Here is a 144,179-nt window from a genome sequence, read left to right on the forward strand (position 1 = left end):
GAACCCGTAGGGTCTACACACTTAAGGTTCGATGACGCTAGGGTTATAAAGGAAGTTTGTATTTGGTTACCGAATGTTGTTCGGAGTCCCGGATGAGATCCCGGACGTCACGAGGAGTTCCGGAATGGTCCGGAGGTAAAGATTTATATATGGGAAGTCATGTTTTGGTCACCGGAAAAGTTTCGGGTTTTATCGGTAACGTACCGAGACCACCGGGAGGGTCCCGGGGGTCCACCAAGTGGGGCCACCGGCCCCGGAGGCTTGCATGGGCCTAGAGTGGAAAGGGACCAGCCCCAGAGTGGGCTGGTGCGCCTCCCACCCTTGCCCAAGGCGCAGCTAGGAGGGGAGAGGGGAAACCCTAGGCGCAGATGGGCCTATAGGCCCACCCTAGGGCGCGCTCCCTCTCTCCCCCTCTTGGCCGCCCCCTCCAAGTCCCATCTAGGGCTGGCCACCGCCCCCTAGGGGTGGAAACCTAGGTGGGGGCGCAACCCCCTCTCCCCCTATAAATAGTGGAGGCATTGGAGCAGCCTAACACATGAGTTTCTTCTCCTGTTGGCGCAGCCCTACCTCTCTTTCTCCTCATATCTCGCGGTGCTTGGCGAAGCCCTGCTGGACTACCACACTCCTCCATCACCACCACGCCGTTGTGCTGCTGCTGGATGGAGTCTTCCTCAACCTCTCCCTCTCTCCTTGCTGGATCAAGGCGTGGGAGACGTCACCGGGCTGTACATGTGTTGAACGCGGAGGTGCCGTCCGTTCGGCACTAGGATCTCCGGTGATTTGGATCACGACGAGTACGACTCCTTCAACCCTGTTCTCTTGAACGCTTCCGCTTAGCGATCTACAAGGGTATGTAGATGCACTCTCCTTCCCCTCGTTGCTGGTTTCTCCATAGATAGATCTTGGTGACACGTAGGAAAATTTTGAATTTCTGCTACGTTCCCCAACAGAAGGCAGAGTAGAATTTTATACTCTGTTGTTGCAGTGTGGCTTTTGGGAATAATTAGCATGATTATCCCAGAGGTGAAACTTAGACACCACCGTGGATTTGTCTGGCTATGAATCATGCTAATGAAATACGTTCATGTTGTTCCCTTTCCAGATGCTTTAGAACAGACCAGCGATGATGCTGGAATAAGAGGTTCTCAATTCCCTTTTGTGTCATAGTTCATACTACAACACACATATACTGCAACCTCTTAAATTATAACAATATTGTCTCATAGATTATAAAATTTCATGATATCAAATTGTATGTACTGCAAATTTTCTCCTTTTTACTGCCTGCTTGATTGTATAAATAGAATAACTAGATAATGATGCTCCATGCATTACTAGAGCTGTTGATAGCTTCTCCACCTAGATTATTTTACACTCCCTTGTTAGGAGAATTTAGCTTAGATATTTAGGTGCAACACATGTACTGTGAAGCGAGATATTTAGTTTTTTTTTTTGGTAAACCATACTCTCGACATTCCACAACCTCTACTACTAAAGGCATAATTTGATTATTTAACTTCATACTTTTACCATAAATCTCTGGAAAAAAAAATTAATTGATTGTTAAAAGTCATGTGCTGCTGCATTGGACTATGAGCTTGAAAAAAGAGTATCTACCTAATACATACAGAGGTGGCTAATACTTCCAGTGACCTATATATGTAAGTATGTAAGTTAGCCTCGATTCCAAGTTAGCCTATACTATTTGTGTCAATTTAGTTTATCTTGTTACCACTTGCAAATTTAGAGGTGGCTAATCTTACCAATTTAGTCTATGGGTGAAGATATCCTACCATATCTAGAACCGCACAAGGCGCTTGTGCCTGCTGCCCCTTTCCTCCATGTCCGTGAGGAGAATCCCTATAGTATGCAGGTATTTTGTTAATCCCCTCTTATATTATTTAAAAAATCTCAGCAAGACAACCACATATGAGGCAGGAACTGCAGCGACCATTGTCTTCTATATATGCTTGCGTTAACTTCCATTACTTTTAGCATGTGGGATATATGATGTGAGGGAACGAACATGCCATAAGGCACATGTGAGTCCCCTAGGTGCTCTTTGTATTACTATTCTTCTTATTCGGCTGGTTTTGATCTTCTTAATCCTTTTCGCATTAATACCGTTTGTATTTTGTGAGATCTTTCTCTGACCACATGCAAGCTCCACCATCCCATTCTTTGTTATTTTATTTCCAACTTTAAGACGATTTTATCTTTCAAACCAAAAGTACAATTTATGATATGTTTTCATATTGTGATTATGACGAGGAGAACTTCAAAACAACACCACTTTTGAATGTGTTTCAGCATGTTCTAAAAAAATCAAATTCTAAAACACAATGAAACACTATTAAAAGTACACAAAACTATGAGATATTTTGTCAAACACGATAAAAGTTCAATGTTTTGTTTGAATGACTCATTATTGAATTGTTGCATCAAATTATTAAATTTATATGAAACAAATTTGAAGCATATGTGAGTTTATAGGATACATGTTTTATTAATCTATGTACACAAAGCCAATGTTTTTAACAAAAAGAAAGATTATGCTTATACTTCATTATGCATCCTGTACATATATAATGGTATAGATAATTCCATTGCGTGTGAATGAACGGCGCATTGAGAAAATGGCGCCAGAACAAAACCGTGGAAGCGAACTCCTTTTGCTTATATCACAAATTTTGTGCCATGGTGCAAAAAGAGAGCAAGTGCATGTGTATGTTCAGATATGATGAAACCAAATAAGGTTGCAACTAACATGTTATATTGACTTTCAGTTATGAACCTTATGACTCTGATGCTCTCAAGTTTGGCAACAATTTGTACTAAGGGCCTGTTCGGCAATGCTCCGGCTCTCAACTTCCATTAACTCCGCAGTGAAGTTGAGCTGAACGAGCAAACTCCGTGGAGCTCAAATCAAGAAGCTGGCTATTCTGTTAGTGCAAATTTGAAGGAGTTGGGGAAGCTGCCTTTTCCTGGCTCTGTGAAAACGAAGAAGCTGGAGTTGAATGTTATTATGATGTGCTGCCACCGACAAGTGAGCTATGCGTACCGATTCGCTTTGTCTCTCCCCCAACAGCTCATATCTCCTCTCCGTAGCCTCTCCATGACGGTGGTTGTACATTTTTTTAATTAGAAGAAAGGTGCCATTGTATGGCTACTGAGCTGGGCTTTGCTCCCTTCCCTCCCAAACGGGCTTGAGCCCATCTAAATGGGTTGTCAACCGATGCCAACGATGAGAAGCATGAGGTGTGCAGCCGAACGTTTTTCCATCACTGTGAGAAGCTAGAAAACCCAAGTGAGGAGTAGAAGTTGAGGAGTTTGGGAAGCTAGGCTGTTGCCGAACAGGCCCTAAAGATAGGTTAAGTGTCTGAAGCTATACTGGAAGATGTAATTATTTCTCTCAGTTCGTAGTGCTTGACTAGATGGCGTCTTCCTACGTATAGCTTGAATAGATGCAACCATGGACGTTTAATTATAATATGCAACGCTAGATAGATTTCTTTGTCTTGTCCTCGCTTACTTTATTGGTCCGGTGTAGATTAGTAGTATTCTACCACATGAAAATATATGCACGTCTATTATTTTTATGTTCTTGTGACAATCATAGAACCTTTACTGGAATGCATCATTTATGTGAACATTATAATGCTTATTTGTAATGATGATCTAATTCCGCATGATGATTACGAAAAGGTAGCAGCTCACATCATAGCCATTTATGTTGCTTCTATTAGGTGTGGCTGATAAAGACGGGGGGCGATTTGGGCACGCGAAAGTCCCTTAAAATCGAGACAAATCCTACGTTGGAACCATCTCGATGTTCTTCGCCAGCATCGTCGCATCGAGCCTATGTATATACTATTGGATCTTGAAGCCCCAAGTCATTTTCTGTTATCATGATTATTTAGCAAATGCAGAAAACATTGTCGATTATATTATATGTATATTGTTGGGTAGTAGTTTTTCCCACTAGATCTGAATATTAGGAAGGATATATCTTGTAGCTGGTCAGATTCAGAACTCATGTCGTGATTTCTTAAGGGCCTAATGATTGTTGTTGTTTTTTCCTTTCAAAAATTGAAACTCCTAGGTGATTATCGTAACTATCATAATTGTACAAGCAAGATTATCAGAATAACTAAGCAACTATTTTAGACTCACTTTCTATGCCAAGCTGGAAAATTGACATGCCTTATGATTATATATGCAACCAGTATTTTTTTTGAAATGCCAGTGGCAACGCATCCGTTACATGTTTTGAGACCTAAGGCGTGAAATTTTCATACTAACTACATATATTGTTTGTGCAGGATGGGTATGATTTGAGGAAGCGGTTTTTATCATACTTGCTAAAACATCGTGGGAATGAAGCTAAAGGCAACTTTCCTGACATTGTGAAAGAATTTCTTAAGCGCATCATCTAGATATTGATAGTTTTGTAAAAGATGTTTAGTTGGAACATCGCTCAGTTTGTTACATGGACATGTCGTTAATCTTTCTTTTTGTTATCAATTTACATTGCAAAAATAGACTTCAATTATTCAATAATTGTGTTTGTGTTATATTTTTTGTACATGTGAATTTTAACATGTAACACTTGCATACTATTTCAAGAGCCCGTGGCAACGCACGGGCACTCTACTAGTATAACTAAAGCATGTGTTCATCTATCCCATCTTATTGCACCTCATAGCTTCCAGCTGATAGGTGAAATAGGTATGACGGCCAATCTATCTCGTAGAGCACATGACTCTGGTCTCTCCACTTTTCGTAACCATTATATGAATAGAACATGTTCATATTGCCGTCTTCCTCTATCACTTGCTCCATTTTCTTGCTCACAAGGTTAAGACTGAATATGGTACGACACCCTTTTTGTACCATGAATATCACACATGAGCTCTCTGCAAAGGACACGATCTCAATCCCCTTGACCTCTAGGGGCATCAGCTCAGAGTGCAGCCATCCTTCCTTACTGTCACAACTATGATCATTGTCTTGTTCTCGCTTGGTCCAAAGTTCAAGGACATCTTTGTCTCCGATATTAACAAATGAGAGCTTTCCTTCCCCAAGGATGCACGGGAAGGGTCGCAAGCCACGTTTAACTTGAATAGGGATCTTGGTTAAGGAGACATGTGTTGCGTCAGCGCTTATGTTGAGGGTGTAGAAGTTTGTATTGTCTTTGTACAACCAATGCACGATACCACCGTTTACCACACCGGCGCACGGCCCAGACCTAGTGAGGCCAAAAGTTTGGGAGCACTTGATAGGTGTACTCCAACTGTCCATGGCGGATGAGTAAGAGAAAACATACTCCAGTTTGTCATTGTCATGATAGCAGTGAGTGGTGAAGAGGACTTGGAACACCGGCTGCGTGTGGTGATCACAATCACCGGTAACGCAGTGGTCTGCCGCCGTGATAAGGGCATAACCGGTCATGTAATACCCAACGTCCATGGGGTCCAGATCCCGCGGAGGCGGTGGGAGGAGGCGCGTGCTCCGCTCGCCGATTAAGGGATCGCACACGGCCAGATGGAGCTTCCGCCAGTCATGGGTCGGGCGTTTCACCAGGATAAGGCCGCGATGCGCTGCTAAAGGCCTCGCGTAGTTGAAGATTCCATCATTATTTGGGATAAACTTGGTGAAGGTGAGGCGCTCGCCGCCGGTCTTCTGCGTACGAAGTCTGAAGAACCGCGGAGGGTCGTCGGATTTCCTTTTCTTGCCCAATTTCGGTATTATTACGGATGTCGCTTGCGGTACGTAGAAGGCACCAAGGAGGAAGGAGGACCGGTGGCAAGCGTTCTCCGGCGAGATGCCGAGGCGCCGGAGGAAGGCCGGGCAGCTGATGAGGCGGAACCAACGTGTGCACGTGCCTGCGCAGCGGACAAGGTCGAGAGCGCCCGGCGCCACGCGCGCGAAGATCTCGCGCATGAGGTCGTCCGGGAGCACGCCGGCGGCCACACATCTTTTTTTGGTGGGAGGGTACTCCGAGTAGTGGGTACCTCGTAGGACCTCGACCCGCCTTACCGTTGTGGCTAGGTCTCGATGGATCCGTGGCTTCAGGCGATCCCTATAAAAGAAGCAGACTCGCAGAGGCCGGCGCGGGACGTTGGGCCGGTAGTAGAGCCCAATAAGCTGTTCTGCAAATCAAGCAGTAGAACAACAAATATGGTGCGCGTCTATACTTGCCTTTCTCCTCATATTTTATAAAGAAAAATCTATACTTGCCTTGTGTTCGTAGTTATCCAAGCTATATCGTGCGGCAACTGGCAAACATCTCATCTCACGTAGCCGAGTACCGTGGTCACGTTAACTAGCCTAGATTTTTTTTTTTTGCGGGTGTCTAGCCTAGAGTTGTCTGGGCGATCGATGGAGTGGAGACACTAGCTTTTTGGTTTTTCCACAAGAAAAATAAAATTGACGCACGGCAGACCATACGTCAGATATGCACTTGTGGTGAGGTCACCATTACACACGTACGAGCAGTGCCCAAGGACCTAGAGGATTTGATTTGATTTGATGATGAACAGTTAAGGTACAAACCTTAAAACAGGACACAACAAGCATACATATATTAGAGAGGGAGAGGCCATCTATCTTGGTTGCCTGGCTGGGTTAGAACCAGCGCCACCTGTGTGAGGGCATGACGGAGGTGGAGTGCAGAGTCTGATGAAGGGCGGACTGGATTGGGTTGGTGCTCCTACACCATATATCTAGGTCGCTGTAATCAAAGAAGATAACCTACAAACAACATCAAATGGATACTTCTAAGAATATGGTCTATTCAGTCGTACAATGGATATTTACACATCACTAAATTTGAATCATTACCGATATATGAAATCTAACATATCGTTGCTTATTGTTACCTTTATATAAAATCTCATATTATTGATTCAAATTGTTACCGTCTTTCCTACATAAATGTTACTCAGAAAATGAACAATAAATTCCTGCGGCAATGTGCAGGGTATCATCTAGTTAAAACCATGATTGGCTATCAAAGTGTGTGAAAAAAGTGGCATGTTGTTGCACAATTTGTTCGTTGATGACCGAGAGTTGGTAATAGAAAAAAAATTGTTATTTGTGTTATAGCTCACAGTTATTGAATGGCAAAAAGTATTGACAAAAAAAAGTATTGACAAAATAACAAAACTACCACAAAATAGTATTACACTATGTTTTATTTTCTGATCAATAGAACACTATCAACGACCATTCATTCATTAATACACAATAATATCATGTGTTCAACTCTCTCATCCTATTTCTATTGCATGTCTTAGCTTCCAGCCGAGAGGTGAAATAGGTATGACGGCCAATCAATCTCGTAGAGCACATGGTTCTTGCACCTCCACATTTCATCGCCGTTATATGAATAAAACATGGCCAGATTACGGTTTTCCCTTATCACCGGCTGTATTTTCTTGGTCACGAGGTCAAGACTGAATATGGTAGGACACTCTTTCTGCATCATGAGTATCACACATGACCTCTCTGCGAAGGACAAGATTTCAATTCCCTTGACCTCTAGGGGCATCAGCTCGGACTGCACCCATCCTTCCTTACCTTCAGCACTATGATCATTGTCTTGTTCTCGCTTCGTCCAAAGTTCTAGGACATTGTCGGTGCTTGTATAAACAAATGAGAGCTTTCCTTCCCCGACGATGCATGGGAACGGTGGCAAGCCACTTTTGAGTTCAATAGGGATCTCGGTTAAGGACACGTGTGTTGCGTCAGCGAATATGTTGAGAGTGTAGAAGTTTATATTATTTGTGTACAACCAATGCACGATGCTTCCGCTGACCACACCAGCCAGTGGCCCAGACCTAGTGAGGCCGAAAGTTTGGGAGCACTTGATAGGTGCACTCCAACTATTCGTGGCAGAGGAGTAAGAGAAGGCGTACACCCGTTTTTTTTGGAAGCATATAGTGGTGAAAAGCACTTGGAACAGTGGCTGCCTGCGGTGGTCTAGATCACCGGCGGCGCGGTGGTCTGCCGCAGTAACAAGGGCATAGCCGGTCATATCATACCAAACGCCCATGGTGCCCAAATCCTGCGGAGGTGGTGGGAGGAGACGCGTGCTCCGAGCGCCCAACAAGGGGTGGCACACGGCCAGATGGATCTTCTCCAAGTCATGGGGCATGCGGCGGCGCATGAGGAGAAGGCCGCGATGCGACACCAGGGGCTTGGCGTAGTTGAAGGTTCCATTGTTGTTGTGGATGAACGAGGTGAAGGTGAGACGCTCGCCGCCGGTCTGCTGCGCACGTAGCCTGAAGAATCGCGGAGGCGAGTCGGATATCCTTTTCCTGGGCGCGTTCAGGTGCACGGGTATCGCTTCGGGTCCGAAGAAGGCACCAAAGAGGAAGGAGAACCGATGGCGTGTGTTCTCCGGCGAGATGCCGACGCGCCGGAGGAAAGCCGGGCCGGTGATCAGCCGGAACCAACGCGCGCACGTGCCCGCGCAGCGAATGAGGTCGAGGAGGCCCGGCGCCACGCGCGCGAAGATCTCGTGCAGGAGGTCGTCCGGGAGCACGTCGGCGGCATCCACCGCACGTCGCTTGGCGATCGATCTTGGTTGCATGGCTGCGCCTGGGCTAGACGGCTAGCTAGGTCTCGATGGATATGTGGCTCCCTGTTTTGTTGCTTGGATTGGGTGCGATCTCTCTCGATGCAGAAGAGAAACAGCGTACGTATGTGCACAGCGCCGCGGGGTACAAGACCAGACGCGCCTGAACGGGAGAAAAAAAAAGGAAAAAATAGAAAGAAAGGACGCGTGCGCGTATGTCGTCGAGAGATTGGATCGAGCAGACGTACATGGACTAGACTAGACTTGATCCAGCTAGGCATGGCCAAAACGAGTTCTTTTTTTTTTTCCAAAACGAGCTTTCGACTGGCATTGATTAGGGCATGTCAAAAGGCAACCTGCAAATTTTCTCCCGCATCTGTCCGCGGACAGGGGATACCACTCCGCGGACAAGAATGCAGGAGGTTGACATTCAACGCTAGCAGTATGCATGTTAAACTTTTTTTTAACAAACCGGATGAAGTTCGTGCAAACACGACCGGATTTCGAACAAACATTATGAATTTCATACAAACGTGGCGGATATAACTACATTTTGAACATTTAGAAAGAAAAAACCCGCCCCTAAATCTATCATGTTGCGGCGCCGGCGTTCAAGCCCTTGTCATCCTCCTTCCTCCGTCTCCATGAGCACCGAGGATAAGACCGATGAGTGAAGATGCAGACTCCAGCGATGAGGCGTAGAACACCGGAGACGAACCAGCCCACATGGGACAGCAAACCCTCCTCCCCCCTCCCTGCCTCCCGTGTCTTACTCATCCTCGGAGGAGTCCGTGCCTAATCCGTTGCCGGTGGACGTGAGGTCCAGGAGGGAAATGGTGGTGTCGGTGCTGTCGTCGTCCTACCGGGCCGGCTGGTGGTTCGTCAGGGGCGCGTACAAGGCGCAGTTGGCGATGTTCTTCTCCGTGATCGCCTGCAGTTGTGCCTACGCGGCTACTGCTTCCTGGCGAGCATCAAATTAATACTTGCCAAATACTCAGTGTTTTGTTGTACAGAGAAAAACATGTCCTGTACAAGAACAATGGACGTGCAAGTCGTTGTCCCAGCTTGATCTTTTTTACGTCTCTCAGATGCGTCGTCTTGAAGGTCCCGGTGTTCGATAGCGTGCCCGGGATGTTGTCTCGGTCTAGTTCGTTCAACGGCAGGGGCTTAACTTTTGGTGAGCCATCTTGGAGGTTTTCAAAGCTGCATATCAGCAATGGAGCTGCATCGAGCTCGGGTGAGGAGGTGATTCACCATTCTTTTCTTCGGTGGCTGTTGTGGTGGTGTCCGGAGGCAGGTGACGGACATTGTTGTCAAGCTCAACGATATTCTTTTATCTATTCAAATTTTTCATGTCCGTATTTACATGACTTATACTTTGATCTTTATGATATGAATGAGACATGTCTTACCATGCGAAAAAATGTGCGGCCTCGCTCATCCGAGTCATGGTTGTCATGTGGGCATCATGCTCAACCTACTACTGTCTTGGACCTCCCGCGACCACAGTTGGTCATGATATGGAGGCAGCATATGGTAAGAGCATCTCTAGCAGACCCCTCAAAATGCGGACCTGTAAACTCAGTCTACAGTTCGCTCGTTACCTCAGATAAGGGCCAAAAACCTCCGAGAAAGAACAGAAACCGTAAATGGAACTGTAAATTTTGAATTCAAGACTTCGTGGGAGAAATAGATCGAGTTCATAGTTCTTGATAGCCATACATAGTTCATACATACACTAAATAGCTAGGACGATAGGCAGCCACCGTAACCTAAAACAAAAAATTTGCTCACCAGAGCCATTCGGGTGCGGTGGCAACGCTGCGGCGACGGACATCATCAGTCATCGTCGTCGGAGACGAGGTCGATGTAGATGTCGTCCTGCACCTCGAGCTCCCGCTTCACCACGCGGAGGGTCGGGAGATCCACCGGCTCCCTTTTCATCGATGTGACGAGCGGCGTGCGGAGACTCGACCCCTAGGCGCGGAGCTGCCCGCGGCGAAGGAGGGGCCCATGCCGGAGAAGATCTGTCGTACTCCTCTATCTCGTGGCAGAGGAGCGACTCCGGCGGCTGGAGGCAATGGTTGGTGTACTTCTTCGCCGCGCGCTTCCTCGTGCCGACCGCTTGAACACATCGCCGGCGCTCGGGGTCGTCGCTCCTGCCGGAGCTGCGGCCGGAGCTCCACATTCCGCCCCACATAGTGGCGTTGGCGGCAGGATTGGACTCAACAACAATGAGAAATAGAAGGGAGATATTGGGGAGGATTGGGGAATCACGGCGGCTGAGGGATAAGGTTTCGACCTGTATCGGTGCCGTGAACCCGTAGATATACCGCGTCGGCAGGGGGGAGGGGGACGGTTTGCGGGCCACCGTAAAATGTTTTATGGGCCGAGCAACTATACGGGCTCTGTTCTGGCCAAAAGAGTGGGCCGAGCCCATATAGTCGCCGGGATTTCATGGGTCCGCGTGTTTTAATAGGTTTGATGGAGATGCTCTAAGTGTCGTATTTTATTTGAGCTCCGGTAAAGCATGGGAGCATTTTAGGTGTAAAAATTAGTAGCATATGGTTAAAACTCAATCCGCTTTTTTCAAGCATTACAAACCTTGACACATCTCGGTGGTGACCTTGCTGCGGCGCTGTGAGGACAGTGCGGCAGCCGGTCATCGGTGATCAGCAGTGAAGACTTCCCATTCCTTGATTCGCAGCGGAGTTGAATATTCTTGGTTCCTTTTCCTACCAGTGATGGTCTCTCTCAACGGGGAAGGAGAGATGTCCAACCCGAGACGTCTGTCTGGCGACACGCTGGGCGAACTTGCCACACGGCGGTGGCCGGTGTGGTTCGCCGCGGATCTCCGGGCGGTGAAGACTCTCAGGTTCCACCGTGGTGAGGTTGTGCTGGGCGTGCACCCGATGATGGTACATCTCATCGACGAGCGGGGGTGCACGGTGGACACGTGGTCCAGAGCAGGGCTCGTGTTAGCCCCTGGTGTCGCGATTGTGTTCCCCTGTCATGTTGCGCGCATTGAGGGTGAGACCCGGGGCGGGGGCGACTCCTTTTGAGCCGACGAGGGAGGAATTGCGGCCGGTGGGAGAGGGAACACGGCCGGTGTGGGATTAAATTCGGGCGATACTTCAGGTGAGCTCGTCTTAAACTCTCCCTGTCCTCCACTTCCACTTCCACACACTTCGTTTCCTCCTCTGCTCGTCGGCGACCGCGGCGACCATGGTGGAGATCGACGAGGAGAAGATGAAGAGGTTCGCAGGCAGGGACGCGCGCCTACACGCTCGCCTGCGAGAGATTGGATCGTGGTACACAAGCAAAAAGGCGATGTATGTGGAGGCGGAGGCAATCTTCGAGGGGCTGACGGCGGCGGAGGAGAGGTCGCTCTTCGGGCGTGGAGTACGCAAGCATCCGCTCCAGGTGCTGCTGTGGGCGATGGATCAGGCGGATTCGCCGGTGAGGGCCGTGGCAAGGAAGTGGGTGATACGTATCCAACGTATTTATAAGTTTTGATTGTTCCATGTTATCATATTACCCGTTTTGGATGTTTATGGGCTTTACTTTACACTTTTATATCATTTTTGGGACTAACCTACTAACCGAAGGCCCAACCCGAATTGCTGTTTTTTTTGTCTATTTCAGTGTTTCGAAGAAAAGGAATATGAAACGGAGTCCAAACGGAGTGAAACCTTCGGGAGCGATCTTTTTGGAATAAACGCAATCCAGGAGACTTGAAGTGGACATCAAGAAGTAAACGAGGCGGCCACGAGGGTGCCCGGCGCGCCCTAGGGGGGCAGGCACGCCCCCCACCTCGTGGGCCCCTCGTGGCTCCCCTGACCTACCTCCTTCGCCTATATATATATATCCACGTACCCCGAAAACATCCAGGAGCACCACGAAAAACTATTTTCACCGTCGCAACCTTCTGTATCCGCGAGATCTCATTTGGGAGACTTTGTCGGCGCTCCGCCGGAGGGGGAATCGACCACAGAGGGCCTCTACATCATCTCCAAGGCCTCTCTGATGAGTTGTGAGTAGTTTACCACAGACCTGCGGGTCCATAGTTATTAGCTAGATGGCTTCTTCTCTCTCTTTGAATCTCAATACAAAGTTCTCATTGATCTTCTTGGAGATCTATTCGATGTAACTCTTTTTGCGGTGTGTTTGTCGAGATCCATTGAATTGTGGGTTTATGATCAAGTTTATCTATGAGAAATATTTGAATCTCCTATGAATTCTTTTATGTATGATTGGTTATCTTTGCAAGTCTCTTCGAATTATCAGTTTGGTTTGGCCTACTAGATTGATCTTTCTTGCAATGGGAGAAGTGCTTAGCTTGGGGTTCAATCTTGCGGTGTCCTTTCCCAGTGACAGCAGGGGCAGCAAAGCACGTATTGTATTATTGTCATCGAGGATAAAAAGATGGGGTTTATATCATATTGCATGAGTTTATCCCTCTACATCATGTCATCTTTCTTAATGCGTTACTCTGTTCTTCATGAACTTAATACTCTAGATGCAGGCAGGAGTCGGTCGATGTGTGGAGTAATAGTAGTAGATGCATAATCGTTTCAATCTACTTGTTGCGAACGTGATGCCTATATACATGATCATGCCTAGATATTGTCATAACTATGCACTTTTCTATCAATTGCTCGACAATAATTTGTTCACCTATCGTAATACTTATGCTATCTTGAGAAAAGCCACTAGTGAAACCTATGGCCCCCGTGTCTATCTTTTATCATATAAGTTTCCCATCTACTTTTATTTGCATCTTGTACTTTCCAATCTATATCATAAAAATACCAAAAATATTTATCTTATCTTATTATCTCTATCAGATCTCACTTTCGCAAGTTACCGTGAAGGGATTGACAACCCCTTTATCGCGTTGGTTGCTGGGTTCTTGTTTGTTTGTGTAGGTGCGTGGGACTTTTGAGGAGCCTCCTACTGGATTGATACCTTGGTTCTCAACAACTGAAGGAAATACTTACGCTACTTTGCTGCATCACCCTTTCCTCTTCAAGGGAAAACCAACGATGTGCTCAAGAGGTAGCAGTGGGTGGCCTTCACCTCCTTCGAGACGGCGCATCTCGCCCTGGCCATGAGGGAATCGACACTCAGATCTCGCGAGGGGATCCTAGCCCTTCCTGCCCCAGGTTCGGCCGTGGCGCCGATCGAGATTCGAGAAGACCCGGTGGAGCAGCCACCGTAGCAGGCAATGCAGGTGTCGTGTTGCTCCGCTCAACTTTCTCCAGCTTCTCCAACTCCGACCCCCCACTGATGAGGATACAAACCTGGGGTAGGGTCATAGGCCTAACCTATACGTCCTACCTAAGGTCACTACCCTGGAAGATAAAAGGACCAAGAGATAACAGGAGAGCGCCAGTCGAACACGTCGAGTGCAATCCACTCGACGGCCACATCACTCGGAGGTCCTCCTCCCTACCATCACTTGACCATATGGAGAGTGACTCGACCTATCGAAGACCAGGAGTCAGAAGGGCCCGCAACAGTTGGACGTTCACCCCTTAGTCTTTATAAGCATTAACAACACTTAAGGCTGGCGTTACCAGTAATGCCCCTTACTTTATTTCCATTAAGCCCCTTGTAATCGAGGTGGGCGGGGGTCCTGGCGCACTCTATATAAGCCACCCCCCTTCTCTGGGACAAGGGTTCGCACCCCCTGTAATATCACACACATAATCCAATCGACCGCCTCCGGGCACCGAGACGTAGGGCTGTTACTTCCACTTTGAAGGGCTTGAACTCGTAAATCCCGCGTGCACACCTTCACCATAGCTGAGATCTTGCCTCTCCATACCTACCCCCTCTCTACTGTCAGTCTTAGGACCACGACAGTTGGCGCCCACCGTGGGGCAGGTGTCTTGGCGACTTGTTGGTGAAGTTGCAAGTTTTACCGATCATCATCATCATGTTTTCGGCGGCAGACTGGCTGAGGGCCGCGAGATCCGTCTCGGCGCGCTTGTTTTCATCACCGATGACTCCACATGGCTTCAAGAAGCCTCCGTGGACATTGAGGCACTCCCCGTCCAAGGGGCAACACACTTCCGCACGTGCGTCCATGGCGTTCTTCTCCGGCAGCCGTTGACTCAGCATTAGTCGGCTCCGATTGTGTTTTCACTCCCCGCTGTTTGCCGCCGCAAGCGATCCGGTCGATCGCGGCTCCATCGGTGGGTGAAGCACGTGGTGACTCGGCGTTCGGCCACCCATCAAGTCACGGCAACCGAGCCCGACGAAACCCTCCACGGCCTATTCGATCTGTCGACTGGCTCCGCGGAGACCGCATCCAAGTGCGATAGCAGTGACCCTGCGGCAGAAGTCTTGATGGTCGACGGACCCCACAGTCCGCCTGGTTTTCGCCGTGAGGACGGCGAAGACAGAGACGGTGATCCGTCGCATGTCCATGGGGAATACCGACCCGAACCCCTCTCTTCGCACCAGAGAGAAGAACTTTGTTGCCGCAACATGGATGCACTCCACACACCCATTGTTGGAGAAACCCCCGAGGCTCGGGCCTTGGAGGAGGTGCGCCTAGCCAATTTGGCCGAGCGCACTCGACTGGATAACCTTCAGCGTGCTCTCGATGAGCACGCTTAGGAGCGGATCCATGAGTCCAGTCGATGACAGCTTTTTTCGCCTCCACCTAAGGTATACCATACTCCAATTCAGAAACCTGCAGCTGCGGCCCGAATAGAAGAGTCAAGTCGGAGGCTGGTAGAGGGCTGATGCAGATCCGGGCCTTGCTTCGAGCCGCAGGGGAGCAAAACACAGCAGTATCTCAGTCGTGGAATATGATTCATAGCAGATCCGTTGTAGCGGACACGGTCCAGTCGGCCCACAGCCCAAGGTCGCCCCCGCGGTGTGAGGGCCGTGGACAGTATGGTCATCCACTTGACCGCGACCATCATCGCCAGGAGCCCACGCCTCCTCCGAGGAGTGCGTCATATGGGCCTCGGCGGAACAATGATAGACGCCGTCACGGTGGTGAGCGCAAAGCCTCAGTCGACCCAAGAGAGCCAGGCTTCGACGCGTGATCCATCCTTGTTCAAGGCCTAGTCGACCGAAACAGAGCGCATAGAGAGGACCCTAGCAGAGATCGTCCGAGTGGTAGCAGAGTGCATGTATCCGGTCCGGAGTGTTTCAGCAGGGCCATCAGGGCGGCGGTGATTCCTCCCAACTTCAGGTTGGCGACCGAAGTTAGTAAGTTCACTGGAGAGTCTAAGCCTGAAACTTGGCTTGAGGATTACCGAGTGGCTGTGCAGATTGGCGGTGGAAACGATGAAGTAGCAATGAAGCATCATCCTCTCATGTTGGAAGGGTCAGCTCGGGCGTGGTTGACTCAGTTAGCTCCGAATAGTATATACAGTTGGGAAGAGCTGGCTCGAGTGTTCGTCAGAAACTTCGAGGGCACGTGCAAATGACCAACATGATTGACCGAGTTGCAGCATTGTGTGCAGAAGCCGAGTGAGACCTTGAGAGATTTCATTCAGAGGTGGACCACTTTGCATCACACCGTTGAAAATGTATCAGAGCATCAAGCAGTGTGCGCCTTCAAGGAGGGCGTCAAATACCGAGAGTTGCTCCTGAAGTTCGGTCGGACTGGTGATATGATTCTGACTCGGATGATGGAAATAGCCACCCGGTATGCTAACGGGTAAGAAGAGGATCGAGTCCGTAGCGGAAAAAGTAAGCCAGTCGGTGATGGGGTTATGTACCTAGGGTAGGGTCATGGACCTGATCCAAGTAACTTACCCCAGGACATCCTTAGAAGAGGTCGCCTTCCAGTCGACCAACGAGGATTCACTCGACTGGTCTGAAGGACTCGACCACGAAGACTCACTCGACCACCAGGAGGTCAAGAGGCACTCTGCACTGCAACGGCCTGTAATCAAGTAGACTTTATGATAGTAAAGGCCTTTATGTGGGGCGTTACCAGTAACGCCCCAGACTTAACTCACCTTAAACCCTCTCCTACGTGGGCTGGCTGGGGTCCTGGCGCACTCTATATAAGCCACCCCCCCTCCACAGGCAGAGGGGTTCGACACCTTGTAATTCACACATTCATAATCCACTCGACCGCCTCCGGGCTCCGAGACGTAGGGCTGTTACTTCTTCCGAGAAGGGCCTGAACTCGTACATCCTTTGTGCTTACAACCTCTCCATAGCTAGGACCTTGCCTCTCCATACCTACCCCCCACTCTACTGTCAGGCTTAGAACCACGACAGTTGGCGCCCACCGTGGGGCAGGTGTTTTAGCGATTCTGTGGAGAAGTTGCGATTCTTCCGAGTACTCTCATCATGGTGTCTGCTGGAGTTTTGGTCAAGGGTCAAGAGATCCGTCTCGGCACCCTCACCTTCATCGCCGACGACTCCGCATGGCTCCAGGAGGCTCCACTCGACGTAGACGCGCTCCCCGTCCGCGGTGCGACGCATTTTCGCGCATGTGTCCGCGGCGTTCTGCTACGGCAACCGTCGACCCAGTATCGGTCGGCTCCTCCATCGTCCACCCTCCCGGTCTCCTGCCAGCGCAAGCGCTTGGGCCGGTCGAGGCTTCAGCGATGGGTGAGTCACGCGGTGGCTCGCCAATCGGCCACTACACAAGTTGCGGCAATCGAGCCCAACGAATCTCTCTACGGCTTGTTCGATCAGTCGACTGGCTCCGGAGAGACTGCATCCGAGTGCGGAAGCAGTGATCCAACGGCGGAAATCTTGATGGTCGACGGGCCCCACAGCCCTCCTGGCTTCGCCCGTGGTGGTGGAGCAGGTGACGGCGGCGACCCTGCACGAGACTACGAAGAGTACCAGCCCGAGCCACTCGACTCTCTGCAAAGAGAAGAGCTTCGCCGCAGGAACGAGGATCCCCTGCGTATTCCCATCGCAGGAGAAACCCCCGAGGCTCGCGCCTTGGAGGAGGCGCGTCTGGCCAATCTGGCCGAGCGCACTCGACTGGAGAACCTCTCCCTCGCATAGATCAAATTGTTGACTCGACCGCGGGATGCGAGAGGTTGTCTTTTTTAGATGCTTACTCCGGGTACCACCAGATCCGTCTGTACGGGCCCGATGAGGTAAAAACAGCTTTCATCACTCCATTCGGGTGCTTCTGCTATATCACCATGCCATTCGGCCTCAAGAATGCCGGAGCCACATTTATGCGAATGATTCAGAAGTGTCTACTCACCCAAATCAGTCGGAATGTGGAAGCTTATATGGATGATATTGTTGTCAAGTCACGAAAAGGTTCCGACCTGCTCGCTGACCTCGCCGAAACATTTGCCAACCTCAGAAGGTATGATATCAAGCTCAATCCATCAAAGTGCACATTTGGAGTTCCTGGTGGCAAGTTACTCGGTTTTCTCGTTTCCGAACGGGGAATCGACGCTAACCCAGAGAAGATTGGCACTATTCTACGAATGAAACGCCCTGTGCAAGTGCACGATGTCCAGAAGCTTACTGGATGCTTGGCCGCATTAAGTCGATTCATCTCACGACTCGGTGAAAAGGCACTGCCTCTTTACCGACTGATGAAGAAGGCTGACAAGTTCGAGTGGACTCCAGAAGCTGATGCAGCGTTTGCCGAGCTAAAAGCTCTGCTCTCCACCCAGCCGGTGCTTGCTGCTCCAATCAGCAAAGAGCCTCTGTTGCTCTACATCGCAGCCACAGGACAAGTTGTCAGTACTGTGCTAACGGTCGAGCGGGAAGAAGAAGGAAAAGCTCTCAAAGTTCAGCGCCCAGTGTATTATTTGTCTGAAGTCTTGACTCCATCCAAGCAGAGATATCCTCATTATCAGAAGCTTGTGTATGGAATATACATGACCACAAAGAAGGTTGCTCATTATTTCTCTGACCATTCCATCACAGTCGTCAGCGACGCTCCACTATCAGAGATTTTGCACAACAGAGACGCAACTGGTCGAGTGGCCAAATGGGCGATTGAACTTCTTCCCCTTGATATCAAGTTTGAGGCAAAGAAAGCCATTAAGTCCCAGGCGATAGCAGATTTCCTCGCCGAGTGGATTGAACAACAGCAGCCGACTGAAGTTCACTCGGAGCATTGGACCATGTTTTTCGATGTCTCTAAGATGTTGAATGGTTCCGGTGCTGGGGTTGTCCTGGTTTCCCCCAGAGGAGATAAGCTCAGATATGTGCTCCAGATTCACTTTGATTCCTCCAACAATGAGGCAGAATATGAGGCCCTCCTATATGGGTTGCGCATGGCCATTTCACTCGGCGTCCGTCGCCTAATGGTCTATGGCGACTCGGATTTAGTGGTCAATCAGGTGATGAAAGAGTGGGACGTGAGAAGCCCAGCCATGACTGGATACTGCAGTGCAGTGAGGAAGCTGGAGAAGAAGTTCGAGGGGTTGGAGCTCCATCATATACCCCGACTGAAAAATTAAGCAGCTGATGATCTAGCAAAGATAGGTTCCAAGAGAGAAGCCATTCCGAGTGGTGTGTTCTTGGAGCATATACACACTCCGTCAGTCAAAGAAGATCCTTTCACCAAAGAAACTCCGCAGCCCAAAGGCGCCACAGATCCGACTGAAGTTGAAATCCCAGCGGTGGTCGACTTGATCATGGAGGTTTTGGTGGTCATTCCCGACTGGACGATTCCGTATGTCGCATATATCTTGAGGAAAGAACTTCCGGAGGATGAGGAAGAGGCTCGACAGATCGTCCGTCGATCTAAGGCCTTTACCGTAATCAAAGGACAATTATACAGAGAAAGCGCGACTGGAGTCGGTCAGAAGTGCATAACACCAGAAGAAGGTCGACTCATCCTCAATGATATTCACTCGGGGACCTGTGGTCATCACGCGTCCTCTCGGACCATCGTGGCCAAAGCATACCGAGCCGGATTTTACTGGCCCAAGGCGAATGAGATGGAAAAAGAGATAGTAGATAAGTGCGAGGGATGTCAGTTCTACTCGAATATGTCGCACAAGCCTGCGTCAGCTTTGAAGACCATCCCACTCGTCTGGCCTTTTGCAGTTTGGGGGCTGGACATGATCGGTCCTTTGAGAACAGGACGAAGTGGCTTCACGCATTTACTGGTGGCAGTCGACAAGTTCACCAAGTGGATCGAGGCTAAACCAATCAAGAGCCTTGACACCGGTACTGCTGTTAGCTTCATCAGGGAACTAATATTCAGATATGGAGTCCCGCACAGCATCATTACGGATAATGGGTCGAACTTTGACTCAGAGGAATTCAGAGCTTTCTGCGACTCCCAGGGCACACGGGTCGACTACGCATCAGTCGCCCATCCGCAGTCGAATGGACAAGCAGAGCGAGCTAATGGACTGATTCTCAAGGGACTGAAGCCTCGACTGATGCGTGATCTCAAACACGCGGCTGGAGCTTGGGTCGACGAACTTCCATCTGTACTCTGGGGACTGCGGACCACGCCTAATCGGTCGACCGGAAGAACTCCATTCTTCTTGGTCTATGGAGCTGAAGCAGTCTTGCCGAGTGATCTTCTCCACAATGCTCCTCGAGTTGAAATTTACAACGAAGCAGAAGCTGAACAAGCGCGGCAGGACGCAGTCGACCTTTTAGAGGAAGAAAGGGAGATGGCTCTGATCCGGTCGACCATCTACCAACAAGATCTGCGGCGTTTCCACGCCCGAAACGTGAGAGGTCGAGCCTTCCAGGAAGGAGATTTGGTTCTCCGAGTGGATCAGCACAAACCACACAAGCTTGCTCCTTCTTGGGAAGGCCCCTTCATCGTCACCAAGGTTCTCCACAACGGGGCATACCGTCTTTACAACGTCAAGCATAATATCGACGAGCCCCGAGCTTGGAACGCGGAGCTACTCCGCCCGTTTTACACTTAAGCTTTATCACTCGGATGAGTTGCAATAAAATACTTCTGTAGTTCATGGACCTCAAAATAATAAGCGTCATAGTTCCTCCATAATATCTATCACTTTTTATTTTTTGTCCAATGAAATTCCCCTCAGTGGGTGACTTAGCTGCGAATCCATTTCGCCTAAGTTTATAAAAATCCTACCGAGTGGTGAGCCAGACTCCCACTCGGAGGCTTAGCCGCGAATCCGTTTCGCCTAAGTTATCAAAATCCTACCGAGTGGTGAGCCAGACTCCCACTCGGAGGCTTAGCTGCGAATCCGTTTCGCCTAAGTTATAAAAATCCTACCGAGTGAAGAGCAACCCTCTCACTCGGGGGCTTAGCTACAGTCCAAGCACTCGCCTAAGTTGTGAAAATCCTACCGAGTGGTAAGCCAGCCTTCCACTCGGAGGCTTAGCTGCGAATCCGTTTCGCCTAAGTTATAAAAATCCTACCGAGTGAAGAGCAACCCTCTCACTCGGGGGCTTAGCTGCAGTCCAAGCACTCGCCTAAGTTGTGAAAATCCTACCGAGTGGTAAGCCAGCCTTCCACTCGGAGGCTTAGCTGCAGCCTCGTGCTCGCCTAAGTTATGAAAATCCTACCGAGTGAAGAGCAACCCTCTCACTCGGGGGCTTAGCTGCAGTCCAAGCACTCGCCTAAGTCGTAAAAATCCTACCGAGTGGTAAGCCAGCCTTCCACTCGGAGGCTTAGCTGCAGCCTCGTGCTCGCCTAAGTTATAAAAATCCTACCGAGTGAAGAGCAACCCTCTCACTCGGGGGCTTAGCTGCAGTCCAAGCACTCGCCTAAGTCGTAAAAATCCTACCGAGTGGTAAGTCAGCCTTCCACTCGGAGGCTTAGCTGCAGCCTCGTGCTCGCCTAAGTTATAAAAATCCTACCGAGTGAAGAGCAACCCTCTCACTCGGGGGCTTAGCTGCAGTCCAAGCACTCGCCTAAGTTATAAAAATCCTACCGAGTGAAGAGCAACCCTCTCACTCGGGGGCTTAGCTGCAGTCCAGTGCTCGTCTAAGTGGACTAAAGAATAAATCGATTGCAGCACAGGCACCTTGCCTTGAACCTGCAAAAGACATTCCGAGCCGAAGGCAATCATATTCAAGCACCAAATCCAAGTTTGAATCGACATCTAAAGGAACCGAAAGTGCTCAGGCGTCAGGCCTGTTAAGATTTGTCGGTTACAATTTCACTCGGCATACCGAGGCAAATTTAAAGCGTCGAGCCAGAAGAAGTTTTTTACCCCTCCTGTGGAGGGCTGGAAGGTGCAACAAATTCATCAAGGTCAATCCCGTCGGCGATCCGAGTGGCAGCTGCAAGGAAAGTTTCCATAAAGGATCTGAAGTCGTGCTTCTTGGTATTGGCCACCCGAAGGGCCGCCAGCTTCTCTTCTCGCGCATCTTTGCAGTGGACTCGGGCCGGACACAGAGCGACATCTGCACCACACCGAGCCGAGGACTTCTTCCACTCCTGCACTCGACCAGGGATCGTGTTCAAGCGGGCCATCAGCGACTCAAGGTCATTCTGAAGTGTCTCCTCAGGCCAGAGCGTCGAGTCGATGCGAGATGTGGCGGCCTTCAGCCTTGCGAGATAATCCACGACAGCTGCAACGCGAGACTCCAGTCGGAAAACATCCATGGCAACTTCGTCGTTCACCGGAGAATTGACGGGGTCAAGGTTTGGCTCCAGTCGGCTGGTTTCTTCTTCAAAGTTTTGACAAAATTCTGCAAGGGTGATCACTAAGTCAAGGAGATAGTCGAATGGAAAAAGCCACAATTGGAAATATTTGCCAAACATGGAGGTTTACCTTCAAGCATAAGGAACAACTTTTTGGCAAGGCCGCTCAGGAAGGCCTCCAGTTCAGTTTTCTTCTCAGTCAATTTGCTGACTTGGTCGGTCAGGGCAGCTTTGTCAGTTTTCAGTCGACTGACCTCCTTGTTGGCAATCCCAAGAGCAGCTTTCAGATTGGTATTGTCTTGTTCGAGCTTGGTAACTGAAGCTAACTTCTCGTCAGCAAGCTTGATCTTCTCAGCTAGCTCAAGGTCTTTCTTCTGCTGGGCCTCCCTTACCTTACCTGCAAGTTACAGCAAGATCAGATGCTGAAACAAGCAAGGGGAAAAGCAGTCGTCAGGGTCTCACCAAACATACCTTCGGTCTCCTCCTTTGCCTTTGTCAGCTTCTCCTGAACCAGCCGCAAGCTCAGCTCGACTTGAGTATGTTTTTGTTCCAGCTCTGAGTAGCGAGCCACAAGATCACAGGAGTTCTGTGAAGAACCAATCGACTAAATGTCAAATATAATTCACTTCCGAGTGAAAAAGAGATAAACACACGTTTCTAAGACTACAGCCAAATACAAGCATTCGACCGTAGTCTCGGGGACTACACCCAGTGGGTGCACTCAGCGTGCCCCCACTAATCCTGTTGAAGACAAAGTCGACCAGTCGACCTCAAAAAAAAATGTGCGAGATGCATTCTCTAAGACTGTGATCAACTGCAAGCAGTCGACCACAGTCTCGGGGACTACACCCAGTGGGTGCACTCAGCGTGCCCCCACCGGTTTGTGAAATCCAGTCGACCAGTCGACTGACAGATAGATTGACATTATAAAGCCTAAGGCCGACTGCCAGCAGTCGACCTTAGCCTTGGGGACTACACCCAGTGGGTGCACTCAGCGTGCCCCCACCGGTTTGTGAAATCCAGTCGACCAGTCGACTGACAGATAGATTGACATTATAAAGCCTAAGGCCGACTGCCAGCAGTCGACCTTAGCCTTGGGGACTACACCCAGCGGGTGCACTCAGCGTGCCCCCGCTAAACACGGAGTTTAGTCGACACACCCAGTGGGTGATTACTATAAATTCCGGAAAAGAAAAGTTTTTGGTAGCATATCCAACAGAACAAACAGCGGTCGACTGACCTGGACATTGATTTGGAGGGCAGAGCTGGCGTCATAAGCTACCTGGCTCGCGTCCCGGATAGTCTTCAGCTGCTCCATCATGAGTCCCGCCTGGCGTATTGCCTCCTTCGCTGCGCCAGCTTGGTCCTCTGGGACGTGGTGCGTCGTGAAGAGGGAGGACTGCTGAGCACTCGTCAGTGGATTTGCGAAGGACACCGTGTGTCGAGTGATGTTCTCTTCTTCCACAGTCAGAATCTCAGGCGCCGTCACATCCTGAGGCACCTTACTGGCGGACGCTTTCCGACTCCTCCTGCGTGCCAGTGTTTCTTCATCCTCGTCGTCATCAGGGAGATTGATAACAGTATTGGGTGGAGCTGCGGAGAAGAATCAGGATCAGAGATCGCGAGTCAGTCGACTAAGAACGATGTTAAGAATACAGTACCTGGGTTCGAAGTTGCTGCATCCTCCATCTCGTGGTCATCAGCCCGGGCCGAGGTCTCAGAAGTAGCAGCACTGCAACTCCAAAGGATCGTTCGACTAACTTCAGCGTCGACCAGAGATAAAGTTCGCACAGAATAAGAAAATATGAGCAGCACAATTACCCTGATATGGTGGGGATGGACACCTTCATCTTCGGCAGGAGCTTGGTCGGCTTTGGCGGAGCCCCCCTAAGCTGCTTCGGCGCCTTTTCAGTCGGCGCTGGAGAAGTGGTCCTAGGGCGCTTGGTCGACTGCGTCGCAACCCCCTTGCCACGTTCAGTCGAAGGGTCGTGGACGAGCTTCGACCGCCTTTCCGAGCGCGGTGGCACGACCTCCTCCTCTTCCTCCTCGTCTTCGGCATCATCATCATCGCCGTCGTCATCATCATCGTCGTCGTCGTCCCCTGCAACGTCCGAGTCCCATTCCTCCTCGTCCTGGCTCTCGCCCCCACTCGCCTCACCCTCCTCAGTCGGAGTTTGTGCCCCGTTGGGCATCGAGTACAGCTCGGTGAGGGCCTAGCAGATATCAAGACAAGGATCAGTCGACCAGTCGGCAGAGTAAACAGAGATGAATGCGACAAGAATGCAGTGGAGAGCAGGGCAAGTGTACCTTATTTGGATCACTGTTGTGGTCGAGTGGAGGAATCCTTCTGGCTCCGCGTGGGTTGTCCTTGTTTCCGGTGACGGCTGCCATCCATCTTTCCAGAGTGGCATCGTCGACTGCTTCTGGATGGACTCTAGTCTCGTCTTCGGTTCCACAGTACAACCACATGCAGTGGCTACTGAACTGGAGGGGCTGGATGCGACGCCTGAGGAAGACCTCCAGGAGATCCATGCCCGTCACTCCCTCCCGAACCAACTGCACCACGCGCTCCATCAACATCTTCACGTCAGCTTTCTCCTCCGGAATCAGCTTCAGAGGGGAAGGCTTGCGCACTCGGTCCATGGTGAACGGAGGGAGTCCACTCGACTGCCCTGGCGTCGACTGGACCTGGCAGTAGAACCAAGTCGACTGCCAGCCTCTGACGGACTCGGGAAAGGTCATGGGCGGGAAGGTGCTCTTATTCCTCACCTGAATCCCCAGGCCCCCGCACATTTGGACGACTCGGGTTTTTTCATCACCTGGGCTCGCCTTCTTCACGGTCTGAGATCGACACGTGAATATATGTTTGAACAAACCCCAGTGCGGTCGACAGCCCAAGAAACCCTCACACATGGACACGAACGCGGCAAGATAGGCAATGGAGTTTGGGGTAAAGTGGTGGAGTTGCGCTCCGAAGAAGTTCAAAAAGCCACGAAAGAAAACACTCGGTGGCAAGGAAAACCCGTGATCAACATGGGTGGCCAAAAGCACACACTCACCCTCTTCTGGCTGGGGCTGCCACTCCTTCCCCGGAAGCCTCGCAGCTCCGTGGGGGATCAAGCCCTCGTTGGCCATGTCGAGGAGGTCGTTCTCCGTGATAGTCGACTGGATCCAGTCTCCTTGGACCCAGTCCTTCGGCAGGCGGGATCTGGACGAGGACCCTCCGCGGCTGGTGGACCTTCCTTTCGCCTTCTCCGACGACGACGCCTTCTTTGCACGCTCCAGTGCCACCGTCTTCTCCTTGGCCATGGTCGCCGGTGAGATGCGCGAAGGGAAGTGGTGCGGGGGCGAGAGCAAGCACGCTGAGCAGGGAGGAAGGAAGCAGAGAGAGAGGGAGAATGCTAAGGCGCAGCACAGAAATCCTCGCCGGGCACATTTATAAGGTCCCTTCCGAGTGGATGACAGGTGGGCCCGGTCGATCTAATCATATCTGGAACAGTTATGCAGACGGGATACGTGGCGAAAAAGGCGGCGCGGAGACCGAGGCGTCCATGCCCCGTCCCATCCGAACGCCGCGGTCCGCCCCGCTTCGCGCGCGCCCCAAAATTTCGCATCCCGCGGAATCCGCGAGCAACAAATCAGTCTGTCAGGCGCGGTGTTTTCGGCGATCCGTCGCTCGGAGATCGTCGAAGCCTGAAAGATCACTCGACGCAAAAACAGAATGGATCAAGTCGACTGAAGGCAAGTTGTTTCCTGTCGACAAAGGAATTCTTTGGTCCAGAACAGCGCACAACCGGAGCACAAAGATTAATAGGAAACGACATTAACTCCTTCTTCACTCGAAGCCTCAATCCATTCGGGGGCTAATGATGGGGTTATGTACCTAGGGTAGGGTCATGGACCTGATCCAAGTAACTTACCCCAGGACATCCTTAGAAGAGGTCGCCTTCCAGTCGACCAACGAGGATTCACTCGACTGGTCTGAAGGACTCGACCACGAAGACTCACTCGACCACCAGGAGGTCAAGAGGCACTCTGCACTGCAACGGCCTGTAATCAAGTAGACTTTATGATAGTAAAGGCCTTTATGTGGGGCGTTACCAGTAACGCCCCAGACTTAACTCACCTTAAACCCTCTCCTACGTGGGCTGGCTGGGGTCCTGGCGCACTCTATATAAGCCACCCCCCCTCCACAGGCAGAGGGGTTCGACACCTTGTAATTCACACATTCATAATCCACTCGACCGCCTCCGGGCTCCGAGACGTAGGGCTGTTACTTCTTCCGAGAAGGGCCTGAACTCGTACATCCTTTGTGCTTACAACCTCTCCATAGCTAGGACCTTGCCTCTCCATACCTACCCCCCACTCTACTGTCAGGCTTAGAACCACGACAGTCGGCCAGGAGATCGGTGGAGGTAATTCCAGTCGGAAACAGACGCATAAGGCTGAGCCCACGGCACCTGGTGAGATCACAGCGGTGGCTCAAGGGAAGTTTAAGGGAAAACCTAAGGGGCCCTGGCCTCCAAAGAAAGTGAAAGATCAGGCAGGAAATGATGTGTTGGATTTACAGTGTCACATCCACACGAAGAAAGACGAAGAGGTTAATTTGATTTACCCTAAACACACCACTCGACAGTGTCGGCTCCTGATCCAGCAGTTCCGAGGAGATCAACCAAGCGAGAAAGGAAAGGAGTCGGACAGAGACGAGGGGGAGGAAGAAGATGATGGATACCCCAAAGTCAATTCAACTATGATGATTTTTGCTGATGTTGAGAGCAAGATTCGATTGAAGGTCATCAACAGAGAAGTGAATATGGCCGCTCCGGCGGGACGGCTACATACCTGAGATGGTCTCAGACAGCCATCAGGTTCGACCAGTCTGACCATCCTGCTCGTGTAGCCACCCCTGGGAGGCAAGCACTGGTGGTCGACCCCGTGGTTGGGGGCACTAGACTGACCAAAGTACTGATGGACGGTGGCAGTGGTTTGAACATCCTTTACGCTAAAACCTTTAAGGGGATGGGCATTCCGATGTCCAAACTTAGCGAGAGCAACATGCGTTTTCATGGTGTTATCCCTAGAAAGAAAGCTGAATCACTCGGCCAGATCGTCCTCGACGTGGTTTTCGGTGATTCCAAGCATTACCGTAAGGAGAAGTTGACATTTGAAGTCGTCGATTTCCAGTGTGCCTATCATGCCATTCTGGGTAGGCCAGCCTATGCATGTTTTATGGCTCGACCATGTTATGTGTATCTCAAGCTGAAGATGCCTGACCCCAAAGGTGTGATCACAGTTACTGGCAATTGGCAGAAGGCAGAGGAATGTTTCCAGAAAGGTTCGAAAATCGTCGATGCACAGATGGCAACAATTGAATTCCAAGAGTATCAGAAGAATGCAGATTCGAGTGATTTGCTCCGAGCCAGGAAGCCTGCTACAGACTCTACATTTCAGTTGACTGGTGAAACGAAGCCGATTCATATTCACCCGACCGATCCCAATGCTGCACCGACTCATATATCAACAACACTCGGCAGCAAATAGGAAGAATCGCTCATCCAGTTCCTCCGTGAGAACTGGGACATCTTTGCATGGAAACCCTCGGACATACCAGGTGTGCCCAGGGGACTGCTGAGCACCGTTTGCGTGTCGATCCCAAGGTAAAAACCCGTCAAAGAGCACCTTCGACGGTCCGCCGTGCAGAAGAGGAAAGCAATTGCCGAAGAAGTGGCTTGGCTGTTGGCAGCAGAGTTCATCCGTGAAGTCTACCACTTCGAGTGGCTAGCCAATGTAGTCATGGTCCCTAAGAAGGATGATTGACTTCGTATGTGCATTGATTTCAAGCATATCAATCGAGCCCGCCCGAAAGATCACTTCCCTCTCCCTCGCATCGATCAGATTGTTGACTCGACTACAGGGTGTGAGCGCTTGTCTTTCTTAGATGCATATTCCGGGTATCATCAAATCCGACTGTATGGTCCTGTTGAAATAAAAACAGCCTTCATCACCCCATTCGGGTGCTTTTGTTATGTCACCATGACGTTTGGTCTTAAAAATGCTGGAGCCACATTCATGAGAATGATTCAGAAGTGCTTGCTCACCCAAATCAGTCGGAATGCGGAAGCATACATGGATGACATTGTGGTCAAGTCTCGCAAAGGTTCCGACCTATTGACCGACCTCGCAGAAACCTTTGCCAATCTAAGAAGGTACAACATCAAGCTTAATCCGTCAAAGTGCACATTCGGAGTTCCAGGAGGAAAGTTGCTCGATTTTCTCGTTTCCGAACAAGGGATCGACGCCAATCCAGAAAAAGTTGATAACATCCTCCAAATGAAACGCCCTGTGCGAGTGCATGACGTTCAGAAGCTGACTGGTTGTTTGGCCGCCTTGAGTCGTTTCATTTCTCGTCTCGGTGAAAAGGCCTTGCCTCTTTACCGACTAATGAAGAAATCTGATAAGTTCGAGTGGACTGAGGAAGCTGATGCAGCGTTTGCAGAGCTCAAAGCCCTGCTTTCCACCCAGCCGGTGCTCGCTGCGCCAATCAGCAAAGCGCCTTTACTGCTTTACATTGCAGCCACTGGAGAAGTTGTCAGTACAGTACTCACGGTCAAGTGAGAAGAGGAAGGAGAAGCTTACAAGGTTCAACGCCCAGTTTATTATCTCTCTAAAGTTTTGACTCCATCCAAGCAATGATATCCACATTATCAGAAGCTTGTCTATGGAATATACATGACCATGAAGAAGGTTGCACATTATTTCTCTGATCACTCCATTACAGTTGTCAGCGACGCGCCACTATCTGAAATTCTGAATAACAGAGATGCAACAGGTCGAGTGGTAAAATGGGCGATTGAACTCCTTCCATTGGATATCAAGTTTGAGGCAAAGAAAGCTATCAAGTCCCAAGCAATCGCAGATTTCCTTGCCGAGTGGATTGAGCAGCAATTGCTGACTCAAGTTCACTCGGAGCATTGGACTATGTTCTTTGATGGCTCCAAGATGCTGAATGGTTCAGGTGCTGGGGTAGTATTGGTATCCCCCCGTGGAGACAAGCTTAGTTATGTTCTCCAGATTCATTTTAATTCCTCCAATAATGAAGCCGAATATGAAGCACTTTTATACGAGTTGCGTATGGCCATTTCACTCGGCGTCCGTCGCCTTATGGTCTACGGCGACTCAGATTTGGTGGTTAATCAAGTGACGAAGGAATGGGATGTCAGGAACCCAACCATGACTGGTTATTGCAATGCAGTAAGAAAGCTGGAAAAGAAGTTTGAAGGTTTGGAGCTTCATCATATACCACGACTGAAAAATCAAGCTGCAGATGAGTTGGCAAAGCTAGGTTCAAAGAGAGAGGCCATTCCCCGAAATGTGTTTTTGGAACATATTCATTCACCTTCAGTTCAGGAAGATCCTTTCACCGAAGAATCACCACAGCCCAAGAGTGCCACAGATCCGACTGAAGTCGAAATCCCAGCCGTGGTCAACTTAGTCATGGAGGTTTTGGTCATCACTCCCGACTGGACAGTGCCGTACATTGCATACATTCTTAGGAAAGAACTTCCAGAGGATGAAGAAGGGGCTCGACAGATCGTCCGACGATCTAAAGCCTTTACCATGATAAAATGTCAGTTCTTCAGAGAAAGTGTAACTAGGGTCTGCCAGAAGTGCATCATGCTAGAAGAAGGCCGAATGATTCTCAATGATATTCACTCGGGGACCTGTGGTCACCATGCGTCCTCTCGGACCATCGTGGCCAAAGCATACCGAGCCGGATTTTACTGGCCACATGCCAATGGGATGGCAAAAGAAATAGTGGACAAGTGTGAAGGCTGTCAGTTTTACTCCAACATGTCCCATAAACCTGCATCAGCTCTGAAGACTATTCGACTCGTCTGGCCTTTTGATGTTTGGGGATTGGACATGGTTGGACCCCGGAGGACTGTCAGGAGCGGATTTACCCATGTGCTGGTGGCAGTCAACAAGTTTACCAAATGGATCGAAGCCAAGCCCATTAAAAATCTTGAAGCAAGTACAGCCGTGAGCTTCATCCGGGAATTGATATTCAGATATGGTGTTCCGCATAGCATCATCACGGATAATAGATCAAACTTCGACTTTGATGAATTCAGAGCCTTTTGTGCTTGCCAAGGCACGAGGGTCGATTACGCTTCGGTCGCTCATCCTCAGTCGAATGGGCAGGCTGAGCGAGCGAATGGATTGATTATCAAAGGACTGAAACCCCAGTTCATGCGTGACCTCAAGCATGCAGTAAGGGCTTGGGTTGATGAGCTCCCATCAGTGCTTTGGGGATTGAGGACAACTCCTAATCGGTTGACTGGACAGACTCCATTCTTCTTAGTCTACGGAGCCGAAGCCGTACTCCCGAGTGATTTTCTCCACAACGCGCCTCGAGTCGAACTCCTCTCAGAAGAGGAAGCAGAGCAAGCTCGACAAGATGCAGTCGACCTCCTGGAGGAAGAAAGAGAGATGGCCTTGATCTGGTCGACCATCTATCAACAAGACTTGCATCGATTCCATGCCAGGAACGTAAGGGGTCGAGCATTTCAAGAAGGAGACTTGGTTCTCCTAGTGGATCATCAGAAGCCACACAAGCTCGCCCCTGCTTGGGAGGGCCCTTTCATCGTCACCAAGGTGCTCCACAACGGAGCATATCGTCTCTTCAACATCGAACACAACAAAGATGAACCGCGCGCTTGGAATGCGGAACTGCTCCGCCGTTTTTACTCTTAAAGTATTAGACTGATGAGATGTAATAAGAAATACCTCTTAGTTTGGCTATCAAAAGACATAATTTTACAATCTTCCGAATGATTGTTGTTTATTTCTTTCGTATGTATCGCCTTAGCTGCGAATCTGTTTTGCCTAAGATGAAGTGATAAATATCCTATCGAGTGGTGAGTCTACCTCTCACTCGGGGGCTTAGCTGCAGTCCAGTACTCGCCTAAGTGATAAAATCCTACCGAGTGGTGAGTCTGCCTCTCACTCAGGGGCTTAGCTTCAGTCCAGTACTCGCCTAAGTGATAAAAATCCTACCGAGTGGTGAGTCTGCCTCTCACTCGGAGGCTTAGCTGCAGTCCAGTACTCGTCTAAGTGATAAAAAGTCCTACTAAACGGTATGGGTCGGTCGCAACCCTTTCCCCCCTGGGGGTCACACCGTCAAGAAGAAGGATGAGATTGTGGTGAGCAGTACTCGCCTAAGTTTGAAAATCCTACCGAGTGGTGAGCAGCCCTCCCACTCGGGGAGGCTTAGCTACAGTCCAGTAATCGCCTAAGATTGAAAAATCCTACCGAGTGGTGAGCAGCCCTCCCACTCGGGGGCTTAGCTGCAGTCCAGTGCTCGCCTAAGTTTGAAAAATCCTACTGAGTGGTGAGCACCCCCCACTCGGGGGCTTAGCTGCAGTCCAGTACTCGCCTAAGTTTGAAAAATCCTACCGAGTGGTGAGCAGTCCTCCCACTCGGGGGCTTAGCTGCAGTCCAATGCTCGCCTAAGTTTGAAAAATCCTACCGAGTGGTGAGCAGCCCTCCCACTCGGGGGCTTAGCTGCAGTCCAGTACTCGCCTAAGTTTGAAAAATCCTACCGAGTGGTGAGCAGCCCTCCCACTCGGGGGGCTTAGCTGCAGCCTAGTACTCGCCTAAGTTTGAACGAGATTGTATGCACCCACCCAACAATTGGCCCCTTGCTGATGACAGGAACGTCAAGACCATTGTTGAGTACCTCGCTGATGAGCTGATCAATGCTGCCAAAGGCTCATCCAACTGATCGGTTGCTGATCTTTCTTCAGCACCTGCATCAAACGATGAGAAACTGATCCTAGAGAAGAACATATTTCACTCGAAGATAAACCCAACATATTCAAAGATAAATCCAGAGGTTCCGAGGCACGAAAGAGTTTTAATGATTACAAAATCACTCGACATTCTGAGGCAAATAAAAGTGGGGCATAATGTGTTTTCCATCACTCGACGGGAGAAGGGCTGGACGGATCGCAGAAGTTGTCAAGATTGATGCTGTCGGCAATGCGGGTAGCTGCCTCGAGGAAGGTGTCCATGAAGTCCTGGAAGGAGTGCTTCTTAGTATTCTCTACCTTGAGGGCCGCCAACTTCTCTTCCTTAGCCTCCTTGCAGTGCACGTGAACGAATGATAAGGCGACGTCAGCGCCACAACGGGCAGAGGACTTCTTCCACTCTTGCACTCGGTCAGGGATCTGGTTGAGTCGAGTCATCAGCGACTCGAGACTTTGAGAAAGTTTTGCCTGAGGCCAGAGTTCGGCGGCCACCCGGGTCATCGCAGCCTTCAGCCGAGCCAGGTAGTCGACATAGCCGTCCAAGCGTGATTCCAATCGAAGCAAGTTCATCACAACTTCATCTTTCACGGGACAGTTGATGGGGTCGAGACTTGTCTCGACCCGTCCAGTTTCAGCTTCAAAGTCCTGGCAAAGTTTTGTCCATCCCAAAAAACAATGAGTCGATAATATTGCAAATTTCAGTCATCGACAGTTATCTAATTGAACAACCATACCTTCAAGCTTCAAGACAAGCTTCGCCGCAAGTTGTTCCAAATAGGACTCTAGCCTCCCGTTTTTGCTCTGAGGCCATCGACTTCAGTGGTCAGGATCTCCTTGTCCTTCCTTAGTTGCTCGACTTCTCGATTGGCGTCCGAGACGGCAGTCTTCAACTTCGCGTTCTCATCCTCCAATTTGCTGACTGAAGCCAGCTTCTGGTCCGCAAGCGTCGTCTTCTCACGTGCTTCTTTCTGAGCAGCAGCAAGGTCCATGTCCTTCTTCTCTAGAGCCTCCTTCATTCTCTCTAAAGAAACAACACTCTTCAGACGAGCCTGAAGTTGGCGGTTTTCACTACGCACATCTGCTTGTGTGAAGTCACTCGGTTCAAAGAGACTGAATGAAAAGCAGTGGAAAGTGTGAACTACTAAACAGACAAGACATTCGAATGATTACCTCCCATGATGGCCGTCTCTTGTTGCGCAGTCTTGAGATTCTTCTTTCCGAGTTCAAGGTCAAGTTCAACGCTGATATGTTTCTTCTTCAACTCAGAAAGACGAGCTCCAAGATCACAAGACCTCTGCAGTCAGCAAGAATGATATGTCAGTCGACAGAAATAAGAAGCATCGACAGAGAAAAGTTACTCTAAGACTACTGCTGAATAAAATATTCACCAAGTAGTCTCGGGGACTACACCCAGTGGGTGCACTTAGCGTGCCCCTACTAGTTTAGATCAATACTCAACAGGGTCTGCCCAGCGTGAGTTCAAAAAAAGAGAGAAAGAGATACATTCTAAGACCTCAGTCGACTGCCAGCAGTCGACCGTGGTCTCGGGGACTACACCCAGTGGGTGCACTTGGCGTGCCCCCACTGGTTCAGAAAGTCTGCTGAGATTCAACCCAAGTCGAGTGACATGGAAGATTTCCCAAGCTCTAAGCAAAGAAACACCCTAGTGGGTGATCAGATATAAGGCAACATTTGAAAGTTCAGTCGGAGTCTTGCTGACCTGAACATTGGCCTGAAGGGTAGTACTGGCATTATAAGCCACCTGGCTAGCCTCGTGCACCACCTTCACCTACTCCATGACAAGGCTCACCTGGCGAAGAGATTCCCTAGCGGCACTCAGTGAGTCATCTAGAGTCTGATACACAGCAAAAAGTGATGGCTGCAGAGCAGCCGAAGTAGTCGCTGGGTCAGAGGCGTGGGGTTGCACTGGAGCAGCAGGGGTCGGTTCAGTCGAGTCCGCTAGATGATCAGTCGTCAGCGGGCTGGCGAATGTGACGCTGGTCCGAATAGGCTCTCTGGAACGATCGACCACCGCCTCAAGCGCCGGCGTCGACTGAGGAACCTGAACTTCAAGCCTCCTCCTGCCAGAGCTCCCACTCCTCTTCCTCCTCCCTTGTAGAGGCTCCTCTTCTTCATCATCAAGAAGCACAACAACTTCTTGCAGAACTACAAAAAGAGAGAAATGTTAGAAATTCTGCCGATTTGTGATCTACTCAACGTAACGAAGCTTGGTCGATCGGACTTACCGACTCGTGAGGTGGCCTCTTCATCTACTGGTGCCTTGTCAATGTCCATGTCAGTCGCAGCAGAGGTGGGACTGGAAAGACACATGAATTGGTTGGTCAGAACAAGAAAATCTTCAGTGGACCTACAAAAACACAAGCAAGATACTCACCCCGAAGCAACAGGGACGTCCATCTTGATCCGTGGCAATGTCTTCCGAGCCTTGGGAGGAGCAACTTTAGGCTGCTTGGCCACCTTTTCCGTCGGCTCCAGGGTCGACGTCCGAGTGCGCTTCTAAGTATTGGCACTCGGGGCCACGCTTTTCCCATGTCCGCTGAATGGATCATGCTGCTGTTTGGATCGACGTTGGGAGCGCGGCGACGAGTCGACTTCTTCCTCCTTGTCCGACTCCTTGCTCTCCTCCTCCTCCTCTTCTCCCGGAGACTCCCACTCGCCACTCTCCTCTGCACTGGTCCTCCCCCTCCTGGTCCTGTTCCAAAGCTTGTTCGCCGTTGGGCATTGAATGCATCTCAGTGAATACCTGTAGAGCAAATCGGTTGAGTAAGAGTCAGTCAACATCAAGTACAGCCGGAGCATGAGCGGGAAGCAGTCGGAACAAAGAGAATACCTTGTCGGGCGGGTTAACATCACTGAAGGGGATGACTTGCCTGGATCCTCTAGGGTTGTCCTGGTTGCCTGTGATGCTCCTCATCCACAAAGCTATGGTTTCAGACAACACTTCTTCTGGATGGACCCGAGCGGTGTCGTCCGGTCCGGAATACAACCACATCGGGTGATCGCGGGCCTGGAGAGGCTGGATGCGTCGACTGAGGAACACTTCCAGCAAGTCCAGGCCGGTAACGCCATCATTGATGAGCTGGACCACTCTCTCTACCAACATCTTCGTCTCCACGGTCTCAGCAACGGTTACTTTCAGTGGGCCAGGAGTCTGAACACGGTCAAACGATAAGTGGGGAAGGCCAGTCGACTGACCTGGAGCTGCGACTGAAGGAAATATGCCCTAGAGGCAATAATAAAGTTACTATTTATTTCCTCATATCATGATAAATGTTTATTATTCATGCTAGAATTGTATTAACCGGAAACATGATACATGTGTGAATACATAGACAAACATATAGTCACTAGTATGCCTCTACTTGACTAGCTCATTAATCAAAGATGGTTATGTTTCCTAACCATAGACATGTGTTGTCATTTGATTAATGGGATCACATCATTAGAAGAATGATGTGATTGACATGACCCATTCCATTAGCCTAGCACTTGATCGTTTAGTATATTGCTATTGCTTTCTTCATGACTTATACATGTTCCTGTAACTATGAGAATTATGCAACTCCCGTTTACCGGAGGAACACTTTGGGTACTACCAAACGTCACAATGTAACTGGGTGATTATAAAGGAGTACTACAGATGTCTTCGAAGGTACATGTTGAGTTGGCGTATTTCGAGATTAGGTTTTGTCACTCCGATTGTCGGAGAGGTATCTCTGGGCCCTCTCGGTAATGCACGTCATTATAAGCCGTGCAAGCAATGTGACCAAATGAGTTGGTTACGGGATGATGCATTACGGAACGAGTAAAGAGACTTGCCGGTAACGAGATTGAACTAGGTATTGGATACCGACGATCGAATCTCGGGCAAGTAACATACCGATGACAAAGGGAACAAAGTATGTTGTTATGCGGTTTGACCGATAAAGATCTTTGTAGAATATGTAGGAACCAATATGGGCATCCAGGTTCCGCTATTGGTTATTGACCAAGAATAGTTCTAGGTCATGTCTACATAGTTCTCGAACCCGTAGGGTCCGCACGCTTAAGGTTTCGATGACAGTTATATTATGAGTTTATGAGTTTTGATCTACCGAAGGAGTTCGGAGTCCCGGATGAGATCGGGGACATGACGAGGAGTCTCGAAATGGTCGAGACGTAAAGATCGATATATTGGACGACTATATTCGGAGTTCGGAAAGGTTCCGAGTGATTCGGGTATTTTTCGGAGTACCGGAGAGTTACGGGAATTCGCCGGGGAGTATATGGGCCTTATTGGGCCATACGGGAATAGAGGAAAGAGGCCGAAAGGAAGGAGGCGCGCAGCCCCCCTCTGGTCCGAATTGGACAAGGGGTGCGGCCCCCCTTTCCTTCCTCCTCTCCCGCTCTTTCCCCCCTTGTCCTACTCCAACAAGGAAGGAGGGAGTCCTACTCCCGGTGGGAGTAGGACTCCCCTTGGCGCGCCCCCTCCTAGGGCCGGCCTCCTCCCCCCTTGCTCCTTTATATACGGGGGCAGTGGGGCACCTCTAGGCACAACACAAGTTGATCTACGGATCGTTCCTTAGCCGTGTGCGGTGCCCCCCTCCACCATATTCCACCTCGGTCATATCGTCGCGGAGTTTAGGCGAAGCCTGCGCCGGTAGAACGTCATCATCGTCATCACGCCGTCATGCTGACGGAACTCATCCCCGACACCCTGCTAGATCGGAGTCCGGAGATCGTCATCGAGCTGAACGTGTGCTGAACTCAGAGGTGCCGTACGTTCGGTACTTGGATCGGTTGGATCGTGAAGACATACGACTACATCAACCGCGTTGTCATAACGCTTCCGCTTACGGTCTATGAGGGTACGTGGACAACACTCTCCCCTCTCGTTTCTATGTCATCACCATGATCTTGCGTGTCCGTAGGAATTTTTTTGAAATTACTACGTTCCCCAACAGTGGCATCCGAGCCTGGTTTTATGCGTAGATGTCATATGCACGAGTAGAACACAAGTGAGTTGTGGGCGATATAAGTCATACTGCTTACCAGCATGTCATACTTTGGTTTGGCGGTATTGTGAGATGAAGCGGCCCGGACCGACATTACGCGTACGCTTACGCGAGACTGGTTTCACCGCTACGAGCACTCATTGTTTAAAGGTGACCGGCGGGTGTCTGTCTCTCTCACTTTAGCTGAATCGAGTGTGGCTACGCCCCTTGCGAAGGTTAAAACAGCACCAACTTGACAAACTATCATTATGGTTTTTGATGCGTAGGTAAGAACGGTTCTTGCTAAGCCCGTAGCAGCCACGTAAAACTTGCAACAACAAAGTAGAGGACGTCTAACTTGTTTTTGTAGGGCATGTTGTGATGTGATATGGTCAAGACGTGATGCTATATTTTATTGTATGAGATGATCATGTTTTGTAACCGAAGTTATCGGCAACTGGCAGGAGCCATGTGGTTGTCGCTTTATTGTATGAAATGCAAACGCCCTGTAATTGCTTTACTTTATCACTAAGCGGTAGCGATAGTCGTAGAAGGAATAGTTGGCGAGACGACAACGATGCTACGATGAAGATCAAGGTGTCGCGCCGGTGACGATGGTGATCATGATGGTGCTTCGGAGATGGAGATCACAAGCACAAGATGATGATGGCCATATCATATCACTTATATTGATTGCATGTGATGTTTATCCTTTATGCATCTTATCTTGCTTTGATTGACGGTAGCATTTTAAGATGATCTCTCACTAAAATTATCAAGAAGTGTTCTCCCTGAGTATGCACCGTTGCCAAAGTTCGTCGTGACCAGACACCACGTGATGATCGGGTGTGATAAGCTCTACGTCCATCTACAACGGGTGCAAGACAGTTTTGCACACGCGGAATACTCACGTTAAACTTGACGAGCCTAGCATATACAGATATGGCCTCGGAACACGGAGACCGAAAGGTCGAGCGTGAATCATATAGTAGATATGATCAACATAGTGATGTTCACCATTGAAAACTACTCCATCTCATGTGATGATCGATTATGGTTTAGTTGATTTGGATCACGTGATCGCTTAGATGACTAGAGAGATGTCTGTCTAAGTGGGAGTTCTTAAATATTATGATTAATTGAACTTGAATTTATCATGAACTTAGTCCTGGTAGTATTTTGCAAATTGTGTTATAGATCAATAGCTCGCGTTGTTGCTTCCCTATGTTTTTGCTTCCCTATGTTTTTTGATATGTTCCTAGAGAAAATTGTGTTGAAAGATGTTAGTAGCAATGATGCGGATTGGATCCGTGATCTGAGGTTTATCCTCATTGCTGCACAGAAGAATTATGTCCTTGATGCACCGCTAGGTGACAAACCTATTGCAGGAGCAGATGCAGACATTATGAACGTTTGGCTAGCTCAATATGATGACTACTTGATAGTTTTGTGCACCATGCTTTATGGCTTAGAATCGGGACTTCAAAGACATTTTGAATGTCATGGACCATATGAGATGTTCCAGGAATTGAAGTTAATATTTCAAGCAAATACCCGAGTTGAGAGATATGAAGTCTCCAACAAGTTCTATAGCTAAAAGATGGAGGAGAATCGCTCAACTAGTGAGCATGTGCTCAGATTGTCTGGGTACTTCAATCACTTGAATTAAGTGGGAGTTAATCTTCCAGATAAAAAGTGATTGACAGAATTCTCTAGTCACCATCACCAAGTTAGTAGAACTTCGTGGTGAACTATAATATGCAAGGGATGACGAAAGTGATTCCCAAGCTCTTCGTGATGTTGAAATCGACGAAGGTAGAAATCAAGAAAGAGCATCAAGTGTTGATGATTGACAAGATCACTAGTTTCAAGAAAAGGGCAAAGGGAAAGAAAGGGAACTTCAACTAGAATGACAAGCAAGTTGTCACTCCCGCGAAGAAGCCCAAAGCTGGACCAAAGCCTGAAACTAAGTGATTATACTTCAAAGGAAATGGTCACTAGAAGCGGAAATGCCTTGAATATTTGGTGGATAAGAAGGATGGCAAAGTGAACAAGGGTATATTTGATATACATGTTATTGATGTGTACCTTACTAGTGTTTGTAGTAACCCCTGAGTATTTGATACTTGTTTGGTTGCTAAGATTAGTAACTCGAAACAGGAGTTACAGAATAAACAGAAACTAATTGAGGGTGAAGTGATGATGTGTGTTGGAAGTGGTTCCAAGATTGATATGATCATCATCGCACACTCCCTATACTTTCGGGATTAGTGTTGAACCTAAATAAATGTTATTTGGCGTTTGCGTTGAGCATGAATATGATTTGATCATGTTTATTGCAATACGGTTATTCATTTAAAGTCAGAGAATAATTGTTGTTCTGTTTACATGAATAAAACCTTCAATGGTCATACACCCAATGAAAATAGTTTGTTGGATCTCGATCGTAGTGATACACATATTCATAATATTGATGCCAAAAGATGCAAAGTTAATAATGATAGTGCAACTTATTTGTGGCACTGCCGTTTGGGTCATATCGGTGTAAAAAGCGCATGAAGAAACTCCATAAAGATGGATTTTCGGAATCACTTGGTTATGAATCATTTGATGCTTGCGAACCGTGCCTTTTGGGCAAGATGACTAAAACTCCGTTCTCCGGAACAATGGAACAAGCTACTGACTTATTGGAAATAATACATATCGATGTATGCAATCCAATGAGTGTTGATGCTCGTGGCAAGTATCATTATTTTCTGACCTTCACAAGATGATTTGAGCAGATATGGGTATATCTACTTGATGGAACATAAGTCTGAAATAGTTGAAAGGTTCAAAGAATTTCAGAGTGAAGTGGAAAAATCATCATAACAAGAAAATAAAGTTTCTGCGATCTGATCGCGGAGACGAATATTTGAGTTACGAGTTTGGTCTTCAATTAAAACAATGTGGAATAGTTTCACAGCTCACGCCACCTGGAACACCACAACGTTATGGTGTGTCCGAACATCGTAACCGCACTTTATTGGATATGGTGCGATCTATGATGTCTCTTATTGATTTACCATTATCGTTTTGGGGTTATGCATTAGAGACAGCTGCATTCACGTTAAAAGGGCACCATCTAAATCCGTTGAGACGACATCGTATGAACTATGGTTTATAAGTAAACCTAAGCTGTCGTTTCTTAAAGCTTGGAGTTGCGATGCTTATATGAAAAAGGTTTTCAACCTGATAAGCTCGAACCCAAATCGGAGAAGTGCATCTTCATAGAATACCCAAAGGAAACTGTTGGGTACTCCTTCTATCACAAATCCAAAGGCAAAACATTCGTTTCTTAGAATGGATCCTTTCTAGAGAAGGAGTTTCTCTCGAAAGAAGTGAGTGGGAGGAAAGTAGAACTTGATGAGGTAACTGTACCTGCTCCCTTATTTGGAAGTAGTTCATCACAGAAATCTGTTCCCGTGACTACTACACCAATTAGTGAGGAAGTTAATGATGATGATCATGAAACTTCAGATTAAGTTACTACAGAACCTCGTAGGTCTTCCATAGTAAGATCCACACCAGAGTGGTACGGTAATCCTGTTCTGGAAGTTATGTTACTAGACCATGACGAACCTACGAACTATGAAGAAGCGATGGTGAGCCTAGATTCCGCAAAATGGCTTGAGGCCATAAAATCTGAGATATGATCCATGTATGAGAACAAAGTATGGACTTTGATTAAGTTGCTCGATGATCAGCAAGCCATGTTAAATAAATGGATCTTCAAGAGGAAGACGGACATTGATAGTAGTGTTACTATCTACTAAGCTCGACTTGTTGCGGAATGTTTTCAACAAGTTCAAGGTGTTGAATACGATGAGATTTTCTCACTCGTATCGAAGCTTAAGTCTGTCTGAATCATGTTAGCAATTGCCACATTTTATGAAATCTGGCAAATGGATGTCAAAACTGCATTCCTTAATGGATTTATTAAAGAAGAGTTGTATATGATGCAAACAGAAAGTTTTTTGTCAATCCTAAAGATGCTAACAAAGTGCGCAAGCTCCAACAATCCATCAATGGACTGGTGCAAGCATCTCGGAGTTGGAATATACGCTTTGATGAGTTGATCAAAGCATATGGTTTTATACAGACTTTTGAAGAAGCCTGTATTTACAAGAAAGTGAGTGGGAGCTCTGTAGCATTTCTAATATTATATGTGGATGACATATTGTTAATTGGAAATGATATGGAAATTCTGGATAGCATGAAAGGATACTTGAATAAGAGTTTTTCAAAGCAAGACCTCGGTGAAGCTGCTTACACATTGAGCATCAAGATCTATATAGATAGATCAAGACGCTTGATAAGATTTTTCAATGAGTACATACCTTGATAAATTTTTGAAATAGTTCAAAATGGAACAGTCAAAGAAGGAGTTCTTGCCTGTGTTACAAGGTGTGAAGTTGAGTAAGACTCAAGACCCGACCATTGCAGAAAATAGAAAGAGAATGAAAAGTCATTCCCTATGCCTCAGTCATAGGTTCTATAAAGTATGCTATGCTGTGAACCAGACCTATTGTATACCTTGCTCTGTGTTTGGCAAAGGAATACAATTTTGATCTAATAAGTAGATCACTGGACATGGGTCAAGAATATCCTTAGTGAGGACTAAGGAGATGTTTCTCGATTATGGAGGTGATAAAAGAGCCCGTCGTAAAAGTTACAATGATGCAAGCTTTTACACCAATCCAGATGACTCTAAGTCTCAATCTGGATACATATTGAAAGTGGGAGCAATTAGCTAGAGTAGCTCCGTGCAGAGCATTGTGGACATAGAATATTTGCGAAATACATACGGCTCTGAATATGACAGACCCGTTGACTAAGCTTCTCTCACGAGCAAAACATGATCATACCTTAGTACTCTTTTGGGTGTTAATCACATAGCGATGTGAACTAGATTATTGACTCTAGTAAACCCTTTGGGTGTTGATCACATGACGATGTGAACTATGGGTATTAATCACATGCAGATGTGAATATTGGTGTTAAATCACATAGCGATGTGAACTAGATTATTGACTCTAGTGCAAGTGGGAGACTGAAGGAAATATGCCCTAGAGGCAATAATAAAGTTATTATTTATTTCCTTATATCATGATAAATGTTTATTATTCATGCTAGAATTGTATTAACCGGAAACATGATACATGTGTGAATACATAGACAAACATATAGTCACTAGTATGCCTCTACTTGACTAGCTCATTAATCAAAGATGGTTATGTTTCCTAACCATAGACATGTGTTGTCATTTGATTAATGGGATCACATCATTAGGAGAATGATGTGATTGACATGACCCATTCCGTTAGCCTAGCACTTGATCGTTTAGTATATTGCTATTGCTTTCTTCATGACTTATACATGTTCCTGTAACTATGAGAATTATGCAACTCCCGTTTACCGGAGGAACACTTTGGGTACTACCAAACGTCACAACGTAACTGGGTGATTATAAAGGAGTACTACAGGTGTCTCCGAAGGTACATGTTGAGTTGGCGTATTTCGAGATTAGGTTTTGTCACTCCGATTGTCGGAGAGGTATCTCTGGGCCCTCTCGGTAATGCACGTCATTATAAGCCGTGCAAGCAATGTGACCAAATGAGTTGGTTACGGGATGATGCATTACGGAACGAGTAAAGAGACTTGCCGGTAACGAGATTGAACTAGGTATTGGATACCGACGATCGAATCTCGGGCAAGTAACATACCGATGACAAAGGGAACAACGTATGTTGTTATGCGGTTTGACCGATAAAGATCTTCGTAGAATATGTAGGAGCCAATATGGGCATCCAGGTTCCGCTATTGGTTATTGACCAAGAATAGTTCTAGGTCATGTCTACATAGTTCTCGAACCCGTAGGGTCCGCACGCTTAAGGTTTCGATGACAGTTATATTATGAGTTTATGAGTTTTGATGTACCGAAGGAGTTCGGAGTCCCGGATGAGATCGGGGACATGACGAGGAGTCTCGAAATGATCGAGACGTAAAGATCAATATATTGGACGACTATATTCGGAGTTCGGAAAGGTTCCGAGTGATTCGGGTATTTTTCGGAGTACCGGAGAGTTACGGGAATTCGCCGGGGAGTATATGGGCCTTATTGGCCCATACGGGAATAGAGGAAAGAGGCCGAAAGGAAGGAGGCGCGCAGCCCCCCTCTGGTCCGAATTGGACAAGGGGTGCGGACCCCCTTTCCTTCCTCCTCTCCCCCTCTTCCCCCCTTCTCCTACTCCAACAAGGAAGGAGGGAGTCCTACTCCCAGTGGGAGTAGGACTCCCCTTGGCGCGCCCCCTCCTAGGGCCGGCCTCCTCCCCCCTTGCTCCTTTATATACGGGGGCAGGGGGGCACCTCTAGGCACAACACAAGTTGATCTACGGATCGTTCCTTAGCCGTGTGCGGTGCCCCCTCCACCATATTCCACCTCGGTCTTATCGTCGCGGAATTTAGGCGAAGCCCTACGCCGGTAGAACATCATCATCGTCACCACGCCGTCGTGCTGACGGAACTCATCCCCGACACCCTGCTGGATCGGAGTCCGGGGATCGTCATCGAGCTGAACGTGTGCTGAACTTGGAGGTGCCGTACGTTCGGTACTTGGATCGGTCGGATCGTGAAGACGTACGACTACATCAACCGCGTTGTCATAACGCTTCCGCTTACGGTCTACGAGGGTACGTGGACAACACTCTCCCCTTTCGTTGCTATGTCATCACCATGATCTTGCGTGTGCGTAGGAATTTTTTTGAAATTACTACGTTCCCCAACAGTGACGTCCTCACAGTAGAACCAGGTCGACTGCCAGCCTCTAACAGATTCAGGGAGAGTCATGGCGGGAAAGGCACTCCTATGCCTCTTTTGGATACCTAAACCCCCACACATCTGGATGACGTGGGTTTTCGAGTCACTCGACTTTGCCTTTTTACCGACTGGGAGCGAATGGTGAAGATATGTTTGAAAAGAACCCAGTGCGGTCGACAACCTAAGAAGTTCTCGCACATCGATACAAACGCAGCTAAATACATGATGGTGTTGGGAGAAAAATGGTGGAGCTGAGCGCCAAAGAAGTTCAAAAATCCCCGGAAGAAGGGATGCGGAGGGAGTGAGAAACCTTGGTTGACGTGAGTGGTGAGCAGAACACACTCACCCGGTCGAGGTTGTGGTTCCGTCTCCCCCTTCAGTAGCCTCGCCCCTCCCTTGGCAATCAGTCCGGACTCCTCTGTTGGAGAACGTAGTAATTTCAAAAAATTTCCTACGCACACGCAAGATCATGGTGATGCATAGCAACGAGAGGGGAGAGTGTTCGTCCATGTACCCTCGTAGACCGTAAGCGGAAGCGTTATGACAACGCGGTTGATGTAGTCGTACGTCTTCACGATCCGACCGATCCATGCACCGAACGTACGACACCTCCGAGTTCAGCACACGTTCAGCTCGATGACGATCCCTGGGCTCCGATCCAGCAAAGCTTCGGGGCTGAGTTCCATCAGCACAACGGCGTGGTGACGATGATGATGTTCTACCGGCGCAGGGCTTCGCCTAAACTCTACGGCGATATGACCGAGGTGGAATATGGTGGAGGGGGGCACCGCACACGGCTAAGGAACGATCCGTAGATCAACTTGTGTGTCTATGGGGTGCCCCCTGCCCCCGTATATAAAGGAGGGAGGGGGAGGCGGGCCGGCCCCTTTGGGCGCGCCAAGGGAGGAGGAATCCTCCTCCTAGTAGGAGTAGGACTCCTCCTTTCCTACTCCTACTAGGAGGGGGAAGGAAGGGGGAGAGGGGGAAGGAAGGGGGAGAGGGGGAAGGAAAGAGGGGGGGTGCCGCCCCCCTCCTAGTCCAATTCGGACCAGAGGGTGGAGGGGGCGCGCGGCCCATGCTGGCCGCCCCTCTCTCCTTTCCCCTAAGGCCCATAAGGCCCAATACTCTCCCGGGGGGTTCCGGTAACCCCCCCGGCACTCCGGTTTTCTCCGAAATCACCCAGAACACTTCCGGTTTCCGAATATAGTCGTCCAATATATCAATATTTATGTCTCGACCATTTCGAGACTCCTCGTCATGTCCGTGATCACATCCCGGACTCCGAACAAGCTTCAGTACTTCAAAACTTATGAACTCATAATAAAACTGTCATCGTAACGTTAAGCGTGCGGACCCTACGGGTTCGAGAACTATGTAGACATGACCTAGAACCATTCTCGGTCAATAACCAATAGCGGGACCTGGATGCCATATTGGTTCCTACATATTCTACGAAGATCTTTATCGGTCAAACCGCATAACAACATACGTTGTTCCCTTTGTCATCAGTATGTTACTTGCCTGAGATTTGATCGTAGGTATCCAATACCTAGTTCAATCTCGTTACCGGCAAGTCTCTTTACTCGTTTTGTAACACATCATCTTATAACTAACTCATTAGTTACAATGCTTGCAAGGCTTAGGTGATGAGTATTACCGAGAGGGCCCAGAGATACCTCTCCGACAATCGGAGTGACAAAACCTAATCTCAAAATACGCCAACCCAACATGTACCTTTGGAGACACCTGAAGTACTCCTTTATAATCACCCAGTTACGTTGTGACATTTGGTAGCACACAAAGTGTTCTTCCGGTAAACGGGAGTTGCAAAATCTCATAGTTGCAGGAAGTTTGTATAAGTCATGAAGAAAGCAATAGCAATATACTAAACGATCAGGTGCTAGGCTAACGGAATGGGTCATGTCAATCACATTATTCTCCTAATGATGTGATCCCATTAATCAAATGACAACACATGTCTATGGTTAGGAAACATAACCATCTTTGATTAATGAGCTAGTCAAGTAGAGGCATACTAGTGACTACATGTTTGTCTATGTATTCACACATGTATCATGTTTCCTGTTAATACAATTCTAGCATGAATAATAAACATTTATCATGAAATAAGGAAATAAATAATAACTTTATTATTGCCTCTAGGGCATATTTCCTTCAGTCTCCCACTTGCACTAGAGTCAATAATCTAGTTCACATCGCTATGTGATTTAACACCAATATTCACATCTGCATGTGATTAATACCCATAGTTCACATCATCATGTGATCAACACCCAAAGGGTTTACTAGAGTCAATAATCTACTTCACATCGCTATGTGATTAACACCCAAAGGGTTTACTAGAGTCAATAATCTAGTTCACATCACTATGTGATTAACACCCAAAAGAGTACTAAGGTATGATCATGTTTTGCTCGTGAGAGAAGCTTAGTCAACGGGTCTGTCATATTCAGAGCCGTATGTATTTCGCAAATATTCTATGTCCACAATGCTCTGCACGGAGCTACTCTAGCTAATTGCTCCCACTTTCAATATGTATCCAGATTGAGACTTAGAGTCATCTGGATCGGTGTAAAAGCTTGCATCATGTAACTTTTACGACGGGCTCTTTTATCACCTCCATAATCGAGAAACATCTCCTTAGTCCTCACTAAGGATATTCTTGACCCATGTCCAGTGATCTACTTATTAGATCAAAATTGTATTCCTTTGCCAAACACAGAGCAAGGTATACAATAGGTCTGGTTCACAGCATAGCATACTTTATAGAACCTATGACTGAGGCATAGGGAATGACTTTTCATTCTCTTTCTATTTTCTGCCATGGTCGGGTCTTGAGTCTTACTCAACTTCACACCTTGCAACACAGGCAAGAACTCCTTCTTTGACTGTTCCATTTTGAACTATTTCAAAAATTTATCAAGGTATGTACTCATTGAAAAATCTTATCAAGCGTCTTGATCTATCTATATAGATCTTGATGCTCAATGTGTAAGCAGCTTCACCGAGGTCTTGCTTTGAAAAACTCTTATTCAAGTATCCTTTCATGCTATCCAGAATTTCCATATCATTTCCAATTAACAATATGTCATCCACATATAATATTAGAAATGCTACAGAGCTCCCACTCACTTTCTTGTAAATACAGGCTTCTTCAAAAGTCTGTATAAAACCATATGCTTTGATCAACTCATCAAAGCGTATATTCCAACTCCGAGATGCTTGCACCAGTCCATTGATGGATTGCTGGAGCTTGCACACTTTGTTAGCATCTTTAGGATTGACAAAACTTTCTGGTTGCATCATATACAACTCTTCTTTAATAAATCCATTAAGGAATGCAGTTTTGACATCCATTTGCCAGATTTCATAAAATGTGGCAATTGCTAACATGATTCAGACAGACTTAAGCTTCGATACGAGTGAGAAAATCTCATCGTATTCAACACCTTGAACTTGTTGAAAACCTTTCGCAACAAGTCGAGCTTAGTAGATAGTAACACTACTATCAATGTCCGTCTTCCTCTTGAAGATCCATTTATTTAACATGGCTTGCTGATCATCGAGCAAGTCAATCAAAGTCCATACTTTGTTCTCATACATGGATCATATCTCAGATTTTATGGCCTCAAGCCATTTCGTGGAATCTGGGCTCATCATCGCTTCCTCATAGTTCGTAGGTTCATCATGGTCTAGTAACATGACTTCCAGAACAGGATTACCGTACCACTCTGGTGCGGATCTTACTCTGGAAGACCTACGAGGTTCCGTAGTAACTTAATCTGAAGTTTCATGATCATCATCATTAACTTCCTCACTAATTGGTGTAGTATTCACAGGAACAGATTTCTGTGATGAACTACTTTCCAATAAGGGAGCAGGTACTGTTACCTCATCAAGTTCTACTTTCCTCCCACTCACTTCTTTCGAGAGAAACTCCTTCTCTAGAAAGTGTCCATTCTTAGCAACGAATAACTTGCCTTCGGATCTGTGATAGAAGGTGTACCCAACAGTTTCCTTTGGGTATTCTATGAAGACGCACTTCTCCGATTTGGGTTCGAGCTTATTCTGGTTGAAGTTTCTTCACATAAGCATCACAGCCCCAAACTTTAAGAAATGACAACTTTGGTTTCTTGCCAAACCACAGTTCATATGCTGCCGTATCAACGGATTTAGATGGTGCCCTTTTAACGTGAATGCAGCTGTCTCTAATGCACAACCCCAAAACGATAGTGGTAAAACCGATAAGAGACATCATAGATCGTACTATATCCAATAAAGTGCGGTTACGACGTTCGGACACACCATAACGTTGTGGTGTTCCAGGTGGCGTGAGCTGTGAAACTATTCCACATTGTTTTAACTGAAGACCAAACTCGTAACTCAAATATTCGTCTCCACGATCAGATCGTAGAAACTTTATTTTCTTGTTACGATGATTTTTCCACTTCACTCTGAAATTCTTTGAACCTTTCAATTATTTCAGACTTATGTTTCATCAAGTAGATATACCCATATCTGCTCAAATCATTTTGTGAAGGTCAGAAAATAATGATACTTGCCACGAGCATCAACACTCATTGGATCGCATACATCGGTATGTATTATTTCCAATAAGTCAGTAGCTTGTTCCATTGTTCCGGAGAATGTAGTTTTTAGTCATCTTGCCCAAAAGGCACGATTCGCAAGCATCAAATGATTCATAACCAAGTGATTCCGAAAATCCACCTTTATGGAGTTTCTTCATGCGCTTTACACCGATATGACCCAAACGGCAGTGCCACAAATAAGTTGCACTATCATTATTAACTTTGCATCTTTTGGCATCAATATTATGAATATGTGTATCACTACGATCGAGATCCAACAAACTATTTTCATTGGGTGTATGACCATCAAAGGTTTTATTCATTTAAACAAAACAACAATTATTCTCTGATTTTAAATGAATAACCGTATTGCAATAAACATGATCAAATCATATTCATGCTCAACGCAAACACCAAATAACATTTATTTAGGTTCAACACTAATCTCGAAAGTATAGGGAGTGTGCGATGATGATCATATCAATCTTGGAACCACTTCCAACACACATCGTCACTTCCCCTCAACTAGTTTCTGTTTATTCTGTAACTCCTGTTTCGAGTTACTAATCTTAGCAACCGAACAAGTATCAAATACTCAGGGGTTACTATAAACACTAGTAAGGTACACATCAATAACATGTATATCAAATATACCCTTGTTCACTTTGCCATCCTTCTTATCCACCAAATATTCAGGGCATTTCCGCTTCCAGTGACCATTTCCTTTGCAGTGTAAGCACTCAGTTTCAGGCTTTGGTTCAGCTTTGGGCTTCTTCATGGGAGTGACAACTTGCTTGTCATTCTACTTGAAGTTCCCTTTCTTTCCCTTTGCCCTTTTCTTGAAACTAGTGGTCTTGTCAATCATCAACACTTGATGCTCTTTCTTGATTTCTACCTTCGTCGATTTCAGCATCACGAAGAGCTCGGGAATCGTTTTCGTCATCCCTTGCATTATAGTTCATCACGAAGTTCTACTAACTTGGTGGTGGTGACTAGAGAATTCTGTCAATCACTATCTTATCTGGAAGATTAACTCCCACTTGATTCAAGCGATTGTAGTACCCAGACAATCTGAGCACATGCTCACTAGTTGAGCGATTCTCCTCCATCTTTTAGCTATAGAACTTGTTGGAGACTTCATATCTCTCAACTCGGGTATTTGCTTGAAATATTAACTTCAACTCCTGGAACATCTCATATGGTCCATGACGTTCAAAACGTCTTTGAAGTCCCGATTCTAAGCCGTTAAGCATGGTGCACTAAACTATCAAGTAGTCATCATATTGAGCTAGCCAAACGTTCATAACGTCTGCATCTGCTCCTGCAATAGGTCTGTCACCTAGCGGTGCATTAAGGACATAATTCTTCTATGCAGCAATGAGGATAAACCTCAGATCACGGATCCAATCCGTATCATTGCTACTAACATCTTTCAACACAATTTTCTCTAGGAACATATCAAAATAAACATATGGAACCAACAACGCAAGCTATTGATCTACAACATAATTTGCAAAATACTACCAGGACTAAGTTCATGATAAATTTAAGTTCAATTAATCATATTACTAAAGAACTCCCACTTAGATAGACATCCCTCTAATCCTCTAAGTGATTACGTGATCCATATCAACTACACAATGTCCGATCATCACATGAGATGGAGTAGTTTTAACGGTGAACATCACTATGTTGATCATATCTACTATATGATTCACGCTCGACCTTTCGGTCTCCGTGTTCCGAGGCCATATCTGCATATGCTAGGCTCGTCAAGTTTAACCTGAGTATTCCGCGTGTGCAAAACTGTCTTGCACCCGTTGTAGATGGACGTAGAGCTTATCACACCCGATCATCACGTGGTGTCTGGGCACGACGAACTTTGGCAACGGTGCATACTCAGGGAGAACACTTCTTGATAATTTTAGTGAGAGATCATCTTAAAATGCTACCGTCAATCAAAGCAAGATAAGATGCATAAAGGATAAACATCACATGCAATCAATATAAGTGATATGATATGGCCATCATCATCTTGTGCTTGTGATCTCCATCTCCGAAGCACCGTCGTGATCACCATCGTCACCGGCGCGACACCTTGATCTCCATCGTAGCATCGTTGTCGTTACGCCATCTATTGCTTCTACGACTATCGCTACCGCTTAGTGATAAAGTAAAGCAATTACAGGGCGTTTGCATTTCATACAATAAAGCGACAACCATATGGCTCCTGCCAGTTGCCGATAACTTCGGTTACAAAACATGATCATCTCATACAATAAAATATAGCATCACGTCTTGACCATATCACATCACAACATGCCCTGCAAAAACAAGTTAGACGTCCTCTACTTTGTTGTTGCAAATTTTACGTGGCTGCTACGGGCTTAGCAAGAACCGTTCTTACCTACGCATCAAAAACCACAACGATAGTTTGTCAAGTTGGTGCTGTTTTAACCTTCGCAAGGACCGGGCGTAGCCACACTCGATTCAGCTAAAGTGAGAGAGACAGACACCCGCCAGCCACCTTTAAGCACGAGTGCTCGTAACGGTGAAACCAGTCTCGCGTAAGCGTACGCGTAATGTCGGTCCGGGCCGCTTCATCTCACAATACCGCCGAACCAAAGTATGACATGCTGGTAAGCAGTATGACTTGTATCGCCCACAACTCACTTGTGTTCTACTCGTGCATATAACATCTACGCATAAAACCTAGGCTCGGATGCCACTGTTGGGGAACGTAGTAATTTCAAAAAATTTCCTACGCACACGCAAGATCATGGTGATGGCATAGCAACGAGAGGGGAGAGTGTTCGTCCATGTACCCTCGTAGACCGTAAGCGGAAGCGTTATGACAACGCGGTTGATGTAGTCGTACGTCTTCACGATCCGACCGATCCAAGCACCGAACGTACGACACCTCCGAGTTCATCACACGTTCAGCTCGATGACGATCCCCGGGCTCCGATCCAGCAAAGCTTCGGGGATGAGTTCCGTCAGCACGACGGCGTGGTGACGATGATGATGTTCTACCGGCGCAGGGCTTCGCCTAAACTCCGCGACGATATGACCGAGGTGGAATATGGTGGAGGGGGGCACCGCACACGGCTAAGGAACGATCCATAGATCAACTTGTGTGTCTATGGGGTGCCCCCTGCCCCCGTATATAAAGGACGGAGGGGGAGGCCGGCCGGCCCCTTTGGGCGCGCCAAGGGAGGAGGAATCCTCCTCCTAGTAGGAGTAGGACTCCTCCTTTCCTACTCCTACTAGGAGGGGAAGGAAGGGGGAGAGGGGGAAGGAAAGAGGGGGGGCGCCGCCCCCCTCCTAGTCCAATTCGGACCAGAGGGTGGAGGGGGCGCGCGGCCCATGCTGGCCGCCCCTCTCTCCTTTCCCCTAAGGCCCATAAGGCCCAATACTCTCCCGGGGGGTTCCGGTAACCCCCCGGCACTTCCGGTTTTCTCCGAAATCACCCGGAACACTTCCGGTGTCCGAATATAGTCGTCCAATATATCAATCTTTATGTCTCGACCATTTCGAGACTCCTCGTCATGTCCGCGATCACATCCGGGACTCCGAACAAACTTCAGTACATCAAAACTTATAAACTCATAATAAAACTGTCATCGTAACGTTAAGCGTGCGGACCCTACGGGTTCGAGAACTATGTAGACATGACCTAGAACCATTCTCGGTCAATAACCAATAGCGGGACCTAGATGCCCATATTGTTTCCTACATATTCTACGAAGATCTTTATCGGTCAAACCGCATAACAACATACGTTGTTCCCTTTGTCATCGGTATGTTACTTGCTAGAGATTTGATCGTCGGTATCCAATACCTAGTTCAATATCGTTACCGGCAAGTCTCTTTACTCGTTATGTAACACATCATCTTATAACTGACTCATTAGTTACAATGCTTGCAAGGCTTAGGTGATGAGTATTACCGAGAGGGCCCAGAGATACCTCTCCGACAATCGGAGTGACAAAACCTAATCTCGAAATACGCCAACCCAACATGTACCTTTGGAGACACCTGAAGTACTCCTTTATAATCACCCAGTTACGTTGTAACGTTTGGTAGCACACAAAGTGTTCTTCCGGTAAACGGGAGTTGCACAATCTCATAGTTGCAGGAACTTTGTATAAGTCATGAAAAAAGCAATAGCAATATACTAAACGATCAAGTGCTAGGCTAACGGAATGGGTCATGTCAATCACATTATTCTCCTAATGATGTGATCCCATTAATCAAATGACAACACATGTCTATGGTTAGGAAACATAACCATCTTTGATTAATGAGCTAGTCAAGTAGAGGCATACTAGTGACTATATGTTTGTCTATGTATTCACACATGTATCATGTTTCCAGTTAATACAATTCTAGCATGAATAATAAACATTTATCATGAAATAAGGAAATAAATAATAACTTTATTATTGCCTCTAGGGCATATTTCCTTCATCCACTAGTTCGGCCAGATCCTCCTGCCAGACCAAAGAACGGATCGAATCACCCTGGATCTAGCCCGGCGGCAGCCCCGCACGCGACAACGACCCACGGTACTACTTCTTGCCTTTCGCGGCCCCCGTCGCCTTCTTAGTGCGCTCTAGTGCCGCCGTCTTGTCCTTCACCATGGCGGGGGAGCAGCGGCGTCGAGAGCGGAGGTGCTGGGCGCGGTGGAGAAGCGGAGGAGAAAGAAGGGAGAACAGGCATGCACAGTGCAAGCGCCTCGGCCCCGTCACCTTATAAAGGGTCACTTCTGAGTGACTGACGCGTGGGACCAGGCAATCCCGTCAAATCCCAAAACAGTTGCGCGCAGCGTACGTGGCGAAAAAGGCGGCACGGTAATCAAGGCATCACTGCTTATCCGGACCGCCCGTTTCGGCACTCTCCGGCCCACGCGCTTCCCCGAAATTTCATATCCCATGAAATCCGGGATACACTGCACACAATCGCGCCCAAAATCTCACACTCTAACACCGCACTTGATGCATGAGGTCACCAGTTCAGTCGACAGCTCACTGAATGGATCAAGGTGACTGAGTCAACACTGAAGTACCAACGCGGGCGTTCAGTCTTGCAGAAAACACCCGTGAAGACACGAAGCTCAGAGCAGGTCCAACTTTGACCTACTTTCCACTCACACCTTAATCCATTCGGGGGCTACTAATGAGGATACAGACCTGGGGTAGGGTCATAGGCCTAACCTATACATCCTACCTAAGGTCACTACCCTGGAAGATAAAAGGACTAAGAGACAACAGGAGAGCGCCAGTCGAACACGTCGAGTGCAATCCACTCGACGGCCACATCACTCGGAGGTCCTCCTTCCTACCGTCACTCGACCATATGGAGAGTCACTCGACCTATCGAAGACCAGGAGTCAGAAGGGCCCGCAACAGTCGGACGTTCACCCCTTAGTCTTTATAAGCATTAACAACACTTAAGGCTGGCATTACCAGTAACGCCCCTTGGTTTATGTACATTAATCCCCTTGTAATGGAGGTGGGCGGGGTTCCTGGCGCACTCTATATAAGCCACCCCCTCCTCTGGGACAAGGGTTCGCACCCCCTGTAATATCACACACATAATCCAATCGACCGCCTCCGGGCACCGAGACGTAGGGTTGTTACTTCCACTTTGAAGGGCTTGAACTCATAAATCCCGTGTGTACACCTTCACCATAGCTGAGATCTTGCCTCTCCATACCTACCCCCCTCTCTACTGTCAGTCTTAGGACCACGACACTCGTTGCTTGGCACGCCTCGCCAAAAACGATGCCAGAAGCCTTCACTAGCCAGCAACCACTTCTGGAGGCTGGCTAGTGAAGATTCAGGTAGCAATTTTTACGAGGTTGGTGTTGATTTAGGTACGGATTGCAGTTTCATATCTTCATATACATGTCCTGTTTGTAAATCTGGAGGAAAATCTCATGATATTGATACACAAAGCCGAATCAGGCGGGTGAATCATAGAATTAAAAAGAAAATGAATCAATATGTTTAGAGTTTGCTCCTAAAACATGAGGGTGATGTTGATAAGGGAATAAATGATAAAAACTAGACAAATTGTCGTGGAGTTTTTAATCACGTTGACTCACCTAGTTGGGAGGATTATCATAGGAATGACATAGACATGGCATTGATAAAAATTAAACCTAGAAATCCAATAATCTGGGATTATGCAAGATTTCCTGAATATCTAAGTGATATTGAGATTGATGAGATCAATTCAGTTAAAGAAGGAATGGATAGCATTCTTGGGGAGAATAATGAGGTGGAAATGATTAATAAGTAGTCAACTTGGATATACCTGAGTATTTTATGCTAGAGGAAGTGGCTGAGGAAGTACAAAGGAGAGGGAGAATGCAGATATGTGGGGAGGAAAACAAAGGGGAGAACAGAGGAGATCACTACAAGCAGGGATGGTTTGAAAAGTTGGGCCCTATAGCTTCTAGGCCCACTGAGGTGGGTAGTTTTGGTGGCCTAAGAAAGAGAGCTGAGGGAGTGGCCACATATAAAGGAGGCATCCCCCCTCTCGTTCCAGAACCAGATTTCCTCCACTCCCCAAACCCTAAAAAAGTCAAGGCGGCGACTAGCTTGGGAACAAGATCTGTGGAGGAAGAAGAATTCTGGGGAGAAGAAGAGATCATGGCAGGTAGACAGGTGAGCTGGAGACCAAGACCAGGGAGAGGAACATGCTTCGGTGGGAAAGGTAACTATTATGGCAAACCTAACATTTCTGATAGAGGGTTCAGTAGGCAGGTTGTAAGAGATCAAGACAGCTTTGATTGGAGAAAAAGAGATGGGAATTACATAGGGGGACCTGCGACTAATAGCAGTGGTTCTGGGGGAGAAGGGACCTCGATGGGAAATGGTAGAGATCTTGATGGCAAGACAAGAAGATTCAGCTTAGTCAGATTTGGCGGACAGCAAGAAAGAGCTTAGGTTGGAAATGATGAGATGGGGTCTGGTACTGATTTTGTGGTTACTAACCCCAACATTTAGCAGATGGGGATATATGGGGGCAAGTACAAATGGCAGGTGGATTTCCTATGTTGAACAACTCCAACTCCTCTTAGTTGCACTACAAAAAAAGACACATCCGTGACATTTTGGGCCGAACGAAAAAATTATGTCATACTTATGACACTTCTATGACGATAATTGTAGCAAAACCCGGTATCATCATAGATGTGGTGAGATCCTACTTCTATGACAAAAAATCATGACAGAAAATGGGCTTTTTGTCCTGGGCAGGCCGGAGACGCAGCTGTATGACATTCTTTGAGCCGTCCATGACGGAAAAAACCATGGTAGAAGCGAGGGCGAGGAAAATATCGGGGAGTTCCCGGTTACGGTGGGTGGTCGGGGGCCGAGCGATGCGTGTTTCCCTCGTACAGTACTCGTGTGGGTGCGAGGAGTTGGGCTCTAAGTGAACCCGAGCGAGGCGTCACCTTACTGAACCCGAGCGATTGCACTACGGGCTACGCGTTACTGAACCAGAGCGATCGAGTGATTCCTTCACTACTACTACTAACTAAAGCCGATCGATGCTACCTCTGGATGAACAGTGAGCGGTTCTGGGGGGGTTTGGATGAACAGTTCCTGGTGGGGGTGGATGAACAGGACCCCGTGGTTGTCTCCGGATGAACAGGATCCCGATTGATCGAGCCGGTTGGGCCTGGATGAACAGGACCCCGTGGACGGCTGGATGAACAAGACGACCCCGTGGAGGGCTAGTTGAACAGTAGCCGATGGAGGACTGGATGAACAGTAGCCGGTGGAGGGATGGATGAACAGTAGCCCGTGGAGAGGGCTGGTTGAACAGTAGCCGGTGGAGTAGCGCGCGGTGGAGGCTGGAGGAGGTCGACGGTGGATGAACAGTAGCCCGTGGAGGCTGGAGGAGGTCGACGGTGGAGATGAACAGTATCCCGTGGAGTCCTGTTTTGCGGTATGCCACACCCCTCCCGATGAACAGGACCCCCGTTTCGACCGTAGCGCTCCAACACAAGTTCGTTTCCTCTGTTTTGCGGTATGCCACACCCCTCCCAATCAACAGGACCCTGTTTCAACCGTAGGAGGTCCAACACAAGTCCGTTTCCTCCGTTTTGCGGTATGCCAGACCCCTCTCGATGAACAGGATCCTGTTTCGAACGTGGCCGGTCAAACACAAGGCCGTTTCCTCCGTTCTACGGTACGCTAGGCCTCATTTCCATCGGCTGTTCCGTTCGAGCCCTCCTAATGAACATGACGACGAATTTTGTTCAGACCCAGCCGGTTGGCTCCCCATGAACACGACGATGACATAGTTTCTCCGTTCCGACCCAGCCATGTACACGAGCCCTGGCCATACGTATGCGTGAGTAGGCGTTCGAGGCCCCGCCCATATGTACGTATGTGGCCGTATTTTCTTTCTTGCACCCTGGCCGCTGTACATACGTGTACATGCTACATGCGTGCCTCTAGTACGACATGTGCGTGCATCTATATCGACCAGTATGTACATACACATTCGCGACGAGAATGACAACACTACGTACGCTTCGACCAGGTGGGTCCAGACTGCCAGGCACTTCCTTGCGTGCGAAAATGTAGCTGGTGGGTCCGAGCAGTCGGGGGGGGGAATCTTTTTTTTGCCCCGACACACTTCCTTGCGTGCGAAGATGTAGCTGGTGGGTCCCAGCAGTCAGGGGGAAATGTTTTTTTGCGAAATACAGTGGCCCGTTTGGTGGGTCCCTGCTGTCAGGTGGAGGAATACTTATTTTGCGCGTAATAAGGAGGCACTTCCTTGCGGCTGCCATGGACCCAGCTGTCAGCCTCTCCATGTACAGTACTCTTCCGATGGAAGAGCGGTCGTTGACCACATTGACCACGCCACGCCGAGAGTACCACGGCGGTGGACGATGGCGAGGCCTAGGAAGGGGATGACGCAGAGCCGGGGAAGACGCGACAGTGGAAGCCCGCGCGGAGAGGAGTACGAGGGTTCACTGGTTCGGCTGCGGTGTGGGGCTGCCGTCGCCGCAGAATAACAGGGGGTGTGGGTGAGTAGAGGGATGGCCTAGCCAGCGGTGGGAGTAGTAGGGGGCGATGAGGCCTTCGCGGCATAAAAGTCGGCCACGGGAGGCAGGAGCACGCGGCACAACCGGTGCTGGTTTGGGCGGCTGAAGCAAGAAGACCAGAGGTTGAAGAAGCACTACGACCGTTGGATGGACATCGTACGGTCACTGGAGCTAGAATCGTTCATATTTACTAAGTTGACAAAGCCCTCCGTCCCTGCAACTTAGTAGGCCCACAAGTCAGCCTCCCACCAAGGTGGGTCCCAACTAGCAGGGGGAGTATTCATTTTTTTTCTGCGTAATAAGGAGGCACTTCCGGTGGGTTCGAGCTGACAGCAGGGGGAACGTTTTTTGCGAAATACGGTGGCCCGTCCGGAGGGTCCCAACAGTCAGAGGGGAAACGTTTTTTCACGAAATACGTTGGCCCGTCCGGTAGGTCCCCGCTGTCAGGTGGAGGAATCATTATTTTCCGCGTAATAAGGAGGCACTTCCTTGCTGCGGCCCTGGACCCAGCTGTCAGCCTCTCCACGTACAGTACACTTCTGATGGAAGTCATTCCTTGACCACGTTGACCACACCGCGTTCCGTCGCATGCATGCATCCATGGGCGTGGTGCATCCCCACTATCAGCCTCTCACGTACAATCATCTTCCGATTACTCTCGGTTGTTGACCATGTTGACCACACCGTGCCGAGCGCACCAAGGCTGGTGGACGACGGTGAGGCCCCAGACTGGAACGGCTCGGAGTTGGGGAAGACGAGGCAGTGGATTCGCAGATGGAGAGGAGTGGAAAACTTGACTGGTTCGGGTGTGCGGCAGCATAGCCGCGGTGCCGCCCACGGGAGATAGGAGCAAGAACAGAGGTTGAAGAAGGAACACGGCTATTGGATTAACATCCAACGGTCCAGCTGTTAGAATCAATTGTTGATTAACTTGACAAAGCCATGCGTACACGTCCACTTAGTAGGCCCACAAGTCAGCCACCAAATCTGACGGGTCCCAGCTGTCAACGGGAGGAATAATTTTTTTCGCATACCAAGGAGGCACTTCGTTTCATGTGAAGATACCGCCGGTGTGTCCCAGCTGTGAGGTGAAGGAAACATTTTTTCAGCTTAGTAAGGAGGAACTTTCCTTGTGTGCGACCATGGACCTCGTGGGTCCCAGCCCTCAGGCTCTCTACATACAGTCCTCTTCTGATGACTCTTGTTTGTTGACCACGCCGCACCAAGCGCAGCGAGGCGGTGGACGACGACGAGGCCCCGGACCAGAACGACTCGGAGATGGGAAGACACGGTAGTGGAGTCATAGATTTAGAGGAGGAGAAGGGTTATAACTGGTTCTGGTGCGGCGTGGGTCTGCAGTCGGTGGAGAATAACAGGAGGTGTGGAGGGGTGGAGGGATAGCTTGGCCGGCAGTGGGGTAGCGCTTCACAGCGATGCATGGTAAGCAGAGCCGCTAGCCGCCTGAGGCCGGACCAGGCGGTCCCGGCGACGCTGGAGGAAGAAGACGAGAGATTGAAGGTGCATGCCGGCCGTTGGATATAAATCCAATGGCTGTGGATGTGATAATCATTTGTTGACCAAGTTGACAACGCCCTACGTAGGCTTCGACCTATTGGCCCACATGTCAGGCTGCAAAAAGGTGGCATACATTTAACCCATGTTTTCTAGAATGTATAGTCCATTTGCTGGGCTGGGTGAACATATAATTTCACGTCAATGCGACCCATTTATATTTTCTAAGAAATCCCAGCCCATTTGCACTTCCTTGAAATACACGAATTAGCTGGGCTCATTATATATATAATGTTATGTTAGAAGGAGCAATTAATATCAAAAAATAAACCGGAAAGGCACATTATATATATATATATATATATATATATATATATATATAATTAACAAATTAGCGAGTTATTGCTCAAAATAAAAATGAGCACGTTATTATTACGTTGGTCCTTAAAATCTTCGCAAGCTTTTGTATGCAATCACCATGATTTTCCTTGCCTGTGAGTCAAAAACAACCAGGATTTTCCTTGCCAACTTCTATTAAGCATTTACTTTTCTAAGTTAATAACACGTGGGATGTTTTTATAAAGTATATACAAGTCTCTATAAAATATATGATAATAGTAATAATATAAATATATATAATGTGGTTAGAAGGGAAAACATAAATGGACACAACATTATTATTCTTATATATAGATAAATAGAACAGAGACCTGCGTTTTATTAAAAAAATACATTAGGCTGCCGATCTTTAAGAAAAATCCCATAGGCCAGTATGGACCTCAAAAAATAAGTTGAAACCATTGTCTCCATATGTCGTGGGCTACGCATGTTAAAATACAAAACCAAGGCTAGTTGATACTTGTTCGCCCTCTGGAAAAAATGATACCAAAGCCCCGAGCGAACTGGACTAAAGAGGGGGGGCCGCGACACGACTAAAGATGCACATCAGGAGTGATTTTTTTCTTCAGTGGATGGCTCTTGATGGCGTTTAGCCCATTTGCTGGGCGGGCCAACCTACAGAAACCAGCACTCGATTTTTCATCAAGCCCCAAAAAGAACACAGTACTATGTTTGTTTTGAGGCCGAAAACATTACGGCATGGGTTGAGCGGGGGAGGGGGGAAGACAGAGCAAAAACATTAAAAAGAGCTAATGCATCGTTGCTACCCTAACAAAGCAGGTGCAATTCTTCTCGGGAAGAAGGTGTGCCGTTGACACCCACACGTCACATACCCCACAGTAGGCATACTAATAAGTTCACACACAAGTACAACAGAAAAGGTAAACATTCACTATCAACAACTAAAAAGATTCATATATATATATATATATATATATATATATATATATATATATATATATATATATATATATATATATACAAGTTCAGCATGTCTATGCATCCAAATGATTGATAGATCACACCACAATATTCATAGATAATTCATAAAAATATTTATATATACACATGTTCAGTTTGTTTATGCATCCAAATGATTGAGATCACAACCAATATGATCCATGGACGAACTTTAATTACCTAGGGTACAAACTGGTAAATGGTGTTCACTTGGAGGTACTTCTTGCTAAAATTAATGCTTGTACGAGTAAACTTTCGAGTACATAAGAGGCAGCACAGACAATCTGAACTTTGCTTGTAGGTTTATCCTAAAATAGTGACCTCGTGCCGAGGGAGGTTTGAGCAACTTTGGCCACTACTTTCTTCCAACTAGTTTACTGGCTCATCTTGGTCCCGTAGCTCGCCATAATTCTACATTGAAGACGAGAAAGGAGGCGGTTGAGAAAATGAACCACCCAAATTTTTTGTGCAGTTCAACTGAAATGGAGCATCCCTAGCGTGCATACTGATTAAGTGCCAGATGAATATACGCGTCAACCAACTTGTCTGGAATCTTTAGACTCCATGCCATACAGTTCGCTACCATATCTGCCGATAACCAAAAGGCACAAGTTGGGACCAAAGACTGGACTATGTTTTTTTGGGCTATGCGCCAAGCAATATTTTTGGCGTTCACTCTCCTAATACTTGGAGTTTGACAACTGGTTGAATCCGGTTGATACTTGAATGAATATAGGCACTTCTTGTCAACATCGATGCTTGTTTGAGTGAACTTTGGAGTACATAGCAGCAACATAAGTATCTGTCAATCTGATCTTTTTGTGCAGTGCTACTGAAATCACCCAATGCAATGATTTTCCTGCGAGTTCAGGATCCAAGTTACTCCTTTATAAAATCGGCAAACAGTAGCACAATACCAAATTACCAATACATGACAAGCACAATAATCAGGATAAAGACTAGTACCAACTTGTGTGAGGTAGCATATCAATTACTATTTCCTTTGACTGGAAGCCGAGATAAGCGAAGCGACCGACAGCAAAGGAAGAAAGTAGGCCTAGATTAGCGACCGACAGGAAAGGATGGAAGCTGTCGAGGCAATGAAGCACCCAAAGTTTTTGTGCAGTTCCACCAAAATCGAGCATCCTTGTTGGCACATATATTGAGAGAGTGAGATTACTGTAATAGTTGGACTAGTTGATGAAACATACATTAACAAATAGAAGCACCCTCATTATCTTAATGGGTAAAGTTAGCAACACAGTAGTCTTTCTTAAAGAGAGGTATTAGTTTATTTAATCAGTGACAATTAGCTCAACACTCAAAGCATTGCCATGTATCATAGATTGCAAAACTTTAACGTGCAAAGATAAAGGAGTTTCTCATGACAGTAGCACGATACAAATAGAGATGACAACAAACTAATATGGATGAAGGCCTTAGGCCCGTACCAACCTAAGGAAAAAAGCTTATTCATGTAGTCCCATAAGAGATGATAAAGCACTCACTGGAATCACTCAATAGTACATATTTTTGTGCACTTCAAATGTATGGTTTAAATCACTCTTGTTTACCAGTGCTGAGATTATATCGAAAGATTATCAAGAACTTCCAGTAGAGTTAAAGCACTGGCTGGGATACTGTTCATTGTATTGTCTTGTGTAGTTCCACTAAAATGTATGATTGGCACAACATGATCCCTATTTGCATAAGTAGGAACAAGGTGAAACCTTCATTAGCTTAGTGAGAAAGGATAGAAAGACATTAGCATATTACTCTAACAGTAGCATCAAATTCATGATGGAGAATACGCAAAACATTGCCTCACTGAACCAATGGCAATAAATTGACATGCAAAACAATAGCACTATTATGTCATGACACTAATAATATTCCCTCCCTGCTCCACCACATGATTCACCTCCATAGACAAACATACACATGTACATGATTCAGCATAGGGTGCTACTAAAGATTTGTTTAACTCCGACAGGAAAATTAGGCAGCAATAAATTAGTTGTACTTAAGTACTCCTAATTAATTAAGTGAGACAGCAGAAGTGGAAGGGCTCCCTGGAGGATCGTCTCACATGTAAGGTAGTCATTGCCGAAGCCCTTGAATGGCCTCTACTGAGGCCTCTGGCTTCAGCAAGATCGCCTTGGCACTGTTTATTCTCTTCTTCTTCCTCTTCATGCTCTGTTTCTCTTTCTCCTCACCAGTTGGTGAAACCTAGTACATGATTGGCCTTCTATTTCAGAATTGGTTTTTTCAGTGAGGGAGTACAAGTGTACTAGTAAAAAATAGCATTATTTTCTCATGGTAGTCGAAAAATAGAGATGAACACATGCATTAAATATCATTCTTACCTAAAGGAAGGTTATGGCGCCAATATGGATGATGAGGATTGTAACACAGATCTCCCTTTGTGCAGTTCCACTGAAATGAACCAACTATTCCATTCTGACATTCCAGTTAAAAAGCACAAAAGTCACTTCTTTTAAGAAGAGTTTTGTGCAATGCACCAAAAGGTTACAACAGCAAGCAGGTGAAATGGATATCTCTGTTTGCACAAAAATCTACAGAGGAAACAGTCAGAGTCTCAAACAATTACAGGCAAAAACATTTGGCTAAACTTGTCATGGCTTATAAAAGTGGCATGGCTTCATTTTACCACGAGCATTAGATTAAGAACGGCTAAATATTTGGTATAAGGGCATGGGACAGTTGGTTCACCAACAGTCTAGCACCATGTACCTAAACAGGGGCATAAAGTGGTGATTCATAGTTTGTTGCCCCGAGAAACAAACATCCAAGAAACATATCTGGGTTGGTCCCATTTTTGTTCACTCTAGCCACATACTCCTATGTGTGGATAGCAAATCTAGTCCTGGTCATTCCAGTGTGTACAACGTTACCCCTATATTTCCCTTTTCGACCAAGAGACCGGTTGGATGACCAGTCTGTACTACTTTCACCCCCTTTCCTTCCTGTTTGTACCAAGTCCGATGTACATACTAAAGTCCCCCACCCCCACTTTATTTCTTGTTTGAACCAAGTACAAGATTCGACTCCATGAAGTAGCTTTACCTCTAATAATAGAAAAAAAATAGGTGACGTTGGACCATCCGATCGAGAGGGGCCGAGAGGTAGAAAATGATGCACATGCAGTGACGTAGCGAGCTGGGGAAGTAGAGCTAAGGCAGTTTCAAAGGAAGATATACCTGAAGGTCATCGGGATGTGGATAGGTGGGCGGCGGGAGGCCGGATCCGCCCACACTAGGGCAAGAACGAAGGGATCGGAGGACCTCCCACGCCGGCGCTCGGCCAGAGATAACGGTGCGGCCGACAGTCGGTCTCCTCCCTCGCTGTCGACGACGGCCTAAACGCTGCCCCTCCTCCCCTTTATCGACGGAGTGGGATACGTCCGGATCTGTAACCCGCAGTGAGGATAGAAAGACAATGTTTTTTGAAGGGGGAAAGACAGTGTTACCACCCCTATCTTGTTTAGATCTGGAGAGGATGAGAGTGTGTGAATAGAGCAGCCCTAGCAAGCAAGCGCGGAGGCTCCGTCCTATATATAGATAGTGGGATAGTTTTCCTTTTTCACTCCATCAAAACAATCGTTTAAAATTGTGTACTACGTGCCAGGTCTCTATTTTTTAGTTGTTGATTTTTTTGAGATAGCTACCCTCTTGTTCCAAGTGGTGTTACGGTGTGCCAAGTCGCGCTTTGTATCGTTCAAGTCTGGTACAAGTCCCTTCATTAAATGAACAACCACCCCCTCGTAAAAAATGTGAACAAGCCCATGGCTAAAATTATCGGCAACGTGGGTTGCCCCAACATGCATTATTATTTATATTTTCTACTCCCTCCGTAACTAAATATAAGTCTTTTTTATTAGCCACACCTAAGACAAGAACTTTTTTATTAGAAGTGAACCCCACATGCCATGGACACAAAAAGTGTGGCAAGATTCCCTTAGGCAAGCCAAAGTGTGTGTCTAACAATTTGAGCAACTCAAGTTAGGCAAGTGTGGCAAGTGTGGGAAAAATAATGTGGCAACATGAGACAAACATAGTCACAATCCAAACAGCCCCGTAATTTTTTGTGACATGCATGGGAATTTGGTTAGTTAAATTTATAGTCAAAATTTGGCAAGGTGCATCAAATCAACACATGCAAGTATCAAAAGGAAGGTCACAGCATGCATGTATGCATTGTACTCCCTCCGTTTCCAAATATAAGTCTTTTTAGAGATTGCAACAAGTGACTACATACGAAGCAAAATATGTCTACATACATCCGTATGTTGTTGTCCATTTGAAATGTGTAAAAAGACTTATATTGAGTGCAGTGCTTTGATGTGTCGCGTCAACTCGTACAAGACTGAGAAGTTTGATTACTACAATGCCCTCTCCATCACAGACTGAGCTCCGGTGCCTTAACTGCACCTGCCTTTGGCTGCATGAGAGGTGGGCCAACCACCTGTTGGACCCACCTATCATGGACGCGAAGGCAGGAGCAGTAAGTCAATGAAGTTGCGTCCCTCCCTCACGCATGAGCGTGGTGGCTGCCAGGACTAGTAGAGGCTTTCGCTACACGCTATCCCTCCCGCATGAGGTGGACGGACATGCAACAGTGGATTCAATACTGTAGAAGTAGGAGTAACATCATTGTTCGTCTTCTCGAAGAGGCGAAGAGCCAAGCGCAACCCGAACGTGGCAGTTGCGAACGCTCGCGTGGTGCGGTGCCTTGGAGCACGCATATAGCCAGGCTCTTACATGAGACAAAATTGCTATTTGATCCCACTATTGTTGTAGTACTAGTACTTGCTAGTATAGCCCTGTAAACTGGAAAGGAGTATTTGCCTTTCTAGAGATTTCAACAAGTGACTAGACTACACCGCGTGCAGTACTCCCTACCTTCCGGTTTATAGGGCTCAAATCTCAAATCTCATCAACCAAGGCATTTTGTGATTGGAGGAATGTATCTCGTACTTTACAAAACTACCCTAATTAAACTCATGCATTAATTACGTAGTTCTCTCGTTTTCCTCTCCACCTTGGTCGCGGTGCACAATATTGAGCACTCCTATATGACTAGCCGCTCTATCTACATGCGGGACATCAAAGCATCCGGGCCCGCGTGCCATCCACCAAATCAAAATGAGGTGCTACAGTAGAGACTCACCGGTCACCCCAGTGTAGCCGTCATGACCCATCATATCACAAAACCCACACCTTTAAAGTCGCCGCGAAGTTGGACTGGACAAAGCAACCATCATTTCACTGTGACGCTCGTTCAAGCCCTTTCTCCCCTTTCTTGAAGAAAACCTCACTCCAGGCTACTCACTTCTGCCATTTTTCTTCTATACCGATGAAGGAAAGGTGGGCGAAATAGTGATACTGCTATATTTTCATTTCAAGAATCTTCTTTTTGTGAAGCATCGACCGATTCTCACAGCCTATTCTTTTCCCAGTTTCATTGCAATTGTGGTTTCCTTTCGATTGCTTTTTGTTTGTCAGATCATTGATGGATCCTGGAGTACTAGGCAAAGAGTTGCCGGCGGACAACCCGCTGGAGACAGCGATCTCCATGAAGCGAGCACCGATCAACGAGTTGACCATGTTGGCGGGCCAACCCATGGAGATGAAGAACTCCAAAAAACAAACACTGGCCAAAGAGTTGACGACGTTGGCGGACGAACTCCTCAAAGAAAGTTGGAAGAACAGCAAGGATCCCACCATGCCTACCCCAGAAACTCTGACGGCTACCTATGTGAGGCTCAAGGCCGAGTTTGAGGAGATAGTCACTGTTGAGAAGCCGTATTCCCCTGGCAAGGTGATGGCCCCCATCGAGGACAAGGAGATGGCCCCCGGAGGGATGGAATCCCCCGGTGACCTGCACAAGGTAAAAAATAATGGCTTATTATCATAGTTGTGGTTTTTGATTATTTGCGATGTGCTTGCTAAAATGTTAGGGTTGTGCAGGTGCCGATGGACGTCCTTGATGATTCTGATGTCGCGGCCCGTCCCATGGACAACGCCCCAGAGATCTGTTTGATATCACGGTCCGTCCTTTGGCATTGCCCCGGAGATCGATTCCGATGCCGCTGTCCATCCTGTGGACATCACCCCAGAGATCGATTCCGGTGTCGCGGTTAGTCCTGTGGACATCGCCCCAGAGATTGATTCCCATGCCGCTGTCTGTGCTGTGGTCATTGCCCGAGAGATCTATGACAAGAAATAGTTGGTCGCGCTAATCCTTCAGGGTAGTTTGCATTTCCCTGTGTTTAATTACCAGAATGATGTGTGTTATCAAACAATCTTAGGGCTAGTGCACTGTCTTGTGTGGGCGGTACTTGCTACTTTTGTTTGATAGTGAATCATGCGAACCCTTTCCGAGTTATGGAAACAGATGTATCCTCACCAGCTTCTGATGTAATATATGGCATGCTTAGATGTAAGTTTGAACTGTTTATCATATCAACAGGGCGTTTTGATGATTCTTGGTGTTAGTAGGCTAGCTACTGTGTGAGCTATAGTACTTGCAAAACAGTCACCAAAGAGAAACGTTGGGGATGATGAGTTTGTGGTACGCTTATACTTATCCGTCGTCGATCGGCCAATAGCCCAAGCTCCTAAAATTGTAGGCTTAGTCGACACGGATGCATTCAGGCCTCATTTGGTTCATAGGGTAGGAAAATCATAGCAAAAGTACAGAGGCATACAACACAAAATTATAGCAGTACAGAGAAGTACTCCCTCTGTTCCAAAATAGATGACCTATAGGCGGGCTAGTTTGGCCTAGTGGTTTTTTTTGAGGATGGCCTAGTGGGTTTCAGTGATATGACGTGGTACAGTGCCGTCCAGTCTTTGCATATGGTAGCATTATTGCGGGTACAGTAAGTTTTCTTGAAGAAGAGGAATTCAACGAAGTCATGATGGTTCCTTCGTCCAACCAACTTACAGTGGGAAAGGTTGGGCCTGCAATACGACCGGGGTAGACCAGGATAATTTTGTGCATGGCAGGTGGACCAAGATGGTCGATGTCCCACATGTCGGCAAATGAAAGTATTCTTTCCGATATAGAGGACGAGCAACGAGTATTCATTATTTATTTTTGATGAAAGCTATTGTCTCCACTGTTACGACGGAGGAGTGTGAAACACGGCAGCCTAGTGAACTTGGCATGTGCACCACTCGCTCCTTCCTTATGTAATACTACCATACTTTTGACTATAAGGTTGGCTATAAGGTTACAACTTTTTCTCACTTTCTCTCTATATATTTCCTCTCGAGTGTTTTTTACCTTTCCTTTTTTAGACGTAAATTTTTATGCCATTTTTTTAGAATTATTATTTTTATACCTAGGAGCACGTGTAGAGACGGGCTCTTGCAGAGCCCACTCCTTGACTTTTTCAATGCCTCTCTGTCCTTCACATAAGCGGGCATAGCCCAGGATTTTACTGGTACTACTTGCTATGCATGCATGCGGCGGGCAGCTAGCGTCTGATGGGCCAGGGTGGTCAGAAGCGAGCTTGGAAGCGGTCCAGACTCCCGCATGACCCACCTCACATTATCACCATATATTTCTTGGAGTCCGTGCGCAAAGGGTGGGCGATCTCCTCTCCCTCCCCCGTCTCTCTCTTCTCAGCTGACGCCCGCCGAGCGATTAGATTTCGGCTATCAACGGTTTATTCAATTGAAGTCCCACATGTCAGTGAAATAGCAAGACAACATGTGTCCCCTCTAGTGAGCGGCGTGCGAGCCGGACTGTCGGGGGTGCGACGCGTACGAGTCGTAAGTGAAAGGATCAAGATGGACCTGGAGGGGGGGTGAATAGGTACAATTACAAATTTTAATTATTACTTAGCAATTTTAGGCAATAATGCGGAATATGAAGGTGAGCCTAACAATTGCAAGTGTAGTACTAAGTGCTAAGCAAGATAAACAAGTGGCACAAATATATGAGAGGCAAGCACACTATGATAAATGTAAGTGCAAGAGACAAGTAACCACAAGTAGGGAGTTAGGGTTAGGAATAACCGCAACTCCGAGAGACGAGGATGTATGCCGATGTTCACTTCCTTGGAGGGAAGCTACATCACCGTTTAGAGAGGTGGATGTTACCACAAAGGCACACCAACGCCACGAAGGCTCACCCTATTCTTTCTTTGAGACAACACCACAAAGGCCTTTCTCAACCACTAGTGGTAGACCTTGGGGTGGTCTCCAAACCCTCACAAACTTTCCGGGGGTAATCACAATGGTTGATTCCTCACCGAATGACTCCTACCGCCTAGGAGTCTCCAACCTCCAAGAGTAACAAGATCCATGGGAGAAAATTCAAGACTTGCTCAAACCACGATTTTCTTTGGTCACAATAAGGAGAGGGAGAAGATCTTTCTTTTGATTGGAACAACTCTTCGAAACTCTCGAGAATCAAGCCGGGATCTAGGATTTAGTGTATGAACAACATAGGGGGAGCACTGGTGTTCTTGAGGCGTGTTTGAGTGAAGTGTCCAGCCTTATCTCGAAGAGGTAAGGGACTATTTATACCACATCCAGAATTGAGCCGTTTGGACAGAAGTTGACCAGCCCGGATGATCTGGGATACCACCCGGATGATCTGGACATTGTCCAGATAATCTGGCTGAAGGCCCAGATGCAGATGGTAGCAGCAGAGCTGCGACCAGCCGGGACAGACCGGAGGCCACCCCAGACGATCCGGACATATCCGGATGATCCGGATGCCTGGCCGGATGATCTGGCTACAACCATCTGGGTTCTGTGAAAATAGGGGCTAGATTTCCCGGATGATCCGGGACAGGATCCGGACAATCCGGGGCATAGCCCGGATGATCCGGATGACGTCCGGACGAACCGGCTTCAGCCACCAGCGTTCTGTGATGAAAAATGCACATTATCCGGATGATCCGGGGCAGGGTCCGGTTGATTCGGGTTTAGGCTAGATGATCTGGGGAGCCGTCCGGATGATCCTGCTAGGTGAAGTGGTAGGTTTTGGCTAAGGGGTTTTGCTAGGGATTTTGGTCCTTTGTGAAAAATTGTTTGTGAGACAAAATGTGAGCAAGTCTTGAACCTACACCTATGATCCCCTCTTAATAGTGCGGGATTCCTATTACTCAAGAAATATAAAAGAGCACAATGCTTCGTCTTTGTTTGCTCATTTCCTTATTGATAATTTGCTTGAGTAAAATCTCATATGATGTGATCATGATGCACATTAGAAAAAACCAGAGGACTGACGGCCTGTGTATATACTTAGCAAACACGGTTAGTCCCCTATGTGTAGATTTTTCATCAATATAAAAAATATTCTTTAAGAGCAAGATTGCACTTTCAATCTCCCCCTTTTTTGGTAGTTTGATGACAAACAACATATAGCACTCAACAAGTGAAATGTGATGCGAATAATTCTAGGAGAGTAGTCCGTATGTGTTTTAGGAAGAGTTCCCCCTTAATGTATGCATACTGATGTGTTTTAGGGAGAGCTCCCCCTTAATGTATGCATGGAATAAAGTGATAAAAATACAAAAACATGCACATGTAGAGTGGATGCCCTCATTCGGAATTTAGTTTTGTAACAGTAGTGTAGACATACACCATTGAAATCAACATAAGCAATGAGAAGCAACGAATGAAGACAATATACTTAAGCACTTGCATGGTAACATAGACTCATAACTCATAAACTCGTACAAGGTATCATAAGACATGACCAAAGTACCATTACAATAATCATAACACATGACCAAATTACCATTACAATAATAATAATGAGTCCACTTAACTAGAGCTCTAAGCATACCAGACACACACTCATACTCCTCCTTGATATCTCCCCATTAACATCAAGTACCGAAAAAGGGAAAGACGGCCGAGAAAGTAGGAGGATCACTCAACATTCTCCTCATCATCATCACCATCACTCAGATCAGCAGGTGCAAGGAAGAATTCGGGAGAATTAGTGGCAGAAGGAAAGTCGACCTCCGGAAGAGGAAGTCGATCAGGAATAGGCTCATCAGGCTTGACAGGACTGCCAGGATGCGCACGGAGGCGATCCCTAAGAGCATTTGCCTCAGAGATGCGGCGAACCTCCTCGGTAGCAATGTGAGTAGCGGTGTAGCGGCAGGTGTCAAAGATAGCTTTATGGGAATTACCAATAAAGCGAGCAAGGCGGTCAAATGGCTTGACAAAAGGTTTGGTGTGGCGAGAAGAGCTCTCATCACATGAAGGAGCAGGAGCCTTGCCCCTAGAAGTCTCATCACGCGGAGTCCACATGGAGTGAATGTTGGTCTTGTTGATGGGGCAAGTGAAGACAGAGTCAATGACGGTCTGAATGAAAGGAGCATGTGCAAGAGTACGAACCTTCAGACAACTAGCCATGCGAATCTCATGCCAAAGGAAATCTGCCGTGTCAATGGGACAGGTGGGAGCCTTCCGTGAGTAGTACATCAAATCAATGCTGTAGGACCGAACCATCCCACGATCCCCTTTCTTGGGAGCAATGGAGTTTGGGATACACTGAAAAAGCCACCGGTATTTGAGACGGAAGATACTGATATCATTAAGCTCCTTGCTTTGCTGCACTGTGGATAGCTGAGTGGTGGGCATGGTGAGACAACTACAAGCATTGATGGGCATAGCCTCAAACTTGGGGTTCACCTCATGGATCCGAAAAAGAGAGGCCTCAGATCCAGGCATGCCCAAGGCAGCAGCAAACTTCTCAAAAGAGACAGTGAACTGAGAATGGTGAGTCATCCAAGTGATATAACGATCCGGATGGAAGAAACACGTGGCATAGAATTGTTGAATGGCAGCCTCATTCCAATCATAGTGAAGAGTCATAGCAAGACACAGCCCCATGCCCTCAATCTTCTCTAACACACCATCGAACTTGGTTGGATTTTTCTCAATGTAATCCAAGTTCACATAATGCTGAGGAGAGAACCCTAGATGAGCATTGACTGATTGATAGATGTCCTATTGAACCAAGCTGCGAAACCAATGATCGGTTGCATTGGCCGGGGTGGCAAATTGGTTGACATCACTCCTTAAAGCAGCATACTCAGAGGGGACCATGGACTGATAGTTGATAGTACAATGGCCACAGTTGGTGGGGTTAGCCATGGACAAGATGAGACCAGTAGGTGCGGCAGACTGCGAGCTTGAGGCAGAAACCGCTTTCTTCTTCTTTGCTTTGGTCGTGGGGCGAACCGGCACGAGCTCTTCCTCATGGAGTTCGTCCTCATAGTCAGGGTCGTCCTGCCCATCATAGGACGGACGAGCACGACCCGACGCTTTCTTGAGTGGACGAGTAGCTTCTTCGGAGTCCGTTGATGCTTGGAAAGAAAAGGGGGCCAACTAGATGAATAACTAAACCTAGATGAGTAATAGGGGAAAAAGAGGAGAGAAGCAGATGAGATACCACGAGAGGGGCCCGAGGATGTCGACTTGATGCTTCGGCCAGTACCACCACGGCCGACCACCATGGAGGAGTTGGGGACAGAGGCCAAGATTGGAGAGGATCCAATCGGCCCCTGGGAAAACGACGCGAGGAGGGAGTAGATCGAGGCGACGACAGCACATGGGGGCGAGATCTGCTCAGTTGGCCGACCGAACTGGCGGGGCGGCCTGACGAGCAGCCGGTGGCGGCGGGGGCGAGAGGATGGGGTCGTGGGGGAGAAAACAGGGGAATAACCCCCTGTGCCCACACGGCACGATATTTTACTGGGCAGGGCGAAGACCCACTCGTATGTCCGGAAGGAGCCCCGGATGATCCGAACAGGTCCAGATGTCCGGATTGTAGGCTAAGTCACCATGTTTGAGTATACATAACTTGGGAGACCAAAAATTTGAACTTTTTGACCCATAATTACTACTCCATCATTTTAAAGTACCATGGACACAAAATAAGTGTCATAGTGGCTTTGAGAGTGTTGGTTCTATTTATGCATTATGTAGGGTGAGAGTACTCATGAATTGAGTGTCTCCCCCTAAGAATATGCCTACATCAAGAAAAAACATTATGAAAATGCATGCATGGGTACTAGATTTCACATAATGTTGTCAAGCTCTAGGATACCAAGTTCATGCCTAAGTCGACAAAACCTTGCTTCATCCAATGGTTTGGTGAAAATATCTGCTAGTTGCAAATCTGCACCAACATGATCGATGTGAATATCACCCTTTTCCACATGATCTCTCAAGAAGTGATACCTAATATCAATGTTCTTAGTGCGGGGATGATCCTTGGGGTTCTCAGCAATATTGATGGAACTTTCATTATCACATAGGAGAGGCACATGTCTATAAGTGATACCATAATCCTTCAAGGTTTGTCTCATCCATTGTAATTGAGTTGCACAACTGGCGGCTGCAATGTATTCAGCTTCTGCAGTAGAGAGGGCAATGCAATTTTGTTTCTTCGAGGACCAACTTACCAAGGAGCGACCAAGAAATTGACATGCACCAGAGGTGGACTTACGATCCACTTTGTCTCCAGCCCAATCCGCATCCGTGTACCCAATGAGATCAAACTTAGTATCCTTGGGGTACCATAGACCCAGCTTTGGGGTGTGAACAAGGTATCTAAGGATATGCTTAACCGCCTTATGATGACTTTCCTTAGGGGAAGCTTGAAATCTAGCACACATGCATACACTAAACATGATGTCTGGTCTAGATGCACAAAGATAAAGTAATGAGCCAATCATAGAGCGGTATTTAGATGGGTCGAAAGGGATACCGTTGGTGTCTTCAGTGAGTACAATTTTGGTTGCCATGGGTGTCTTACATGGACTAGCATCAGTCATGCCAAACTTCTCTAGGATATCCTTGAGGTATTTTGCTTGAGACAAGAAAACTCCTTCTTGAAATTGTTGAATTTGAAATCCAAGAAAGAACTTCAAATCCGTATTGAGTGACATTTCAAAATTCTTGGTCATGGAGTCCACAAACTTCTTGCACAAATGAATGTTAGGAGAACCAAAAATAATATCATCTACATAGATTTGGCATAAGATCAAATCACCCTTGCCCCTCTTAGTAAAAAGAGTGGGATCGATCACCCCTCTCACAAAGCCATCATCGAGTAAAAACTTCTTAGGATGATCATACCAAGCATGAAGTGCTTGTTTGAGGCCATACAGAGCCTTATGAAGTTTATACACATAGTCTTTGTGATCGGGATCAACGAACCCAGGTGGTTGTGACACATATACTTCTTCTTGTAGAGGACCGTTAAGGAAATCACTCTTTACATCCATTTGATGCAATATAATTCCATTGAAAGCAGCATAAGCAAGTAAGATGCGAATGGATTCAAGACGGGCAACGGGGGCAAAGGTCTCACCAAAGTCCAAACCTTCAACTTGTGAGTACCCTTGTGCCACTAACCTTGCCTTGTTGCGGATGATTATACCATTCTCATCTTGCTTGTTCTTGAAAATCCATTTTGTTCCAATGACATTGTGTTCCGTAGTTGGCCTCTTGACTAATGACCATACTTGGTTGCGTTCAAAACTGTTCAACTCTTCTTGCATAACAACGAGCCAATCGTTGTCCATCAATGCATCTTGTACCTTGAGAGGTTCAACTCTAGACACAAACGAGAAGTGAGCACAAAAGTTAGTCAACTGTTTACGAGTGACTCTACCTTCCGATATGTCGGTGAGAATTTTGTCAACATCAACACGACCGGCCACTCGAGGCATGATGGAGGTTAGAGTTTCTCGAGGTTCAACTTCATGTCCATCATCCACGTCCTCAACATATGGATCATTAATGTCTGGAGGAAGATCTTCTTGTTCATATTGCATTTGTTGAGGTTCATCATCAATGATTGGACTTTCTTGTTCTTGCCCTTGATTATGATCTTGTTCTTGAAGATTATCATGAAGAGGAACTTGATCATCTTCTTCTACTTGGGCTAAGGGAATGGGTTGAGCAATAGGAACTTGTGATGGTATGGGTGTTGAAGTAGTTTGATGATGTGTGAAGCTTCCATCTTCTTCTTCATCATCATGAGGTTCTTGTTCCATAGGAAGAAGTGCACCAACACCCATGGTCAAAATATCTTGAGAAGAATCTTCTTCACCTGCATCACTTAGATCAACATGCTCCCCACGGGAGCCATTAAATTCATCAAACACCAAGTCACAAGTTTCTACAACACATCCATTGGATTTGTTGTAGACTCTATAGGCGTGAGAGTTTGTTCCATAGCCAACAAATATGCCCTCAATTGTTTTGGATTGAAATTTTTCTAACCGTTCTCTTTTGTTGAGGATTAAACATTTGCACCCAAATACACGAAATTACTTGACATTTGGCTTGTGCCCAGTTAGAAGCTCACATGGAGTCTTTTCCAATATAGTGCGGAGGAAGAGCCGGCTTGATGCATGGCATGCAGTGTTGACAGCTTCGGCCCAAAAACTATGTGGTGACTTGTATTCATCCAACATGGACCTTGCTATCTCTACAAGTGTATGGTTCTTCCTTTCGGCTACACCATTTTGCTGAGGAGTGTATGGAGCTGAATATTGATGCTCAATCCCTTCATCACTAAGGAATTCTTCCAAGGTATAGTTCTTGAACTCACAACCATTGTCACTTCTTATTGCCAAGATTTCTTTGTCAATCTTGCGTTGTGCTTGCTTGGGAAAATCAATGAATGTGATCATCGTCTCGTCCTTGGACTTGAGGAAAAACACCCATGTATATCTTGAGTAATCATCAACAATGACAAGTCCATACTTTTTTCCACCAAGACTATCCCATGAAGGAGGCCCAAAAAGATCCACATGAAGGAGCTCCAGGGGCCTTGAAGTAGACACAATTTTCTTGGGTGGGTCCTTTGATTGATGTTGCTTCCCAGCTATGCATGCACTACACACACAGTCTATCTCAAAAGAGACATTGGTTAGTCCAAGGATGTGATTCCCCTTTAAGAGATCTTGAAGATTTCTCATGCCGACATGGGCTAGCCGGCAATGCAATAGCCACCCCTTGTCGGCCTTGGCCATTAGACAAGTTACATGGAATGTGCGCTCTTTCGAGAAATCAACCGTGTAAAGGTTGCCATCCAACTCTCCAACAAAGGACACTTCAAGAGTATCTCTCTTAAAGACTTTCACATCCGTTAGTCCAAAGAGTGTATCATAATCAACATAAGCCAATTGGTGAACAGAAAACAAATTTTATTTAAGGGATTGGACAAGCATGACATTTGCAAGAGACATGCGATTTCTGATAGCCACCTTGCCCAACCCGAGTGCCTGTCCTTTTGAACCTCCACCAAACATAATGCTCATGAATGGTTGAATAGCTTCCATGAAATTGTAGAGCAATTTGCTATCTCCGGTCATATGATTTGTATCATCCATTATCAATCACCCATCTTACTCCACCAGAAAAGGAAACCTACACATAATTATGACTTGGTTAGAGGCACCCATTTTGCAATGGGACCTCTCAAGTTAGTCACAAGGGTCTTAGGGACCCAAATAGCATAGAATCGGAATGCATTTCGAGGACCAACAAATTTTCCATAAACTTCTCCATCCTTAGTATTACGAAGTACATAGGATGGAGGCATGACCTCTTTTGGCTTGTTGAGAGTGGGCATGCCCCTTGTGGCCTTCCCACTAACAACCTTACCTTTCTCCTTGTTCCCTTCTCGTACGAATGTTTCTTTTAGAGGGGTTGTGCACTTTTGAGAGGACGTCTTCTTCTTGCTTGTGCTTGGGTCAAACCCTAGTCCCTCTTTGGCAAACACCTCATTGTGTTGACTCAATACCTCATTAAGGTTCTTTTTCCCTTGAGCACATGTGATGAGACCTTTCTCGTTTTGAGCCTTGAGAAAGCAATTTTCCTCAAGAATAGATGCTAGATCACCACTAGAGTTAGTAGTACAAGCATCAACACTGATAATAGGAGAATAGTAAGCCTTGGCTAGAGTTTCAAGATAAGTAAGTTTGAGCGTCTCAAAACTCTTTGTAAGAAGGGTGAGCTCTTCTTCCTTAGTATTAAGGAACACGGATAGAAGCTCACAATCCTTAGAGAGAGAAGCATGAGACTTCACAAGCTTACTTTTATCATTCATCAACTCTTCGCAAGAGTCAATAGCCTTTTTCAAGGAGGCAAGTTATTTAGTATGAACATCAATGTTTGCACCAATTTTTAAGCATAGTTCATCATTTCGTGCTTCCTCATATTGGACTTTCCGCTCAAGGATTTCACATTTCCTTTTCCTCGGCGACGAGGGTTTCAAGTTCCTTAATGGTGATGGTGTGCTTACTCATCATCTCCATAAGCATACAAAACATAGTGAGCTTCTTTCCTTTGAGGGAGCACATGAACTTATTAAGTTTAGCAAGCATAGGATCATCTAGATCATCATCCTCATAGCTATCCTCCGCATCAAGATACTCATCACTAGGAGTAGAAGGAGTGAAAAGAGGAGGATTTGATCGTGGGGTTATCTTTACCTTGTTAGGAGAGCTTTGGTCCTCTCCATCTTCTACCACGACCTTTGCCATTAGGCACTTGTGAGCGTTGCCCTTGTAGTCTTTTGTGTAGTTGTAGGTGACCACATCACCACTCTTGTTCACTAACCTCAAAGTGTTTTGAGAGTCTTGAGCAACTCCGGCAACACCACTGACATCATCTGGATTGGATTCTTCTTGAGCAACCATTGCTTTCCCATCTCTCTTCTTGAGCTTGGAGTTCAAAGGATTTGTCAACTTCTTCTTGGGAAAGGTCTTGGGAAACCTTGGTTTATCCTCTCTCTTCTCATAAGGGCACTCGTTTGAGAAGTGGTTGGTTTCTTCACAGTTGTAGCATTTTCTTACTTTCTTGTTTTGAAATCTTCCCTTGAATTTTCCCGCGCTAAACTTCTTGACAAAGAGAGCCATGTCTTCATATTAAGGGCCCTCATCGGATTCAATCTCATCACCATCTTCATCATCATCATCATCATCATCATCTTCTTCTTCTTCTTCACTTTGCTCATCTTCACATACATGCTTGGCCTTTAATGCAAGATTGTTCTTTGATGTTGGAGTACCATGCATGGAAAGATGTTTTGTGGCATTTGCCTTTGACTCTTCAAATAGTTGGAAGGTGGATATGATGTCATCTGTAGTCATTTCCTTGAAGGCATGGTGTTGTCTTATGTCCCACACCATTTGATAGTGATATGGGGCAAGAGCATGAAGCAACTTATCCACAAGGAATCGCTTAGTCATGTTGAATCCATCTTGTGTCTTGTCACACTCACACGACTCGATGTCAGCGGTGAGAGTCATGAGACGCTGAAGGAGTTGATTGGGAATTTCACCTTTCTCCATAGAAAAGTTTTGCAATTTCCCCTTGGCAATTTCATATAGAGCACTCCGGAGGGTGGAGGTACCGTTCTTAGATCTTATAATACTTTCCCATAGTTCCTTGGCACCTGTGATGTGTATGAACGGTCTCCTTTGCTTTTCAACCATACCTCTCCATATACACATGGTGGCAGTGTCATTGAGATTCTTGTCATAAATTTCTCTTGGTGTAGGATTCTTTGGATCAACCACATGGTAACCATACTCCAAGATCTCCAGCATCTCATTGTTTCCATATCGAAGATGATCCTGCATAGCAACTCTCCACAAGGCAAAATCGGAAGTGGCATCAAGTAAAGGAGGTTTGCATTGAGGATTATATTTCGGTTTCTCAACCTGGGGTCCTGCATAAAGCCAAGGAACATTGGAGTGATCGTTGCTAGGAGGTTGTTGACCAAGTGACGGAGCAGACACAGTTGGCCTCGAAGCCGCACCACCCGAAAGTGGTGCAAGTGCCGTGGACAATGTGGCTAACCTCATTTGGACCAAGGCCTCAAGATAAGCATCATGCTCCTCTTTTTGCTTAGCAAGGGCCCATTCCAGATCCTCAAAAGTAAAGGACTTGATTTCAGAAGAAGCCTCTCCTTTATCCTTCGGAAATGCAACAAGGGGAGTCCCATTGGGGTTCATCTCGCTCTAGGGCGGTTAATCCACAAGAATAGAGCACGAGCCTCTGATACCAATTGAAAGGATTGAGATGGACCTAGACGGGGGGTGAATAGGTACAATTACAAATTTTAATTATTACTTAGCAATTTTAGGAAATAATGCGGAATATGAAGGTGAGCCTAACAATTGCAAGTGTAGTACTAAGTGCTAAGCAAGATAAACAAGTGGCACAAATATATGAGAAGCAAGCACAGTTTGATAAACGTAAGTGCAAGAGACAAGTAACCACAAGTAGGGAGTTAGGGTTAGGAATAACCGCAACTCCGAGAGACGAGGATGTATGCCGATGTTCACTTCCTTGGAGGGAAGCTACGTCACCGTTTAGAGAGGTGGATGTTACCACGAAGGCACACCAATGCCAGGAAGGCTCACTCTATTATCTCTTTGAGACAACACCACGAAGGCGTTTCTCAACCACTAGTGGTAGACCTTGGGGTGGTCTCCAAACCCTCACAAACTTTCCGGGGGTAATCACAATGGTTGATTCCTCACCGAATGACTCCTACCGCCTAGGAGTCTCCAACCTCCAAGAGTAACAAGATCCAAGGGGAAAAACTCAAGACTTGCTCAAACCATGATTTGCTTTGGTCACAAGAAGTAGAGGGAGAAGATCTTTCTTTTGATTGGAACAACTCTTCAAAACTCTCAAGAATCAAGCCGGGATCTAGGATTTAGTGTATGAGAAAGAGAGGGGGAGCACTGGTGTTCTTGAGGCATGTTTGAGTGAAGTGTTCAACCTTATCTCGAAGAGGTAAGGGACTATTTATACCACATCCAGAATTGAGCCGTTTGGACAGAAGTTGACCAACTCGAATGATATGGGACACCACCCGGATGATCTGGACATTGTCCGGATAATCTGGCTGAAGGCCCGGATGCAGATGGTAGGAGCAGAGCTGCCAGCAGCCCCGACAGACTGGAGGCCACCCCGGACGATCCAGACATATCTCGGATGATCCGGATGCCTGGATGGATGATCCGGCTACAATCATCTGGGTTTTGTGAAAATAGGGGCAAGATTTCTCGGATGATCCGGGACAGGATACGGATGATCCGGGGCACAACCTGGATGATCCGGATGAATGCCCGAATGATCCGGCTTCAGCCACTAGCGTTGTGTGATGAAAAACACACATTATCCGAATGATCTGGAGCAGGGTCTAGTTGATCCGGGTTTAGCCCAGATGATCTGGGGAGCCATCCGGATGATCCGACTAGGAGAAGTGGTAGGTTTTGGCTAAGGGGTTTTTCTAGGGATTTGGTCCTTTGTGAAAAATTGTTTGTGAGACAAAATGTGAGCAAGTCTTGAACCTACACCTCGGATCCCCTCTTAATAGTGCGGGATTCCTATTACTCAAGAAATATAAAAGAGCACAATGCTTCGTCTTTGTTTGCTCCTTTCCTCATTGATAATTTGCTTGAGTAAAATCTCAGATGATGCAATCATGATGCACATTAGAAAAAACAGAGGACTGACGGCCTGTGTATATACTGAGCAAACACGGTTAGTCTCCTATATGAAGATTTGTCATCAATATCAAAAATAATCTTTCAGAGCAAGATTGCACTTTCAGTATGTGTGGTGCCTTTTCCTTTAGAACTTGCAAAGCGTAACATTTTCGCGCAATCGATCGATAGAACTCCAGAACAAAATGATGAGGATGGTGCTTTCCTGCTTGTTAGGCGGGCTAGTTTGAGTGATATGACGTGCTACAGTGTCGTTCACTTGCTCCATTTTTATGTAAGCAAGAGTTTACACTCTTACGTGGGAGGAGTGCGAAACACCGCGGATGTGATTTTGATCGAGGGATAACTATTCCCTGCCAAATAATGGAGCACCATTAGCGATTATAGCATGATACTTAGGGCATCTCCAGCGCTGGCCCACAAATTTACACCGGCATATGTCCGAGGACACTGATGGATGCCATCTGATGCTGCCCACATACCATTCGACAACTATATGAACTAATCGGACGAAATTCGTGCAAACAAAGCAAATTTCAAATTAACCAGATGAAATTAATTACATTTCAAAAACTTTTCCTATAAACTGGATGAAATTCTTTACATATTTCGCACAAACCATACTAAAAACTACTATAAACCTAATCTAAACGATCTCCTGCGCCCGACCACCATGTCCGGCCATGAACCCGAGAAAGTCGGCCATTTCCTTTGCCTCCTCCTCATCCGCCTCGATAACCTCCTCCTCTGGAGCACAAGGTTCTGAAAATTTCCACTTCCACGTTGCCGTCAAGCGGCTAATCGGCCACCGATGTTTACCCCACCAAGCTTGGAGTCGACTGAGTGGAGTAGCGGTGGCCTTCCTGGGACCAGAGAGGCGGCAACCTACCGTGTACTACTCTTTCTCGCTTACGGTTGCGCCCGGGCACGTGCACCGGCTTCATGGTCATGGCGGCAAAGGGTGGCCGGGGGGGGGGGGGTGCCGGCAATCTCCTTCGTCTGCTCCTGCGATAGTACGTCGAAGAGAGCTTTGGAGCACGCCCAGAGCGGAGCCGCCGATGTCCCTCGTCTGCTCCTGCGAGAGTACGTCCAAGAGAGCTTCGGAGCGCCAGGAGGCCATGGTTGGAGTGGTTCCGACAGAAGGAACGGACCGGAGGAGAATGAGTGTGGGTCTTTCGCTAAGGCTAGGAGCTGGGGCTCAAGTTAATATAGTGGGCGAATGGCAATGAGCCACGGAAGACGGATGGACGGCTCGTGACAGAGTAGGTTCGTCGGGCGTGAATGTGGACGCTGCTTCAGTGACTTAACTACAAGTGCGTTGGGTTACTGACATGTGGGCCCAACGGGCATCTGGCCCGCATGTCAGTAACACACCAATTGCACCTATAGTTAAGTCCGGTGAATGCGGCATTAACGTTCTGGAGAGACGATGACCGTTTCAGGCGGGAAGCGCACGCTAGCGATGGAAGGGGTTTTGGTAGGCCAGGGCGGTCAGACGCTGGCGTGGTGGTAAAGTGTGAACTCATGGATGACGAGCCTTTGAAGCATATGCGGCACGTATTGACAACCAGGAGTCCATGCAACCGCTCTTGTCGCCAGCTAGCCTTCGACGACCACCATTAGACACCACATAACTATGCATAACTGACGAATAATGGACGAGTCGATCAGACACACACTCGTGCGCAGTGGAAACTAAGATCGGTCGCTCATGATAGTACATACTCCGTACCATAATACCCTCTCTAGCTAGGCTATTTTATAGATTGTCGTTGTGATGTACGATATACATGAGCAAGGCGCTCCGAGTATGACCGTTGGTGTTGAGCCAGGTGAATACATGCTCGGCGTTCGCGTAGGCCTCCATCAAACGTCTAAACAGTAATGTCAGGCACCACCGGGGCGGGCAGGTGATGGGCTCGTCGTTTGCGTTGCGCCATGAGCAGGATTTTGATTGTGGGGGCGACGTGCATGCATTAGCATGCTTTGACACCTTGAGCGTGAGTGTATGACGTGAAGTATTTCATTTTCATTTGGCTGACGAGTGTGCGTTGCAGTGACGAGTCCGTGGTTTGATTCCCCACACGCATAATTTTGGTTTTTATTTCTTTCTCCACTGACAAGTAGCCCCGCGTAGATAAATAAAGAACACGAGCTGATGAGGCGCATGCGGACTGTTTGACTGGTCAACCAGACAAATACGGAGCTATACGCTGAGCCAGTGACCGTATAATCACCATATCTCATATACAATGATCAAACTGAGCTATCAAGACAAGTTCGATGACTGCCAATGCATCTTACTCGGTAATAAATGACTAGGATTGAAGGGGAATCCAAATTTCCTTCGTCTTCTGTCCTTGAGCTCTTGACAAACCAATGCACTATACGGTTGTCCGGCCACTCCAACCCAGAGCTCTCACCAAGCGTCGTTCATGCCACCGTGCCACACACTAATTGGTAAGGAAGCAATGGCATCCCGCTGCGCTGAGTTCCTCGCCACCCATGACCGCACAAAAAATGGTAGGGAACCGATGGCATCCCACTGTGCCGAGTTCATCGCCGCTTGCGACCTCACACCTATGTGGGAGGAATATGAAGCTGCCAAGGCCGAATAGGCGATAGAGCAAGAGGTGGCCAAAGCCGCATAGAGGGAGCGAAAAAGTCAGAAAGCACTCAAGAAAAGAGAGGCCCGCCGCCGCAAGAAAGAAGAGGATGCACGCGCTACTGTAGAGAGGTCGGTGGAGATCCAAGCACGGTGGGGTGTCGCTGACAAAGCCAGGAAGGAGAGCGACGACGTCTGGCCATCATGTGAGAAGTAGTAGTACTAGTAGTTAGTGTGTGTGTGTCTGTGTCTGAGTACGGGCATGTACCAATACTACTAGTTACTACTGTAGTTTTTAGAGAAAATTACCAGTACATTAGCTTAGACTCAATGGAAAAATTCCTATCCTATGCATCAAATGGCATCTCTTTCTCTATAGGAATTGAGATGCATGTCATCTCACTTCCTATGATTTCCATATTCCTATAAAATTCCTATCCTATGAACGAAAGGAAGCCTTTGTTGGAGTAACTACTATAGCTAGTAGTACTGATGGTACAGTAGTTTTCTTCAAGAAGCAAAATTCAACGAAGTCATGATGGTTCCTTCGTCCGAGCAACATCAAAGTGGGAAAGGTTGGGCCTGTGATTTGATGGCTCATTGATCATTATTACTGCGGCGTGATGACCGGGGTGACTCTCCCTTGGAGTTCTTCATGCATGGCAAGTGGACCAGGATGGTCGACGTCCCACATGTTGGCGAGCGGAAGTATTCTTTCCGATATCGAGGAGCAAGGAAACTGTGTGGTATAGTATCACTGCTGATTGGTTCTCAAACAAATAGTATCACTACTGGTTTATATTTATTTTTTTATTTCTGATGAATGCTAGCGTTTCAACTCTTACGACGAAAAGTGCCAAACACGACACGTGTTGGATGTCCCGCACGCCAGCGAAAGGAGTGGGACATGAACAGCGCGGTAGAGCCCAGTACAAAAACAAACCGCGTGGTAGAACGTCTCCACTTCTTCCACTTCTGGGTTGGAGACCAAATGTAGTAGTACTAGTGGTATGAACGATACAAAGTGCGACCTGGAGAAAAAGACACGTCTAGCTGGAAGGTCTAGGGGCATACACGTAAACAAATATAAAAGCTAATATGTGCCTCCAACTAATATAGTAGTAGTAGAGTACTTAGGCACGTACTCCATAAGATCACCGTGCATTGCACGTACAACATTTAGTGGTACTACGTAGTAAGAGACAAATGCCGCCCAAGAGTTCCCTTCTCGACCCACTTTTGGGTGTTTGGTAGAGTGTATGGAGGGTGCATGAGTCAACACTAGTTTAGCACAAATACACTAGAAGCATGCATGAAGATGTGTGTTGAGTTGGGCATGCATGAAGAGGGAACAAACTATGCTGAGACGAGAACGCAACCAAACACACCCTATATGCCACGCATGTTCATACCATTTGTGCCTTTCTACTTCACTTACTATGCTACATTACTCAGGTTCGTACGTCCACTCCTGGGTACATGTCCATCTCGTAGTTCTAGTCCCACGTGTTCTTCATATAGATGGAACGATCCTTGCATGACATGTGCACCTTGATGCTAGATGTCTCGCGTGTTGGCAAAAGGATGAACAAGGCTCACGTAAAAAAATGGAGTGGAAGAACATAGATTCCCGACGACCGAGAAGGAGCAAGGAACATCGTGGTGGAGCGTCTGCACTCATAATATTTTATATTATTCAGCGGTATAAAATCAACCAATCATCTACATAGTGGACTGGAAGAGTACGAAACATGGCAGCCCAGTGTAGGTACATCATACTAGTACATGGCTAACCCACCGTATCACCAAATTTCTTGGCTTCCGTGCGACACCTATCTCTAGTAATCCAGCAGCCCGTATCGCTTCTCCCTCCTCGTCTCTCTCAAAGTGCGGCGGTCTGGCATTTTTTGCCATCTATTGAGGTCAGTTAACTCATCACATGTTAGCGACATGCCAATAGCATTCTAAACAAAATTCCTTTCACGTTCTGTTTTCAAAAAGAAAAGAAAATCATTTCACGTACGAATTTGACTGTATGCTTTGAGCAACTTGCATGTCCTATACTGCTCCTGTTTGGATACTCTAACTTAGCTAGAGGTTACACTAACTCATGACTAACCCTGAACTAACTATAGCCAAAGAAGTGTTTGGGTGACAGGGTTAGATTGACAATAAATGCACTTGATGGAGAGAGAAAGTGATTTTTCAGTGGTCCCAATAAGAACTATCTCCAGTTAGCACCTCTTGGGTGGGATAGTTTTTTTTGGTGGGTTTGTTGCAACTTGCTCCAATTTAAACCCTCATGCTTGGATACTTTAGGGCTATTTGAGCCCCAACTAGATCAAACTAACTCTAACCCATGGATCCAAACAGGGCCTATGGCCAGCCTCGACGCGGAGCAGTCGCGTGCACTGGGAAGCGGCGCTCTCTCGGCCGTCGCACCGCTTCAAAGTCGGCGCGAGTGAGAGGTCGCCTCTGCTCTGGCCGGGCATTAATGCGGCACTGACACTCCAGGGCGATGCTGACCGTTTCATGCAGGAAGCACGCACTAGCAAGGGAGTATAGGTTTTGAACCGTTTCAGGTGTAGTACTGGTAGTTTGCAAAACTACTCAATTATTGCAGTCAATTTCCTAAGAAATTGTGGTAAAAAAATTACTCCACAGACCACTTCCCTTCTCCTTCCTCTTCCACCGCCCGCGCACGTCCGCGGGAAGCGATCGGTCAACCCTTATATAGGAGTGGTAGCACAAAAAGATGTATGCACGACCACTGAAATTTCTGGATTAAAGCGCCGCTCCGGCGGGAGTATGGCGTATGTTGTTACCTTCGGCCAGGACATGGCTACCGGGCGACGGCGACCAGAGAAGAGGCGGCGGGAGGGGAATGAATGCAACTACTGTTTGGGTTCACCGTCTGGCTTAAATAAATGTGCAGCATCACATGTACCCGCGGGTGCACAAATTGTAACATATGTGTCTGCTTAAGTGGGTGTCACGTAACTGGTGTGTGTGTGTGTGTGTGTAACACCCCAGATTCGATGCGCCAGGTGTCTGCCAGTTATTCGCCGTCATTGCCATGTCATTTGCTTGCGTGTTGCATTTTCTCATGTCATCATGTGCATCTCATTTTGCATACGTGTTCGTCTCATGCATCCGAGCATTTTCCCCGTTGTCCCTTTTGCAATTCGACACTCCTATGTCCTCCGGCGTTCCCCTTTTGTCTCCTGTTGTGTGCGGGTGTTAAACATTCTCGGAATGGACCGTGATTTGACAAGCGGCCTTGGTACACCACCGGTACACCGCCTGTTAAGTTTCGTGCCATTTGCAATCCGTTTGATACTCCAACGGTTAACCGCGTAGCCCGAGACCCCTCTCTCTTCGCAGCCCAACCCCTCTTCACCACAGCCCATGAGCCCATCCAAACCCCTTCCATGCTCTTGGTCGTTCGATCACGATCGTGGGGCGAAAACCGCACCACATTTGGACACTCCTAGCTCCCCCTACCTATATATATGCCCTCTCCCCCGAAATGTCGGATCCAGTTCACCCCTAATCCTAGCTCCACCCTTCTCTACACCGCCGGATACGTCCGCTCGGCATCGGACACGTCCGCTGCCGCCCCCTCGCCCAACCACGACGCGCCACGTCGCGGGGCCGGTCCTCTCTCTCCTCCCTCCGCCGCTAGGGCCCGCGGAGCCCACGGCCGGCCCACCCGAGCCACGCCGGGCCCGAGCGACCGTGCCCACGAGCCCGCACGTCCGCTCCTCCGCCCGCTCGTCCCCGCCGCCGCGCCCCTGCACGCCCCGCCCCGGCGCCCGCACCCGCTCCGGCTCCGTCTCCGGTTGCCGCCGGCAAGGAGCCCGCCGGCGCCGCCCTCCGCCGCCCCACCTCCCGGCCTCCCGCACCGCCGCCCGGCCTCCCACGCCGCCGCGGACCGCCGCCGCCGCCCGCAACTCCGGTCGCTGCCCCGCGCCTTTCTCCTCCACCTCCGACCAGATCCGGCCGCGGGAGGGCCGGATCCGACGAGCTCGAACCGCCGGCGACCTCCCCCGTCTTCTCCGGCCATCTTCCTCCTCGTCTTCGGCGATGAGCTCCGGTGAACCTCGGTTTCCGCGCTTCCCCGGATCCAGATCCACGAAGGTTGACCCTGAAATTTGACCAAGTCCCTGATATTTGCACATTCTGATGCTATGTTTGACCTGCCATATCTCCTAGCATACTGCTCCGTTTTGCGTGCTTAATATGTCAAATTGTTAGCCATGAGATGCTCTACATTTCATTCCATTGTGTCATACTTGTTTGAGTTGATCTTGATGCCCTAATCATCGTTGCAAGAGTGGTATATGATGTTAACCTGCTGAAACTGTTATAAGTGTTGTTTTGTCATTTTTGTTGCATTTGATGTGTGCATCCTATGAGCATGAGGTCTACATGTGTTTTGAACTACATCATGCTATCTTTACATAGGTGCAATCCATGTATTTTGTGAGTCTTGTAGTGAGTGCATCGAGCTTGTTAAGTAGGGTACTTGTTGTTACTGTTTTGCTAGGCTGAATCTGCTACATCATGATGCTATGTAAACCTGCTGCTACAAGTCATTCTATGCATAATCTGGAGATGCTCACTAAGGGTGTTTTGTTATACATGTCATGCTCTATCCATTAATGCTCCTGGTTGCATTTATAGCCTGCTGTAACTTGTTATCTTGCTCCAAACATGCTAAATAATGTTGCTGTCAGCCTGTTAACATTAAGTTCAGTTTTGCCATGTGTTTTGCTAGTGATCCATGCACCCTATGAACTTTCTTTTGCCATTCTTAGCTCCATAAACATGTCTTCTTACTGTTGGTTTCCTTCACATGCCATGAATTGCTCTGTGGTAAGTGGTACAAGCTCACCAACATGCCTACTTATCGTTGTTCCTGCCATGTTTGAATCTGTCATATCATTTGCCATGATTACATGGGTGCCATCATATCTTCTGATCCTTTTTGGCTCATGGTCAGTAAGGGACTTTTGTTCTACGAAATTATTAGGTTCATGCCATGCCTTTGTTTGCCATGTTAAGTTCCTGTAACATGTTGTTTGATAGCTCTAAACATTGCAACCTGATATTATTTCTGCTAAGCCTGTAAACTGTTATTATTTGCAATCTTGCCATGTGTTTTGGAGCATGTTGTTGTGATTTCTGGAGATAGCTCAGTGTTCATGTTTTGTTATGATTTACCTGTACATCATGTCCATGCCTTTTGTTCTTATGTTGAGATGCTGTAGCATATTTTTTTGATGCTTGCCAGATGCCTAATTGCTGTTTTGGATAGCTTGTCCTTTAAACTTGATTCATGTGTATGTGTTGAACCGTTGCTCCGTTTTGAGTGTGCTCTATATGAAACTTGCTTAGATTTGCATGTAGTTTCATATTATCATGTTGCATCCATGTTTTGAGAGTGTTTGCATGATGTTTGTATGCATTTTGCATCAATGCGATGTTTAACTTGTTTTTGCTCATATCTTCTAGGCCGTAGCTCCGAATTAAATGAACTTTATATGTAACTTGACTAGAATCTCGTGTAGATCATCTTGTTTCATCTTAACTTGCTGTTTAACAACTTGAACCTAAGGTTTTTTCAGATATGGACCAATTTCGAAATTTGCATATGAGGACTTACCGGAATTGTTATATGTTGTTTCCGGCCTCATTTAAACTTGCTTTGATATGTTGTTCTTGTATGCATCATCTCTTGCCATGAGTAGCCTCATCTAGCTTTGTCATGTATCATGCTTGTTGTGCATCATGTCATGTTTATGTGTGGTGTGTTTACCATATTGTGTGCTTCTTCTCGATAGTTCTTGTTTCATTGCGATCGTGAGGATTTGTTCGTGTATGCTTGGTTCGTCTTCGTGGCTTCATCTTCTTCATGGACTCGTTCTTCTTCCTAGCAGGATTTCAGGCAAGATGACCGTCACCTTGGATCTCATTACTATCATTGCTATGCTAGTTGCTTCGTTCTATCGCTATGCTGCGCTACCTATCTTTTGTCTATCAAGCCTCCCAAATTGCCATGTCAGCCTCTTACCTTTTTTACCCTTCCTAGCAAACCATTGCTTGGCTATGTTACCGCTTGAATTGGAAATAAGTTCGAGTTCTTCTCGTTCTCTTGTATCTATATCCCCTCAAGAATATTTGTTCTTCTAATTCTCCCTGGTGATTCATTCTCTTTCAGCAGTCATTTTTGAATTCTTACGGTGATTCGTTCAAGATTATTTTTCCTTGATTATCATTTTTATTCATTCGTTCTTTCCAATCCTACCGGTGGTTCATGAAGACTTTCTCAAGTTTTGTGCTATACCCCCCCTTAATCTTTTTCAAGAAGAATAAGTAGTATGAAAAATCCATTGCTTGCCATCAATTTAATTTGATGAAGGATAAGCATACAATAAATCTTGTTCTTATTTCATCCAAGTGAGTAATCCCTTCCTTCGGAGTTTGTTCTTGATGAATAAATTCTAGTTCTAAGTGTTTTCATCTTTTCTTTTCCGGAGTTCAAATTCCCTAGGCCATTTCATCAAAACCTCCATCTAAATCACTGCAAGGCTTTAATCTTATTCTTTTCATCTTTCATTCTATCTCATCATCCTTTTTTGTCGACGGAGTTTTTCATGGTTGTTCTTCATGATTTAATTCATTCCTCAAGTGTTCATCAAGATTCTTATCGAAGGAGCTCAAGTATCTTTCCTTCTTGCTTTTCGAAGTGCAATTAAATCTCTGTATTTGAAGTGGAGTTTTGCATTTCTTCGTTCTTCTAAGCTATCCAATAATTTCCATTTATGGCCGGTTATCACCTTATGATCTTGAGATGTAACCTATAAGACGACAACAAGCTTATTCTTTCGTTGTTGATTTTCTCAACAACTCCATTCAATCCTTCCTTCTAAGTTCTTTTCATTTCTATTTCAATTCTTCCGGAGGCTTTGCGTTGTTCATCTCGTCAAGTGCCATCCCATCTTGTGAAGTTCTTGTTCTATTCCTTCCATTTTCAGCCTGAGTGCTCCCTAAATCCTTTCAGTCTTATTCGTTTCTTATCTCGTTCTAACCGGAGTGGTTTCATAGTCTATCTGATTCCGTGAGCTTTCGATTCTCGTCATTCTCGTTGTTCCTCTCTTCTTCTCGAGTGCTCTCGATTCTTTGCTTCTTCTCTTGAGTTCTTGTTTCACCTCATCCTTTTTTCCCTTTCGTCTCGCTCCTAAGATCTCGGGACGAGATCTCTTGTTAGTGGAGGAGTGTTGTAACGCCCCAGATTCGATGCGCCAGGTGTCTGCCAATTATTATCCATCATTGGCATGTCATTTGCTTGCGTGTTGCATTTTATCATGTCATCATGTGCATCTCATTTTGCATACGTGTTCGTCTCATGCATCCGAGCATTTTCCCCGTTGTCCGTTTTGGAATCCGACACTCCTATGTCCTCCGGCGTTCCCCTTTTGTCTCCTATTGTGTGCGGGTGTTAATCATTCTCGGAATGGACCGTGATTTGCCAAGCGGCCTTGGTACACCACCGGTAGACCGCCTGTCAAGTTTCGTGCCATTTTGAGTCCGTTTGATACTCCACCGGTTAACCGCGTAGCCCGAAACCCCTCTCTCTTTGCAGCCCAACACCTCTTCACCACAGCCCATGAGCGTATCCAAACCCCCTCCATGCTCTCGATCATTCGATCACGATCGTGTGGGCAAAAACCGCACCTCATTTGGACTCTCCTAGCTCCCCTACCTATATATATGCCCTCTCCCCCGAAATTTCGGATCCATTTCACACCTAACCCTAGCTCCACCCTTCTCTGCGCCGCCGGACACATCCGCCGCCGCCCCCTCGCCCAACCACGACGCACCACGTCGCCCCGCTGGTCCTCTCTCTCCTCCCTCCGCCACCAGGGACCGCGGAGCCCACGGCCGGCCCGCCCGAGCCGCGCCGGGCCCGAGCGACCGCGCTCCCGAGCCCGCGCGTCCGCTCCACCGCCCGCTCGTCCCCACCACCGCGCCTCTGCGCGCCCCGCCACGGCGCCCGCACCCGCGCCAGCTCCGTCTCTAGTTGCCGCCGGCAAGGAGCCCGCCGGCGCTGCCCTCCGCCGCCCCGCCTCCCGGCCTCCCTCACCGCCGCCTAGCCTCCCGCGCCACCGTGGACCGCCGCCGCCGCCCGCAACTCCGGTCGCCGCCCCGCGCCTTCCTCCTCCACCTCCGGCCAGAACCAGCCATGGGAGGGCTGGATCCGACGAGCTCGAACCGCCGGCGACCTCCCCCGTCTTCTCCGGCCATCTTCCTCCTCGTCTCTGGCGACGAGCTCCGGTGAACCTTGGTTTCTGCGCTTCCCCAGATCCAGATCCACGAAGGTTGACCCCAAAATTTGACTAAGTCCCTGATATTTGCACATTCTGATGCTTTGTTTGACCTGCCATATCTCCTAGCATACTACTCCGTTTTGCGTGCTTAATATGTCAAATTGTTCGTCATGACATGATCTACATTTAATTCCACTGTGTCATGCTTGTTTGAGTTCATCTTGATTCCCTAATCATTGTTGCAAGAGTGCTATATAATGTTCACCTGCTGAAACTGTTATAACTTGTTGATTTGTCATTTTTGTTGCATTTGATGTGTGCATCCTATGAGCATGATCTCTACATGTGTTTTGAACTACATCATGCCATCTTTAAAGAGGTGCAATACATGTATTTTGTGAGTCTTGTAGTGAGTGCATCGAGCTTGTTAAGTAGGGTACTTGCTGTTACTGTTTTGCTAGGTTGAATCTGCTACATCATGATGCTATGTAAACCTGCTGCTACAAGTCATTCTATGCAGAATCAGGAGATACTCACTAAGGGTGTGTTGTTATACATGTCATGCTCTATCCATTCATGCCCCTGGTTGCATTTATAGCCTGCTTTAACTTGTTGTTATCTTGCTCCAAACTTGCTAAATAATGTTGCTGTCAGCCTGTTAACATTAAGTTCAGTTTTGCCATGTGTTTTGCTAGTGATCCATGCACCCTATGAACTTTCTTTTGCCATGCTTAGCTCCATAAACATGTCTTCTTACTTTTGGTTGCCTTCATATGCCATGAATTTCTTTGTGGTGAGTGGTACAAGCTCACCAAGATGCCTACTTATCCTTGTTCCTGCCATGTTTGAATCTGTCATATCATTTGCCATGTTTAAATGGGTGCCATCATATCTTCTGATCCTTTTTGGCTCATGGTCAGTAAGGGACTTTTGTTCTATGCCATTAGTAGGTTAATTCCATGACTTTGTTTTCCATGTTAAGTTCCTATAACATGTTGTTTGATAGCTCTAAACATTGCAACCTGATATTATTTCTGCTAAGCCTGTAAACTGTTATTATTTGCAATCTTGCCATGTGTTTTGGAGCATGTTCTAGTGATTTATGGAGATAGCTCAGTGTTCATATTTTGTTATGCTTTACCTGTGCATCATGTCCATGCCTTTTGTTCTTATGTTGAGATGTTGTAGCCTATTGTTTTGATGCTTGCTAGATGCCTAGTTGCTGTTTTGGACAGCTTGTCCTTTAAACTTGATTCATGTGTATGTGTTGAACTGTTGCTCCGTTTTGAGTGTGCTCTATATGAAACTTGCTTAGAATTGCATGTAGTTTCATACTATCATGTTGCATCCATGTTTTGAGAATGTTTGCGTGATGTTTGTATGCATTTTGCATCAATGCCATGTTTAACTTGTTTTTGCTCATATCTTCTAGGCCGTAGCTCCAAATTAAATGAACTTTATATGTAACTTGACTAGAATCTCGTGTAAATCATCTTGTTGCATCTTAACTTGATGTTTAACAACTTGAACATAAGGTTTTTTCAGATCTGTACCAATTTCGAAATTTGCATATGAGGACTTACCGGAATTGTTATATGTTGTTTCCGGCCTCATTTAAACTTGCTTTGATATGTTGTTCTTGTATGCATCATCTCTTGCCATGAGTAGCCTCATCTAGCTTTTTCATGCATCATGCTTGTTGTGCATCATGTCATGTTTATGTGTGGTGTGTTTACCATGTTGTGTGCTCCTTCTCGATAGTTCCTGTTTCGTTGCGATCGTGAGGATTCGTTCGTCTACGCTTGGTTCGTCTTTGTGGCTTCATCTTCTTCATGGACTCGTTCTTCTACCTAGCGGGATTTCATGCAAGATGACTGTCACCTTGGATCTCATTACTATCTTTGCTATGCTAGTTGCTTCGTTCTATCGCTATGTTGCGCTACCTATCTTTTGTCTATCAAGCCTCCCAAATTGCCATGTCAGCCTCTAACCTTTTTTACCCTTCCTAGCAAACCATTCCTTGGCTATGTTACCGCTTTGCTCAACCCTCTTATAGTGTTGCTAGTTGCAGGTGAAGTTGAAGATTGCTCCATGGTGTACATGATTATGTTGGGATATGACAATATCTCTTATTTAATTAATGCATCTATATACTTGGTAAAGGGTGGAAGACTCGGCCTTATTCCTGGTGTTTTGTTCCACTCTTGCCGCCCTAGTTTTCGTCATATCGGTATTATGTTCCCGGATTTTGCGTCCCTAATGCGGTTGGGTGATTTATGGGACCCCCTTGACAGTTCGCTTTGAATAAAACTCCTCCAGCAAGTCCAACCTTGGTTTTACCATTTGCCTCACCTAGCCCTTTTTTCCCATGGGAGTCGCGCATCCTGAGGGTCATCTTTATTTTACCCCCCCCCCCCGGGCCAGTGCTTCTCCAAGTGCTGGTCCAAACCAAGCGATGTCCGGTGCCCCCTGGGCAACCAGGGTCTATGCCAACCCGACATCTGGCTCATCTGGTGTGCCCTGAGAACGAGATATGTGCAGCTTCTATTGGGATTTGTCGGCACATCGGGCGGCTTTGCTGGTCTTGTTTTACCATTGTCGAAATGTCTTGTAACCGAGATTCCAAGACTGGTCGGGTCTTCCCAGGAGAAGCAATATCCTTCATTGATCGCAATAGCTTATCATGGGCTAAGTTGGGACACCCCTGCAGGGTATAAACTTTCGAGAGCCGTGCCCACGGTTATGTGGCAGATGGGAATTTGTTAATGTCCGGTTGTAGATAACTTGACACCAGATCCGAATTAAAACGCATCAACTGCGTGTGTAGCCGTGATGGTCTCTTTTCAGCGGAGTTCGGGAAGTGAACACGGTTTTGGGTTATGTTTGACGTAAGTAGGAGTTCAGGATGACTTCTTGATCATTGCTAGCTTCACGACCGTTCTGTTTGTTCTCTTCTCGCTCTCATTTGCGTATGTTAGCCACAATATCATGCTTAGTCGCTGCTGCAACCTCACCACTTTACCCCTTCCTTTCCCTTTAAGCTTTGCTAGTCTTGATACCCATGGTAATGGGATTGTTGAGTCCTCGTGGCTCACAGATTACTACAACAACAGTTGCATGTACAGGTTTTGCAATGATCATGACGCGAGAAAGATGTTTGCTTGTTTTGGAGTTCTTCTTCTGCTTCTTCTTTGATTAGGGGATAGGTTCCAGCTCGGCAACCTGGGCTAGCAGGCTGGAAGTCGTTTGAGTTTTTGATTGTGTTTCATCCGTAGTCGAATGGTGCTCTTATGTATTGTGATGTTGTATTCGTGTGGCATTGTATGCCTCGTGTATGTATCCCCATCTATTATGTAATGTTGATGTAATGATATCCACCTTGCAAAAGCGTTTCAATATGCGGTTCTATCCTTGGTGGGACCTTCGAGTCTCTTAAGGATAGTATCGCATATTGGGCGTGACAGTGTGTGTGAGATTCTGAGAAACAGAGTGCATGTGTGCGACTCTACTCTTCGGACATGTACTCAACCTTTTGCATCGGGATATAAGTATAATGGTATTTACATTAGCTTGTGATTTATGTGGCCACGTTCACATGGTTGTGTAAAAAAATGTCACTTCCTGCTCATGATTTGCGTTATATAATTACAAGCAAGATGCTCGTGCATTGCACAGAACATCAATATGCTTTTTTTTACAAAACACCTGTTGTGATTGACTCATGCAGGAGTAATCCCATGTGTAAAAAATAATGATATCTCGAGAATTTTATCGGAAAACTGGTATCTCGAGAATGTCATCGAAAAAAATGAAAGATGAGAGATAAGGTGAGGAGGAGTGGAGCGTGGTGGTGACTGGTGGTCGGAATGGGAGGAGGCATGGGGATGGACGGCGCCGGCAGGTGGCAGCGGCCACCACGCAAGATTGTTCCAAAGACTTCCTTTTTTAATTGCTCAGCAATGAGGTTGTGCGAGATAAGGATGTGGAGAGAGGTGCGGGTATCTTTTGTAAAAGTATCATAGTTTGCTTTCTATCCGTCAGATATAGGTCAGACGCTCTATATTACAAGATGGCAGGCACACCATCATCGCCAACTCGGTTTTTTATAAGGGTGCAGATGATAAGTTTGCTAACTACTAAAGTAAAGTGGAATTTGTCCATGTTATACAACTAAATTAAGGTGATTGTTTATCATACGGATAAGGTTGGATGAAGGGTGGTAGGAACAAATGCTCCGCCTAGAGCATGTGTGTGTGAGATGGAGTCTTAGTGTGTGTGTGTGTGTGTGTGTGTGTGTGTGGGTGTGTGTGTGTGGGTGTGTGTGTGTATGAGAGAGAGAGCTGGAGTCTTAGTGTGTATGTGTGTGTGATGGAGTCTTAGTGTGTGTGTGTGTGTGTGTTTGTGTGTGTGTGGGTGGGTGGGTGCGTGCGTGTGTGCGTGCATGTGTGTGTGTGTGTGTGAGTGTCGCGGGGTCCTCGGTGGCGGATGTGATTTAAGTGTGCATGGCTTCATCATAGAGAGGTGATGTGTATGGCAGAGGCCACCAACGATGGGGTGCGAGAGAGAAAATGCCCGTAGAGAGGGAAGAGAAGGTGTGTGCGCATGAGAGGAGTCGACATCAAGAGAACGTGTTTGTTCGAGAGACACCGAGGAAGACTACTATATATCGATGGTGCATGTAGGTGGGAATTAAACGAAGGGATAGTCTTATTGGTTTCAGGGATATAGGGGAAGAGTGAGAGGGGGTAGCTAGAAGGAGATTGTTAAGTGTGAGTGTGTGTTTTACCCATCCAGGCGGAAGTTATGTGCACACAAGAAGAGAACGATTCGATGTGGCGTTAGGGTTGAGGGTAATTAACTACGTATGGAGACATAGAGACCTTGAAAGTGCATGTGTGAGAGGTATACATGTATACGTGGGATGTGTATGTGTGTGCGCGCGCGCATGATCGAGATAAAAGAAAGAAGACATAAGTCATAAGATCAACGACATGGGAGAGACGGATCGATATGACAATATGCATGCATGTGAGAATGCAGGGAAGAAGGCCCGACAACTGAGCATGTGTTTTTGTCTTTAAGAGATAGTGGCGTGGGCTGGAGCATGCATCTATGGCAAGCAGAGGGAGTGAGGCACAACAGTTGTGCAAAAGAGATCAACCTATAAATGCATATGTATGGAGAGACATATATCGTGTGGGTGATAGGAAGCAAGACTGAGTGCGAGAAAGAAATGTTGACGGAGAAACTACAGATAGATATAGAGATGGAGATGCTAGCTAGAGGGACATCCCCTAGTTTGAGTGTTGGAGATGACCGTTGGGTGGTTCAGAGGGTGAAGTTATGTCCGTGTGAGAGAAAGATAAAAAGAGGGCACTTGACTGCATGTGGAGAGAAACATATGTAGTGTGCATGATAGGAAGCAAAGAGTGAGGGCAAGAAAGAAGGTTGATGGAGAAACAGATAAATAGAAAGATAATGATGCTACTAGTGTGCGTTAGAGATAGGAGTCGAGTGGATCAGAAGGCTGAGTTATGTGTGTGGGTGTGAGAGAGGTAGAGAGAGGGTGCATGTGAGTCACATACAAACAAATATCAGAGACAAATGAGATCCCGAGAGACGAAGTTTTGTGTTTGCGAGAGAGAAAGATATTTCAGAATGAGAGTGATAGATAGAGAGACATATGAGGGAACGCAAGATATCTCTAGGGAGAGAGAGTGTGTGTGAGCGACATACAAGAGAACAATGGAGAAATATGAGATCCTGGGAGACAGAGTTTGTGTTTGTGTGTGAGGAAGAGATATTTAAGAGGAAGAGTCGTAGGTTCTCATACCTAAGGAGAAAAAGACATCTCTGTATGAGGGGTGTGCGAGTAGCACACAAGGGAATAATAGAGAGAAATGAGACCCCTAGGAGACAAAGTTTTGTGTTTGTGTGAGAGAAAGAGATTCCACATGGAGAATCATAGGTAGAGACTCATAGCAGGGAGCGAGATATACTTAGAGAGAGATAGAGTGATGTAGGTCGAGGGAGAGAGTATCGTCAGTGTGTTACGAAGATAAAAGATCATTGTCGACATACAGGTAGCACGAGAGATACCCAACAGACGATAAACGTGTATAGGTCTAGAGAGATAGTCCTATATAAGCATGAGTGATAGCTATATGAGACGAATATTTGGATTGAAGAGGATTCAAATATTTAAACTAGAGATCATGACATCGATAATATCATAACGCAGATTGGTGTATCAAACATGCATATTCATTTGAATTTGGGGACACGTGTAATGTTATATAGTTTATCAATATTGGTGATCCATAGATTCTTTATTAGAAACAATGCATGGTTTATATGCAATTAATGTCTAAACTGGATTACACTATATGTTGCGTGTGTGAAACACATTATACATGTTTGAGAAGTAAAAAACCCGCATGAAACACACATTAGTTGGAGATAGTTAGCGAAGAATGCATACATTGGATTTCAACATAAAGTGGTTTCAAATATTTGAAAATCCAAATTGATGGATACAACCTTATGAATCTGAAATCATGCCATTTGTAAACCATATTTATGTATAAAGGGTGTTGTGCTTTTGAAAGTATATATAAAAAATGATGTATATAGAATTTTATTCCAATCGAAAATGGATCCCGCCCGAAAAAATAGAATACAAATGGGATTCGAATTGAGTTGGCACGGTAAACATGCACTCTGCAAAATTTGAACAAAGCGGGGAAAGTCGCGGTAACCGCCTGAAACCAGAATCTATGAGATGGAAATTACTACTGCCTATCCCTGGCATGCAAAGCCTATCTGCTCGATTTCTACAGGTTCCGATAGGGGTAGGTTTGTAATTTCACTCAAACGTGACATAACCGCCTCTCACCCGGATTCATACACGGTGGGCACCAAAAACAAACTCTCATCGGCAAATATTCGGTGTATGCGAGATTATCATCCTATCCTCAACCGACTAATATTGTTGTGATGTAGGAAATTTGAAACGGGGGCTAATTTTGTAAATTTCCTCGCATTTGAGACAAGCGCGCCCTGAAGACATGGCTCCCCCCTTCCTCTCAACCTCCCTTTCCCCATTTGTACTCTGTGGGCGCCAAAACACCCTCTCCACCCTAGCCTCCTCCATCCGCCACCCCATCCACCGCCGTCCTCCTCCACCATAACAGAGCTGATACCCCGACGCCGCCATCCATGACAAGAGATCGACCTCTCTCATCCACGGCTTCGGACTGGGATCCTTGCATCCCGTCCTCTCGCTTAATCCCCGCCGTCGTCCACCTTTCTGGCACCGCTCCTATGACTGTCTCGTCCACCGCGCCCTGCTGCCATCGTCTACCCTCCTAGATCTTCTTCCACACTGCCGACAGCCATCGCTACCGCAGCACCGTCAAATTCTCAGCAGATGCATACACGACGCCACACCAGAGGCGGTACTCTTTTGTATCTGCTCAACTTATTTATCGCAGCAAGAAAATAGATCGCCACTGCTTTACTCTGGTTTCTTGTCCATCACTTACTTGCTAGTTGAAAGCAAACATCGGTTGCGAAGTTGCCTTTGTCCGGTTTGCACCTTCAGATCCTCCATGGCACACTCAACACTATACTCCCAATGCTTATGGTTTCCCCTTTTATATTCCACACTAGTTAAATCATAGTAGACTAAATTTCAAAATTGGGTCAGTCGATTTTTCAAAGCTCGCCGGAGTTCGCCGGTGCGAACGAAGGGGCTCGGGTGGAGACGGTGGTTGTGGGGGCGGTGGTGGGGCCTTGCCGAATGAAGAAAACTCGACGCGGTTGGGGGTGGGGGTGGGGGTGGCGGAGGAACACAGGCGATGGGGGCCGGTGGTCCGGCCGGCGGCCAGTGCGGTGTTCTGTATGGGAAGAATCAGAGACGACAAAGAAGAAGGGTTAGGAGACATAGGATCTTCATCCAACTGCCTGAAATGGTCGAGAGATAGCAGGGAGTTGAATTCTTAATGCACTCTGGTTCATCACGTGTGGGCGCTGCGCAACGAACATTTTATTATCCAAAATCTGCTTGCTGTTCTTTAGCATGTTCCTCTTTTGTTCTTCTTTAATAAGTAGTCTCACCGTTCCTAATTACAAGTCTTTGTATAGATTCCACCATGGACTACATGTGGAGCAAAATGAGTGAATCTACACTCTAAAATGTATGTGGATACATCTGTATGTGATCCATACTGGAAATCTCTACAAAGACTTATATTTTGGAACGGAGGGAGTATGATAGTAGTACAATATGTTCCTTTTAGTGAAGATGAGCAGGGACATTTGCAATGTAGAGGTCTATACGGTCGGTTGTGATGGACACTTTGAACTCTTCGGGCCTCTTTGATTCATATGATTTTGTAAACATAGGAATAGGATTTGTAGTGGCCTGCCCACTTGAATCCTATAAGAATAGAAGGGAAATGCGGGGAGCTGTGTCGCCTTTGAGAGTTACACTGATATTAACAGTACCGCACCTTCAGTTGAAGAGAGTTGGTCTCCGAAGCCTTTCTAGCTGTACCGGCAATACTAGCACATATATTCTAGCAAGTTCCACTTTGCTGATTTTACTATGATGCTTAAGGTTTTCTCGTTATATCTACACTATGATCTGTGTAGCTGCTTTGTGTCGCACTAGCAGTAGTCCACTCTTGAAGCTAAACACTGCAATGACTTACAAAATTGGCACCAAGGCATTGAGTGCCATTCTGGATGCAATGAAACTCATACGCTCCCCACCTGTTGCCTCTTGTTCAGAATATGATCCTAATGACTCTTGTTCAAAATTGCCACATATAGAGAGAGAGCATGGAATTGCATTTCTTTGGGCGTTGTGATTCATCATGAGTGGGAAACCAACATTTTATGCAATGAAGCGGAGCCTCAAGAATATGCTTCCTCTTCTATTCTTTAACATGTTCCTCTTTTGTTATTCTGTATTTAGTACGTACAGTATGTTCCTTGTCGGGAAGGGGAGCATGGACATCTGCAGTCAACAGCTGATAGAGCTGGCCTGTACGTGATCGATATGTTTTCAATAACTAGCAGCAATACAACATCGTATTTTCAAGCCAGTTCCACTTTCCTGATTTATATATCGTGGTTATGGTGTACCCCTTTTATGTACACTATGATCTGCCTAGTTGCTGTGTGCTCTTGTTATCATGGTTTGGCAACAAACTCTCTACACAGTATATTATGAACCTATCATCTGCCAACTATCCTTACTTCTGGAGCCTATTTTTTTGTGTACTTGTGCCAGATTATATAAATACACGCACCATATTACAGCACGCATGAGCTCTCTCATCAGAATCCAGTGATAGCACACAAGTGTTTACAGGGGCGCCCCTATATTAGAATATCCTCTACATTACAAAGATAATCTCACAACTATTTACGTTTTCATGGTTCTCAGATATTATACGTAATTACAGTGAATATCAGAATCCGCACATCAGAAGAATATTGTGGAAGACTGCAATGACTTACAAAATTGGCACCAAGGCATTGAGTGCCATTCTGGGTGCAATGAAACTCATACGCTCCCCACCTATAGATTCTTGTTCAAAATATGATCCCAATGACTATTCTAACCTCGAGGAGTCAAAGGCAGATGGCCTGTCATGTCCACTCATCAAGGTGCCTATTCTAATTTGGTAAGGTTTTATTGATTGCGTGTATCTTGCATATGTTGTCTTGCATTTCTTATACTTTGTTGCACCGCCATCTTCTTAGTTTACTCATCATATATGTCGAGATGCCATGCCCATCAAATATCAATACATATTCCATCTATCATCATACCATGTTTTTCCACTCAAATGCTGTTCTTGTGCATCAGACAACAAAAAGGAAGAGGGTGATTGCCAAACCTGAAGGAGCACCAGCAAAGTCCTTGAAAAACGTGGTTGTCCCGGAGAAATCAGACAACACCCCACTTATATTGGTTGTACAACCAGTGACACAAAACATAGGACCGACTCCAGCAGACTGTACACTGGCCACACCACTAGCCCCACCACACAGGACCTGCACTCCAGCAAAAGGTATGCTGATTTCAGTTGCCATAGCACCAGCCGTACCACATAAAAATTCCACTCCAGCAAAAACTACATCAAGTCCACCGACCGAAGACCTATCCCAACTGCAAAGATGGCCAATTCCTGTAGATTGGAACCCCATTCCAGTTATTCCTAGTTTAAAATACAATGCTTTCAATGTTGTTAGGGACTACATGCATATATTCCCATCATGGGAAGATTATAGTGAAGACAAACACCATTTTCACATCTTCCTGTCCCACTTACATGTAAGTGCTATTATTCATGGTGATTATTTTTCTGTTTTCTGTTGATTGAACACATCAATGATATACATTACATTATTGTAAGTAGGCGAGGGTCAATCTGGATAGTCATGACGAGCAAAGCTTGCTTGCACTTTTCAAGGAAGCATTGCAGCAGTATCGGTGTTACCTGAGGAAATCACACTTTGATGGCAAGTCTATAAATGAATTTCCAGTGAAGTCTCATATGCTAAATTTTGAAGACATTGAATGGAAAAACCTTGTTGTGCACTGGTCTCATTGCAAGGATGAGGCACTGTCTATGATATCGCATGACAATTCGAACTTCTACTTTTCCACATGTGCCTTATGGATCTTTTTTGCAGGAAATCTTCTTGAAAAAGAATTCCGGTTTGAAAAGAACGATAGGATATCGCAAATATGCTGCCCACTTCTTTGCTCTTGTTAGTACTTGTTGTCCTGCATCACTGTACTTGGATACATACCTGGTTCATTATGTGACAGCAGTATGCATGATAGCTTGATTATCAATTGTTCACTCCAAATTATCTAATCTGTATGAATGGTTACATTAGTGTAGAATATATCCAATGCCAATGAAATTTTTTAGCTCTGCATTGTTCTTGTAAGTACCTGTTATCCTTCATCAGTGTACTTATATTGACAGGTAGTTGTTCATGTACCATCACTCTGCAACTTATTTTCCTTTGCCCTCCATTTTCTACACATAAGATCTATATTTACTCTTACCATAAGGTTGGACAACACCGATGGTACTAAAGAAGTTTAGCTCTTCATTGCTCTTGGCTGTACCTTTTGCCTGTATCATTGTACTTACATTTATATCTACTTGGTTATGTAGGATGCCTCTTCATCTTATCTTAAATATTCTCCATTTTTTCTTATATTGTCACATCTATATTTACTCTTAACAAAATGTAGAATAAAGGCAATGCTTATGAAGAAGATTCTGTGGTAAACTTCTTGAATTGCCCCCCCCCCCATCAGCATGGACAAGGGCTTCATAGAGCCTGCCTTCACCAATAATGTAAGTTTGTCCTTCTCAAGCCTTCAAACTTTGTTGTGTATATTTGGTTAGGCACGACTGCAACAGCTGTTTATTTTTGGTGTTTGCATCAAATTGCATCTTTAAAGTTTATTATGTAATTCATAAACAAAAGTTTGTCCTTCTCAATTTAAGTTTTCAGTTGTACAACCAAGTTCCTTCTTCATACCATGTAAATTAAATTATACAGAGCAAGTGATCGTATTTTTCCAATATAGAATGGGATAAATTGATAGCACACTAACCATTGATACTTATGAGTTCTTGATCTATAATCAAATGGTGTCGTGAAGCTGCCAACTCCTTCACGATGTCATTTCCTGCCATGTCTTGACCTGAACAATACCATATTGTGTTAATGCTATTTTAAACTATGTCACTTTATTCGTGAGTAAGAAATGTGATGAATTGTCAGCACTGATACTTATATGTGCAAAACATGTCATTTGTCTGCTTGTTTATCTTTCAGATTGAGGAAGATATAAGTGTCAAACAAGTGCAGTCTCATCAGCTTGCTCAGCTGTTTGCGCTGCAGCTCCCGAGCAGGGCTAACCTTTCTTGAACTCTATTGAAGTGATGTCGGTTTTGTATATTATTTTGCCGGTGTGTTTAATTGCACTAGTGGCGATCTTTGATTCCCAGTGTATGTAATCTGCTGTCTGCTTGTGCTTTATTATCATAGTGGCGAACTTTGATGCCCAGTGGTTGTAATATGCCATAATTTCTTTATTGTATAGTCTAAGTTTTTTTTCTTATTCACAATGCTGTAATTATTTTACTGTATGTATATCATGTCTTCGCAGTAAACCGGCCAAACCGTAAAATTACAGTACATAATCGGGCCATCATGCAAATCACTATGTATGATTCGCATCATGGGCCCCGTCATCTTGGTCTATTAACAGGCCTAAATGTAAACTGGCCCACTAGTAGATTCGGGCCTTTAATAGGCCGAGTAAACCGTCAGGCCTATTTTACCAAGAAAACTCAATGGGCTTTTAGGAGGCTGAAAAGTACGTTGGGCATGTAACGGGCCGAACAGCTCACAGGCCAGCAGCAGGCCGAAATAGACCCTGGCCCATGATTGTGCCAATCAAATCATGGGCTTATAACAGGCCAAAATTGTCTTGGTCCTTGTTTGGCCCAATCAGATTATAGGCTGTGAGCAGGCCGGATGCAAACAGGGGCGTAGTTAGGCCCAACTATATGACGGACTTTTAACAGGACGAAATATATATAGGGCCGAATTGTTAAACGGTCCTTTAACAGGCTGAAACTAATATTAGGCCGAATTATTAAATGGGCCTTTAGCAAGTGGGCCCAAAAGCATAGCGTCCAGTTGACGGGCCGAATCTGATATGGGCCATAATTTAGCCCAAAGCCTCTTAAAGGGCTAGACCTGATCTGGACTGTAATTTGGCCCAGAACGTGGTAGGCTTTTAACGGGCCGGATCTCATATGGGCCATTATTAGGCCCGGAACGTGGCAGGCCATTAATGGACCGGATCAAATATGGCCGGCATTTGGCCCAAAACATGGCAGCCAATTAAAATCTTGTGGGCCTTCAGCTGGGCCGGCCCATTATGGCCGCAAAATCTTGTGGGCCTTTAGCTGGGTCGGCCCATTATGGTCCGCAAAATCTCACGGGCCTTTAGCTGGGCTGGCCCATTATGGCCCACCAAATCTTGTGGGCCCTTAGCTGGGCCAGCCCATTATGGTCCACAAAATCTCGTGGGCCTTTAGCTGGGCCAGCCCATTATGGTCTGCAAAATCTTTTGGGCTTTAGTTGGGTCGGCCCATTTAATCTTTATGGGCCACTTTTGGGTCGGTCCACGTGTCAACATATCATTGGCGCATCTCGCCCATTGGATGAGTGACAGCTGTGCCAACGCGGAGCTGACACGTGTTTCCTCTAGCCAATGATGATTTTACACATGGAAAATCCCCATTGGTCCGGGCTGTTAACGGGTTATCGGATCCAAAACCGGACCCGATAGCTTAACGGTGTTCTGTTACGGTGGATGCCACGTGTCGATCACCCTTGACGAAAGCACTTCTGTGACGCGCGATTTATCGTCATGGAAGTGGACACTTCCGTGATGATAATTTTGGTAGTGTCAGGGAACACAGCTACGACAACACATGTACGACTATCTTGATTCTGTCATAAAATCGTCATGGATGTACATGCATGATAGAAAACGCGACCTACTATGACAAACATGTATCATCACGGAAGTGTATTTTTTTGTAGTGTTGGTGCCAGTTGGGATGTGGCTGGGACAATTTGGCTTCATACCACATGAACAAGTGGCACAACAATACTAGTACTTGCTCTCCAACATGCCAAAGCAGGAGACACTGCAGGTGCAGGGGGCAGCAAAAGATGAGGGGGGAAAAGAGGCAATAAAAAAGAAAGAGATGGGGAATAATAAGGAATTATTTTGTGTCAAATGCAAAGAACAAGGCTATCTGAACAATGACTGCAAGAGCAAAGTGTTTTGTGTGGTGTGTCAGAGACCAACTCACAATACTGATGAATGCATAGTGTTAAAGCAAGTTAAGCCCGTTGCTAAGTATGTGGGATATGGAGCTAGAGGTCTAAGATGTTTATTGGCGTAGAATAAAAAGGACATTGTGGCTGCTGAACATACAAACCCTATGGCCTTAGTTACTATACAGTCTGGACAGCTGAATGAAACCACAGTAGCTTATGGGTTTACCAAAATGTTTGAGTGGGGGTGGACTTGGAGAGCCAAATTTCAGAGTCCTAAAACCTTTTTGATGAGATTTCCTAACATGGCTAAACTGGTGGAGCTAAAGAATTTTGGAAAATCCACCCTGCTTGGAACAGGAGCAATGGTTGAGGTAGATTTTTGGAGCCCTGAGGATAAAGCTAAAGGGAAGCTTTAGCCTGTCTGGATAAAAATGGGAGTGCCTGATAGTCTGAGACACTACTTAGGGGTGTGTGAGATTGGCTCTGCTTTAGGGCCAGTGGTGGAGGTTGATGTGGAGCACATTCACTCTAAGGAAGAGATTAAGGTGAAGGTGGGTGTCGGTGTCAAAACCGGCGGATCTCGGGTAGGGGGTCCCGAACTGTGCGTCTAGGCAGATGGTAACAGGAGACAAGGGACACGATGTTTTTACCCAGGTTCGGGCCCTCTCGATGGAGGTAAAACCCTACTCCTGCTTGATTAATATTGATGATACTGGTAGTACAAGAGTTGATCTACCACGAGATCAGAGAGGCTAAACCCTAGAAGCTAGCCTATGGTATGATTGTTGTTCGTCCTATGGACTAAAACTCTCCGGTTTATATAGACACCGGAGAGGGCTAGGGTTACACAGAGTCGGTTACAATTGGAGGAGATCTACATATCGTATCGCCAAGCTTGCCTTCCACGCCAAGGAAAGTCCTATCCGGACACAGGACAAAGTCTTCAATCTTGTATCTTCATAGTCCGGGAGTCCGGCCAAAGGTCATAGTCCGGCCATCCGGACAGCCCCTAATCCAGGACTCCCTCAGTAGCCCCTGAAGCAGGCTTTAATGACGACAAGTCCGGCGCGCAAATTGTCTTCGACATTGCAAGGCGGGTTCCTCCTCCGAATACTTCATAGAAGATGTTGAACACAAGGACAGTGTCCGGCTCTGCAAAATAAGTTCCACATACCACCATAGAGAGAATAATATTGCACAAATCCAATCTGCTGACATATTCCGCATCGTGACATCATGCCACGGCCAAGCCTTTATTCGAATCGTTTTACTGTTCCACCTCAGCGCGTTTAGCGAGGCGGTTTCCTTGGCACGTCTTGTCAAAGCAGAGATCGTGTCCCCTTATGGGCGTGGGTAACCCAACCACGCCATTAATCACGGTGCTTGGGAGATAAGCGAGTTTTACTAGGCTGGTGGGGGCTCATAGCTTCGGCCGCCCATATAAGGGGATAAGGATCCGCCCTTTCTATTTACGCCTTCTTCCTCCTTTGCTTATCCGTTCCTGCGCACTCGAGCTCCAGCGCCCTAGTCCGCACTTCCCACCTCAACCTTCTCCAATCATGTCCGGAGCAGGAGGTAGATGGATGGCCTCCTCCGTCACGGAGGGGCAAATCAAAAAGTTGAGGAAGGCTGGATACTTGTCTGACGACATTGCGCACCGACTTCCAGACAAGGGGCAACTCATCCCCACCCCTGGGCCCCATGAGAGGGTCATATTTCTCCCCCATTTCCTCCGCGTACTGGGCTTTCCTCTTCACCCATTCATCCGGGGGCTCATGTTCTACTACGGCCTGGACTTCCACGACCTAGCCCCGAACTTCATCCTCAACATCTCGGCGTTTATCGTCGTGTGCGAGGCCTTCCTCCGCATCCAGCCTCACTTTTGCCTATGGCTGAAGATCTTCAGCGTCAAGCCAAAGGCCGTGAGCGGCCGACAAGCGGAGTGTGGAGGCGCCATGGTGGGCAAGATAGCCAACATCACATGGCTCGAGGGCACCTTCGTGGAAACCATCAAAGGGTGGCAATCGGGGTGGTTCTATATCACCGAGCCGCGTGACCCTGACTGGGCAGCGGCTCCTGAATTCCGATCTGACATCCCCACATGGCTCACATCCTGGAAAGAGACGGGCCTGTTGTGGGGTAGTCCGGAAGAGGTGACCGGACTCCAAACCTGTGTCCGAGACCTGGTGAACAAGAAGGTTAAGCTTGTTAACATAGTCCAGGTCATGATCTTCCGCCGGATCCTCCCGTGTCAACGATGGGCCTTCAACTTGTGGGAGTTCGACCTGGCCCAGCACCAGACTCTATCCCGGCTCTTCGAAACAAAGCACGAGGACGCCTGGAAGGTGCTGTTCAAGAGCTCCGAGGTCTCCCCTCCCGTCACCGAGGATCGCGGATTCTGCGCCAAGCGCCAAGCCACCGAAGTAAGCGTGCTTCTAGTCCTTCACGGGACACGTGATTTTCATAGTTTGACTCTATGTAGGATCTAAACTCTTGCTCCTTTGACAGGACTGGAAGAGGACATCCAGACAGTTTGACTGTCCGGCCCCTTTGCCCGAAGGCCCAGCAGACGCACGCTTGACGAAGTTGCTGGTTCCGGCACCTCACATGGTGCCGGGGAAGAAGGCCAAAAAGAAGGCCACGGGGACTCAAAAGAGTTCCCGACGCGTGGTGGTGTCGGATTCGTCGCCTGACAACCCCGAGGCACCCTCCGCCTCTGAGGACGAGGAGCAGGAGGAAGAAGAAGCCTCTCCCCCTCCAGCGGGGGAGGAAAGAAAAGGAAGGCCGTCCCAACTGGGGAGGCCGAAGGGTCCAAGAAGGGAAGGACCCTTCTGCCGGACTACGCCTCCGATGTCGAAGACGGCGGGGAGGAATGGCCATCCAGGGTCAAGCCCCTGGCAAAATCATAAGTATTCAGATACCAGAATAACTTATGGCGCTCCTCTAATATATGGTACCTTCTAATGCCGAATCCGATTATCCAGTCCGCCCAAGGCTCAGCTCGGCGATTCGTCAAGCGGCTCCCTAGATTCCTCGGATGTGAATAGCGCTTCACTTCCGACGGCCTCCTCCCCGCTCCCTGCGGACGACGCCGAGGTGGAGTCCCAAAAGGGACTAAACCAGGAGGAGGTGGTCCTGGGGGCACCACAATGTGACCTCCCGGACTCCAGGCCCAAAGGGGATGAAGCCCCAAAGGGATCTAAGTCCGTCCTTGGGCCGGACACCGCTCCGGAACCTTCAGTGATTCTGGAGTCCGGCAAGCAGCGCCGTAGTAAGAAGGGCAAGCCTACGACCCTGGCAGCCTCCGTCCCACCGGAGGCGCCGGACAATTTGCTGGAGGTGCTTAACAGTGCCTCCATCGACGAGGAGCACCACACTGTTATGAGTGCGGTGATTCAGAAGGTTCAGTCCGCCAATAGCGGGCTGACAGAAGCCTGTACCAGCCTGCTAACAGGCTTTGAGGTATGTATTCAAAACATATAAAAATGTTACCACATAGACAGTAGCCCCTGATGCTCAGTGTGGTGTTCGGAAAGAAAAGCCGGACGGAGGATCTAAAAAAAAGATATACGCAAGAGTCTAATATAAATATGTCAATATGGGAATGCAGGCTGCGCTGCTGACCTCTGCCGCACTGACTGCGGAGGTCGACGGATTGAAGCAGAACCTCGAGCGGTCCGAGAACGAGCTCGGCCGTGCCAAGAAGCAGCTCGAGGACAAGGAGGGTATGTAATACCGTACGTAAATGTATATAGAAATACCTGGTTGCAAATAATGACATGACCAACGTGAATGTTGCAGGGGCCACAACTCAGGTGGCAACCCTGAAGGAAGCGCTTTCCAAGGCCAAAGATAATGCGGCCATGGAGCGCTCAGAGCGAGAGAAGCAAGAGGCGCAGGCGGCGGAGGTGCAGCAAGAGCTCGATGCTCTCGTGAAGAAACATGAGAGTTTAGAGCGTGACTCGAAGACTCGAGAGTCCAACCTTGCCTCGGCACTTGAAAGTGCCAAGTCTGCCAAGGCCGAAGCCCAAAAAGCCCTCCAGGAGGTTGAGGCGATGAAAAGGATTGCGGCGGGTAAGGCATTCTTTATGCAAAGCAAGCATGTGAAAGTAAATTACCTGTTACTTACCCGCATCCGGAGCTCTCCATGAGCATTCGCAGATCTGCCCCGCAGTGTATCTGATGCCGCCGCATTCTACCGGCCCGAGGAAGGAAGCTGGACGGAGAAAGTGTTCTAGTCCCAGTATGCTGAGGCCAGACATCCGGTGCCCTTGAGCGACCAGCTGAAGCAGCTGGTCGAGCTTCATAAGGCAGCCGAACAGGCCATGAAGGGCCTGATAGGCCGGCTGTGGCCTGGTGAGGTCTTGCCTTTGAGCTAATTTGGGCTGGTGCGGCGGCTGGTGGATGCCTGTCCACGGCTTGAAGTCATCAAGCGTTCCGTGTGTATCGAGGGCGCCCGTAGGGCTTTTGCCCGTGCTAAAGTGCACTGGGGCAATCTAGATGCTGAGAAGCTGGTGAAGGATGGGCCACCGGAGGGGAAGGAGCATCGCATGCCCGAGATGTATTATGAGGGCGTCCTGAAGGGTGCCCGTCTTGTGGCGGAGGAATGTACCATGGATGTAATTTTTGAGTAAACTCGCTCCTGTTTATCATGTGCGCTGAAAACTTGTTCATATGCGCTAAACAACGCTTTTTGAATTTAAAATATTACCTTATGCGCGGCCGTTTATGAAATCTGAGAGATGCAAGTCGTCGGCTTCTACCCCCATGCCACGAGTGCTGGGGTGTTCGGGATAAACCTGAGCGCTCTTGTTCCCATTCTTGGGTCCATCTAGGGAGGCGCTCAGCACAATGAACAAGGCCATCGGACTTATAATGCTTTATCACTCTCACTTAGCCATAGAATTCTATAATTTTAATTTTCGGCGAAGCCCCTAGTATTCGGAAGACCGAGTTCGGGGCGCTATCCACGCCTAGGCTAGATAAATCCGGCTCCTCGCTCTAAGCGGCATAAGTCTTTAGGGACTCGAAAAACCTCTCGAACAGCGACTGGTCTCTCGCACTATCATGACGGTCAGTTTTAGCTTTCACTACTGAGGTGTTAACCCAGCTCAACTGGGGCACAATCACAGTAGTTCTCCCACCGCTACCTTAGCCGACATTGCGGAACGTAAGGTACCAAAACATGGGAGCCGGGCAAACCCAACTATTGACCCAAGACATGATTCGGTGCCGATGCATATAGTGTTATGAGTTCGGGGTGCCGCACTCATGAGAGTGTTCGGTCTTCTCACACCGTATTATGGGGTACTTGAGCCCCTAGTGTATTGGCAGTACCAGAGTGTACGGTTGCATAATGTCATGACTTAACATATTTGTATAAACATAAATGAATACAATAACAGATAAGAGCTATGTATTGCTTATTAAAAAGGGCTGCTATGAAAGCAGAACAATACAAATAGTGCGATAAGCAAGGGATGGGATTATTTAACATGTCCCCCTCCAGGGGCAAGCTGCGAGACTTTAAGTAAAACAGGTATTTAGCTCATTATAGAGACCACCTGGACATTTGACGTGGCTTGTTGTCCCCTGGCTATTGCATCATGTGTTCGGCGAGTATATTGCCGGACAGGCCATCCGAATAGTTGGCTCCTGAAAGTATATATATAGAAAAAAAGGAAGCGGCAGAATAGGGAGCCCCTGGTGCGGTTGAGCCGCATTCTGGGCGTTCCGTGGTTGTGCCCCTCCCCTTATGCCCATGGTATTTCCAGAGCGTAATTATGTACGCGTGGTACTACTATCACCATCTGGCGAGGGCTGGGGTTGGGGCCGCACTGTTATGCTTGCTCAGAACGTGCCGGCCGGTTTTGTTGTAGGTTGCTTCGGGCGCGCTTGACGTTGTCCGGACGTTTAACAGCCGGATTGGAAAATTGCCTTGAGAGGCTACTTTGTACTTCCGCCGCCAGGGCTGCTATGTGCTCCTCTGTTCGGAGAGAGCGTTCGGTGTTTCCGTTGACCGTAATGACTCCGCGAGGGCCTGGCATCTTGAGCTTGAGATACCCGTAGTGTGGCACCGCATTGAATTTTGTGAATGCGGTTCGTCCGAGCAGGGTGTGATTGCCACTGCGGAATGGGACTATGCCAAAGTTTAACTCTTCGCTTCGGAAATTATCCGGGGATCCGAAGACCACTTCGAGTGTAACCGAGCCTGTACAGCTGGCTTCTATACCTGGTATGACGCCTCTAAAGGTCGTCTTTGTGGGTTTAATCCTTGAGGGATCTATACCCATTTTTCGCACTGTATCCTGATAAAGCAGGTTCAGGATGCTGCCGCCATCCATGAGGACTCTGGTGAGGTGAAATCCATCAATGATTGGGTCTAGGACCAATGCAGCGAATCCGCCGTGATGAATGCTAGTGGGGTGGTCCCTTCGATCAAAAGTGATCGGGCAGGAGGACCATGGGTTGAACTTTGGGGCGACTGGCTCCAACGCATAGACGTCCTTGAGAGCATGCTTCCGCTCCCTTTTGGGGATATGGGTTGCGTATATCATGTTCACCGTCCGCACTTGCGGGGGGAAACCGTTCTGTCCTCTGATGTTCGGTGGCTGGGGCTCCTCCTCGTCATCGCTATGCAGCCCCTTGTCTCTGTTTCCGGCACTTAACTTGCCTGCCTGCTTGAACACCCAACAATCCCTGTTGGTGTGATTGGCTGGTTGTTCGGGGGTGCCATGTATCTGGCACGAGCGATCGAGTATCCGGTCTAAACTGGATGGGCCCAGAGGGTTTCTCTTGAATGGCTTCTTCCGCTGACCGGGTTTAGAGCCTCTGAATCCGGCATTGACTGCCGTATCCTCAGTATTATCGCCGTTAATGCGGCGCTTGTGCTTGTTGCAACGTGACCGGCCGTTGTTGTCCTTGGTATCTGAGTTACCAGGGCTCTTGGTTATGTTATTCCTGCGACCTTGCCAGCTGTCTTCTCCCGCACAAAAGCAGGTCATGAGCGTCGTGAGGGCTGCCATAGATTTCGGCTTTTCCTGTCCTAGGTGTCGGGTAAGCCATTTGTCTCGGATATTGTGCCTGAAGGCTGCAAGGGCCTCTGCATCCAGACAGTCGACTATTTGATTTTTCTTGGTTAGGAACCGTGTCCAGAATTGTCTGGCTGATTCCTCTGGCTGCTGGATTATGTGGCTTAGGTCATCGGCGTCTGGTGGTCGTACATAAGTGCCCTGGAAGTTGTCAAGGAATGCGGATTCCAGGTCCTCCCAACAACTAATTGACTCTGCTGGCAGGCTGTTGAGCCAATGCCGAGATGGTCCTTTAAGCTTGAGCGGGAGGTATTTGATGGCGTGTAGATCATCACCACGGGCCATGTGGATATGAAGGAGATAATCCTCGATCCATACCGCAGGATCTGTTGTGCCATCATATGATCCGATGTTTACGGGTTTAAAACCCTCGGGGATTTGATGATCCATTACTTCATCTGTGGAGCATAGTGGGTGTGCGGCGCCCCTGTACTGGGCTATATCGCGTCGTAGCTCGGATGAGCTGTGTCTATTGTGTTCGGCCTGGCCGTATTTATCATATCCAGCATGACGGTTATCGTCGCATGACGTGGGGCGCCCATGCGATCCGTAGATCGATCTTGTTTTCCTTGCCTTATCCTCCAATATGTCTCGCAGGTCTATTGCGTTTCCCCGTGCTCTGGTATTTTTTGAGCGGCGCCGGGGTGCGGCTTGAGTTGAGGGCCGAAAGGCCTCTCTGTCGCGGCCCCGGGGTGGCCGATCGGGCGCATCATACGCTGGTGATGTAGGTTTAGTTGCTTCCTCCTCTAGTTGGGGTAGCGGCCTGCGCTTTGGGTAGCTCTTGGAGGGGCGTTCGAGTTTATACTCTTCGGCCGCCAGGACTTCAGTCCATCTGTCGGCTAGCAAATCTTGGTCAGCTCTAAGCTGCTGCTATTTTTTCTTGAGGCTGCTTGTCGTGGCCATAAGCCTGCGTTTGAAACGCTCTTGTTCGACGGATCCTCTGGCACGATGAATTCGTCGTCGTCGAGGCTTGCCTCCTCTTCAGAGGGAGGCATATAATTGTCGTCCTGGACCTCCCTGTCTGCCGCTCTCTCATGAGGGCTGGCATCTCCATCCTCCTGCGCTGAATCCTGCTGGAGGGTGTTGTCTTCGGCACTGTCCGCGGTGTTATTGTCTCCAGTGCCGGACTCGCCGTTTTCGCTTTGGCGGGCTTTAGAGCGGTGCCGCTGACGTCGGCGCTTAGGTTGCTTCTTGGAGGGGTCGTCCTCTGTTTTTTCATCGCCATCCCATGCTTCAGGGGTGTCCACCATGTATATGTCATATGACGAGGTGGCTTTCCAGTGCCCTATAGGTGCTGGTTCTTGGTCGTCTCCTTCATCGGCGTCCATACCGTCGATGTCTTCAGAGTCGAAGTCGAGCATGTCATTAGATCGTCGATAGTTGCTACGAAGTGGGTGGTGGGTGGGTTTCGAATTTCTTCGTCGTCCGCATCCCAACCTTGCTGATCATAGTCCGGCCAGGGCTCTCCTGGCAAGGAGAGAGACTTTAGTGAATTCAGGATGTCGCCAAAGGGCGAGTGCTGAAAGACGTCCGCGGCGGTGAACTCCATGATCGGAGCCCAATTGGGTTCGATCGGAAGGGGTGTGGAAGATCCGGAGTCCGAAACGGAGTCCGGTGCCTTGGAGTCACATGCCTCACAAAGGACTAGGCTGGAATTCGGCTCTATCGCCGTAGAGATTGCGGCTCCTGGGGCAGCGTCCAACCGTCCGTTGAGAATGAGGTCAAGAGACAACATGAACTTCTACAGATTAATTTGAAAGGGGCTGAGGAAGTGAAAGGGTCTCAGTCTGGAGAAAAAATCACTGATGAGGGAGAGGAAGATGAAGCTATTGATGAAGATATGTCGATTGAGGACAAGTAGGAGGAGGGAGGAGAGATGACAGATCAACAATTGATAGAACAAGACATTGGGCTAGGATATGTCGAGCCAGTGGATTACACTGCTAGTCAGGAGACAAAGTATTTTGAGACTAAGATCAAAAAAGCTGGAAAGGGGGAAATTGATCTTAAAGATGAAGAAGAGGAGCTGAGAAGATGTGTTAGATTAAAAGAAAAAGAAGACCACAATATTACAGAGCTCGCCAAGGAGAGAGCAGCAAAAAAAGACAATTATGGTGAGTTGCCTTGTACAGGGAGTTTTCCTAAATCTGACAGTTTTCTTCAAAAAATTGTTGAGGGGGTAGGGGTCAAATTAGGGGATAACCCTGATATGATTAAACACAATTTAGAATTGACAAAAAAATGTGGAACACGCTAGAATTAACTTGTGGTTGTCTGATTTTAATAAAAAATCAGAAGCAGATTGTTCTGTCCGAAGAGAATAAGATTATTGATATCGGCGAACATACCCTGGAAGATTTATTAGATCAGGGGGACGATGATGAAGATAAAAAAGGAGATGATGATTGGGAAATAGTAAGAGAACTTTTATCATCAAAAAAGGGAGGAAAAAAAGTAAAGCCACCAGAGGTTCTGGGGTTAAAACTACGTCTACTGTGAAATTTCTAGAATCTTCTGTTAAGAAAAAGAAAAAAGAATGAGAGGTATATTTTGGAATATGAGAGGTTTTGGGGGAGACATTAAAAAGATATTTCTTAGAGAAATGATTATGGATACGAAAGTGGACTTCCTCGGGCTACAAGAGACCATGAGACAACAATTTTCTAGAAATGATTTACAACAAATTTGTGCTGGTAGAGACTTCCACTAGCATTTTACCCCAGCTAGGGGGAAATCTGGTGGACTCTTACTAAGAGTTAATTACACTACTCTAGATGTTATTTCACATGATGAAGGAGATTATCATATCAAAATGACTGTACAGGATGTGAAAACTAGGTTTATTTGGACCTAGTGGTGATATATGGAGATGCTCAACCAGAGAGAAAAGCTAAATTCCTGGTTGAGCTTTCTAGAATCTTTCAAACTAGTGTTAACCCCAATTTTGATTGGAGGTGATTTCAATATTATTAAGAAAGCCAATGATAAAAATAAACCAGGTACTCCTGGACACTGGAGTTTTTTGTTTAATGCTATTCTGGAACAGGATGGAGTTAGGGAGCTTGAGATGAATGGAAGAGAATTCACATGGGGAAATAATTGTCCTATCCCCACTTTTGAAAAGTTAGATAGAATTGTAGCACAGAATGGTAGGAGGTATACCCTTTGACCCAAATTACTGCTTTAACGAGAGAAAAATCTGATCAGACCCCACTTTTCTTGGACTCTGGTGACATTCAGAAATCTGACCCCATTTTCAGATTTGAAAATGCTTGGTTCTTGAGAGAAGGGATTGATAAGATCATCCATGATGTTTGGAATGACATAAGTGTTACTGGTGACAGCATTGACAGATTATGAGGTAAATTTTGATTACTTAGGCCTAAACTCAAAGGTTGGAATAGAAATATGATCTTGGTACATAGAGTTGAAAAAGGATATTTTGCTTAAGTTAGTTATAATTGATAAACACTATGGAAAAGTGGGATTATTGCTGCAGATAGAAAAGAGCAAATGGAACTAAGAGCACAACTTGATAGGCTTCTCCAGCAGGAAGAAGCTAAATGGAAACAAAGAGCTAAGGTAGATGAAATTTTGGAGGGGGGCAGTAACACAAAATTCTTCCATGCCAAAGCCAATGGGAGACTTAGAAGAAATAAAATTAACCGACTTAAGCAGGATGCGGGAGATATTGAGGGGGACAAAAACTTGTTGGAATATATCATAAAATTCTATAAAGATCTGTTTGGCCATCCTGATGATTCCACAATCTCTCTGAATATTGATAACCCCAAGATGATACAGGAAAAATATAGAGATATACTGATTAATGAATTTTCATGGGAAGAAATTAAAAATGTGGTCTTTAAAATGGCACATAAAAAATCACCTGGCCCTGATGGATTTACAGCTGAATTCTATCAGCATTATTAGGCGCTGGTTAAACATGATCTTAACTCACTGCTAGATGATTTTGCTAATAGGAAAATTGATATTAGTAGGTTGAATTATGGAATTATTACTTTAGTCCCAAAAGGCAAAGATGCTAATAAGATACAAAAATTTAGACCTATTTTCTTGCTGAATGTCTACTTCAAAATCATTACAAAAGTTTTGATGAACATATTGAATTTAGTGGCAGCTGATGTGATTTCTCCTGTGCAGACTGCTTTTATAAAGGGCAGATACATTATGGAGGGTGTTCTGATTTTGCATGAAGCCTTAAATAGTATAAAAAATAAGAAACAAAGTGCCTCGCTGTTAAAGATATACTTTGAAAAAGCATATGACAATATCAAATGGTCTTTCCTTTTTTAGATGCTCAAAGTAAAATGGTTTCCAGATAAATGGATAGATTGGGTGATGGAAACTATCAGAGGAGGGAAAGTATGTGTGAAAGTTAATAAAAAACTTAGGGAAATACTTCCTCACTCATAAAGGGCTAAGACAGGGGGATTCTTTATCAGCTCTTAATTTTGACCTGGCAGCTGATGCTTTAGCTATCATGCTGGATAATGCCAGGAAATATGGGCTGATCAAGGGGGTTTTAGATGAATATGTCACAGATGGGATTAACATGTTGCAGTATGCATATGATACCATCTTTTTATTGCAAGATGACATAGATAGTTCTCATAACGTGAAATATATATTTTGCCTTTTTGAGCAAATGTCTGGTTTAAAAATTAAGTTTCATAAAAGTGAGCTTTTCCTTTTTGGAGAGGCCAAAGATAAAAAAGATGAATATGCTAAGATATTCACTTGTCCTATATGTGCTTTACCTATGAAATATTTAGGATTACCAGTTGACAAAAGCAGAATTAGCAATAAACACTGGAAACCTCCAGAAAGTAAAATGGAAAAAAATGTGAAACCTGGAAAGGGAGGCTACTTGCAAGTGCTGGGAGGGTCACACTAATTCAATCTTCTCTGACAGGCATCCCCTATTTTATGATGTCCTTTTATGGATTACCTGTTGGGATTAATAAACGTATGGATTTTTATAGAGCAAGGCTGCTATGGCAGGAGGATGATAAAAAGAAGAAATATCATCTTGTTAAATGGTCTAAAGTCTGTAGACCTAAAGACATGGGTGGATGGGGGATTCAAAATCTTGCCCATACGAATAAAGCTATATTATGTAAATGGTGGTGGAAATTTTTGCTAAACAAGGAGACTCCCAAATTTTGGAGGGAATTATTGAAATACGGAGATCATTTTACCTCCCTGTGTAAATTCATAATAGGGAATGGAGGTAATACTAGATTTTGGGAAGGCTGGTGGATTGGATCTGCACCTCTATGTAAAAAATTCCCTAGGTTATATAATATTTGTTTTGATAAGAAGAAAACAGTTAAGGAGATCTTTGAGGGGGGGTTATAACATGAATTTTAGGAGGACTCTGACAGGAGACTCAAGAGAATTGTGGGATCATATAAAATACGCATGTAGTTCGGTGGTTCTGAGGGATGAAAATGATAAGGTGAAATGGATACTGACAAAAAAGGGAATTTATACTATAAAGTCTTTCTATAGACACTTAATAGAAAATGGTATCAAATACCAACACTTATATATGTGGAAACTTAAAATGCCACCCAGAGTACAGGTCTTTATGTGGCTAGCTCTTAGCAACATCATTCTCACAAAAGATAATTTGTTTCGTAGAGGATGGAAAGGAGATGAGAAATGCCCATTGCGTCAGCGTGAGGAAAGTATAAATCATCTGTTTATATCATGTTTAGTAGGTAGGCTACTATGGAATATCTTAAAATGTGCTTTGAATTAATTGATATACCAGATGATTTGGATCTTGTGATGATAATTTGGGCTGAGACTTTTGGAAAGGAAGAGAGGGGCTTAGTTTTGATACAGATTTTGGCTATATGTTGGACTATTTGGAAATTGAGAAATAGTGTTGTTTTTTATAATAACAGGGTTGATGATCCCTGCGTGCCTGTTAATCTGCTTCTTAAAAACTTACATGATCGGAACATTTTGCAGAGAAACCCCGCAAGAAGTAATATGATGGAGGCAGGAGTGAAGCAGGTTGGTGAAGTTGCTGAAGAAGTGTTCAGAGCAGTACATGGGTGGCGCCTAGAGACTAGAAGAATCATGGGATGACCAAAAGCCTCAAGTATTCTCGGGTCTTGAAGAGGCTGCAATATTACCCATGTTTTACTTTCTCTTCCTTCTTTTGGGCTCTCCTTGGGGGAGTTATTAGTTTCCGTGTGATGTTAAAACAGTTGTCTTCGTTTCGTCTCCTAGATACTATTCCGTCGTTAAAACTATGTAATGTTGGTACTGGGACCTGTTCTTGAGCCCAGTCCTTAGATCTCTCCGGGGGTGCTACTTTTGGGGTTTGTGGGAAGGGGAGGGATGGCTCCCCTCCTCCTCAATAGCCAGTGCTTGTCGGGTGGATAGCTGTGGTAGTTCCTGTTTTTTCTCTTTTTCTTCGCTGTAAGACATGGTGATTTCTATTAATGTAAATCGGAGAGGAAGCTCTCTTTTATCAAAAAACAATTCCTACCAGTGACAACGACGCATGTTCGTGGCCCATTCAAGACGTGATTTTGTGGACTAACTTAGTTGTGTGTGCATCAGTTATTTTGCTCTCAGCTGCGTGACCGTCTTCATGGGGTGTTCCCAGCGGCGCTTTCTAGTAATTGGGTGTCCCTCGCTCAGTGAAAGAGTCTGGAGTGCTCCACGTGGCCTGAAATTGCGCCTGCGACAACTGATGTGGTGACTCAACTTTTGCTCAATGCATTCTGCCCTTGTTTGTGGTGTCATATGTGACTGACCTACATTGGATACATATGGCCAATATGGACTCTTGAGGGCATATGGAACCGGTGGTGATGGCAAATATCCCTAATCATGTTGTGCGGCATGGTTTTAGGTACATAGCTAGGTCCACATTAGGACTGTGCATCTTCGTGGCTATGCAATGATGAATCGGCGGGTGGTGACAACATAAGGAGACGTCGGCAACATTGTGCTCTTTTAGTGCCGGGTCTCGAGTTCCAGGAGCGAACACCTTTTTTGAAAGAAAAGGTAGAGCACTTTCTACCTTATGCATTCAGAGCATGCATGGCCTAAATGACCAAAGGCAATTACATGAAGGTAAGATATTAGCGCTGCATAGAGTGTGCATCCTGTCATCACCAATTACATTATAGAGGACGGGTCTCGAGTTCCAGGAGCGAACACCTTTTTTGAAAGAAAAGGTAGAGCACTTTCTACCTTATGCATTCAGAGCATGCATGGCCTAAATGACCAAAGGCAATTACATGAAGGTAAGATATTAGCGCTGCATAGAGTGTGCATCCTGTCATCACCAATTACATTATAGAGGACGAGGGGAAACAGAAGACAGAGAGCACAGGATGTGAAGAAAATATAATATAATAGCAATGATTCATCCATAAATATATAATTATATATAAAGCATTCGTTCATGTTTCCCATCCTATTGCACTTCATGAAACAATAGCGTTCTATAAATGACATGAATTGAACCACAACACACTACTAGGGAAATGCCTATACACGGGAGCTTAGTAGTAGCTCTAGTTATGGGCCTAGTGCTACTGAAACTTAGTAGTAGCACTGGTTGGCAACGCGCGCTACATGTACCAGAGTAGTAGTAGCGATGGGCCCCATGGCAGCGCTACCGCTAAGTGGTCTCATGGCAACCGGAAGGGGTTACACGTAGTAGAAGCGGCTGGCTGGAACCAGCGCTACTAGTAGAGATATAGCAGTAGCGCTGGGCCTCCAGCCAGCGCTACTACTAATGACACCTTATCCTCTCCCCGCCAGCCCGATCGATCACTCTCCCTCCCACACTCTCATCTCTCTCTCGTCCAACCGCGCGGTGCCACCGCCCGCCGTCGTTGTCCCGCCGCCGCCGTCGCCCGGTATGTCTCCTTCCCTCCCTTCTCCTTCCATCCCTCTCTTCTCCCTCCCTCCCTCCGACCCTGCCTCTCCCTCCATCTCCAGCCCTTCTCCCTCCCTGCTCCTTCCCTTCATCCCTCGCCCTTCTCCCTCCCAGCCCTCTCCCTCTGACCCTCTCCCTCCCTTTGTCCCTCCTGCATTGCATAGATAGATGGATAGATAGATGAATGGGTAGATAGATAGATGGTTAGAACAATGTTTTTTTGATATATTGTGTAGATAGACAAAGGGATGGATGGAGATATATATATAGAGAGATGGATGAATGGATAGATGTTAGGGTTAGAACTAGGGGATTTTTAGTAAAAGTATAGGTCTTTTCATTTTTTAGGGTTAGAACAAGGTTTTACCAATTTTTAGATTTGGAACTAGGTTTAGACAAATGGATGGATAGATGGGCAGTACAAATTATTAGGGTTAGAACTAGGTTTTATTAGTTTAGGAGAAAGTTTTAGACATAGGGTTTCACTAAGTCCTAGGATGATGATAATAATGTTTTTTTTATATTTTATTTTTGCCGAAATAAAGGAGCCCATGTCGTCGCCACCGTCATCCCCGTCACAGGACCCCTTCGACCTCGAGGTGAGACTAGCCAAATCTCCATGTCAATATGAGTCTTATAAGATATTTTGAAATGCAATGACCATCAAGTTTGAATGCAATGACCATCAAGTTTGAATGCAAATAGGATATGTCCTCCGAGTGGCCTATGTTTTGCTGGAGTGTTGATTAATTTCCGTTCCGGCAAATTTCAGGCTCTCGATATGTCCTTTTTCATCAAAGGTCATGCCGGATTTTTCCATGAATTTTGGCATGACTTGTGCTAGAATACGTAGGAAATATCTAATGGCCTGGATTTTCCAGAAAGATAATTAAACGACATTTTGGGTCGACTTTAAGTCTATCGAGGCTCCATACATGAGAGAGTAAGGAACCCGACTGTTGTCGTGGGGGTCGTTTCTCCTTCTTCTCCTTGTGCTAGACCTTTGTTAGGCACTAGGGGAAGGAGGAGTAACGACCATCACCGACGGTCCAAAAATCAGTGATGGAGTGTGTCCACCATATATGAGAGAACAAAGAAGAATGATGAATGTTGTCGTGGGGGTTGCTTCTTCTTCGTTCCTGTGTGCTAGACATTTTGGTTTAATGCACTCGGGGACGAAGGGAGGAGCCACCATCACCAACGGTCGAATATATACACCACGTGAGCTGAGAGTTTTCAAAAAAAAGACTCGACGGACCAATAGTAAACCCGTGCTGAATAATAATGATCTAATTTAGTTTTTGTAGTACATATATTGAATTTTAGAAGTTTAAACTTTGAATTATGAACACAGGAATGTCGTCGGACAAAAGTCCCGGGGAGTGCTCCTAGTGCGGCAACAACCAGGGTTTCTGTGATAGGCCTCACTTGGTAGAAGGTCGCCGCTTCAGCATTAAGCTCGAGGAGGCCTTCGATTGTGAAACGGTACGCTACGACGCAAAGAGTTTTTTTTGTAATTAAGCTCGACTTCTACTACTTCAATGTGTAATTTTCGTCTTTTACAATTAGACTAGCTTATCCCATGCCATGCAACACGCTATGTCTTGGAGAGGATGGGTTTTGAAGATCATGAGAGGAACGAAACAAAGAAAATTCACCTAAGGACCCATCATGGTATGGATTTTGAGGTAAATCTATACAATTCTGAGAGCGTATCCAATTTTGGTTGCCTGGAGTGGGAAGCACTTTGCAAGATGTATGATTTTGAAGAGGGTATGTTTGTCACCATGGATCTTGGTGATCCTGACATCGAGGTTGACAATTTGGACATTTGGGTCCTTGTTGATACGCTTCCAATTCTACCGCTATGTGAGTTTCTCAAACATAGCTATTAAGTAATTTATATTGTTTATTTCAAAATAGTTGACAACTTATTTCCATTGATAGCTTATTTTCATTCTTTAAACAATGTGCGGAAGATGGTAGACAGAACCTACTACACCGATGGCTCTGAGTTAACTTATCGGGAGAAAAATCATCTGGTCGCATTTTGAACTGATCTTTAGAATTACAATGTCTATTATCAAACTCCTCCACATTATGGTCAATATGTTCCACTAGTGCACGAGTTGAACTATGCTAACATCCATGGAGATATCATGGTAAGATTTTTAAGTATTACGACATTTGTGCATCTTTTGCATAAATTCTTCTAAAACTGAACTACATTGCTAACTACGAAGTTATTACTATGTTTCTCAACAGATAATCCCGCATGAGTGTGTGACTCATCTGATGTTTCCCAAAGGTCGCCTTGATGTTTTGAATATACAGCCAGGTCATCCTACGAATCACTCCTATTCATATCGGATTTCTAAAAGCAATGAAGACTCGTAAGGAGGTACTTGGAAGTAACATTAGGCGAAGTGCAAGAATTGGAGACAGGATAATCTCCATTCTCCATAATGGAGAGTCAGGGCCTATCTTGTTTTATGCTATTTTACCTAAGAGAAGGTAGTAGGTTCTAGCTAATACTCATGATCATGTGCGATCATGTGCTAAGAACAACTAGGTAGGATTGGTTAGATGACTATGATGATGATGGTATCGAGTAGAAGTTGTATGATCAATGATGATGAGTAGGACTTGTTATTATGATACAAATGATGAGTTATTTATTATTATGATCGATGATGATGAGTAGGACCTGTTATTATGAGACCAATGATGAGTTATTTATTATTATGATCGATGATGTATGATGCTAAGTTGCTATATGAGCATGATGAGTTATATATATATATATATATATATATATATATATATATATATATATATATATCATAGGTGAAATGAACATGGAATAGATTCAAGTGGAGGCAACATGTGGTGTACATCGAAAGTACTACTAATCCGAACTAGATTAAGTTTGGATAGTAGTACTCTCGACATGCACCACATGTTGCCTCCACCCGAATCTACTCCACGTTGTAGCAGTGTGTTTCTATAGAAACACTACTGCTACTTACAACTATCAGTAGCGCTTTTCCAGCATGAGCGCTACTGCTAACTAGGTATAGCAGTAGCGCTGGCATTCCAAATTCTATAGAAACCAAGAGTTAGCTGTAGCGTCTTAGTAGTAGCGCTGGCTCAAGCGCTACTAGTAACTCTAAAACCAGCGCTGCTACTAGGGTTTTTCCTAGTAGTGACATGTCCATGGGCTTCACAGAGAATTGAGTGAATGCACAAAAAACCGAGAAATGACGTAGCAAGAACTGAGCAGCTCGAAAAGCTCGGACTTTGTATACAGAAAGTAGAACTAAAAGCAGATGAGTAGAAATTGAATCGAGCATAGAAATAAGACAGTTTTGCATTGCTTAGCACTGTTCGGTTCGTCTTTCTTTACAAGTCAATCTATGCATAATTCTATTTCTTGCAGCGTTGAATCCGCTTTTGAAATATAGATCAGGAGGCGCTTTTCTTATTCCTTGTCTTGCAACTTATGAAACAAAACTAGATATTTCTTATTATTTTCTTAGGAGCTGAGCTCCGCATGCGGTTCGATTAAGATGCAACAAAACCTTATCCATTAGTCTTGGCGATGCCAGGGATGGAGGGAGTCATCCGTCGCACAAGCTTATTGCTAAAGCCAAGACAGGACATAATAGCTTCTAAGTAATGCCATTGTACCCACTTTAATCATGCCCAACTCAAAAACCATTTATCCCATACTTCTTCTTTTCTTATTCCTGCGTATGAATAACAGGAATCCCGGTTTGGATGGTTGACCAACATTATGATTTTGTATGACCTAGGGCTTTGGCTCAACACCTGCTGTTTTTCTTGCCCATCCTTTTATCAAAGTTGTTCATTGAGATCCATATATAGGTTCACATTACAACCCAGCAATAGTCGATTCCAGAGCGGAAGGCGAAAAACGTAGGACAGGGACCCTTCGGAAGAAGGTATATGCCCATAGTATCTAGAAAATATTCATGGTTGCAAGAGCGAGGTTAGTCATCCTCACCATCACCATCAAATACCGGTACTCGCTATTTCTACAAGCTTGATTTACGAACTCGACCTTTCGCAGGAAGGAAGTTCCGTATACCATCAACGGAGTCAAACCGCTAGAGGATCACATATATCTAAATACTAGTTCCGATCATAGCAATACTTACTTCTGTGGAGATACGAGAAAGGGGGGGAAGATGCGATTATGTATCATTTCGCCTAAGGCCAGACAGACTAAAAGGGGCTTTTGGATACGAAGAAGGTTTTCACGTCTTGCTTTGGGTGGTATGCTTCCTCACTGTTGCTATTCTGCCCTTTCCCGGTAGTCAACCACCAACGAACGTAGGCTAGGACCTGCCTGTAATGTTTTTTTGCCAATACTCTACAGTCGTTACATCAACATGGGATTGCAAAAGAAAGGAATTGAAAAAGGCGACTCCTCCTTAGTAGGAACTAGTCATCAACATGTGCGTCTGCACGGGCTAGTCTATTTAATGAAAGCGTTGAATATCTCTTAACATTTCTTGCATGCAATATTTTTTACATTAATATTATAAATAATTGGAATTTTGTCCGGAGGATTGCAACTGATAAAATGCAACAACTCACATTGTTATCATGTGATAAAATGGATATATTCTCTAGTAAATATTTTATCGTATGATTCACAATTATCTAAAGTTTACCAATTATGCAACTATATTGATGAAAATAAAATATAGTACATGAAAATATTCCTTGGTATCATGTTGACTAAATATTTGGGAACAGTAACTTATTAATTCAAAAAAATATAGGTAGCATATCTTACTCTAGTAAGGAAAATAATTTCCGGCACGAATTTGTTTCCTACCTTGTACTGTTATTAAAAGCGACGGACATAACTTATGAGATTTCCAAATCCATTGTCTAAAACCTAGTGACACTTATATGCACGATACTATCCCAAATGTGTCCTTCGATATTGGTTATAAAAAAGTGTATTGTATTGAATCTTATTTTCAGATAATAAAGCCCTAAAAGCCATATTTATATTTTAAAATTTCAACATTTAACATGGAAGTTTTCTGAATATTGTTAAAATGGCCTGAAAATGTCTCGATGTTCTAAAAATTCAGTGAAATTATTTGAATCCCATCATATGACTTATAAAGTCATTTTCTACATTTCTGAAAACTGATACATTTGATATCCGAGCCGAACCATCCGGAAAAGTAATAGTGAGGCTTTTCTTTAGTCGGTTTACTATATCGGATACTTTAGTTATACGTCACATATGTTACTATATGTTTTGTGGGTACCTATATTATCAATTTATCTAGACATGAGCACACCTCCTGTTTCAGCTACTACTATTAAATAAATATAATTCTATTAATTCAGACATTTTTTAAACATTTGGAGGAACCATCGCCACTCAAATTTTGGATTATATATGTATGTGTGATTTATGGACGACATCTGTAACTACACACAAATTTGTGATTGTGTGGTGATTTTTCGATGACAAAATTTATTTCACTTAAGGTTTCCAAGAAACAATATTTCACATACCTTTATGTACGTACACATTTTTAATGAAGTACACAAATTCCTAACCTTGTAATGCATGGTAGCGTTTAGTTTGCATGTTTTTTTCTAGTAACTTTTAGTTTGCACGTCTCTTGGAGTATCACGTCTGGACTCTGTTGGGTTGTTTTTTTAAGATTGGACTCTCTTGGGCTGATTGCATCTGACTTGTATGCATATGATATTCTAAACATGAGACAATAGAGGTTCATGTCTCCTTTAATCCTAGATGTACAATTAAGATCTAATGGTTATTTGCAAGTAGTTTCTTAGGATTAATGTGGACGCTCGAACGGTGCCTCCAATTAGCAAATATAAGATAGTAGCTGAGGCTGCTTCAACTCATAACGAAGCTATTCCAACACATAAGTCTAGGATGATCTGAGGTCGCTAGTCTCACATGGAAGAGAGATGAACCTCCGCTGGATAAACATCTCTTCTGGTGTCGGCTTCTTTTGTTCGTAACGAACAAGCAACGGATTGGGGATTGCCAATAGAAAAAGATACAACCAACCTTGTCTTTTGGAAACCTGGATCACCCCCATTGTAAACAGAACACGACACCCCTTTCCGTAGGGGCTCGCAAAGGTATTATACTGGATGTGTGCAGAGAGCTAATGCAACTCCATTCCTTTTTCTCTATACTCAACGATCTGCTATAGCTTGCTTTTCCATAGCCAACGTATTGACCTGATTTCCCAGGAAAGAGTTGATGGCATATCAACTCAAGAAGGTAGAGAAGAATCCGTAGCGCAGATGTGCCGAGAGCAGGAAAGCCTGTCTTCCCCGTGATTATTTATTCCTCTTATTTCTTATACGAATAACTGAAATCAATCCTCACTTGTATTAACTTCATGAGTGAAGAGATAGAGAAACCCTCAATACCGACACTGCTCCTATCAAAGTCAAATAATTGGATTTGTTTCCCCACTTCCTCCACGGGATTCGTACATCGGATGAGGATTCCTACAAAGGTACAACAGATCAATCCATTCAAATCAATGAAACCATTAGGTACGCCCCCGGATCTTTTCTATTTTTAGATTTGCTAATGTCGAGATCCAATGCGAAAGCAAAGCGAAGGTTGTTATTCCATAGTTGTTTCCGGTAAAGGAATAGCTGAACGGGTATCTTTAGCAAAGCAATTTTGATTGGTTGAATTGTATTGAGTTCCGGTCTCTGAGAGGGTCTTTCTTTCTCCTACTTATAGTATCTTTCCTCCAGCCTATCGAAACTCGTGTTTTTATTAACCAACAACACATGCACTTTGTTAGAACGAAAGAAAAGCTTATTTGCTACATCCTGAGCTTGTGTTGGTTTTCCTTGAAGAGGAAAGGGTGATGCAGCAAAGTAGCGTAAGTATTTCCCTCAGTTTTTGAGAACCAAGGTATCAATCCAGTAGGAGGCTCCTCAAAAGTCCCACGCACCTACACAAACAAACAAGAACATGGCAACCAACGCAATAAAGGGGTTGTCAATCCCTTCACGACCACTTCGAAAGTGAGATCTGAGAGAGATAATATGATAAGATAAATATTTTGGTATTTTTATGATTAGATTGGAAAGTAAAAGATGCAAATAAAAGTAGATGGTAAACTTATATGATAAAAGATAGACCCGGGGGCCATAGGTTTCAGTAGTGGCTTCTCTCAAGATAGCATAAGTATTACGGTGGGTGAACAAATTATTGTCGAGCAATTGATAGAAAAGCGCATAGTTATGAGATTATCTAGGCATGCTCATGTATATAGGCATCACGTCCATGACAAGTAGACCGAAACGATTCTGCATCTACTACTATTACTCCACACATCGACCGACTCCTTCCTGCATCTAGACTATTAAGTTCATAAGAACAGAGTAACGCATTAAGAAATATGACATGATGTAGAGGGATAAACTCATGCAATATGATATAAACCCCATCTTTTTATCCTCGATGGCAACAATACAATACGTGCCTTGCTTCCCCTGTTGTCACTAGGAAAGGACACCGCAAGATTGAACCCAAAGCTAAGCACTTCTCCCATTGCAAGAAAGATCAATCTAGTAGGACAAACCAAACTGATAATTCGAAGAGACTTGGAAAGATAACTTAATCACACATAAAAGAATTCAGAGGAGATTCAAATATTTCTCATAGATAAACTTGATCATAAACCCACAATTCATCGGATCTCGACAAACACACCGCAAAAAGAGTTACATCGAATATATCTCCAAGAAGATCGAGGAGAACTTTGTATTGAGAATCAAAAAGAGAGAAGAAGCCATCTAGCTAATAACTATGGACCTGAAGGTCTGTGGTAAACTAGTCACAACTCGTAGGAGAGGCCTTGGAGATGATGTAGAGGCCCTCCATGGTCGATTCCCCTCTGGTGGAGCACCGACGAAGGCTCCAAGATGGGATCTCACGGATACAGAAGGTTGCGGCGGTGGAATTAGGTTTTCGTGGTGCTCCTGGATGTTTTCGGGGTACGTGGGTATATATAGGAGGAAGAAGTAGGTCGGTGGACGCTCGAGGGGCCCACGAGGGTGGAGGCGCGCCCACCCTAGGGGGGGCGCCAGGCACCCTCGTGGTCACCTCGTCTGTTGCTTGACTTCCACTGCAAGTACACTAGATTGTGTTTGTTCCAAAAAGATCGCTCCCGGAGGTTTCATTCCATTTGCACTCCGTTTGATATTCCTTTTCTTCGAAACACTGAAATAGGCCAAAAAAACAGCAATTTGGGCTGGGCCTCCGGTTAGTAGGTTAGTCCCAAAAATGATATAAATTTGTAAAGTAAAGCCCATAAACATCCAAAATGGCTAATATAATAGCATGGAACGGTCAAAAATTATAGATACGTTGGAGATGTATCAAGCATCCCCAAGCTTAATTCATGCTCGTCCTCGAGTAGGTAAATGATAAAAACAGATTTTTGATGTGGAATGCTCCCTAGCATAATTCTCAATGTAATTTTCTTTGTTGTGGCATGAATGTTCAGATCCAAATGATTCAAAATAAAAGTTCATATTGACATAAGAAATAGTAATACTTCAAGCATACTAATCAAAACAATCATGTCTTCTCAAAATAACATGGCTAAAGAAAGTTCATCCCTACAAAATCCTATAGTTTGGTTACGCTCCATTTTCGTCACACAAGAATGCTCTCATCTTGCACACCCCGATGACAAGCCAAGCAATGGTTTCATACTTTAGTAATCTCAAACTTTTTCAACTTTCACGCAATACATGAGTGTGAGCCATGGATATAGCACTTTGGGTTGAATAGAATATGATGATGGAGGTTGTGTGGAGAAGACAAAAAGGAAGAAAGTCTCATGTTAACGAGGCTAATCAACGGGATATGGAGATGCCCATCAATTGATGTCAACATGAGGAGTAGGGATTGCCATGCAATGGATGCACTAGAGCTATAAATGTATGAAAGCTCAACGAAAGAAACTAGTGGGTGTGCATCCAACTTGCTTGCTCACAAAAGATGTAGGCATTTTGAGAAAGCCCGTCGTTCGAATATACAAGCCAAGTTCTATAATGAAAAATTCCCACTAGTATATGAAAGTGACAAGAAATGAGACTCTCTATATGAAGAACATGGTGCTACTTTGAAGCACAAGTGTGGAAAAAGATAGTAGCATTGTTCCCGTTTTTTATTTTCTTCTTTTTTTTCTTTTTTTCTATTTTTTGGGCCTTTCTTTCTTTTTGGCCTTTTTTTCTTTGTACTTTCTTTTTTTATAAGGGACAGTGCTCTAATAATGATGATCATCACACTTCTATTTATTTACAACTCATGAGTTACAATTCAAAACTAGAACAAGATATGACTCTATATGAATGCCTCCGGTGGTGTACCGGGATGGGCAATGAATCAAGAGTGACATGTATGAAAATTATGAAGGTGGCTTTGCCACAATACGATGTCAACTACATGATCATGCAAGGCAATATGAAGTGATGATGCGTGTCATGATAAACGGAACGGTGGAAAATTGCATGGCAATATATCTTGGAATGGCTATGGAAATGCCATAATAGGTAGGTATGGTGGCTGTTTTGAGGAAGATATAAGGAGGTTTATGTGTGATGGAGCGTATCGTATCACGGGGTTTGGATGAACTAGCAAAGTTTGCACCAACTCTCAAGGTGAGAAAGGGCAATGCACCGTACCGAAGAGGCTAGCAATGATGGAAAGGTAAGAGTGCGTATAATCCATGGACTCAACATTAGTCATAAAGAACTCATATACTTATTGCAAAAATCTACAAGTCATCAAAAACCAAGCACTATGTGCATGCTCCTAGGGGGATAGATTGGTAGGAAAAGACCATCGCTCGTCCCCGACCGCCACCCATAAGGATGACAATCTAAAACACCTCATATTTCAAACTTGTTACACAACGGTTACCATACGTGCATGCTACGGGACTTGCCAACTTCAACACAAGCATTGTTTAAATTCCCAATTACCCAACTAGCATGACTCTAATATTACCATCTCCATATCTGAAAACAATTATCAAGTATCAAATTGATCATAGCATCCAATTCACTTCCTATGGTAGTTTTTATTATACACAACTTGGATGCCCATCATTCTAGGACCAATTTTATAACCATAGCAAATACCATGCTGTTCTAAAAGACTCTCAAAATAGTATAAGTGAAGCATGATAGATCAACAATTTCTAAAAAATTAAACCACCGCCGTGCTCTAAAAGGTATAAGTCAAGCACTAGAGCAAAAACTATCTAGCTCAAAAGATATAAGTGAAGCACATAGAGTATTCTAATAAATTCCAAATCATGTGGGTTTCTCCCAAAAGGTGTGTACAGCAAGGATGATTGTGGTAATCTAAAAGGCAAAGACTAATATCATACAAGACGCTCCAACCAAAACACATATCATGTGGCGAATAAAAATATAGCTCCAAGTAAAGTTACCAATAGACGAAGACGAAAGAGGGGATGCCTTCGGGGGCATCCCCAAACTTAGGCTTTTGGTTCTACTTGAATATCTTGGGGTGGCATGGGCATCCCCAATCTTAGGCTCTTTCCACTCCTTATTCCATAGTCCATCAAATCTTTACCCAAAACTTGAAAACTTCACAACACAAAACTCAACAGGAAATCTCATAAGCTCCGTTAGTGCAAGAAAGAAAAACCACCACATAAGGTACTGTAATGAACTAATTATTTATTTATATTGGTACTAAACCTACTGTATTCCAACTTCTCTATGGTTCATAGTCCTTGATACTAGCCATAGATGCATCAAAATAAGCAAACAACACACGAAAAACAGAACCTTTGAAAAACAGAACAGTCTGTAGCAATCTGTAACTCTCGGATACTTATGTAACTCAAAAAATCCTACAAAAATAGGAAGTCCTGGGAAATTTGTTCATTGATCTACAGAAACAAGAATAAACGCAGTAGAACATTTCTGTGAATTACTAAAATTATTTTCGAATGTGCAAAAGTTTCTGTTTTTCAGCAGAATCAAATTAACTATCACCGTAGGTTACCCTATAGGTTCTACTTGGCACAAACACTAATTAAAACATGAAACACATCTAAAAAGAAGCTACATGAAATATTTATTACTAAACATAAGCAAAAAGCAAGGAACAAAAATAAAATTGGGTTGCCTCCCAACTAGCGCTATCGTTTAACGCCCCTAGCTAGGCATAAAATCGAGGATAGATCTAAGTAGTGCCATCTTTGGCATTCAATTCATAAGTAGCTCGCATGATACATAAGGTAATTCAACTTTCTTTCTTGGAATGTGTTCCATGCCTTTCCTTAATGGAAATTGGAATCTAATATTCCCTTCCTTCACATCATAATTGCACCAATCGTTCTAAGGAAAGGTCTACAAAGAATAATAGGACATCAAAGATTGCAATCTATATCAAGAACGATAAAATCTACAGGCACATAATTCCTATTTGCAACAATAAGAATAGCATTGAGCATTCCCATAGGTTTCTTAATGGTGGAATCTGCAAGGTGCAAATTTAAAGAGAAATCATCAAAATCATGGAAACCTAGAATATCACATAAAGTTTTCGGAATCGTGGAAACACTAGCACCCAAATCACATAAAGCATAGCACTCATGATCTTTAATTTTAATATTTACAGTAGGTTCCCACTCATCATAAAGTTTTCTAGGTATAGAAACTTCCAAATTAAGTTTTTCCTCATAAGATTGCATCAAGGCATCAACAATATGTTTGGTAAAAGCTTTATTTTGACTATAAGCATAAGGAGAATTCAACACAGATTGCAACAAGGAAATACAATCTATTAAATAACAATTATCATAATTAAATTCCTTGATATCCATAATAGTGTGTTCAATGCTATATAAAGTCTTGACCTCTCCAATCCCACTTTTACCAAATTTAGCATCAAGATCTAAAAACTCTGAATCATTGGGACACCTTTTAACTAAAGTTGACTCATCTCCAATCCCATCATTATTAAGATTCATATTGCAAAACAAGGATTTAATAGGGGACACATCAATAACTTTTAGATCTTCATCATTATTTTCATGGAAGCTAGAAGAACACGCCTTTACAAAGCAATCTTTCTTAGCAGGCAACCTAGCGGTTCTTTCTTTATACTCATCAATGGAAATTCTCATGGATTTGAGAGACTCATTGATATCATGCTTTGGAGGAGTAGATCTAAGTTTCAAAGAATCAACATCAAGCGAAAGCCTATCAACGTTCCTAGCCAAATCATCAACTTTGAGCATTTTTTCTTCAAGCAAAGCATTAAAATTCTTTTGAGAGATCATAAATTCTTTAATGATATTCTCAAAATCAGATGGCATCTTATTAAAATTTCCATAAGAGTTGTTGTAGGAATTACCATAATTATTAGAGGAATTACTAGGAACGGTCTAGGATTAAAGTTTCCTCTATAAGCATTGTTACCAAAATTATTCCTACCAACAAAATTCACATCCATAGATTCATTATTATTCTCAATCAAAGTAGACAAAGGCATATCATTAGGATTAATAGGAGCACTCGTAGTAGCAAACAATTTCATAAGTTCATCCATCTTTCCACTCAAAACATTAATTTCTTCTATAGCATGCACTTTTTTACTAGTAGATCTTTTGGTGTGCCATTGAGAATAATTAGCCATAATGTTATCAAGGAGTTTAGTAGATTCTCCTAAGATGATTTCCATAAAAGTGCCTCCCGCGGCCGAATCTAAAAGATTTCTAGAAGCACAATTCAATCCGGCATAAATTTTTCGTGTGATCATCCATAAGTTCAAACCATGAGTAGGGCAATTACGAATCATTAATTTCATTCTTTCCCAAGATTGGGCAACATGCTCATGATCAAGTTGTTTGAATTTCATAATATTGTTCCTAAGAGAGATGATCTTAGCGGGAGGAAAATACTTAGAGATAAAAGTATCTTTGCACTTATTCCATGAATCAATACTATTCTTAGGCAAAGACGAAAACCAAGTTTTAGCATGATCTCTAAGTGAAACAGAAATAACTTAAATTTAACAATATCATTATCTGTATCTTTCTTCTTTTGCATATCACACAAATAAACAAAGTTTTTTAGATGAGTAGCGGCATCTTCACTAGGAAGGCCAGAGAATTGATCTTTCATAACAAGATTCAACAAAGTGATGTCTACTACACAATCTTCTTCTTGTAGACGTTGTTGGGCCTCCAAGTGCAGAGGTTTGTAGGACAGTAGCAAATTTCCCTCAAGTGGATGACCTATGGTTCATCAATCTGTAGGAGGCGTAGGATGAAGATGGTCTCTCTCAAGCAACCCTGCAACCAAATAACAAAGAGTCTCTTGTGTCCCCAACACACCCAATACAATGGTGAATTGTATAGGTGCACTAGTTCGGTGAACAGATGGTGATACAAGTGCAATATGGATGGTAGATATAGGTTTTCGTAATCTGAAAATATAAAAATAGCAAGGTAACTAATGATAAAAGTGAGTGTAAACGGTATTGCAATGGTAGGAAACAAGGCCTAGGGTTCATACTTTCACTAATGCAAGTTCTCTCAACAATAATAACATAATTGGATCATATAACTATCCCTCAACATGCAACAAAGAGTCACTCCAAAGCCACTAATAGCGGAGAACAAACGAAGAGATTATGGTAGGGTACGAAACCACCTCAAAGTTATCCTTTCTATTCTATCTATTCAAGAGTCCGTAGTGAAATAACATGAATCTATTTTTTCCGTTTGATCTATCATAGAGTTCGTACTAGAATAACACCTTAAGACACAAATCAACCAAAACCCTAATGTCACCTAGATACTCCAATGTCACCTCAAGTACCCGTGGGCATGATTGTATGATATGCATCACACAATCTCGGATTCATCTATTCAACCAACACAAAGTACTTCAAAGAGTGTCCCAAAGTTTATACCGGAGAGTCAAGACGAAAACGTGTGCCAACCCATATGCATAGGTTCATGGGCAGAACCCGCAAGTTGATCACCAAAACATACATCAAGTGTATCACGTGAATATCCCATTGTCACCCACAGATAAGCACGACAAGACATACATCAAGTGTTCTCAAATCCTTAAAGACTCAATCCAATAAGATAACTTCAAAGGGAAAACTCAATCCATTACAAGAGAGTAGAGGGGGAGAAACATCATAAGGTCCAACTATAATAGCAAAGCTCGCGATACATCAAGATCGTGCCATAGAGAGAACACGAGAGAGAGAGAGAGAGAGAGAGAGAGAGAGAGAGAGAGATCAAACACATAGCTACTGGTACATACCCTCAGCCCCGAGGGTGAACTACTCCCTCCTTGTCATGGAGAGCGTCAGGATGATGAAGATGGCTACCGGTGATGGATTCCCCCTCCGGCAGGGTGCCGGAACGGGCTTCCGAGATGTTTTTGGTGGCTACAGAGGCTTGCGGCGGCGGAACTCCCGATCTATTGTTCGCTTAGATGTTTTTAGGGTATATGGGAGCCCACGAGGGTGGAGGGTGGGTGGGAGCACCCCCCTATCCCGTGGCCTCCTCGAAGCTTCCCTCGCCTGCACTCCAAGTTCCCTAGATTGCTTCTGTTCCAAAAATAAGTTTCCCGAAAGTTCCATTCCGTTTGGACTCCGTTTGATATTCCTTTTCTTCAAAACACTGAAATAGGCAAGAAAACAACAATATGGGATGGGCCTTCGGTTAATAGGTTAGTCCCAAAAATAATATAAAAGTGTATAATAAAGCCCATAAACATTCAAAACAGATAATAAAATAGCATGAATGCTTCATAAATAATAGATACATTGGAGACGTATCACAAAGCAGCATTGATTTCACAAGACTCAACTTCATTAAGAGGAGCAATCGGAGTGCTAAGGAAATCATTATTATTGGTATTGGAGAAGTCACACAATTTGGTATTATCTTGCGCCATCGCGACAAGCAATCCAACACACAAGCAAACAAAAAGGCAAGCCAAAGAGAGAGGAGATTGGGAAAGAGAGGGCGAATACAATGGCAAGGGTGAAGTGGGGGAGAGGAAAATGAGAGGCAAATAGCAAATAATGTAATGCGAGGAAGATGAGTTTGTGATGGGTACTTGGTATGTCTTGACTTGAGCGAAGACCACCCCGGCAACGGCGCCAGAAATCCTTCTTGCTACGTCTTGAGCTTGCGTTGGTTTTCCTTGAAGAGGAAAGGGTGATGTAGCAAAGTATCGTAAGTATTTCCCTCAGTTTTTGAGAACCAAGGTATCAATCTAGTAGGAGGCTCCTCAAAAGTCCCACGCACCTACACAAACAAACAAGAACCTTGCAACCAACGCAATAAAGGGGTTGTCAATCCCTTCACGGCCACTTGCGAAAGTGAGATCTGATAGAGATAATATGATAAGATAAATATTTTGGTATTTTTATGATATAGATTGGAAGGTAAGAGATGCAAATAAAAGTATAAAAGATAGACCCAGGGGCCATAGGTTTCACTAGTGGCCTCTCTAAAGATAGCATAAGTATTATGGTTGGTGAAAAAATTACTGTCGAGCAATTGATAGAAAAGCGCATAGTTATCAGATTATCTAGGCATGATCATGTATATAGGCATCACCTCCGTGAAAAGTAGACCGAAACAATTATGCATCTACTACTATTACTCCACACATCGACCGACTCCTGCCTAAATCTAGAGTATTAAGTTCATAAGAACAGAGTAACGCATTAAGAAAGATGACATGATGTAGAGGGATAAACTCATGCAATATGATATAAACCCCATCTTTTTATCCTCGATGGCACCAATACAATACGTGCCTTGCTGCCCCTGCTGTCACTGGGAAAGGACACCGCAAGATTGAACCCAAAGCTAACCACTTCTCCCATTGTAAGAAAGATCAATCTAGTAGGCCAAACCAAACTGATAATTCGAAGAGACTTGCAAAGATAACTTAATCACACATAAAATAATTCAGAGGAGATTCAAATATTTCTCATAGATAAACTTGATCATAAACCCACAATTCATCGGATCTCGACAAACACACCGCAAAAAGAGTTACATCGAATAGATCTCCAAGAAGATCGAGGAGAACTTTGTATTGAGAAACAAAAAGAGAGAAGAAGCCATCTAGCTAATAACTATGGACCCGAAGGTCTGTGGTAAACTACTCACAACTCATAGGAGAGGCCTTGGAGATGATGTAGAGGCCCTCTGTGGTCGATTCCCCCTTCGGTGGAGCACCGGTGAAGGCTCCAAGATGGGATCTCGCAGATACAGAAGGTTGCGGCGGTGGAATTAGGTTTTCGTGGTGCTCCTGGATGTTTTCAGGGTACGTGGGTATATATAGGAGGAAGAAGTAGGTCGGTGGACGCTCAAGGGGCCCACGAGGGTGGGGGCGCGCCGGGCACCCTCGTGGCCGCCTCGTCTGTTGCTTGACTTCCACTCCAAGTCCCCTAGATTGCGTTTGTTCCAAAAAGATCGCTCCCGAAGGTTTCATTCCGTTTGGACTCCATTTGATATTCCTTTTCTTCAAAACACTGAAATAGGTAAAAAAACAGCAATTCGGGTTGGGCCTCCAGTTAGTAGGTTAGTCCCAAAAATGATATAAAAGTGTAAAGTAAAGCCCATAAACATCCAAAACGGGTAATATAATAGCATGGAACAATCAAAGATTATAGATACGTTGGAGACATATCATTATTCAATCCACTAGTGCAACTGAAGTGAAGGAATTACCTATTATGTACCTCCACAAGAAAGAGCTCATAACCACTGCTTGTGAACAGTTCTCCTCAACTGAAGGCGCACTAGTGTTACTATCAGTCTAGTCTCTTGAGGGCACTCTTTCGATCTTGAACAAACTTACTTCTCCGGAAGAGAGATATTCAGAAAACCTGATTTCCATTCCTGTCTTAAGAACCCCACTCCAAGGAAAGAAAAAAGAAAAGTGGACTAAAAGAGAACAACAAAAGAGAGATCACTTTAGACGATTGAACAACACTTTTATATCAAGATTGGAACTGGACTTGAACCTTCATATCCAGATTTCACTCCACTTTCACTTTCATATCAGGAACGTTGACTTGCACTTTCAATAGTGAATTATTCACTTTCCGGGATTGGCTCATATTCACATAGGCCAAGAAAGACGAATAAGAACTTGAACTCCATATTTCACGTATAATCGAGAGACTCATAATATCAATGCCTTGCGTAAATGCCTACCAAAGGGAGAAGATTATTGAACTTTTTTCTGTCTTCTTCGCTTCCTAAAATATTTAGGGAACAGGATGGCTTTCATGTTCATAAGTTCTCTTTGTCACATACATCCATCGCTTTCGTATTTCTTGGCTTACTCAGGTCATCTAATTAATGGGCAAGCCCCACTCAAAGCAATTCAGTCCTGGATCTCTTTCTTCTAAATGCGGATTCAATAGCACCAGTTACGAAAGAAAAGGATATTCAATCCACTTGTCGTCTTGTGGGCCTGCTTGTTTCCGTTCTTTCTCTTCTTTTGCAGAGGTGTGTGTTGTTCCATGCATACAAATCATTTTTTTAGCCAAAGGGTGACTTTACCACTCGCTTCTGGTTCCAATGGATATGCGTTAGATGGATGGAGTCTTCCTTATTGAAGTGGGCAAGGCAAGCAGCTCCTCTCGGATAGGCTAATCGGTGATACATGATTTTGGAATAAAAGCTAGACGACTCAGCCCTCTTCTCATCTCAAAGCTCGACCTCTGCCACTACTACAGCTTCCCTAGCCAAGCCATACTTCTCATTCTTTGCTTGAATCCATAAAAAAACAAATTCCATCGAGTTTCCTTGCATGGGTGATTGACCTTGGAGTCCATATATAGATTCCCGTTGTTCATCTCAACTTGACCAACCATTGAGAATGGAACAAATAGGGGAGATGGAATTCTTCTATATTGTCTTTCAACCCTTGCTCTTCCCTTGGCTTCGCCTTCCACCTTCAGCTAAGCACCTAACCCGTGGGACGGGACCTTCGGTCTAGCCTTTGTTTGGGTATGGGACTGACCTGGGATTCTTCTATCCGAGTGAGTACCGCCCTTCTGATTTGGTTTGAGTACGGGACCGACCTTCTCTTTTGTTTGTAATTGGGCTTGCCCGAAACAAAGGAACTTTGGTGTGAGAACCCACCCGAGTTGGTAACCCAACGTTTTCACCTGTGATTTCTCCCTCGTCTTCTTTGCCTAGCCTTTAGCTTCTTTCTTGTCTGATCTTAGATTTCACTGTTAGGAAATAGGGCATTACCGGTCACTCCACCTTTCTAAGAAGGCCTTTCGCTTACTTGTCCTTTCTACTAGAACTTCCCTTTAGCAGTTCTAGAACATCCATAGTATGCTTGAATGTCGGCAATTTTTCTATATTCTCTTCCTCCTCGTCCATTAGTTCAGTTCCTTTCCTTAGTGAAATCTGCCCCCCTCCATCTTTCGAGAACAACAAGAGGGTATTCTCAAGCAGGCGATTCTTCTTCCCTTCCTAAGAAGGAATTTTCTTGCTAACAAGCCATTCTGACAAACAAAAGAGCTACTTCTATCAAAGAGGAGCAAAGGCTAAGTGGAACTTCTCCATTCATTTCTTCTTCCTTTCCAAGCTTGTTGCAGGGAATCTGGGCTCTTTTTCAGCCCCTAAGGACTGCTACTTTGATGAATGAGGCATGACGGTCTTAATTCCTAATGCTACTCCTACTCCTATTGCTATTGTTACTGGTTTTGGGAATTGGCATCTTTCTTCACAGGGGCCTAGCCAAGGAAAGCTTTCTCATTAAATGAATGTGCTTGCGTACTATTCGATTCCTGCGGGAAGTGTGGGACTAATTAAATTTCATCCTTGTCTGCTAAGAGAATTATTCTTCCTTGCAGCTTGCATTCGATGCATCCACCGTACTAAGAGCTCCTTCTTGAAGAACCAATTCTGTAACAACCCCAAAGGCAAATCTATCTAAATAAACCTAAAACTCCCATTATGATTTGAGATTGCCTTGCCGCTACGCCCCTTGCCTTGCTTACTGGATTTCCAGTTGATGGGGAAGGCTTGGCAAAGAATCTTGTGTCGGAAGACAAGTGGAAATCTAAGCTGTTCGGGCTTAACTTAAACCTGATTGCCCTAGTAGGAGTCAGAATTAGGTTGAGTCTTGAAGACAAGCAACTGACATATCGGATCTTGCCATTGCCAGGGGCATGGATGCCCAGAATGCCCTCAGTCTATGTCTGTCTATATAGGCTTTAAGGAAAAGGCAAGTAAGCCGTAAGCCAAAAATCAAGGCGGACCTTTGACAGCTTATAAATAAGCTAATAACATATCTATTGCGTCTTTCGATATGCGAAGAGAAGTAAGAAGGTTTACTATTTGGTTAACAAAGATATGACCATATTTCAAATCGATTTTCAACAGACGAGATCAGATAGTAGAATAGAGAGAAGGATTTGCTACTTTCTTAAAATGATAGAGAGTAAGGAGAAGGTCTATGTTAATAGAGCTCTTTAGATAGGGAGCGGAAAGACGTAACTAGACAGCAGAAATAATAGAATCTTTTACCGCTACATCCGCTAGAGAAGAAAACTCAGCAAAGAGATTCCTATCCTTTCTCTAGTTGAAGACTAATCTGGATATTCCCGAAGATGCTTGACTTCAAGTTCTTGGAGTGACAACATTTTTGTAAACAAGGGTCCCTTACTCTATTACTTTTCCACTTCATTGATCTGAAAGAAGTGACAGAAGAAAGCTACGAGCATATACCCCTGCCCCGAGGGAACAGGTGCCACCTCAACAGCTATATTCTAAATCGTTAAGCCTCGCAACCCTTTCCTTTGTATCGGACCTTTACCGCTTTCCTTACTTTCCTTCCTCACACAAACTTCAAAAAGTCCTTCCATGAATCTAGGGAAGGAAAACCACCTCTGACCTCACCAAGTCTCCCTTCCTTTGGTCGAAGGCTTCAGGTCAAGATCCATTTTCCTATCTATTGAAGATGCAAAGAGAGATGCTTCTTCCTCTTCAAGTTGGAAATGCAAGAAGAAATGCGGTAAATAGGAGTTCCATATACCATGCACTTGCCCCACACTCCAGCTAACTTCAGCATCCATACTCAGCTAGGAGGAAGGTGTCGGGGACACTATGAACACACATGTACTTGGTTGACTTCACGTCCCGTCTCACAACCAGGTAAGATCAAATAAACAAACAGCTTTCTTACCCAATCCCTATTGAGAGGATTTCTTGAGCTTGAGCTTCCTTTTGTAGCTCCGCTCACAAGGACTTCTTTTCATCTGCAATGAAGCTTATACCACCACTTGGTCAGTAAGGCCTGATTCAAAAAAGGATCAATTACCCCCTTCCCTACTTCAATGGAAAAGGGGGAATCGCTCTTTCACAGCCACCCCTCCACAAAATGTATACCTATCCTTTCGCCTAAGATGATCACGAATGAAGACAGAGAATTGTGTAGATAGGAGGAGGAAACGAACCAACCCGAAAAAACAAACAAAAGGGAATGAGAGAAATGTTCAAAACGATTGAAGAAAGAAAGAGAATGGAGGCCCCTTTCCTTTCACCCAGGGGGCATCGTCATCGGGGACAGGCTTCAAGGGTTCTTCCATATCTAGATATAGTGATAGATGATGATAGAGATCAAGATATTTCTATAGATAGATCCTTTGAGAAATTTCTATTGATCCGCTTTCAAGATCTATGAACAAGAGAGATCCAAAAAATCTCCATGTAAAAAAAGAGATGAATAGATAGGGCTGAGCTGATAGCAGGACCGGGTACAATGATGGGGCGAGAGAGGGAAAAAACTCTTCGGGATGGATCGGGAAAAGTGACCTCCGGCTCAGCCCACGACTTCCTTCCCTTCGCATAGCTCAGGTGACTCCCTTCCCCCTTTTTTCCCAGAATGAATTAGGCCGACACGACGAATCTTGCCCTCCTATCTTTCTTTCTCATTGAATGAACCACTTCCTGGGACGCCCCTATGCCTATGAATTCAATAATTTAAGGTCCCTAGGAGGAAACTTCGAAAAGAAAGCCTACTGGTTGGTCTGGTTGTCCCCCGGCGGTGCCCGGGCGGGCCTCGGTTCAATCTTGCTGATTCTACCTAGACATGGCTCAAAATGAAGGGCTAAGGCCAAGTGTTCTTAAAACAAAACTCGAAGTGCACACTTCGGAGCACGGTCTTCCGTTAGGTCCTTTAAGGAAGGCAAAATCCCCTTGGCTATACTCTACTCTTCGCCTCTGGTTGTTCTGTTATTTTCTTTGGGATCGGTGGAGCTGAGCTGGGTTCCATTACACTTTGTAGGAAATACATAGACAGTCCACGCAGCAAACCGAGGCCTTGCGTGCACCGTACGTACCGCCTACGAATAATAGGCAGCCCCACCACAGACAGAGTTTGTGAGCCGTGTAATAAGCGACCATTTCGCGCGATTCGAGGGGCACTTGAATAAGCCGCCGGAACTCGGCTGCGTCTTTACCCCTATCCAGTTTTTGGGCCAATTCCCCTTCGTACTACCAAAAAATGAGATTCTTGCCGAATCCGTGTTTGCTGGCCAACCATTACAAAACTAATACCTATTATGTTTAGTACTTCAGGTGCTTCTCTAGCGTATAATGTAAATCTCGTAGCGGATCAATTCCAACGAGCATTTCAAACTAGTACCTTTTGTAATCGACTCTATAGCTTCTTCAATAAATGTTGGTTCCTCAATCAAGTTTTGAATGACTTTCTAGTCAGATCATTCCTGCGTTTCGGATATTCAGTCTTATTCGAAGCTTTAGACAAGGGTGCTATTGAGATATTGGGCCCTTATGGTATCTCGTACACATTCCGACGATTGGCCAAGCGAATAAGTCAACTTCAAAGTGGATGTGTTGTGTGAAGAGTGCGTTATAAACCGTGGTTGCCTACCTCCTTTGGTTGGTGGGGGCGGCTCCTCTGCTGTGGGTAAAAGGGAAACCCGACTCTACAAACCCAAGGAAAGGCTGCACAACTTCCGTAGGGGCGTTAAGACCGGAGCTTTTTGTAGTGCTAGCAGGAATGCACGTGAATGAATCCAATCCCATCCCCTTTAAAATCGGCGAGGTAATACCTTATTGAAGTAGGGCACGCTACGGCAACGCAAGACAGACGGGGTGGGGGCTTGCTGTCTACTTGGCGAGCCTTCACTGCCCCCTTCTGTAACTCCCCTTCTTTCGTTCGTCCACGAGGTAGTCAAACGAAAGAGAGAAAGGGGCGGCTATAACGAAGGAGTCGTGGCGGTTGTATGCCACAAGGTCCCTATAGACAAGGGGACAAGTGAATCATCGCTTTTGGGCGCAGGCAGCCCTCTACCATCCATCCCATTGCATTCCTCTCGTAGAGTACTGTACTGTCTCATACCAAATACATCTATGGAAAGAAAGGATTTCATAGAAAATCTGCATTTTTCTATTATTTGTATCCCCATGCATTCCGTCATTCCCATACCTATGGATTGATTGTCCCTACCTAACTAAATGGTAGTGGTCTAGGGAGCGCAATTGCTAGAGCACGGGTGTCGGCGTCAAAACCGGCGGATCTCGGGTAGGGGGTCCCGAACTATGCGTCTAAGGCTAATGTTAACAGGAGGCGGGGGACACGATGTTTACCCAGGTTCGGGCCCTCTCGATGGAGGTAATACCCTACTTCCTGCTTGATCGATCTTGATGATATGAGTATTACAAGAGTTCATCTACCACGAGATCGTAGAGGCTAAACCCTAGAAGCTAGCCTACGATTATGATTGTTGTTGTCCTACAGACTAAACCCTCCGGTTTATATAGACACCGGAGGGGCTAGGATTACACATAGTCGGTTATAGAGAAGGAGATCTACATATCCGAATTGCCAAGCTTGCCTTCCACACAAAGGAGAGTCCCGCCCGGACACGGGATGAAGTCTTTAATCTTGTATCTTCACAATCCAACAGTCCGGCCAAAGTATATAGTCTGGTTGTCAGAGGACCCCCTAATCCAGGACTCCCTCAGTAGCCCCTGAACCAGGCTTCAATGACGATGAGTCCGGCGCGCAGATTGTCTTCGGCATTGCAAGGCGGGTTCCTTCGCCGAATACTTCATAGAAGATTTTGAACACGAGGATCGTGTCCAGCTCTGCAAAACAAATTCCACATACCACCGTAGAGAGCACAATATTCCACAAATCTAATCTGCTGACAGCTTTTTTATAGCGTGACATCAAGCTTTTTTATAGCGTGACATCACGCCACGGCCTGGTCATTATTCGAACCATTTTTCAACCAGCCACTGCACATATTGCGAGGCAGTTTCCTTGGCACGTCTTGTCGAAGCAGAGATCATGTCCCCTTATCATGAGATTCTCTTCAATACGGGTGTGGGTAACCCAACCGCGCCATCAACGTGGTGCATGGGGAATAGGCGAATTTACCGGGCAAGTGGGGAGGCGCAAGATCCCCGCTGCCTTTATAAGGAGATAAGGACTCCCTTTTTCACCCATGCCTTCTTCTTCCTATGCTCATCCATTCCCCCTCGCTCGAGACCTAGCGCCCAAGCGTCCGCCTTCTCTGCCCACAAAGGCCTTCCAAAAATGTCTGGATCCAGAGCAGGAGGCAAGTGGATGGCCTCTACCATCCGGGAGAAGGATATTAAAAAGCTTCGAGAGGCCGGGTATCTGGCCAAGAAAACCAGCCACCGTCTTCCGTCGGCGGGACAGATCATCCCTAATCCGGAACCCCACGAGAGGGTTGTATTCCTCCCTCATTTTGTCCATGGGCTGGGGTTTCCCCTCCACCCATTCGTTCGCGGCATCATGTATTATTACGGGATCGATTTTCATGATCTATCCCCCAATTCATTCCTCAACATCTCGACATTCATCGTCATGTGCGAGGCCTTTCTCCGCATCTCGCCACACTTCGTCTTATGGCTGAAGGTTTTCAATGTGAAGCCCAAGGTAGTGAGCGGCGAGCACGCCGAGTCCGGAGGCGCCATGGTGAGCAAGATGCCCAACGTCACATGGCCAACAGGTACTTTCAATGATTCCGTCAAGGAGTGGCAACAGCAGTGGTTTTACATCACTGAGCCGCGCGGCAAGGAATGGGCCGCTGCTCCTGAATTCCGATCCGGAGACCCCCTGCGGCTTACGTCCTGGCCCAAGAAGGGCCTGAACTGGTCTTTGTCCAACGAACTGTCGGTGCTCCAGACGCGCGTCAAGGATATGGAAGACAAGAATATCAAAATTGTCAATGTAGTCCAGGTGATGTTAGTTCGCCGGACTCTTCCTTGTCAACACC

This window comes from Triticum aestivum, chromosome 3B (assembly GCF_018294505.1).
Source record: "Triticum aestivum cultivar Chinese Spring chromosome 3B, IWGSC CS RefSeq v2.1, whole genome shotgun sequence".
In the NCBI taxonomy this organism is placed as follows: Eukaryota; Viridiplantae; Streptophyta; class Magnoliopsida; order Poales; family Poaceae; genus Triticum; species Triticum aestivum.